Source organism: Pelobates fuscus, chromosome 3, assembly GCF_036172605.1.
Source record: "Pelobates fuscus isolate aPelFus1 chromosome 3, aPelFus1.pri, whole genome shotgun sequence".
Lineage (NCBI taxonomy): Eukaryota > Metazoa > Chordata > Amphibia > Anura > Pelobatidae > Pelobates > Pelobates fuscus.
Window position 1 is genome coordinate 272,907,469 of NC_086319.1, and position 136,742 is coordinate 273,044,210.

Below are 136,742 nucleotides of genomic sequence, written 5' to 3' on the forward strand. Positions count from 1 at the left end.
AAACTAACATGTGAAAGGTGTTTAACCCTTAGATTTTTGGCAGGGCAGACAAGGCCTGCCAATCCACTAGGGGTTTATTCTGCAGACTCCAAGCCTCTGTACAGTCCATGACATCTTTCCAAGAAACTAAACCGCCTTGACAGACTCAAGGTGCCAGAGGTTGACAACCTTATGGTAAGTCAAATGTTAATTCACCTTTCTTCCCATGCAAAAGTAGGGGGCAGATTTATGACTTATTCTTTTATACGGTGCATAGAGGTCATTGATCACAGTTGCGTGGATTCTCTAAACCACAATGGGATAACACATAGAGTTCATAAAGACTCACATCCTGATGTCTGCCCTATTTGTGATCCAATTCTCCAAACAAGATAAACGTCTGGTTTCACAAGAAGTCAGCACCTTAGTTGACAAAGGGACGATTGTTCCTATACAAACACTGGGCTTTATCAGCAACCTCAGTCTGAAACCCAAGAAGATGCGCCTGGTGATCAACCTTCAACCTCTGAACATTTCAAAATTGACTCTGGGCCTTACTTCGTACCGGGGACTGGATGGTCAAGCTTGACCTGCAAGTTGCGCACCTCACGATTTCTATAGTAGAAAAAAGAAGTGGTGATTCACCTGCTTACCGCTAGCCCTATTATCTGCTCTGTGGTGCTTCACCAAGCTCTTAACAGCTGTTGTCGGCTCCTTGCACAAGAAAGGTGTTTGCCTCATCATCAACTTAGATGATTTGTTAATTATGTTGCAGGATCTAACGACCCTAAGACTACATCTTTCATGGACAATGACTCTCTTAAAATAACTAGGAGTTTTCCTCAAGTGGAAAAGGTCGATCGTTTCCCAATCAAAACGCATGGAATTCCTGAGGATTACCACAGATTCTGTTCAAGACTCTCTGCAGCTACCATCCTCCAAGGTAAAAACAATCAAAAAAGAGATCAAATAAGTTTTGTATTGGCCTATGATCAAAATATGTCACCTGGAAAATATGATCGGTCTACTGTCGGCATCAGTTCAAGCCATATATCTGGGTCTGCTACAATATTTGGCTCTTAAACCTCTGAAAAACTGATCTCTTTATCAAGGATTTTTATATTCGATCATGTCATTCTGAAAAAAACAAAAACAAAAGTTACTTGCACACTATCGCAAAACCCTATTCACATTTAAATAACTGAGGGTTTTTTGTGTACTTTGTACTATAGTCATTGCTGCTGCACAGTAGTAGTGGGAGTTAGAGTGTATGACCTAATTATATATGTTTGTATTTTTTTTTTTTATTACTCAGCTATGTGCTGCCGCCCACCCCGTGTGTTCCCTATTAAGGGTTAATAGGTGTGTAGGGGTTTAGAAAAATACCCCTCTATGTCTCATTAGTGATTTTACCTTCTTGCTAAAAACATCAAGGTTAGTTGTTAATGTAGGACTCACCTAAGAGGTTTTGCCTTGATGTGGCAGATGAGTTTAACCCCTTAAGGACCAAACTTCTGGAATAAAAGGGAATCATGACATGTCACACATGTCATGCGTCCTTAAGGGGTTAAAATTGTATGGCCATTCGAGTGATACTAAAAAAAACTCCAGTTATTAAAATGTGCATAGGGATTGGGATAGTGTGCAAGTAACATTTTTTTGTAGTATGTGTACTATAGTCATTGCTGCCACCCAGGAGTATTGGGTTTGAGTGCATTGCTTAATTTTGTATATCATTCCAATTGATTACCAAGCTGAGGAGGAACTCTCTTGCTGGCTGCTACATGTCAACTGGAATAACAGAGAATTTTCAGTACAATCCTGGGCGAATCCGACACAACCTCCCTCGGCTGGGGTGCACAATGTGGAAATATATCCACAAAAAAATCTCCATATCAATTGCCTAGAACTCCTGGCTGGCTCGTTTGCCCTCCGAAGTCTAGACAATGCATTGACAGTCCGATATATAAATCATCTGAAGGGCCCCAGATCACGAATTCTATCAAATCTGGCCAAGAAATTCTGCCAGTTTTGCCTGACACTTAACCGATCAGTTCAAACCGAATATATCTCAGGTTGGACCAATACGGTTTGGCCAATACGCTATCTCAAAGATACCAGCGACTGGCGATTAAACCACAATGTATTCCAAAAAATACTACCTCTCTGGTGACCATTGGATCTGAATCTTTCTACCTCAAGACTGACTTCCCAACTTCCCAGTTTCTTCAGCTGTGACCACACCCAGAACCTGAAGCAACAGATACCTTCCTTCAACTGTGGCCTCCTTCCACACATTACTCTTTCCCACCATTTTGCCTCATATCACATACTCTCTTGCACCTCCATCGATATGGAACATTATTTATTTTCATCACCCTACTATACAACACTCATCTCTGGTTCCCTATTCTACTATAAATGTCCATGGATCCTCTGCAACTTCTTCCATCCTCTGCAGACCTCTTTATGGAATAGATGGAATTACCATCCCTTCCTCCTCCAAGGCCAACTTCAATTGGCATGGCTCCTCTCCGATGACCCTGGGTCATCACAGACATTTCACACTCAACTCTAGAACTATTGTCAGAAGCTTGGGTCCAAGGTACGAGAAAATACAACCACCATGCCTGGAACTCATGGCTCATTGGTGCGTACAGAAACACATAGATCCCATATCAGCTAGTTTGACATATATACTATGTTTTCTCGCTCAGTTGTTCATAAATGGTCTGGATTACTGTACTATTAACTTATACCGATCTGCTATCTCCAGTTGACACGTATGGTCCAATGGTTTTCCAGTGGAGAGATATCTCTTGATATGTCGTCTACTTAAGGGTATCAGGGTGGCCCGTCCTCATTAGCCTTGATATACTATCCTTTGGGACATCAATATTGTACTTCAATTATTTGAACATCGCCCATCCAACATGGATCTTTTACTGAGACAATTGTCTCCAAAGTTAGTTAAGCTATTCTGCCTCATATTGTGTAAATGTGTCTCTGACGTTCAAGGTTTGGACATCACTACCTGCTCCTTTACCTCAGAGATAATATCCTTCAATATCTCCAGAAGCATCAAGACTTCCATTAAATATTTTTTTATTTTATTCTTTATTTATGGTGCACATGTGGTAACAAACAGCTTGATATGCCACAACAGCATTTACAAGCATAAACATAACAGGATTTTTAAATCAATGATGTGGCATTCAGGTAGGCTGCACATTTTTATATTGTAGTATGCAAGAGAAACATAAAGAACACACCTAAGATCTGAGTGGTACGTATCACACTGATAAAACAGTAAGTCAACATGGGTGCATACAGGGCTCATCGCCCGAGGCTCTAAGGTGGGAATAGGTGGTCTAATGGGTAACAGCGGTATGTCTGGGGCCCGTGGGGCAGTGGTAGGTAGTAGTGAGTTGATTTGACACTTAAACCATATCACATGGGCGAGGTCCTAGGTTTGTGAGAGAGACACTACAGGATGTAAGAACTCCATAACCTCAGGGTTCAAAGGGGGGGGGGAGGTTATAATGTGTGTCAAGACATTGCTATAAGTAATATAAGCCAATGCAGGGGTAGTTAATGTGTACTGCGGTACAGGCTCGCCAAGATAGGGTGACCAGTGGAGGGGTGAAGTGGCGAGGCTAATGGTAACAATGTAAAAGCAGTGGATTAAAACGAGTTATAATAACGTTGAACAGAAAATAAAGACTATATAATTAGCTTCTGCTCTATAAATCTGTTCTGGAGACTACATGTCTGTACCCTGGATCTTGTGAATACGGTTCGCTTTCATCCTGGTGCTGTGGTTCCCGATGGAGTGAAGGTAGCCATATTGGCAACGTCCCATTGATGCTTGGGTCTGGTTGATGTGTCTGCGGCCGGTGTAAGGCCCAAAGATTGCAGGAACCTTGGTGACTCGGATAGCAAAGTTAGCCATTGGTGGTGGCCCTCTCTGTTCACAGTTAGCACTCTTGGGTAGCCCCATTTATATGGGATGTCAGCTGCTCTCAAAAGTGAGGTCACCTCTTTCAGGGAGGCACGCCATTGCAGGGTCTGGTGAATGAGATCTTGGCAGAAGCTCAGTGAGTGTGTTTCTAAGGTGTATGGGGTTCATCCCCCGGTCGCCCGCAGGACGCTCTCTTTATCTGTGAGAGATTTAAAGTACAAGATGACATCTTTAGCTTTAGCGTGGTTATTGCGGGATTGCCCCAGTATGCGGAATAGTCCATCAAGTGACAGTCCCTTGGCCTATTTTGGCGGTAGTATAGCAGAGAACAGCCTTCGGATAAATTGTGGCAGTTCCTCGTGGATATTGTGTCAGGGGTGCGCCTCGCCTTCAGATTATGCTGGCGTGCTGAGTCCGCTAGTTGTCCGACTTGTGCGTTCAGTTGTTCACACGTGGTGGAGATCTCCAGCACTTGTTTTGTTGTGAAGTCTTGTTTGACTCGCAGGTCATGGACTTCGTCCTCCGTGACACTTATCCGGCCTGTCAGCATGCTCAGTTCTTCCTTAAGCACCGCAAGCTCTGATGTGAAGAAGGCTTTGAAATCGGATACCATGCCCGAGAGGTCCACCTTGGTGGCCAGTTGGGGTTCAGTCTGCCTGTGTGGCAAAGCTTGATTGCTTTGTTGTGGTGTCGGCATGGGTACATCACTGAAATCTTCGCCCTCTGAGGCTGAGAGCGAGTCCAGTTCTTTATTAGGCAAGAGGTACGCCATCTTAGGCCTGCAGGACTGGGAAAGTAGCTGACCGATATCGTAGGCAAGTACTGTGCTTTGCCCCCAAGCCTTTTTGGAGTGCTTCCCCATGGTGTACTACGGGTAGTAGCTGATTTAGGTACCGAGGGGTGAGGCAATCATACGCTCTGCAGTGCTGTATTTGTGTTTTTTTGTCAGAGCTCTGGCGCCATGCGTCTTGTTGGCTCCCCAGCTAGCTCTGCCCTCTTTTCTCCAATAAATCATTTTTATATCCTCAAATACCACATCAACCTCAATTGTGCCCAGTGTCCTGGCTTAGGGAATACGAGGCCATGACATCTCTCTTCAGTGACTTGTCTTATTCAGAGTTATTTCTCGCCCTATGTAAGCTTCATCACCCAATTTTTATGTTGTCTTTAGCCAGATGGGTGAGGTAGATTCTGGATTCTGCAGGGATAGATATCTCTACTTTTGGACCTCATTTAACTAGAGGGCATATCACTTCTAAGAGAGTTTCTTTAGGTAGTTCCCTAGAGAACCTCCTTAAGGCCACAGATTGGGAATCTACTCTCTTTGAATTTTATTTTCGACCTTCTATGCATTTTGCTTCTTCAGTTATTGCTCCGCTTTAAATAAGCATAATATGACTTTATAAAATTCCAAGATTTTACTATTATCATGACGTAAAGTCATGATTTTCTCAAGATATGGAGGCGAATATTATCCATTCTCTAGTTTTCTTCTATAGAAACCTTTTTGTTTCTTCCCGACCCCTTCTTTATCTGTTGGGTAATTAAGTGATTATATTTTTACATGCATTTTTTTTTTTAATTTTTCTTCATGTTTTATTTACAACTTACTGTTTCTTAGTATTCATAGGTTTTGTTATATGTACTGTTGATACCTATTGATTAATAACATATAGCAATTTTTCCCTTCTTAGGTATACTTTTTAATGTTTTTTCTTTTAGTGTGGTTACCTCACCTCGGACTTCCAATCCGACAGAAATATAAATTTTCACCTGGTCCTACAGATTATGTTAGTTTGTTCCAGTTTACTTGTTAAATTGTTCTGTTAGTGTATGCAACAACAAAAATTACATACAACTGCATATGGATGGGAGATATTGTTGAATGTACTGATTGGCTGTGGCAATGCCTATGTTAAATATTAATGTTCTAAATCTATGCTATAATTTAAAAGTTTTCAAATGTTTTTTCTCCTCTCTCTTTGCTGTGGAGGGAATAAAGAAAATGATTGAGCACAATATGAGCTACTGTGTCTTAATAAAATCATGATAATAGTAACATCTTGGAATTGAGTATCATATTAAGTGCTTTAGGCAGTTATATTTCTGTCCATGGCCTCTTTCACTGATTACAACATGTTGTCACATTTCAGTTCTGTATTTTTTTTCTGTTCGTGTGCCCTAATGCTTAATTGCCTTATAACTGCTGTGTGAGAATACAGAATTGACAAACTGGGTGACCTTTCACCCCATTCAGCAGACTTTGCACCAGCTTAGCATCTACGGCAAAGTAAATATTGCACAGTGTCGTCCAACCCCCCATATAACCCCTGGATCTATGCTTCTTGCATCATACAATTACATATACCAGGGACATGCAAGTCATATTGAGGTCACTGCTCCAATTTAGTAAACAACACCTATTCCCAGTGCAACCTCTGCTATCTAGTACTTTTTCACGCAAGGTTTTATCGCTAGTTACAACACCACCACCATATCTCTTCGGAAACTCATCCACTCACAGTTATCTGTGGGCAGTTATCAATGGCTGAACTTTGTCCTTCAGGTGCCCTGAGCAACACTTAGTGTCCTGTCCAGTATGCACCCACTCATCACTTTTGGATGTCATCATTTAAAGGACCACTCTAGTGCCAGGAAAGCATACTCGTTTTCCTGGCACTAGAGTGCCCTGAGGGTGCCCCCACCCTCAGGGACCCACTCCCGCCCGGCTCTGGAAAGGGGAAAGGGGTAAAAACTTACCTTTTTCCAGCGCTGGGCGGGGAGCTCTCCTCCTCCTCTCCGCCTCCGTTCCTCCCCGTCGGCTGAATGCGCACGCGCGGCAAGAGCTGCGCGCGCATTCAGCCGGTCACATAGGAAAGCATTCATAATGCTTTCCTATGGACGCTTGCGTGCTCTCACTGTGATTTTCACAGTGAGAATCACGCAAGCGCCTCTAGCGGCTGTCAGTGAGACAGCCACTAGAGAATTAGGGGGAAGGCTTAACTAATTGATAAACATAGCAGTTTCTCTGAAACTGCTATGTTTATAAAACAATTAGTTAACCCTAGCTGGACCTGGCACCCAGACCACTTCATTAAGCTGAAGTGGTCTGGGTGCCTAGAGTGGTCCTTTAATGTAGATAGAAGTAAAAGCTACTTTTGACAAAAACAGTCAATCTCTCACAGGTACATGGTTTACAACTGTGTGTATGTGACTGCTAATGCCGTAGTTTAAAAAAAATTACAAATATTGTTTTGTGTAGTATTGGGGCATGCAAGGGTTTATGTGTGTGCAACCATTAAGAATGCATGTGAATAATATGCTTAGTGCATTACAATGTTATAGAGGGGGAATTTACCAACAAAAGAGTTAAAACTATTACCAATTTTGACAGGAATGCTAGGTTGATTAGGGCTCACCTCCAGCGAGCTTACAATATAGAGAAGGTGGGGTATATAAGCCACAGTAACAATAGGAAGGGCAGCATTGGGGATAGGAACCTGGTGACAAGATGGGATAGTAACAAAATTGGAAGGTGGGAGTAAAGTGAAGAATGGATCCACTAATGAAGTTACCCATGGAGGCCACAGACTATCCTAAAGTAGTGGGTTGTGAGTTTTAGTGACAGGATGTTGGGAAAAGAAATGCTTGACAAATTTGACAAAAGGAGAGTTTTCTGAATTCCACATCTGACCTATTACTGGCAGTGTGAAAGCACCCCCTGTGACGGAGCTCCTGTACCGCAGCCTAATCGTCTTCCTAGTCATTGGGAAGGGTGCCAAGGCATGACTGGGGTCTCTCTGGAGTTTTCCACCCGACCAGGCTGCAGCTCTCCACTGCCTATTCTGCTGTAGCCCTTCTTCCCTGCAGGTATCGTCCCCTCTGCCTATTGCTCTGCAGCTCTGCTTACAACGATTGCTATTGCCTTTAGAAAGGCACTTACAGCTTTCAGGCCTAGATCTCTTGATTTATCCCAGGGCTAGCAAGGTCATACAGACAGCCACCAGGTCTGAAGACAAGGCATGACTGGGGTCTCTCTGGAGTTTTCCACCCCACCAGGCTACAGATTTCCACTGCCTATTCTGCTGCAGCCCTTCTTCGCTGCAGGTATTGTCCCCTCTGCCTTTTGCTCTGCAGCTCTGCTTCCAGAATTTGCTATTGACTTTGCAAAGGCAATTCCAGCTCTCAGGCCTAAATCTCTTGATTTATCCCAGGGCTAACGAGATCATACAGACAGCCAACAGGTCTGAAGACTCTGTTACTGGGATCCCTAAAAATCCACACAGGACAAAAAATTCCAAAAGGAACTAACAAATTTTAATTTTTACTTGGGACTAGCCCATATGCTTATTGCATCAAGCTTGCTGTGACAAACATAATAAAATACAAACAATCAAAACATGTCAGAAAACATACAGGGAATTATAATAACATGTTTATAAAGGGGTGGGGAACACAACATATCTCTCCTGCCTGCAGGAATAAGCAATATGCAAATCTACCTGAATTTGCAAATTAACAAGCCTTGCTATTCAGGTAGTGCATATAGCTGTTGCTACCAACAGCGGGCACAATACAGGCTCCATAGCCAAATCCACTTAGTTTGTAACAAGCATCAGCAGGACAGGAGAGCACACAAAACAATTAACAATATACAACCACATTATAAACAACCTGCACCTATAATGGACACAGGTTGGCTGCATCGGACATTGGAGCAATTTAGGAACCTTTGTAAAGTGTCCTTCTGTTCCCAGTGATGGTGACTATCGTTACACCCCTTCTGTGGCCTAAATCCAGCCCAAACTCAAGTCTCAGTTGTTTTTTTTATTTTTGCATCAATCTCTGAGTGAGTCTACATGGGCTACTTGTTTGTTTTAAAAAAAATGCTACAATAGTAGCTCCTGCTTGAACACATATTGAGCAGCAATTGAAGACTACTTTCATCCATTACATTTGTTTCTGTTAGGGAATTTTCCACTGCATTCAGAAGTCTTTCGTTATGCCTTATTTCTTTAAGTAGTAGAATTGTGCACTCGGTTTTAAAATATTTGCAATTTATCTAAATTTTGGCTGATTAGCAGGTTGTCCATTTTCCATAACTCTTAACCACTATATGGACGTATCATGGAACAAATGACACGGACAGTGGTTACTTGATGGTTTGGGGACAGTCACTAAATCAAATAAATAAATAAAAGACTGCAACAAGAAATAAATAAACTATTCAGACGGGATCTGGACGAACAAATTCTGACCAGAATTAGTTTAATATATTTGTACACTGAACAATCATTAACCCCTTAAGGACGCGGGACGGTTCAGGACCGTCATCGGCATTTTTGCGTTGCCGACCGACGACGGTCCTGAACCGTCCTAAATTTAAGAGGTACTTACCCGATCGCCGTCGTTCCCCCGGCGGCGATCGGCGTTGCTCCCGTTGTGGAGAGACTGCCTGCAGCCCAGACAGTCTCCCCATGGCGGATTAGGACCCCTGTGGCCATGTGATCGCCCAACAGGGCGACCACATGGTCACAATAGGTGTCCTAGACTCTGCTTGCAGGGGGACTGTCTGTGCTGACAGGCAGTCTCCCTGCCAGTGTAAAATCAAAAAAAAATTAAAGTTATAGTGAATAAAAAAAAAATATTATTATATATGTGTATATATATGATATATAGACATATATTATACCTATATAATATATGTCTATATATCATATATATAATGTCATGCTAAGTGTATTTTTATATTAATATGTACATATATTAATATAAAAATACACTTATAATTAATTTACACACGTATATATATAATATATATAATAACTATATATATATTGTATATATATATTATTATAAAATACGAATAATACATAATTTAAATTAAATTTAAAAAATTAAAAATAATAATAAAAATTAAAAAAAAAATATATATCTATACGAAATGTTATTCTAACTGTATTTTGATATTAATATATATATATTTATATCAAAATACACTTAGAATGAAATTGTATATATATCTATGTATATATAAATAAATAAAAAGAATACAAACTATTCATATGTCCATATACAAAATGACATAAATAATTATATAAATATACACGTAGACTTCAAATATATAAATATGCATATATATTTAAATTCTACGTGCATATTTATGTAATATTTTTACATAATTAAGTTATTTTATTGATTGCAATTTAAGGGACCTGCCTGCCAACCCAGGCCAAAAGTCTAGAGAATTTAATTTGCTAGCACTGTATTTTACCCTGTAACGTTCTACGACACCCTAAAACCTGTACATGGGGGGTACTGTTTTACTCGGGAGACTTTGCTGAACACAAATATTAGTGATTCAAAACAGTAAAACGTATCACAGCGATGATATTGTCAGTGAAAGTGACTTTTTTTGCATTTTTCACACATAAACAGCACGTTTACTGATGATATAATTGTTGTGATACATTTTCCAGTTTTGAAACACTAATATTTGTGTTCAGCAAAGTCTCCTGAGTATAACAGTACCCCCCATGTACAGGTTTTATAGCGTTTTTGAAAGTTACAGGGTCAAATATATGGGTCAAATATTTTTACATTGAAAATGACCAGGTTGGTTACGTTGCCTTTGAGAGCGTATGGTAGCCCAGGAATGAGAATTACCCCCATGATGGCATACCATTTGCGAAAGAAGACAACCCAAGGTATTGCAAATGGGGTATGACCAGTCTTTTTTAGTAACCACTTGGTCACAAACACTGGCCAAAATTAGCGTTCAATTTAGTTTTTTACTTTTTTCACACACAAACAAATATGAACGCTAACTTTGGCCAGTGTTTGCGACTAAGTGGCTACTAAAAAAGTCTGGACATACCCCATATTGAATACCCTGGGTTGTCTACTTTAAAAAAAATATGTACATGTGGGGTGTTATTCAGCGATTTATGACAGATAATAGTGTTACAATGTCACTATTGATAAATTTTAAAAATATATGTTTTGAAACCGCAATATCCTACTTGTACTTATAGCCCTATAACATGCAAAAAAATAGCAAAAAGCATGTAAACACTGGGTATTTTTAAACTCAGGACAAAATTTTGAATCTATTTAGCAGTTTTTTTCATTCGCTTTTGTAGATGAATAAAAGATTTTTCACATAAAAGTCAAAAAACATGTATTTTTTTTCAATTTTTCATCATATTTTTTCATTTTTTAAAAATTAAATTACATGAGATTATATAAATAATGGTATGTAAAGAAAGCCCCTTTTGTCCTGAAAAAAACAATATATAATTTGTATATGAACAGTAAATGAGAGAGCGGAAAATTACAGCTAAACACAAACACCACAAAAGTGTAAAAAGATGCCTGGTCGCAAATGTACAACATCGCAAAAAAAGTCCAGTCCTTAAGGGGTTAAAACCACTGACAGGTGAAGTAAATAACATTGATTATATTGTTACAATTGCACCTGTCAAGTGGTGGGATATATTATTCAGCAAGTGGACAGTCAGTTCTGGAATTTCATGTATTGAAAGCAGGAAAAAAGAGCTGAGAGACAAGTGCCAAATAATGGTGGCTAGTTGATTTGGAGAGAACTTGTGGCGTGTTCCCAGTGTGCAGTACCTACCAAAACTAGTGCAAGGAAGAGCAACTGGTGAACGGACATCAGGATAATGGGCGCCCAATGCTCATTAATGCATGTGAAGAGCATAGGCTAGCCCACCTTACAGTGCATCACAGTTTGCTGTGCATAGGACTGCATCCGGAAGCCCATGATGATGGTCAGATAAATCATGTTTTCTTTTAGATTAGTTGGATGGCTGGATGCATGTGTGTTGTTTACCAAGGGACGTAATGGCAGCAGGATGCACTATGGGAAAAAGGCAGGCCGGCAGAGGCAGTGTTATTCTCTGGGCAATGTTTGCTGGGAAACCTTGGGTACTGGAATTCATGTGGATGTTTCTTTGACATGTACCACTTACCTAGAGATTATTGCAGGTCATGTACATCCCTTCATGACAATGGTGTTCCCTGATGGCAGTGGCCTCTTTCACCTGGATAATTAACCCTGCCACACTGCCAAAATTGTTCAGGAATGGTTTCTGGAACATGGCAAAGAGCTCAAGGTGTTGCCTTGGCCTCCAAATTCCCCAGATTTCAATCCAATTGAGCATCTGTGAGATGTGCTGGAACAACAAATCGATTCACAGAGGCTCTACCTCACAACTTTCAGTACTAAAATATCTTGCAGCCAGATATCACGTACAGAGGTCTTCTGGAGTCCATACCTTGAGTTATCAGAGCTGTTTTGGCAGCACCAGTAATGCATACACAATATATAATCCATGGTTTTAATTAATTAAATGGATGGTGTGGTTGATCAGTATATATATATATATATATATATATATATATATATATTTATATATATACACTGAACAAAATTATAAACGCAACAGTTTTGTTTTTGCCCCCATTTTTGATGAGCTGAACTCTATGCTTCTATGTACACAAAAGGCCTATTTCTCTCAAATATTGTTCACAAATCTGTCTAAATCTGTGTTAGTGAACACACCTGGTTTGCTGAGATTATCCATCCACCTCACAGTTGTGGCATATCAAGATGCTGATTAACCAGCATGATTATTGCACAGGTGTGCCTTAGACTGGCCACAATAAAAGGCCACTCTAAAATGTGCAGTTTTACTGTATTGGGAGGATTCCGGGGGGGGGGGGGGGGGGGGTGCAAAAAGTAGTCAGTATCTGGTGTAACCACCATTTGCCTCACACAGTGCAACACATCTCCTTCACATAGAGTTGATCAGGTTGTTGATTGTGGCCTGTGGAATGTTGGTCCACTCCTCTTCAATGGCTGTGCGAAATTGCTGGATATTGGCAGGACCTGGAACACACTGTTGTATACGCCGATCTAGAGCATCCCAAAACATGCTCAATGGCTGACATGTCCAGTGAGTATGATGGCCATGCAAGAACTGGGATGTTTTCAACTTTCAGGAATTATGTACAGATCCTTGCAACATGGGGCCGTGCATTATCATGCTGCAACATGAGTTGATGGTCGTGGATGAATGGCACAATAATGGGCCTCAGGATCTTGTCACAGTATCTCTGTGCATTCAAAATGCCATCAATAAAATGCACCTGTCTTCATTGTCCATAACATACGCCTGCACATACCATAACCCCACCGCCACCATGGGCAACTCGATCCACAACGTTGACATCAGCAAACCGCTCACCCACACGACACCATACACGCGGTCTGCCATCTGCCCTGTACAGTGAAAACCGGGATTCATCCGTGAAGAGAACACCTCTCCAAAGTGCCAAAGCATTTGTCCACTCAAGTCGGTTACGACAATGAACTGTCGCAGTCAGGTCAAGACCTGATGAGGTTCCCTGAGACGGTTTCTGACAGTTTGTGCTGATATTCGATTGTTGCAGCAGCTGTCCTGGTGGTTGGTCTCAGAAGATTTTGGAGGTGAAGATGCTGGATGTGGAGGTTCTGGGCTGGTGTGGTTACACTTGGTCTGCAGTTGTGAGGCCGGTTGGATGTACTGCCAAATTCTCTGAAACGCATTTGGAGATGGCTTATGGAAGAGAAATGAACATTCAATTCATGGGCAACAGCTCTGGTGGACATTCCTGCAGTCAGCATGACAATTGCATGCTCCCTCAAAACTTGTGACATCTGTGGCATTGTGCTGTGTGATAAAACTGCACATTTTAGAGTGGCCTTTTGTTGTGGGCAGCCTAAGGCACACCTGTGCAATAATCATGCTGTCTAATCAGCATCTTGATATGCCACACCTGTGAGGTGGATTGATTATCTCAGCAAAGGAGGTGTGTTCACTAACACAGATTTAGACAGATTTGTGAACAATATTTGAGAGAAATAGGCCTTTTGTGTACATAGAAAAAGATCTTTGAGTTCAGCTCATGAAAAATGGGGGCAAAAACAAAAGCATTGCGTTTATAATTTTGTTAAGTGTGTTTGTGTGTATATATATATATATATATATATAGTAGTACAGTGATAGGGTCTTTTTTGCATATTTATGGTTTGTCTGAATAAGCTTTTCCTGAATTGTTTGCATGGACAATATTCAGACAAGCTGAACTACTGTGTTGACGAAATTCTCAGACCAAATAAAAAAAATGTTTATTTTTTTCTGCTGTACACAAGTCTAGTAACTAGTCTATTCTTCTTTTCCTCATCCAAGTCCTAAACTCGTGAACTGCAAAGCTGATCTACTGCTTGTTGGCTTGTCGACTTCAAAATATCATCAGGAGAAGGTCACCATCATTCTAGCAATGTCATTAAGTCACTTCATTATAACCAGTGTGGGTTTACTGTAGCTCTGTATAATGAGATGCATCATTAGCTAGCCATGTGCACTGATATACAAGGTACTGAATTGAGGTGAAATACAGCAGTTCACCCCGTGCAGAAGGTTTATAGGTTAGAGAATGTTCACGGTTACGTAGATTTAGGATTTGTGGGGAATGAAACATACGATTTTGGTAGGTTTCTGCACTTGTAGTGTTAGGGGTCATTAGTGTTAGTGTTAAGTGGTAATAAGAAGTTAATGGTGTGTACAAGTGGTTCTCTGAGGAAAGGGTCAGACACAGTAAGGCAATGTAGCTAATTAGTACATGCTGTAGCAACTACTGGGGATTAAAAGATGCACACCTACACAGGCACAGGAAGAAAGAAAGAAAGAAGATCTGTATTCAGAGAGAAAAGTAAAGATTGTGTGTATATTATTATGGAAACCAGGGGGTGAGCAGAATATCACGACAGCATGTGTCTGTAATAGAGAGATAGAAGACAAACACAGACATAGACTAGAAAGAGATAAACGAGGCACAGTGTTAGAGAGGTGGATGTGCCTGTGTGAATCCAATTCTTAGAACCCAATAAGTGTCAGGAAGAGAATTTAGAACAGGAGGCAGAGAGGGGAGGAGGAGGCTGTAGGGGGGCTGCTGGAACAGGAGTAGGAGGGAGGGATGGGACAGCGGCTGTCTTTTTCAGATAACATAATCTGCAGAATAACATAGACCCTTGGACCTGTGAGGAAGCTTTAGTTCGCGAAAAGCGCTAAGCACAGAGCAGGCAGAGGAAAGATCTTTAAAGATGGGCAGCATCAGCAAAGAGCTCACTTTTGGCACTGACAATCACCATCTGCATGACAAGCGCATAGGCACCAAAGAACACATCCTTAGTGACAGCAGAGTGCTAAAGAGGGATTACCACCATAGGTGAGTGCTTACCTGGGTGGGCAGAGAACACCTACCCTAGGGTGGCAATAGATCTATACAATGTGTGTTTTAGATTCTGTAGATTTTGACAAAAATAAAGTTTCATGACTTTTTCATTGACTGTATGATAAATATCTTGCATTGCTGTAGAACTCAAATTGGCATACAGGGTTATAGCCTATTAGTCCACTATCCCGGTGGGTTTAATTAGAATTAGAGGGACAGTTATGCTTAGGTTTACTTCCTGGATGTTGGGTGTAATATTTCTTAGTGTTCCAGACAGTTAAACTGTTCAGTTTCTTTTGTAAAGAAAGCAGGCATACTCTCATACAAATCATATTATTCACATTTGGACCTCACAGGCTTATTTAAAGCCAGATGCCATTTCTCTTAAATAGAACTTTGGCTGAACTTTAATTCACACGTTAGGTGCATTGCAGGTCAAATAGTCAGGGTTGGCTTATTTTTAATAAGGTAAGAGTAAATATACATATTGGTATTGTCATTGCCTTTAAAGTATTATCAGTGTAATTCAATAAACGGTTTACCTGTTCATAAGCCCGGAATAACCTTTAAACATATTTGGTGCTCTCTACCAAGGTGTTCCCTTGATCAAAAAGTATATATTTCTTAACTGACTCAGTTTAGAATAAACTGATATCATTCTAGGTGAGAAATTGTGAATTGTTTGCTTATAAATAGGATAAAAACCCATTCATAGCATCAGTTCTATAAGACATATAGTACTATGTGTAAAACTGTGAAAGACTGCTGTAGCCTGCTGTACCTCGCATGGCAGGGTGGAAAAACATATAAAGATGCTAAGTGCCACTGAATGTGTCTCCAGGCCTTCCTGTTCTACTTAACTCAATTGCTGTCTAAGTAAGTCTGTTCTAACGTCAAGACAAGATGACAAAACAATAAGAAGCTGTTAACATAGTTCTAATCCCACTCCTACCATTATCTGGGGGCACACAGCAAAATATCTATCTGTTCTTTCCAATACATGGTCACATAGAAGGTGTAAGGTATTGGGTTATAGTACAATGAGTCCCTTCTACAAAATCCCATGGCTTGCACACAAACAGAAAGAAGCTATCATTTTGTACACTGAGTCTTTCCCGATTCTTATAGGATGGTACAAGCACTGGTAAAAAGTGTGTCAGGGCACATACAGCCCCAATAACAGGGCAATGCAGTCACAAGAATATAATGGGACATACAGTATATCCCATGTACTATAGGCGACATAAAGAAAATGAGGCTTATCTCATTACAGATAAATGGTTCCCAGTTAAGTATAAGTTCTGCAGTTGTACTGTAGCCCCGTCATTCAGTGTCAGCCGCAGGGGCAGGCCAAAGGACATTACTGTAGTTTAACAAAGTTTGTCAATGGAAGGTATAGAGGGATGGCATGCTCTACAGATTGACACAAGAGGTTGCAGAACCTGTTATCTATGCCAGATGTCCAAGACTGATACTTGGTCTCTCTCCACAGAGTGTTCGTGAATCGGAGCCTGTCCATGGAGAAAATAAAATGCTTTGGTTTTGATATGGATTACACGCTGGCTAGTGAGTTATCGTCATTTGCACATGTAAATAATGGGTACCTGAGAATGGCGGGTCTCTGTGGTGGAAAGGATGTAAAAAGGGAGAAAAAATAATAAAAACATTTGAAGAGCATGATTAGTTTATTGGATACATTTGACTGCTTCAGTATTGCTAACTAAAAAATAGGTATCTTGATGTTCTAATCAATGGGCTATGGGAGGTCATTTGTTATAGGTCACATCTCCATTTCTGTAAGCCTGTGGCAGTACCTATTTTCTGAATACAGACAAGTTATCCAGAAGTGGCTCACTTTGGTTGAACTATCTTTGATCAAACTGGCTGAAGTTAAAATTGTGTCCACAAGTGACAACCCAGAACTGGAGTTTGGATAACAATCTCACAAAATGTCCATTCCCCAGTGTTGGGTTGTACTTTGTCAGACCATTTAGTGATATAAGTAAGTGTTATTCGTCAATGTTACTAACCTAAAATATTTCAACCCCCTAAAAAAGTATTTGTCAAACACAATATTAGAGTTCTAAACTGTGCTGGGTCAGCTTGGCAAAGATCCCATTAGCAGTTAAACTGTGGTTGGGTGTCATTCACAAAGTTTAATAAAATTCACTTAAAGGGGAACTATCCCTTCCAAAGGTTTCTTCTCCTTAACGAATATGTATTTGAGATGTGAGATGTGTTAAGAAAATCTCCAGTCTATTTCAAGAAGTAGTGGTCTGGTACCAGCTACAGCCAATTACATAACATGGACATGGATGTCTATCACACTACAAATGTAGAGAGTTGATCATGGGCATATAAACAGTTTTTTTTATACAACTTAAAGAAACAAACACGTATTTCTGAAAATGTAGGGCTGGTGTGGTACTTTGGGCAACCAGCCCTGCTCCGATCATCCTGAAAAAGTGAAATTACTCACTTTTTCTCTCTCACCGCGCCAGTTTTGCTTTTGCTGGCCCCGCCTCTATATCTGGAATAATCAGTCTGGATGATCTCAGCAAATACAATGCTTCCCCATAGAAAAGTATTGGGAAGCTATTGTTGCGCCAATCAGCATCTCCTCATGGAGATTAATTGAAACAGTGTATCTCTATAGGGAACGTTCAGCATCTCCATGAAGAGCGTGGAGACACTGAACACCAGTTCTGCACATTGTGCATTACTGGAATAGGAAGCACCTCTAGTGGCCGTATGGGTGACTGTCACTAGAAGTGTTACTAGGCAGCAATGTAAACAATGCCTTTTCTCTGAAAAGGCAGCGTTTACATTAAAATGCCTACAAGGGCAGTATAAAGATACCAGAACCACTAGATTAAGTTGTAATTGTTCTGGTGACTATAGTGTCCCTTTAAATTAATAATAGTTAAGGTTACTTTAGTGGCATTACCAAGCTGATCTAGATCCCTGCAGGGTAGTCTGTAACTCCTCGTGTTCAAATATGAAGTGTAATTTGATACTTTCAAATAAAAAAAACTGGAGAGTCACTACATTTCTAGATCAGGGTTATTCCATGTGCCTGTATTTCTTTAATCCAACCCATATCTTGCCTGTTTTTAGCATTATTATTGGTTTAGCCAGTCATGCATTGGAATACTCCATGGCTTTCTACTGTACTTTTATAAAAGATAATTTATCATTTTATAGAATCAGAAGTAATATTTTCCAGTACACATGTTGAAAGACATGGCATGTATCAAGCAAGGTGCGTGCTGTTTTTATGTAGGGTTACCAGATCGACCATGTTTTCAGGGACACGTCACATATACAGATTGATGGGCAGCACATTATAAGGGTTGCCATGCGGTATGTAGAACTCAGAAGAAGGTGTATAAAATAAAATGATTTGGCAATGTAAAATCCTGCAGAATATGCATTGTACATACTGCTGGGCAAACCTTTTCATGCGTTTTCATAAATATGCTGCTCACATCAAATCACCTGTATGTGTGTGATAGAGTAATAAGCATGTGCCTTCTCTAAATCTACTGGTGTGTATTCTTACTGTTTAGACACCAGGAGATGATTGCTTAAGCACGCCACTGTTAGAGGCCCAGGAAGAATAGGGTTATTTACTAAAGTGAGAATTCAAATTGAATTTCAAATTTAAGGGAAAAGTAGCGGGAATGTTTCTCCAAGTCAGCTATGCTTACAGTTTGGTTACTTTGGTCTAACATGTTCAATTCACTTAGAATTCTCACTTTAGTAAATAGCCCTGTAAATGTTAAAACATCCAATTTTCTAATAATATGGAATCACTGAGTAGGGGTGACATCGCAATCTCCCTGTATGCTTCGGCTTGATCATAGAGAAAATAATGGCATATACTGTATTTTTCCATCTATAAGATGCCCCCATGCATAAGACGACCCCTAGTTTTTGAGGCCAAAATTAATAAATACATAATTTAAACATCTGTAGCACTGAAGTCCCTACCGCTCCCGGGTTCTTTCACACTCCGGTAGGCTGCTCCCCATCCTGCTGTTGGCAGCAACAAAGCCCTCTGCTCCTGGTACCCTACTGGGGATGTCGGGGCAAGACCTCACTCACACGCGACGTCTATCTGTAGTCTGGAGCCGTGAGGTCTTGGCGTGGTCCAGAGTGATGCGAGAAAGCATACAGTTGTGCAAGATCTCCGAGACCCGCACACACAATCGATCAAATTCACGGAGAAGTGTCTCATCAGCTTTAAGTAAGTCAGCAGGTTGCAGAGGTGTAGAACACCTATGTCCGCGGGAACCTGGCAGTAGTGTATTCAACCGTCAACTGAGTGTACTGTCAGCGAGTAGTCAAGTTCTGTGCCCAAGTTGCACTGAGTAAGTACTGTAAGTATTTGGCCTAATAATTAGATTTTTGGGAGGGGGCGGAGCCAGCAGCCTCACGGGACGGACGCAGGAGAAGTGAGCTCCGTGCAAAGCCCACAATAACCGGCTACTAGCGACAGTGTTACCCGGTCGCACACCATTCTCCCTGCACACCAACCTTCCTGAAGCTGATGGGGAAGCGCAGCAAGAAATACCGGGCCGATCCGAGCCCTGGGTCCCGCGATATCTGGACTTTCCTGCGGCAAACGGCTAGGCCAGAGGCATCCAAAATGGCACCGGCGGAGGCCTCCATGTCGGAGTCCTCGGACGGGGAGAGCTTCCTTGAACAGCTCTCAGAGTTCAAGAGGGCACATAAAGCTGACCAAGGGCACCAGGGTCCAGGAGATACAGCCCCTTCCACCAAAGCCGACATAAAAACCCTACTCCATGAAATAAGGGCAATGTTTCAAGCTGATGTGGCGGTGGTCAGAGAAGAGGTAGCCACACTTGCCACCATGATGGCCAGCACAGAAGCAGATATAGAGACTGTGAAAGTGGCACAATCTGCTACAGATGCAGCTCTGCACGCGGTCCAGAAGAGCACTATGGCAATACTTAACCGTTTGGCTATCCTGGAGGACAGGACAAGGGCGCGAAATGCGAGACTCGGGGGGATCCCTGAAACCGTCACAGCCGAAGAAATGCCTCATTATCTCAGGCGGCTCATGACAACGCTTCTATCCCCAAAACAGTTGAAACAGATAGCAATGGACTATTACTTTCGCCTACCTAAAGCTCCTCAAGAGGCACCCAAAGACATGCTGATAAAATTTGTCCGGGACTACGATAGGGGGATCATTATGGGAGCAACCAGGAAAACACCTGCAGTTGATTTGAGGGCCACCAACTCACCTTCTATAGGGACTTGTCCCGCCACACCATCCTGTGGAGACAGTCACTTCGCCCACTAACCCAGTTACTCCGAAACCACAAGGTACCCTACAAATAGGGGATGCACAGGCTCCTGGTAGAGAAAGACGGCAAGACCCACTCCCTCACTCACCTCTCGGAAGCTTCTGCCATACTCAGCGAGCTGGGACTGCCAAGCGGAACCTTATCGGCAACACCCCGGCCAAGGTGGTCGGTTATTATTATTATTATTATTGCCATTTATATAGCGCCAACAGATTCCGTAGCGCTTTACAATATTATGAGAGGGGATTTAACTATAAATAGGACAATTACAAATAAACTTACGGTTGACCGGATAACCCCTTTTGTACCACGAGCAACGGCGGCACCACCTGGCAACGCACTGACCTAATTTTTTTTTAGAAAGAAACAGTCTTATACATGAAAAAATGCAGTAAATTACAAAGAGCATGCTATCATTTGGCTGTACACTGCGTGCAGAATTATTAGGCAAATGAGTATTTTGACCACATCATCCTCTTTATGCATGTTGTCTTACTCCAAGCTGTATAGGCTCGAAAGCCTACTACCAATTAAGCATATTAGGTGATGTGCATCTCTGTAATGAGAAGGGGTGTGGTCTAATGACATCAACACCCTATATCAGGTGTGCATAATTATTAGGCAACCTCCTTTCCTTTGGAAAAATGGGTCAAAAGAAGGACTTGACAGGCTCAGAAAAGTCAAAAATAGTGAGATATCTTGCAGAGGGATGCAGCACTCTTAAAATTGCAAAGCTTCTGAAGCGTGATCATCGAACAATCAAGCGTTTCATTCAAAATAGTCAACAGGGTCGCAAGAAGCGTGTGGAGAAACCAAGACGCAAAATAACTGCCCATAAACTGAGAAAAGTCAAGCGTGCAGCTGCCAAGATGCCACTTGCCACCAGTTTGGCCATATTTCAGAGCTGCAACATCACTGGAGTGCCCGAAAGCACAAGGTGTGCAATACTCAGAGACATGGCCAAGGTAAGAAAGGCTGAAAGACGACCACCACTGAACAAGACACACAAGCTGAAACGTCAAAACTGGGCCAAGAAATATCTCAAGACTGATTTTTCTAAGGTTTTATGGACTGATGAAATGAGAGTGAGTCTTGATGGGCCAGATGGATGGATTGGTAAAGGGCAGAGAGCTCCAGTCCGACTCAGACGCCAGCAAGGTGGAGGTGGAGTACTGGTTTGGGCTGGTATCATCAAAGATGAGCTTGTGGGGCCTTTTCGGGTTGAGGATGGAGTCAAGCTCAACTCCCAGTTTCTGGAAGACACCTTCTTCAAGCAGTGGTACAGGAAGAAGTCTGCATCCTTCAAGAAAAACATGATTTTCATGCAGGACAATGCTCCATCACACGCGTCCAAGTACTCCACAGCGTGGCTGGCAAGAAAGGGTATAAAAGAAGAAAATCTAATGACATGGCCTCCTTGTTCACCTGATCTGAACCCCATTGAGAACCTGTGGTCCATCATCAAATGTGAGATTTACAAGGAGGGAAAACAGTACACCTCTCTGAACAGTGTCTGGGAGGCTGTGGTTGCTGCTGCACGCAATGTTGATGGTGAACAGATCAAAACACTGACAGAATCCATGGATGGCAGGCTTTTGAGTGTCCTTGCAAAGAAAGGTGGCTATATTGGTCACTGATTTGTTTTTGTTATGTTTTTGAATGTCAGAAATGTATATTTGTGAATGTTGAGATGTTATATTGGTTTCACTGGTAAAAATAAATAATTGAAATGGGTATATATTTGTTTTTTGTTAAGTTGCCTAATAATTATGCACAGTAATAGTCACCTGCACACACAGATATCCCCCTAAAATAGCTAAAACTAAAAACAAACTAAAAACTACTTCCAAAAATATTCAGCTTTGATATTAATGAGTTTTTGGGGTTCATTGAGAACATGGTTGTTGTTCAATAATAAAATGAATCCTCAAAAATACAACTTGCCTAATAATTCTGCACTTCCTGTATTTATATACATTACCTCTGTATAAGTAGCAAAGGTTTATTTAAAAAATGTGACATCATACATCTCAATTCTATCTTGACAGAGCCATGGTACAAAAGTGATGGCACCACATCTGTCCTTCTACTCTATAACTATATTAGTAATGGTTTTACCTGTAATAACATTCATATTGATTGATAGCCTTGAGAGTTTGTGACATGGATAGCTGTTTTGTAAATAACCATTGCAGGGCTTTTTCTTTATAATTTCCAGAAGTTTTTTTTCTCTTTTCTGCCCTGAGCTTACCGCTCCTATTCTCCCCTCCTGATAACAACAGAGAGAAGAATTCACATAAAGTAGATCAAGACAGTTACATCTTGTTGGAAGAGTTAGGTTCAGTTTACACTACCTGGGATACATGACATGAGTGATTTATCAGCTCACATATTTCCTTCATATTACTCTGTGGAGTAAAAACTTGCAAGACATCACTTAGAATAAACAAAACTGTTAAAAAAAAAGGTTAAAAAAGCAAATACTGCTCTTTTTGTTTACTTCTTAACGTGTTTATTTTTATTCATGTTTTCTTTTTTTTTTATGCTCTTATCTATAATCATTGCTACTACTTACGTGGGGACCCCACTCTCTCAACAGCGCTGTACCTTGCACCCCCTACGACCGATAAAATGATGGTGTCTATCTTAGCTAAAACCCCTCCCCCCGCCATCCCCATGGTTATAGGTAACAGTTAGGATGCCACATAATGTACAATGTATATCGGAGCAATGCACACACGGTACTCTAATATGTCCAGAACTACTAGGAAGTCCTCAGACACGTACATGCAGGCATCCAAAACTATACGCTTGAGCTAGCTTGTTCTGCACACACGCATGCTCTCACACATACTGCTCCATCTTGGTTCGACCTAATGAGCATACTCAAACTCTCACACTTGAAGTATCCCAGGGGAATAGCACACACCCTAGCACATCAGCTACAATTAAGCCTACTATGGGTTTCTTACCTCACCTGTTTGTTCTAAGAAACAATGCTTAAAACCCTCTGTTTTTCTACACGCTGTTAACGGCAATGTATCGCAAGGAAAACACCTTACCATTGTTTATGTCAAAATGATAAACCAAGCACGAAAAATAAAGAATTTAAAAAAAAAAGAAACAGCAAATTAGGTTACTCTACTTTGCACATATTAGCAAACACAAATTCTAATATTCTGTCTCTAATTTTCCTCTTTGCCACTCTTACCTGTAGTGTACCGGTCGCCTGACTATGAGGAACTTGGGTTTGAACTGTTGTTGGACCGGCTGGTCTGCATTGGATATCCTCATCAGATACTGGAATATAAATATGATCCCACTTTTCCAGCAAGGTGAGTAATTTCACTTTTATTAACATTTTTCCAGCTCGTAGTGGCTTCTTTATGATAGTGCAAACTGCTGATAGAACTTGGACATATACTTTTGGTTGGAGAATAGAATCTTGGTCAACAAATTCTTATTGGACTGTTACTCTTACTTATTTACATTTTAGCTCACAAACAATTGAAGCGGTGAGTTTAACGGTTATTTTTTTTTGCAGACCTTTTTCTTTTCAATCTAGACTCTGAAGCTGAAAGGGTAGATTCTTTAAAACTACACACAATGGGCCACATTCTGTATTCTTCAATTTTATTATAACAACGGAGATATGTGTTTCTAACTGCGATGTTAACGTTTTTAACCTTCTTGGATTCACATGGTTCAGCTAAAGACAAGTTTCAATCCTAAATCCTCAATGCTCAGTAGATTATCACCTTTATTAATATGTGTAGTAAAATGTTTGGCTTTATTTACTTTTCGGTGTAAAGGTTATCTGGAATTGCTTTTCTGGTAAGACGGTGATCTTTACCAAGCCTGTGGCACACTCCTTTGAATACTTATTATTGGATAATTTAAAGGAATACTATATGGCCAGAAACACAAACATGTACTGAATCAATGCATCTTCATGAGGAAAGTTCAGTGTCTGCATGCAATGGGTGGAGACACTGAATGGCAGTATTGCACAGGGTGCAGCACTGCCCCAGGAAGCACATCCAGTAGCCATCTGAGGAGTAGCCAGTACAGGTGTCCCTATGCTGTAATGTAAACACCGAATTTTCTCTGAAAAGACAGTGTTTACAGCAAAAAGCCTGAAGGTAATGATTCTACTCACCAGAACAAATTCAATAAGCTGTAGTTGTTCTGGTGACTATAGTGTCCCTTTAACAGCATTAAATTCTACCACAATTTCCTTTTCTTCACCCTCCTATTGGCATTTTTCTTAGTTACATAGTAATCCTGGTTAAAAAAGACTCAAGCCCATCAAATGCTACCTTTCACATCTCTGTTACTGTTGTTGATCGTAAAGAAGGTAAAAACTCTGATTATCCATTGAGTAAAATCACCTTTCCCATGCGATCGGAGGGGGGCCAGTCATCTAAATAGTTAAACGATATAGTATCCTGAAATACATATTTGTATTTCTGAGTCTATGGTGTTTCTTTAACTATCAATAACTGTAGTGTCAAGTGGTACAGGAGATACTGTAGCTGGGCCAGTGACTACAGAGCTATCTCATTGGGACACTGTACTGTAGAAAATCCCACACACGCACAAGGCAAATATCCATGAGACAAAACAAAGTAAAAGTATATAGTTTGTTCTTTTGTTATAGCTGATAATGAACGAAAGGAGAATTTCAAATTTAAGATGAAAATAGCTAAAAATTCCCCAAGTCATGCTTTCAGTTCAGCTACTCTAGCCTTAAATTTATAATTCACATTGAATTCACCCTAGAAAATAACTCCATATGTACAATGAAGGGATATGATTGTCAGTCCTGTGAACACAAATTATCCTACCATACTGCCCCATTTACATTGACTTCTTGTTCTTTTCTACATATACATATTACATTCTGACTTTGTTCTACATACAAAAGATTACATTGTTTCTATTCTACACACAGATATTATATTGTTTTTCTGTTCCATGGCAAAACAGGTGCTATTTTGGGGGCAAAGTGCTAAGCAGTTGAAAAACATTCTATTAGTTTCCATTCTGTTAGCTCCTTAATTACATTAGAATAGCATATGTTTCTGCCTTAATACATCCTGTACATTGTTACTCTTATCTACATATAGATAATACACTGTTATTCTATTCTACATATAGATATTACATTATTTTGTTCTACATATAGGTATTACTTTGTTATGCTGTTATGCATACATAAATGAAAGTCTGTTTCCAAAGTACAAATTCTAATTCTAATCTCTCTCTTATTTGCTGTCCCATTTATAGCTATTATTGTGTTTTGTGATCCAACATGCTCCAACCTGCTGCCCTATATACAGATATTGCAATGTCAATGTCATATTCTGATATGTTTACATATATTATATTGCCCCACATATACTACACCTATTATACTATAATGATATTAGTGGTGTTCTGTTTTATTTGATCTTACATGCAGCTATAGATTTATTCTTGTGTTCAGTTTTCTTCCTGATGGCATGTATATTCCTATGTGTATGTATTACACTTCTATATAGTCCTACTTACATTGCTATTTGTATCTAGATGACTGTGTTGTTTCTATGTGCAGATTTGTCAGTGCTCTGCTATCATTTTGCACAGAGCCTGTTATCTCGTGTAGGCAGATACTATTTTGTGTTGTGTCATGTTACACCTGTGTATTCTTTTATATTTATGTCACATTTTTATTCTATATTTATAATCCGGAACATGTAAATGGCTTCTCCAAAATATTAACGGGCTCTTCTAAAGCATTTTAATGATGTCCTTAAAAAAACAGTGTACAGTGGCTAGAATAGCCATTTTAGTATTCAGGTCATAATTTCGATCCCTGTACTGCACGGATACATGCAATTATTTTCTGTAATGAACCCGCAATGATGCACAGATCACCAATGTGCAGTTTTATATCCCTCATCTTGGGGAAACCAGGACATAAACGCAACAGTTACACAGGGCCGGTGCAAGGATTTTTGGCTACAGATGTCTCTCGTAACCCCCCTTTTGAATTTGAATTTTGTACCCTCTTTATTGTATTTTATCCACCCTCTACTATGTCTTACACCCTCTTGTGTGTCTCTTACAACCCAACTTGTGTATCTCAGCCCCTTTGTGTGTCTCTTTCTTCCCCCAGGGCTGCGAGGGGTGGACAGGGCCTGTGGTGGGGGACAAATCAGGTTACATGGGCTGAGAGAAGGGACAGGGGCTGTGGTGAGGGATGCAGGCCCTGAGAAGGGGTGACACAGGTGCTGAATGGGGTACACAGGGGCTGTAGAGACAGGAGCTGGAGAGGGGGGGGGCAGGAGCTAGGGGGGTGACAGGGAGGGAGGGGGCAGAAGCTTAAGGGGGACAGGGGCTGACAAGGGTGGGACAGATGCTGGAGAGTGTGGGACAGTGGCTGGAGAGGGTGGGACACAGGAGCTGTAGACGGGGGACACAGGAGCTATAGACTGGGGACACAAGCTGTAGAAGGGTGACACATGAGCTGTAGAGTGGGGGGCAGGAGCTTAGCAGGGGAACAGGAGCTGGAGAAGGGGGTGGACAGGAGCTGGAGGGAGGGTGGGACAGGAGCTGGAAGGGTGGGCAGGAGCTGGAGGGGGGGAAGAAGCTGGAGATGGGGGACAGGAGCTAGAGGGGGGAAAGGAGCAGGAGAGGGAAGGGACAGGAGCTGGAGAGGAAGGGGACAGGAGCTGGAGAGGAAGGGGACAGGAGCTGGAGAGGGAGGACACAGTAGCTGTAAAAGGGGGACACAGGAGCTGTAGAAGGGGGACACAGGAGCTGGAGAGCGGGAGCAGGAGCTGGGGGGTGGACAGGAGCTGGAGAGGGTGGGCAGGAGCTGGAAAGGGGGGGACAGGAACTGGAGAGGGGGGGACAGGAACTGGAGGGGGGCACAGGAGATGGAGACTGAGGGAGGACAGAAGCTGGAGAGGGGGGCTGTGGTGAGGAGGGAGCACTGTGACTGAGAGAGGGGGCACAGGAGCTCAAGAGGGTGATAGGAGCTGTGGAGGCAGGCAGGGGCTATAGAGGGGCACAGGGGCTGTGATGGGGGGGCACAGGAGCTCTCAAGGGATACACAGGGGCTGTGGTGGTTGTACAGGGGTGTTGGATAGGGGCTGCCAAAAAGATAAAAAAAAATTGGATGAAAAAAACAAAAAATGTATCTCCCCTTCCTTGAGGCTTACCTTGGGCCAAGGAGGAGTGATATAGGAGCTGGAGCCTGCAGCCATCACACAGCAGCAATTTAAGTCGTCCGGCTTCTCCTGATGATGTCTGGAGGAGGGGGCGTGACTTCCACTGCTCTTCTCCCATCCGCTGGGGAGTCTGGGAGAAGAGCAGTGGAAGTCACGCCCCCTCCTCCTGAGAGGTAAGTTGAAAAATCCGAGCCCCCACACAGAGGCAAGGGAATCAGATTTTTGCTCCCCCCCTGCTCTGGCGCCCTAAGGCCGCCTAATGAACGCGCCGGCCCTGACGTTAGGCTACAGGGTGGCAGCCACACGCCAGAACTGTGGTGATGTTTCCACTGGGGAAAGTACATAAATATAAGGCCCTCCCATTAACATCTACACTACAGGAAACTATAATTAAACAATAAGCACTATACTATCAACAAACCTCTTAAATTACACCACAATAACTATTAACCCGGCCTACACTATGCTAACATCCACCCTCCACTACTCTAACCATTATACCTTATCCTTACCTAACACTTACATTAACACTAATCCTAACATTCTACTGTTTCCATTATAGTGAGGTATTCTATACTGTGCATCCATTAAACTTTGATATTCTGTACTCTGTATCCATTCTACTGTGGCATTCTTTACTGTGTCAATTATGCTGTGATGTTCTATATGGAAACATTGTTAACAGTTACAATTATCCCTACAATGCCTATAACAACCCCCTAAAATTGAGTATTGCATAATGATAATAAAAAATTATAACAAAAATAATCAAATAATAAATAAAACCTTTATAAAGTACTCACATTGACATTTTCTTTATGTACAGAATCGTTCTCTCTCTCTTTATTAGTTGGAGGATTTTCAGTGAGCTAAGACCAGGTGCTGTCGTTTTGGCATTTGGCCACAAGGAATTGTTTGTTCCAGCATCCGTACAAACCTTGATCTTTAAAGCGGCTCTGTCACCTTCTGGGGTCTTTCCTTATTTTGCCCAGGTAGTGACTCGAGTGCTCGCAGCGAGGTGGCTGCGGGGTGGCGGGAAAGGTGAGTTTTACGTACATGAACCTATCCTTTACGGCAGTGATGGTGAACCTTCTTGAGCCCAAATGCCCAAACCGCAATACATGCCAACTTTTTTTCCCATACCAACACTCCAATTAAAGGACCACTCTAGGCACCCAGACCACTTCAGCTTAATGAAGTGGTCTGGGTGCCAGGTCCCTCTAGGATTAACTCTTTTTTTTTTTATAAACATAGCAGTTTCAGAGAAACTGCTATGTTTATAATAGGATTAATCCAGCCTCCAAATCCTCTAGTGGCTGTATCACTGACAGCCGCTAGAGGCGCTTGCGTGATTCTCACTGTGAAAATCACAGTAAGAGCACGCAAGCGTCCATAGGAAAGCATTGTGAATGCTTTCCTATGAGACCGGCTGAATGCGCGCGCAGCTCTTGCCGCGCATGCGCATTCAGCCGAAAGAGAGGATCGGAGGCGGAGAGCTCCCCGCCCAGCGCTGGAATAAAGGTACGTTTTAACCCTTTCCTCATCCCAGAGCCCGACGGGAGGGGGTCCCTGAGGATGGGGGCACCCTCAGGGCACTATAGTGCCAGGAAAACGAGTATGTTTTCCTGGCACTATAGTGGTCCTTTAAACCAGAATACTGAGGTTTAGAAAAAATATCTCGTACAGTTGTCCAAACTAATTAACATCTTTTGTTTTAAAAGAACACAACAACAGAGAGTTTAATGATACAAATTTTAAATAAAGATATAAATAATAGATAAGATTAAGCTTATATTTATTACTATCGCCAACAAGTGCAATACATACATACAATACATACACACAGACTGCTGAGCACATTCACACTCCGACTGCTGAATACATACACACACTGACACACACACAGACTGCTAAATACACACACAGTCCGCTGAATACATGCACAAAGTCCGCTGAATACACACTCAAACAAACATACACACAGACTGCTGAATACATACACACAGTCCGCTGAATACACACACACAGACTGCTGAATATATACATGCTGCTGAATACACAGACTGCTGAATACACACACACAGAATGCCGAGTACACACAGACTGCTGAATACATACACACAGAATGCTGAATACATACACACAAACACACACACACACACAGACTGCTGCATACACACACAAAGTCTGCTGAATACACACACACAGACTGCTGAATACATACAGACTGCTAAATACACACTCACACACACATACTGCATTGAGGGGTGCGGTGTATGTGTTTGTGTGTACAGGTGCAGAGTGTTTGGGAAGTGCTGTGTGTGAAGGGTGCTGTGTGTGTGTGTGTGTGTGTCTGTGGGGTGCTGTGTGTATGTGTGTGTTTGAGGAGTGCTGTGTGTGTGAGGCTGGTGCTGTGTGTGTGGGGGGAGGGATGCTGTTTGGGGAGGAGGACTGCTGTGTGTGTGGGAGGGGTTCTGTGTGTGTGGGTGGGGGTGCTGTGTACGTAAGGGGTAGGGGTACTGTGTGGGAGGGAGTGCTGTGTGTGTGGGGGGAGGGGTGATGTGTGTTTGAGGAGTGCTGTGTGTGTGAGGCTGGTGCTGTGTGTGTGGTTGAGGGATGCTGTTTAAGGGGGGAGGAGGAGGAGTGCTGTGTGTGTGGGAGGGGTTCTGTGTGTGTGGGGGTTCTGTGTGTGTTAAGGGTAGGGGTGCTGTGTGGGAGGGAGTGCTGTGTGTGTGGGGGAGGTGCTGTGTGGGGGAGGGGTGATGTCTGGGGGAGGAGTGCTGTGTGTGGGGGGAGGAGTGCTGTGTGGGGGAGGAGTGCTGTGTGTGGGGGGGGGGGGTAGGGTGCTGTGTGGTGGGTGGGTGGTAAAGATACATTAACAAAAATACATAAAATCTTTATCCCCCCCCTCTCCCTTTTTCTTACCTTTGATGACGGAGGGGGGGACACAGCCAGCACTGGTGGTCCGGTGGTGGTAAGTATGTGTCTAGCTGCAGCTCTCCTGTCCTCCCGTGCAATACTGTGTGGTGCGTTGCCATGGGAACACGCAGAAACGCTCCAAACAGCCTGCTTACGGGAGGACAGGAGAGCTGCTTGCCAGATTCCTCGCTCTGCCTCCTGGTCCTCCCGATACGAATGCAGAGTAGGCGCCTGCCGTTTTGGGAAGGCAGGTGCCTACTCTGCATTACTGCCAACTGGTGCCAGCACCCACCCACCCCCCCCAGCGAACTATGGTCGCGTGTCCACAGAGAGGGCTCAGTATGCCATAGGTTCACCATCACTGCTTTACGGCATTCTATCAGATCATCTTCAGCTCCTGGTGCTTCTTTTGCCAGGAACCAACGTCAATGCTGTATTCTCATGTATGCGCTGGAGTACAACACTGGTGTCTGTGGAGGACCAGGAGATACTTCAGGATCCTCCCTAGACAGAGCTTTTTTCCCTCAGCTATCACTAGTGACGGCTGAAGGCTCGAAAAAGTTAGACAGTGGTAGCTCTGCTTTTTTGTCAAGATTTGTCAGGTGTTGGAAAAATACATACTTTGACTGAGCTGGAATTTCAGTGAAATTCAAACCTATTGCATTCCTATTATGGAATACTCCTTTTGGGGGAGGGGTGACAGAGCAGCTTTAAAGGACCACTATAGGCACCCAGAACACTTAAGCTCAATGAAGTGGTCTGGGTGCCAGGTCCCTCTAGGGTTCACCCTGCAGCTGTAAACATAGCAGTTTCAGAGAAACTGCTATGTTTACATTAGGGTTAATCCAGCCTCTAGTGGCTGTCTCATTGATCACAGTGAGAAGACCCTATAGAGCCAGGAAAACGAGTTTGTTTTCCTGGCACTATAGTGGTCTTTTAACTTTGTCTCAGCAATGCTTATGATTTTACTGTGCTTTTGTCCAGTTTGTATTTTGCCTTTATAAATTCCTGTGCTTTCTTTGTAAGAAATAAGGTGGTTTAATTGTTTTAAATTTTAAAAAACACCCCTTTATATAATTTGCATATGTCTGATTCTTTCAATAGCAGTATCTGAAGAATTCTAGGTCATCATGTGTATCTATCGTTTTGGTATTACACATGCTGCGTTGATGTTTGCTTTTAGATTGGTGAGCTCACCAAATGGTCAATACAACCTACATCACTGTACTACATATGTAGCACCACAGCAAATGTACTACATTACTGCTCATGAAACAGACCTGCATGTGTATATATAGTGTCATGGGAATAAGAACATTCACCCTCTTTGAATTCTATGTTTTTACATATCAGGGCATAATAATCATCTGTAAAGTCTGAGATGTAACTCTTGGTTTTTTTGTGATTTCTCTGCGCATTGCACAGTCTGCACCGACCTGGAAGATTGGCAACTGTATTGAATGTGTTTCACTGTTTTCCACTTTTGAATAATCTTTCTCACTGTAGAATGATGGAAATTAGATTGTTTGGAAACGGCCTTATAACTCTTCCCAGTTTGATGGGCAGCAACAATTGCTTCTCCAAGATCATTACTGATGTCTTTCCTCTGGCATTATGTTAACACACATTTGAATGCTCCAGACCAGCAAACTGCTAAGACTTTGGCTTTTATAGAGGTGGTCACACTTGCTGATGATCAGTTAATCAAGGACATTTGATTAGCAGCAGCTGTCTGCTACTTAGCCTCCTAATTCATATGGAAGCAGTAAGGGTGTACTTCGTTTTTCACACATGGCTTCTCCATTTTGGCTTTATTTTTGTTAAATAAATCATGACACGGTGTAATAGGTCATGTGCTGTTGTTCATCTGAGGTTGTATTTACCTAATTTTATGACCTGCTAATGAACAGATGATTGTTATCATGAGCTGATCTGTAAAACCATAGAATTCAAAGAGGGTGCTCGCTCTTATTCTCATGACTGTATATATAATTATTTATTTATTTTTTTTAAAACATTTGTTTGTTTTGTTCCATTTGGAGTTTGGTATTACACTACATCCTCTTTGTGACCAGATTACTCAGTCAGTGTTACCTTGTTCCATTTGTTTGGCAGGGGCCTGGTGTTTGATTGCCACCGTGGGACCCTGCTGAAAGTTGATTCTAATGGGAACGTACTTGTCTGCACGCACGGCTTCCGTTTCTTGAAAGGGTGAGCGTGGGGAGGTCTGCAATCAGTGTATAACTCTCTCCTGTCCCCCTTGGTGAGCTCAGCCTTGGCTATGGGATAGAAACAAGGACTGGATAGAGAACAAGATAGCTGTTTGATGCTGTCATGATACTATATTCTGCACAGCTGACTTAACTTTCATATCCCTGTGGGTTTAATATCTCTATAAATAAGTCCATTGTCCAGAGGCCAGAATTCCTTCCAATCAACTCTATGTCCTCCATTTGTTCCTTCCACGGACCCTTGCCATGGTTCAGACAGCCCTTCACAAGATGTTTACTAAAGAATAAATAAACATTGGGCTCTGCTTTCAGGGTGAGATCAGGTGAATTGTAGAGAGCCTTTCTATATAGTGCCGTATAGTTCAAGCTGTTGTTGAATATAGAGGATGAGGGAGGTTGGGGGGCTAGCATAATTATTAGTAAGTCACTTAAAACTTCTCAACACAGCCCTTCCCTGGCCACACCCCTAAAATTAAAGTGATAGGCTTCTTATAAACCAATAAGGGTCCATTATGTCCATCTCATTAATCTAATGTAATTCCAATCAGCTCAGAAATCTGGGATATTTACCCAAATAAATTCATCCAGAGAGATGACACCAAGAGGTTCCATGTCCTCAACACACTCTTCAATCTGTCGGGTGAGTGTTAAGCATTTTACATTATTTTTATAATATTTTGTTTAACTATTTGTTGATATTGGACCACAAACCAACCAGCTACAGCGTCCCATCCAGTGGAATGTATATAACTCAACTAGATTGCTGAATTAGGCAAATCATGATTCTGCATCTCATACATAAAAAAGGTTCTGTGTTTTAATGCTCTTTTAATAACAATATTTCAATAAAAGGGACACTCTACTGCCCAAATACAAAATAAATAAAAGCCACTGTTTGGTAGATATAACCCCAATTAACACTTGCATGCATTTCATTTTTTTCATTGGGGTTATATCTAAAATCAGCTTGCAAAACCTGCAGTTCTGTTGTGAGCTGCCTTTGCAATCTCTCCCCTTCTAACCCTGCAAAGCCTTTCTGTGGCTGTCCAATCACAGCTCAATGAGAAGTCTTTGTAAGTCAGTAGCTCTGGGCACTTGCTGCCTTTTGAGGTCAGCTGCATTGAGCTAACCAAACCAGGAAGTAACATTACCTGTTGTCTGCTTGAAAGCCAAGAGGGTGTAACTAGGTTAATTTACAAAAGAGTCACTTTCTATTGAAATCTGCACTTTTTGCAAAACTAAACTTTTTGCATATAGCTTTTCAGGAAGCTAAAGTTGCTTAGGGTTCTGGAGTGACCCTTTAACCATTGAGATAGCACAAAGCAGATCAAAAGAAGATCATCCACTATTACAGGTGTCAGACATAAAAGTTCCCTGAAAATGGTACCTCTGGTCATTAGGATTGTCAAGTTTGCCCTGTTTCAAAAGACACATTACCTCAACATCCATCCATGCTGTAAATACATCATATTTACAAATTATATGTAATCAGATCACTTTATTGCTGTAGTCTCTTTGGTAACACTGATGTCTGCATATGAATTGTGCACACTTTACCGGAAGAGATTAAATGTATTTGATGATAAAAACAGCAGACGTATTAGCCTTGCTAGTCAGTCTGTTTTAATGCATCTCCTCTTAAAAACAAACAAACAAACAAAAAAAAAACATATAGTGTAGATTGGATTAGCGATATTAGTCAAGTAAACAAGGTGCCAAAATACCAGTGTTGCAGTATGCAATGATACCTTTTTTAGTCCAATAAAAAAAGGTTACATTGTATATGTATATGTGTGTGTGTGTGTGTGTGTGTGTGTGTGTGTATATATATATATATATATATATATATATATATATATATATATATATATATATATATATATATATAAAATCATATAGGGGCACACCTGGATTTAGAAATTTTAACTCGATTTGTTGTGCAAAAAAATGTTCAAAGAATGTGCAGCTATATGATTTTTCATTATACTGTATATCTATTGCTGGTTTGCACCATGATTATAGGTTATAAATTTAAGTTATGGGAATAGTGCAATACTTACTTTTTACAAATATATATATATATGTGTGTGAAACTTTAGACTTAACCCCTTAAGGACACATGACATGTGTGACATGTCATGATTCCCTTTTATTCCAGAAGTTTGGTCCTTAAGGGGTTAAAAAATACAACAAAACCAGAAATGCAACTATTTGCTCTCCCTTTACAGAAACATACCTGTATGCCTGTTTAGTGGATTTCTTCAACAACTGTTCTCGATATGTAAAGTAAGTGTGTGTCCTCATTCTATTAATATATGTGTTAGAGGGGGTTACAGCGAAAAGAATGTGTTGTTTTGAATGCTATTTAAATAAAAACGAAATCTGGATTCTACTTCATTATTCAAAAAAACAAAAAAACAACACAATGTTTTTTGATTGATAAATATGTATATTAATAGGTATTATCCCTATCAATGACACCTGACCAGAGCATTATATGATATTTATATATGTGACACACTGTACAGAACTCAAAATCCCTGGGAATGTAAAGATCACGAGGTTATATGGAGTAATAGGATGAGTTATAGAGAGAGGTTATATGGAGTAATAAGAGGGGTTATAGGGAGAGGTTATATGGAGTAATAGGAGTTATAGGGAGAGGTTATATGGAGTAATAGGAGGAGTTATAGGGAGAGGTTATATGGAGTAATAGGAGGAGTTATAGAGAGAGGTTATATGGAGTAATAGGAGGGGTTATAGAGAGAGGTTATATGGAGTAATGGGAGGGGTTATAGGGAGAGGTTATATGGAGTAATAGGAGGGGTTATAGGGAGAGGTTATATGGTGTTTTAGAAGGAGTTATAGGGAGGGGTTATATGGAGTAATAGGAGGGGTTATAGGGAGAGGTTATATGGTGTTTTAGAAGGAGTTATAGGGAGGGGTTATATGGAGTATTAGGAGGGGTTATAGGGAGAGGTTATATTGAGTAATAGAAGGAGTTATAGGGAGAGGTTATATGGAGTACTAGGAGGGGTTATAGGGAGAGGTTATATGGAGTAATAGGAGGAGTTATAGGGAGAGGTTATATGGAGTAATAGGAGGAGTTATAGGGAGAGGTTATATGGAGTAATAGGAGGGGTTATAGGGAGAGGTTATATGGAGTAATAGGAGGAGTTATAGGGAGAGGTTATATGGAGTAATAGGAGGGGTTATAGAGAGAGGCAATATGGAGTAATAGGAGGGGTTATAGGGAGAGGTTATATGGAGTAAGAGGAGGGGTTATAGAGAGGTTATATGGAGTAATAGGAGGGGTTATAGGGAGGTTATATGGAGTAAGAGGAGGGGTTATAGAGAGGTTATATGGAGTAATAGGAGGGGTTATAGGGAGAGGTTATATGGAGTAATAGGAGGGGTTATAGGGAGGTTATATGGAGTAATAGGAGGGGTTATAGAGAGAGGTTATATGGAGTAATAGGAGGGGTTATAGAGAGAGATTATATGGAGTAATAGGAGGGGTTATAGAGAGAGGTTATATGGAGTAATAGGAGGGGTTATAGAGAGAGGTTATATGGAGTAATAGGAGGGGTTATAGGGAGAGGTTATATGGAGTAATAGGAGGGGTTATAGGGAGGTTATATGGAGTAATAGGAGGGGTTATAGGGAGAGATTATATAGAGTAATAGGAGGGGTTATATGAAGTAAGAGGAGGGGTTATAGGGAGATGTTATATGAAGTAAGAGTAGGGGTTATATGGAGTAATAGGAGGGGATATAGGGAGAGGTTATATGGAGTAATGGTGGTTATAGAGAAGAATTATAAGGAGTAATAGGGGAGATTATATGAATAAGTTTAGTTAAGCAAGGCAAGTTGTTATAAGAAGATATTACAAGGAGCAGTATAATTGATAACTCAATTTGTATAATCTACTTTATACAGAGATGGAGTGTTTAGATCTATATGTGTATGTGTTTCTTTCTCTCTCTCTCTCTCTCTCAATACTGTTTTTTTTTAAACCATGAACTTAACTGAATGCTCTATGTTCCTGCATTTCTCTGCAGCTGTGACACTGGGTATCGCCACGGGAACCTATTTATGTCATTTCAGAGTATATTCCAGGACGTGCGAGATGCTATGGACTACGTGCATGACTCGGTGAGGTTAATGAAAGGGTGTGGAGGTCTTTCACACTATCTCACTGCAATGTCTGCCTGCTGCACGTCAACACAGGCACTTTACACTGGCGATAAGAGCTCAGAATACTCATCTCCTTCTGTGCTAAAGCATAGTTGGCTAGAGGACATGCCCACAAATGTTTTGCAAGAAATAATGTTTTAAAAAACTTATCCAGTAAATACCTGATATACATGCACATAGTTTCAGGAAGGCTCTGTATGTAAAAATAAAAAAAATGTCTTCTATATACTAGGAACTAAACATTGCTGAACCAGTAATCACCACATTCACTAGCAGTAAGCTTTAGTGTACTTTTCACAGGATGTCTTTATAAATGTTGCAGTGTGTAATAGGTACATATGCTTTAGTTGCTATTAGGAGACTGGTCTTTGTACTTGAATTAGTATTCACATGTATAACAGGACTAATATAAACAAACGGATGGTGCTAAAACTTTAGAAATTCTAGGTTATAGTAAGACTTGGTGATTGGGTTCTAAGTGTTCTAGAACTTTGGAATGTGATAGACTTGCTTGTATGTCAACATGGAGTACTCTTATTGAGGAACTACGACCATCAAACCAATCAGGAAATTAAAAAAAGACTAGGCATTCTCAATCAGTAATGTAACAAAATGTTATCTTCCTTCTTAACACAGAAAGAGAACATGTATAATGTATTGTGAGACAGTAATCACCTAATTCATGGGTTAACGTTATGAATGACCCTAATGAAAGTCCAACTATCAGACTCCATTTTAGCAGTTTAGTCAAAATAAAGGTTGCTGTTAACTACTGTCCTGCAGTATAGCACTTGCTATATTCTATAGTACAGCCTTCCCAATGCCATGCTACATAAGCAGGAGTAAGGGATTCAGAATGTTAACTCCACCTCTCTCTGCCTATTTTTCCCATCGTCCCATGTATGCTAATTCTTAATACCTTTTGCTTGTGTGTTATTCAGTTGCTATTAAGTATAAATGTATTTTGACATTGAAGTTGGTTAATGTGGGTTCATTGAGGAAAGTGGGAGCATTTCAGTTTTTTGTTTTTTTTTTAGATGGAACTCAGTTTTCAAATTCCTGTTTTATGGGAAAACCTCTGTAGGAGTCCATATGCTGTGCTATAGAAACATATGGGAGATTTAGCAAAGCAAATTGTGTCTTATTCAGAAGCAAAGCAGTGTTTTTCAGTTTACACAAAATAATGATGTAAAAATACAGTGTAAATAGTAAGACAAACTGACGCTATCAGGATTGTCTTTCCAGTGTAACATAATGCCCAAGAGTCACTTAATAATGCTTATCTATTCACTTGTGTTTGTGGTTTTTCTATCTGTGGAATTTGTTTGTCACCACTCTAGAGCTTATCTTAGCACGGCAAAGTTTCATTCATACTTGAATATATGTCAGAAAACACAATTAAAAAGGAACACATTTATTTTCATTCATATTTCCTTTTTTTTTCTCAGTATATTTTACGTTTCACTTATAGTTATATTCTGTCTCTTTTCATTTCAGGGCTGTCTGAAGGAGAAAACCTTAACGGATCTGGATAAATATGTCGTAAAGGATGTATGTAATTTATTTTCTATATTGAGTCTTTAGGGATATTGTGGTTCATTTTTAATTATGGTTCATTCATGTAATTTCCCAGGATGCATTAATATTGGTATTTAAGATACATATTGAGTAACCTTTTGCTGCACATTATACACAAATGCTGTTCAAGGACAACCAAAACCTTGTGAGCTCCATACCTCTACCTACATATATGAAATGAGCAATTTGGTAACCAGATAAATGGATTATCTTACAAGAGATTATTTTACATACTTGGTTAGTTAGAACAGTGTTAACAATCCTGTGTTAGAGGTGGGAAACCCAGGTAGAACTCCTGGTCAGAGCACTTGACATAAAATACTGGGAGATTCAGGTTTGAATCCCAGTCGAACCACCTGTCCTGAGTGTCCTCAAATACTCATAGGTTGTAAGCTTGTTTGAACAGGGCCTTCTTATAATTGTAAAGCACTATGAAATATGTTTTTTGCTATATAAATGCTAATATGATAACAATCTCTCTTAATCCTCGGGTCAGTAAAATTTGGAGTGGGTCAACCACCAGTATTAATTCAGATGCTGTAGCAGCTCTGACTTTCTACATGCAGTGAAGTCCATGACACTGAGAGTATTCTAATGCAGACTAAAAACGTCATATGCACCAATGTGCTGTAGTAGTTGTTGTTATTATTATTATTATTATTATCATTATTATTTTTATTATATGTAAAATGCCAACAAATTCTGCAATGCAGTACAATAGTGGGACTAAAATACAAGTTGTCACAACAAGACATGTTAGACGTACAGGAACGGAAGGTGCTGAGTTGCTGCTCAAACAAGCTCACATTCTAAGCCAGGAGTTGCATGTCATCCCCCTATTGTAAGTAGTTAAATCATCTTATAATGGGTAATGCCCGACCCCACTCCATGGCTCCACTCAGCTTTTAGAGAGCTCAAAGCTCTTGCTTACTATTCTTGTTAGGCTGCATTGGAGATAGGGAGTGGTGCCCCATGGGCCCCAGGTAAGAAGACAAACTGTACTGAATCAGTTGACTACTTACTTTGGGTGAAGGCTAGCTCCAGGATACTCTTGGTACCATACACACTACAGTGAGCTGGAGTGGTTATAGTTCTACAGTGAGCTGGAGTGGTTATAGTTCTACAGTGAGCTGGAGTGGTTATTGTTCTACAGTGAGCTGGAGTGGTTATAGTTCTACAGTGAGCTGGAGTGGTTATAGTTCTCAGAGCGTTCCTGTAATACACATAACAGTAGAAGAATAGGTCTCTAAAGTAATTGTGGAATTGAAGAATGGGTTGCCGAGGTAATGCTTTATACGTAATTTGGGTCCTCATCCCAAAATGTTAAGAATCACTACTAAAGTGTGAGGGTTTGTTAAATCCCAAAACTATTAACATGATGATAAATCTTCCCATAATGCTTCTTGCTTTTTTCTTACAGGCACGGATTCCTTTACTGTTGAGTCGCATGAGAGATGTGGGCAAAGTCTTTTTGGCCACAAATAGTGACTACACCTATACAGATGTGAGTATAAATGAGTTTATTCACTCTGATTGCTAAATAGAGTTTCTACTCCAAGTAAAATGTGCCTTGTCTTTTCTACAGGCCATCATGACCTACCTGTTTGATGTTGGTTGTGGTATATGCAAGGTGAGCCTAATTTAATCTGTATTCCAATATTTCTTCTACACTGTGATAATATTTGCAAAATACTCTCTAAATTCACTCTAACACTCTTCAATGTGTGTGTACTGAAATACCTTTTATCATAAAAAATGTTGGGGCCCATTAAATTAAATAAGGCTTCTTACTATATAGGGCCATCATACATATATTGGCATTGGTTATAAATGTAATATTTGCCTGTGATGAGCACAATCGATCAAGTGCATAGCTGTGAGGCATACAGCTGAAGCCTCAGCCAGCATTTTATAATGTTTGCTCATCTGTCCACCCTGCTAGTGCATCTCCCAAATATTGTGTTTGTGTGTGTTTGTGTATATATATTCAATATCAGTGTTCACATGGAAAGCTTCACATGTAAGTTAGAGGGCAACCATCACTTCTCTTGAAATATACATAATGGAAAAACATTGAAAATCACCTATAACTTGTGTGTTGTATACTTGTCGTCTCTCATGAAATGCTCTGTTTTCTTTCAAATTTAAATGAAATGGTTAGCATAGGGCTGGGCCGTTATCAGTCACTGCAAACATTGCAAATGAGGAGGAGAAATAGAAACGTACAGGGATAGTCACTGAAGTAAGAATTGCTGATTATTCACAGTGAATTCAAAGTGAATTTAAAATTATGGTCAAAATTGCTGAAAAGGAAGCATCGCTGCCTTGAGACATGTTTCCAGTTTAGCTATTTTCTTGAATCTTAAATGTTAAATTCCTGACATATCTCACTTCAGCGAATAACAATGATTGTTTAACTACTCTTGTACGTTTTCTCTATGCTAAACGCCAGGTGCAAAGGACAGCGTTTATGTATGACCTGCAATAGCATATGGCAAAATATCAGTGTCTGGAAACTTTGGTGTGTGGGTGATAACAACATGCGTGTCCAGGACAGAAAAATATTTCTAAATGAAGGATACATTCAGGCTTTTGAAATACTAGATCACCACTTGTATGTATGAATATCAATGGGCTTACATCTGTTTGTGAATGAACAAGCGCAAGAGTGGGCAAGTGTCAACAGCTTGCTGTGAATGAGTCAGAGAGATAAGGAACACAGCCATTGTAAGTGGGTGAAGGCTATAATAACCAGCGTAGTCTGGGCACCATTAACTCCATGTAGAATAATATTGAAGTGGTTTGTTCTATGGGTACGTAACACTGGCCCTTTAAATACTGTTGAGATACATTTCCCATTATTCTCAGCTAGATATTGCTATGGGATGGAGTTAATACTGTTCTCCATTTTTTTTATTTGCTGTATATAGACCGATCGAGAACATGTTAATATCTGTGCTCTCAGTGTTCTGGATTCTGAATAATGTAATCTCCGGGAATGGTACATAGCTTTGAGAGCTGTGCTGTTCCGTTCCATAGACTGAGCTCCACTGACTGCCTGTACATTGTGTTTATCTCACATTGTTCACATGTGGTGGTTTGTGCAATGTTATAACACAGCTGTAGTGTTTACTGGCAAGGCTGTCTAAGCTCCTTAAATCCTTTTTCCACTGTAGTTAATAAAATTATTAGTTTTAGGGATTTATTTACTTATTGTAATTCCAAAGAGAAACGCCAAGGTCAAATACTTTACAGGAGGGTGTTTTAAATGTGATCCGAGACCAAATGCAGTCCCAAATCCCTCACAAATTGTGGCCCTCAGTCTCAGATTTTCATTTTAATTAAATGTGGCTGACTATACATTACGATATCCATTCAGGGTCTTTAAGTTCACTTATAATCATTACATTATAGCTTAAGTAAAGTAAACATTTATATTAGAAATCCAACTAGATTAAAATAGTTTTTCCACTTAAAAAAACTACACAAATTAAAAAAACTTTTTTTTGCATAAACACACAATATAAGACGACTCAAAAAGGCAACTCCCTTAGTTGCCCCAATAAGATAAATGTCCTGCAATAATCAAAAACAATTGCTTTTAATTAGAAACATTCCATAAATAATCCCATGTCAGAGGGATTGTAAAAAATATCTACTGTTCTAGTATTTCTTAGCAGTGGTGCTAACTAGGGGCATTGCTAAAATTTTAAATCACCCAGGACATAAGTCTAAAACACATATTGGTGACCCCACACCAAAGCCCCCACCCATGGTCCTGCCCAAAATCCACCCCTTAATAAACCTTTCGACAGACTCACTGATACATACATAAATATTCACACTCGGTTAGATACGCACAGATACATACATAAACCCATAGATACACAAACACGCACAAAAGCATGCATTCACACACAGGACCACAGATACACAGACATGCACTATCATACACACAGAAAGGCACAACCACACATAGGAAAGCACAAACAAAGACATATATATATAAACAGCCATATGCATAGACAAGCATGCACAGGCAGATACATAGACAGACACACACACAGAAATTCACAGACGCACACAGGGACACATACACAGACAGACACAGAAACTCTGACACACATACACAATAAGGCTCAGAACAACACACACAGTACAAAAATGGATGCTGGTTCCTTTCCTAGTACAATAGGTCAAAGTATGTCTCTGTGCAGGGGGTTGTAAGTAGGCAGGCCACTGTGTCTTGCTTACTCTTTCAGGGCTGGCAGCCACAAGCCTCTTCCTGTGTAGTGTGAGTAAGTGAGCATTTGGAGTAAGCCGCCGGCCCTCTGCTTCGTCTTTAACTTAGGCATCTCTGTAGTTCCATTCTGCTCTCCCTGCCCCGTCTCCTCTGTGTATCTTAAGAAAAAGGAGTTCCCTGTGTCTTTATTTAAAAGGTGCTGCTTTGACTCTCGGCTCAGACTCTCTGAGGAGACCAGGCAGGGAGAGCAGAACAGAACTAGAGATTTCATGGGGTAAATGAGAACCGGGGCTGAACAGCTGTACATTTGGGGCTGCAGCCCCCCAGCCCTCCCCTGTCTTTGACGCTGGTGTTAACTAACAATGCAATTCCATTTTGATAACATGACATTCCATTTCATGAAGATGGGTCTGTCACCTATGCTCCGCTGAATCGAAATATTTTTGGCAAATGTCAGATAATAATTGTTGAAATAACTTTATGTTCTGGCCTTGTACTGGTTGGTCTTAGCTAAATCTCATATCTACTTTTATTTTTTTTATTTTATTGGAGTTTAAATACTCAAAATACAACTTAGACTTGGTATGTAAATAATAACAATTTTGCATATAAGTAATATCAATTTTGCATGTATATAGTATCAGTTTTGCATCAACATCATCTGACGAACAACTGGCATTGGCTATAATAGGTTTTTGTCTGTGTGTCTGGCAGTTGCTAGAGGTTAAGATGGGTCATGGGCATATGGTATCGATGGCCTTAGGGGCATTATGCAGTAGCTGTATTGCTACCCAGGGGGGGGTGAAAACCTCTGTGTACAGGAGCTGTATGAGGCTATGGTTGTCTCTCGAGTGCCGTGCCTTATGGCTGCTAGGGCTTGCGAGAGTCCATCAGGTGGAGTGTAGTTTCCACATGCTAATGCTTAGGGCTGTCTCTTTGTTAGAGATTCGGCGCCTTGACTCTGCCCCTTGTTGCTCTTGGGCTGACGCTGCACTTGGTTGTCACCCCCACCGGTCTCTCTCTTGTCCGCATGTTGTAGGTTCAGCTTCCTGAGGAATATCTCCTGGTCGTCTTTGGAGGACAAGTTAAGTAACTGGTCTCCCCGTGCTGATTTCAGCTTCCCTTAGTCTTTTTGCTATAGGAGCCAGTTGTCTCCTTTCCACCAGGCTGTGACCTTACAGTTAGGTCTGCATTTGGCACAAGACATATCAGATACATAGTGCTGAAAAAGCTAAAGAGTGGGGGCAACCAGCCTGAGTCTTTCAATGTGCCGAAACCATTTATAACATTTTTATTTTGTAAAAAAAAATGCAGTACCAGACATATACTGAAGGTTATTCAACTATGAAAATTAATCTATTACTAATTTAAATGCTTTAAATATTCACTTATATTTAAGTTTCAAATTCAGCCATTACTTACATGGTTTGTGTGTAGTTTTTGTGTATTATATTACAACATATCCTATTAATGGCCATTGAAGATCTTTATTTATAAATTATTTTCATGGTAAGGATACATTGAGATTTCTCTCGTTTTCAAGTATGTCCTGGGATAACAATGTAATTCTTAAAGACCCTACTCTGTCATGGAATGGCCTAACAGGTTACCATTAACAAAGTTAACAAAGAACTAATGTCAGGCCCCTGTCATCTATGAAATGTGTACCTTGTATATCTCAGGGCTCACAACTTCCACTTGGCACTAGTCATTGGCAAGGGAAAATGTAGCATTGGCGAGTAGAAATTCACCCTTGGTGAGTCTGCCGTGGATCCTTGCAATGGCAAGTAACTTATTAAGTAACACTCCAAGCGCCACTAAAGTGTAGTTTTAGTGCCCTGGCGCCACTTCTTGCCTCCTCTCGGCAGGAAGTGAGAGCCTGAAACGCCTGCTAGAAGCTTCCAATCACACTCTTGATCGAAGCCATGCCGTACAGGAAAAGCTCATTGGCAGAGACCGAGAGCTGATCTGCACTGCCAGGCTTTACCCATCGTGTGCTCTTCAGTAAGGTAGATATCTGCTTGGTTTTAATTTCTAAGGACATGTCATCACCTCCAAGACCTGGAGTTGGAAACCCTTGCTTTTGCATCTGTGAGTATAAAAGGGTTATTTACTAAAGTGAGAATTCAAAGTGAATTTCACATCTAGGGTCTATGTCAGCTGTGCTTCCATTTTGGCTGGCCTTAAATTTGAAATTCACTTTGAATTCTCCTTTTAGTGAATAGCCCTGTAAGTGTTCTGCTCTGCTAGTTGGATTTGCTCGATTTAACTTTCTAAATATGTCCTTTTATCTCATAGAACAGTGATCCCTCACAAAAATTGTGGCGCTCTTATTTTGATCTGATCGTTGTGGACACCAGAAAGCCTCTCTTCTTTGCAGAGGGCACAGTCCTACGCCAGGTGGACACTGTAAGTATTTGATAAAATGAAGAATTCTGCACATTATCTCCTACTGCAGTTTGCTAGATTTCCACCTTACTCTGGTGAATAAGAATGCAGTCCCGTAATTGCTCGATTCTGCATTTACCCTCTGCTTCATAGTGTAATAACAAGAGGGGGACAAAAGGCTGGGGATCCAGGTACAATGGTTTTATGGATGCTCCCCCCCATATGGTGTGGTCTTCACAGCTGATCTCCACTCCTCTAGAACAAAGCTATAGGTAGTTACAAAGGAAACATACAGCTGACTGCAGGTACTGAACTAAAACCACATAAATCAATAGAAACCAGAAAAGTATGGTAGGATTCAGGGAGATGATAGATGGAGGTTAGGTGTAGTTAGAGGATCTGTAGTGTGCTATGAATAGCCACAGTTAGGGAATTCGAGTTAGTGTGAAGAATTGTTTATCACTAGGGGAATTAGAGTTTTGGTTAGAGGAGATTAAGTTTGAGGGTTACCTCAATTTACGGTAAGTTGCTGTGGATTGGAATTGCCATAACATAGTAATTGAGCTTATCCTAAACTTACCACACACAACCAACCTGGTTGAGAGAGATGTGACTTACAGCACACAGCATCTTTAAGGTAGATAAGCCATGAACACAAGCCTCCCATGCTTTAAAAACACCCATTATTAACCTTAACTACCACTCTAACTACATTTTGGGATACACTCTCAGTTCTAATACTAGCTATGTCTATACCTACTCCATGAGATAAACCACATCTACAGCAGTACTGAACAATCTAATCACAGAATTGATTGACAGAGCCATAATGGTGCCACAGTGTAGTATCCCTATGACACATGGCTGTCTCATATCTAGATCTAAACATTTTTAAAGTGAGTCCTAAAACAGTAAGAAAAAATAATTTTATTATAACTGGGAATAGCTGCTAACACGAATCCCATGTGATGATTAAAAAAAAATGAAAAGAATCAAAACATCAAAACAAAAATGTAAAACCTCAAGCTGTAACTTGACAATAGGTTAAATAACAGACCTGCATAAAATTTGAAAACAGTGAAAGCTTGAAAATCTCTGATTAGTATTGTGTTGCCCTCTAGTGGTTATTTACCAGAATAAACTGTACTAACCTGAACTTTCCTTTCAAGGGATACTTTAATATTTTTAATAGGAATTTCCCAACAGTTGCGCTCAAATGCTACTTGTATAGCTCTTTTATTCTACACAGGCTATAAAATGGTACATGATTTAAAAATAAAGTAGGGAAACAATCAATAAAAGATTAGATGTCTGGAGAGATTTTTTTAAAATAAAATAAGCTTAAATGGATTCAGCATATATCAGTATAGAGCACTAAATAAATTGAATTAACTCAATTTTACGTTGTTAAAATATTTAGAAAAGCACAAAATAAGATATAGCACCATGTATGTTTTTTTTTTGTTTTTTTCAAACAATAGTTACTTAAATACTGAATTTTCAGATAGGACAAATGTTCCAAATGTAACTGGAGTATTTTACTGTCCTAGCCAGTCTAATCAACATGTTTATCCCTGTAGGATTATATATTCCGACAGACTGAGACACCCTAGAGCAGGGGAAGGCAACCTTCGTTACTCCAGATGTTTTTGACTACATCTCCCATAATGCTCTTACACCTATGATGCTGGCAAAGCATCGGGGGATGTAGTCCACAACAGCTGGAGTGACAAAGGTTGACTACCCCTGTCCTAGACGGTCACTCATCTGCTTTGCATAATGAGGTATTACTTTTTTCCAAGTTTTCTTAAATATTTGTTATTGGAAAATTTCAGTTTTCTATAAATCAGAATGAACTCAGGAAAACTCTCATTATTATTATTATTATTATTATTGCTAATATTGGCATTTATATAGCACATTACAATATTATACGGGGGAGGGTTTAACTATAGATAGGACAATTACAAGAAAACTTACAGGAATGATAGGTTGGAGAGGACCCTGCTCAAACGAGCTCTCATCTGCTTTTTCCTGCAGAACACCGGAAAACTGAGGATTGGAACTTATACAGGGCCTCATCAGCACTGCGCAGTGTATTCAGGAGGTAATATTTCCCACACTTGACACCTATGACCAGGGCCACTATAAAAATGTTGGAGGGCACCTACAAAGCTATTGGCCTCTCAACACCCCATGAACGGGTGCACACACACAAATATGTGCTACTAGACACCGATATATGCTGCTAGACACACTCATGCCCATACACATATATACCCCCAGACGCACAAATATGCATACTCCCAGTCACAGATATATATCCATTCAAATTGGTTTTAGCCACTCTCCTTTTTGTTTACCTTTTGGATGCAGAACGATGGCTTCCCTGGTGTGTTGTGAGCAGTATACTGGAAAAAGCTAGATGGCTCATTTTGCAATACCACCACATCCATAGAACCCTCAAAGAAAGTGATACAATTTCACATACGTTTCTCACTACTATCCTAGTACAAAGGAACCTGTCAAGGGAAGGGTTTGCTCTACTGAAGCTATTTAAGGCAGCCATATCAGAGGAACTATCTCTATGTCCCCAACCAGTACACATAGCAATGCAATGCAATGACAAGTAGATAAGCCCATTGGGAAAAGTCATGTGCTCTTGCTTGCCAGAAGACAACATACCCTATTACTTGTCCTCATCCTTTAAAAGTGCCTGACTGCTTGACCTGTACTTTCTGTTGGCCCTACCTGTAACTTCAGATTTCGTCTTCTTCTGTTGGTCCATATCTGTAACCCCTGTTTTCCCACTGAATACAAATCAATTTAAATTGGAAAGTGTACCTGCAGATTAATTCTAAGCATTACATTTTAGTCTCATAAACAACTAGATTAAAATAACAAGCAAATGTGGTTAACATCCATATTTTGCTAACATTTTCTATTTGTTTAGGTTGTTGAAAAAAATAATTATAAAAGGTTGATCAGTGCATTCCTGCAAATGTATATTTAATAGATCACAAACTAGATCCCTCACTCCATTTCAGGTACCTCTGTGTGTCTGTGTTTGACTCTTGCCCTATCCCTGCATCAGGCTCTTCCGACATTGTGTGTGAATTGCTAGCGGTGAAAGGCAAGGACATTCTTTATATGGGGGATCACATCTTTGGGGACATCCTTAAATCCAAAAAAAGGCAGGGGTGGAGGACCTTCCTAGTGGTGCCAGAACTGGTCAAGGAGCTCAGCATCTGGACTGAGAGAAGCGGTGAGCATTTTTGATTCTCATGGAACCATATACTGTCCAAAACAGTGTTTACTAGAGACCATAAAACACACTGTAGAAAGCATTGTTCTGTAACGGTATAGTGAACTGTTTAATTGCAAAAATGGAAACGGAACCGCACTCAGTTCACTTAAGACAGGGTGCTTAGCTATACCCAGGGCCTGCACAAGCCCAAAAGATAATAAATACCAGTATCAGAAAAAGGGTCCAGGCACTCCAATGTCTTCGGGCACCTTTATTAGAAAATGTGGAACTCTGCAATGTTTCAACTCCCAGTGGAGTCTTTGTTAAGCTGGTTGATGTTCTAACAAAGGTGCCTGAAGACATTGGAGTGCCTGGACCCTTTTTCTAATAGTGAATTGTTTAGTCACTAGGTCAGGGGTAGGCAACCTTCGGCTCTACAGATGTTGTGGACTACATCTCCCTTGATGCTTTGCCAGCAATATGGCTGTTAAAGCATTATGGGAGATGTAGTCCAAAACATCTGTAGAGCCGAAGGTTGCCTACCCCTGCACTAGGTGATGTCTCAAATAGTGAGAACTCTGCACGTATGCTGTTCTTAAATAGGTCACTTAATACTTATCTTTGTTGAAGTCTTCTTCATATCTCAGTTTCTCTTGGAGCATTATTTACTAAAGTGAAAATTCAAAGTGAATTCCAAGTGAGGTTCAAATTTAAGGCTAAAGTAGCAAACTGGAAGCATAGCTGACTTAGAGAGTTTTTCCATTTCAGCTATTTTGACCTTAACCCCTAAATGGAATCATGACGGTATATTTTCGTCATGTGTCCTTAATGGGTTAAATTCAAAATTTACTTTGACTTCTCACTTTCAGAATGAAACCATCTAATTGCTATGTCCCACTGCTCTAGTCCAGTAATCGCAACAGGCATTAAATAGGGGTGGATGCGCGCTCTGTTTTTGTGATGGAAGCGGCAGGATTTGGCAATTGACTGGACATGAGGGATGAAGGAGAGGTCGCAGTCAAAGAGTGATGTTATTTGCTAAATAATTTAATATATGAAAAAGGCTGATACAAGGTACAGATGGTTTTATTCCATAGTATAAATTCTAGAGAGGTGACAGTTGATCTTTAAACTATCTTTTGTTCCCCATATTTAATTCTCCCATAAAAGAAAAGGATATGTCCGTTACCTTGCATGATAAAATATGATGCTGGTACATATGAATGCGTCTGCTTTAGTAATCTTGTTTTACATCTTTCACTGTTTTAAAACAAGTCCTTTTTTCAGAGCTATTTGATGAATTAAAACGTCTGGACATCATTTTGGCTGAGTCGTATCAGTAAGTGTCTTGCTTATGAGAGGATGTAAGAGCTGTTGCATAGTCTCGTGTCCTTGTGTTGGGCCTCGGGATGTTTATTCTATATTATATTCATAAGAATCCTTACTATGACTGCCTAGTTTGACCTTAATTTCTTGCGATTCTTAGAATGTGCTTCTTAGTTGTAGCAACATCATTAAGTCCTTGAGTGTGACTCAGAAGGGCTTTACTGAATTGTAAAGGGGAATTTTGAGTACTAGTAATTCTCAGAATAACATTCCAAGATCTTTCATTGAGCTGGAATGAGGCCTTAGTGGTTCCATGCTATGTATAGTGGGTTGTATGAGAATATCTCCATCCCTGCACTGAGACTCAAACTCTTCAAGCCAATGTTTATCAATGTGTCTTTCTTGTCTCTGAGTATAGGTTCCTATATATTTGGAACCATTTTAGATTCATTTTCTTTTCTCCTAAGGCATATGGACAGTGGAAGCAACGAGCATCCCAACATCAAGGCGATACAGAAGCAGATCCAGGTATTTTTTCCACGAATTAATCATAAAATGAATAGCATCAAATAGACATATAAAAACCAGATACAATGACAAGTTATTTACTAGGGAAACAGTGCCCAAAATGTACTGCTTACAACAGAAGTTAAAATCTTCTTAGATATATAGATGACTCTGCTCCTGCCTCGTTAAGGCTCATGCATCACCGTATTGTAAATTCCATTGGAGGAGAGGGTTGGAAACTTTATGATGCTGGGGTCCAGTAATTCCACTTTTTTTTATACGTTTTTGAGATCCTGGGCCACCAAATGCCATAGTAGAAAAGGGCTGCACACAAAACTATATATACACTTAGAATGAAATTATACATACATAAATATTAAAAACCCTGATAAATTACTTTTAATTCTTTCAGTGTGGGAAATACAAATACAAATCACTAATATTAAACATGCTAGACAACTGCTGGTTGCTTTGGGATTTGAATAAATAACATATATCATAGCACAGTAGAAACAAATCTCTAATCAAGATTTTAACCTTTTTATTTGAAAGGAGTGAAACAAACGATGTGGTGGAAAAAAAAAACTGTGTTTGTTTTTCTCTCTGTGCACAGAAAGCCACCCATGAAATGGATATGTGTTACGGGATGATGGGCAGCTTGTTCCGCTGTGGCTCACGACAGACTCTTTTCTCCAGTCAGCTGATACGCTACGCAGATCTCTATGCCGCCTCCTTCATAAACCTCTTGTATTACCCCTTAAGCTATTCCTTCCAGGCTCTGCCAGTGCTGGTAGGTACATGACTGGTAGAAGGATTTCCTGATTGTGCACAGGGGTAAATAATTATTGGTCAAACGGGGCTGTGTTCTAAGAAACTCACCCTTTTCATCCATATAAAGCATGGTGAGATTAAAAGTTCACGGAGCCATGCAGCCTGTAATGACTTCTCCTTGGTACTCTGATTTTGTATGTATTTCATCCCATCTAGTTCTTCCTCTGTTAAAGTGTATAGAGAGGTATATCCTGGCCTAGTTCAGAGCAGGAATAAAGGAACATTATATTGTTAGAAATACAAACATGTAAGTACATTATTTAGTTTATCATTGAGCTATTCAAAGACAAGAGGGGCTCAAGAGAGAACATCAGATTAGTCAAGGATATTTTAGTGCCACTTGGCTTTGGTGGTAAGGATTGTATTGGGGTTAGGGTAGATTAGCAATAGGATGTTTTAAGGGGCAGTTGTCTAAGGTCATGTTATGGTTAATCCTGCTCTGCTTGGAATCCACTCTCCAAACCATATACATGATATTCATTTTCCAAAATGTTTTTCCCCCCAAGATGGCCCATGAATCCACTGTGGACCACATCAGCATGGATGGACCAGACTGCAATAAGATGCTTGGACAGCAGTTGCAGCATCTCAACTTGTATGGAAAAAAGGTTTGTAAGCACATATATTAACATAATATTTACAGAGTTCACCTACACAGCTGGTATCATCATAAAGTGGACTTTCCATACAGAAAATATATTGATGGAAAGGTTTTTCAGGTAGATACATTCAATCAATATAATGTCTTATGGAAACGAGAAGAAAATTTATAGATTAAATCTATACTTACCTCATGATAATTTTCTCCTCCTCAAAGATGGAGATTTCATTGTTGGCTTTGTGCAGCTGCCCCGCCTCCACGTTACATGCAGGGCCGGACTGGGGACACGAAGCAGTCCTGGAAAAAAGTCTATGGCAGCCCCATAAGTCATTGTGCTATGTAGTGTGTGTTATATAACACACACTACATAGCATATATACACATACATATATCTATATATACACCGGTGTGTGTGTGTGTGTGTGTGTGTGTATATATATATATATATATATATATATATATATATATATATATAATTGGAATATTTATTTTTCAATTCAAAATATTAGTCCTTTTAGGGTAATTAAATTATACAGTAAAGCATACTCACATGCAGACACAGACAATCTTACTGATGCACACAAATAGGCTCATTGACAGACAATCTCAATGACACACACACACAAATTTAGTACAGACAAACTCTGATACACACACAAGCTTACTACAGACAAGCTCACTGCACACACATGCTCACCACAGACAGGAGCAGACACACCCATGCTCCCTACAAACAAGCTCACTTACACACATACAATCCCTACAGACAAGCTCACTGACACACATACAAGGTCACTCACTAGCAGGCACACACACACACACACAAACTCACTAGCAGGTGCACACACACAGAAGCTCACTCACTAGCAGATGCGCACGCACACACACACACACACACACACACACAGAAGCTCACTCACTCACTAGCAGATGCATACACACAAAGACATCCACACACACAGAGGCAGGCACCCACACACACACACAGAGGCAGACAGCCACCCACACACCAAAAGCCACACACACTCACACAGGCAGATAGCCACACACTCACACAGGCAGATAGCCACACACTCACACACACACACACACAGGCTGACAGTCATACATACACACAGAGGCAGACAGTCACACACAGACAGTGTCACACACACACATGTTATGGATAAAATACTAAAATGTATTTTTTACTATTATACATTTGTGTCTTATTTGTCACACATTCCCTAAAAGAATATCCTTGTAAGAGGGTCATAATTTCTTACACATGTGTGCTCTGTAACTATTTCCTCTGTGAATTCCTCCCATCCGGCTACCCTCTCCCCATCCCATCGAGCAAGCCTTGTGTAACAAATTCCTGTGTTAAAAGAACAGCTTCCTTTACTAACTCCTCCCCCACTTCCTTTGTGCCAGTTAACAGCTATATGCCACGTGTAACAAAATGGAGAATCACTGTTAAAGTAACTGAAAGAAAAGACTCACTCCCCCTCCCATCGTGTAACCAAGATGGAGCTGGAATATGGGTGGGAGAACTCTGTAATGATGACATCACATCCTGTAGGGTGGGTTTAGACAAGACCCCTTAGACTGTTAACCAATTGTTGAATGTATACTGTATGTTTAACTGTGACTCTGTACATGACGTATTTCTGCTTTAAAAGGAGCTCCCACTCCAGGGAATAAAGAATTCCTCCTCAGGTTTTTCACTTATCAGAAACTTTGTCTCCGGTGTGAATTACTTCTAAGAAGGGCGCATTAATTAATCAATTTGGAAGGAGTAGATAGACAATTAATCAAAGTTTGCTTTGATCTAAATCACACACACAGACAGTGTCACACACACACAGGCAGACAGTCATACATACACACAGAGGCAGACAGTGTCACACACACACACACACACACACACAGGCAGACAGTCATACATACAGAGGAGGACAGTCACATACACACACACACACACACAGACAGTGTAACACACAGGCAGACAGACAGTCATACATACACACAGAGGCAGTCACACACACACACACACAGTCACACACTCACAGGCAGTCACACACAGACACACTGACCTGCTTCTTACCTTCACATCCCTTGGAGCTCCTGGAGGCTTGTTGTTGGGGAAGCAGGGACTCCTTCCTGCTTCCCATGTTGCATTAACCAGGCCCCCTGCCGCACGCTAAGCCCCGCCCCTGCCACACTATAAGCCCCGCCCCACCACACTCTAGCTCCGCCCCCGCCGCAAATTATTATTTTTGTTTTTTTATGATCCCGGCCGGCCATGTGTGAGCTGTGCCGGCCGCCTGGCTCCCCCTGCTCCCATGGGGCTCTGTGCGGCCGCTCGCAAATGGCCGGCCGGGATTACAGGAGTCTGAGCAATGATTAGGGCTGTTAGCCCACCCCCAGGTGCCGCGGCCCACCGGGAAATTTCCCGGTATCCCGGTGGGCCAGTCCGGCCCTGGTTACATGTGACATTCCTCCGTACCTAGTGTGCGGTTACACTTGAGCTATTTTGGGTGCCAAGTGAGTCATTTCTGGTGGGGGGTAGTGGATGTATGTGTAATAGATATTTACCGTATTTGTAGGTGAAATAGAATTTAAAAACAAACAAACATTTGAGCATTGATAATAGGAAAATTATACAATGATGTTGTTTTGGAGGCATTCATAAACCATATGTCCCAACATCGGCAGTCCAAACGGGGAGATCCAGTTTCGAAAGGGGGTGGACCGTTCCACCTTACTGGCAGGGAATACACACAAGTGGGAGGCTGGGTGGACTTAATTTAAAATAAAAATAGTTTGTGAGAGTGTTAGAAGATGTGTGTCTGTTGATGTGTGTGTCTCCGTCACTGAGTGAGTGTCAGTGAATGTGTGTGTATGAGTCTTTTAGTGAGTGTGTGTGTCTTTCAGCAAGTTTGCGTTTCTACAGGTTTTTGTCTGTCAGCGAGTGTGTGTGAGTGAATGTGTGTGTCAGTTTGTAAAATCAGTGATGTGGATGTGTGTGTCAAATCAATGAGTGCATGTGTATGTTACGGTATGCCTATCAGTAAGTGTATGTCAGTGTATGTGTATCTGAGAGTGTGTGCCTGTCTGTGAGTGGGTGTGTCAGTGTGTTTTGGTTAAACAGTGTGTGTGCCAATGACTGTGTTTCTGTCAGTGAGTGCATGTCAGTGCATGCATCAGCAAGGGCATGTGTCTGTCAGTCAAAGTGCGTGTTGGTATTAAATAGGAAGAGGTGCGGCCTTGACAGAAAGGGGTAAGGCATATTTAGATTAGGGTGCCCGAGTTTAGTCATGCCTAGAGCAGCAAAAAAAAAAACAAAAAAACACAAAATACACTGGTTGGGAGGCGTGCATAAACTACTGAACCCTTTGTCTTCTAATTTATCATGTCTTCACACCCCTTTTAATAGCATTATTTTCCCTTAATAGACACTTAACTGTTATATGTTTTGTATGAGGATAAAACAAACAGCATAGAGAGAGAGAGAGAGAGAGAGAGAGAGAGAGAGAGAGAGAGAGAGAGAACTCTATCCAAGTCCTTTACTATATAGACAGTGCTTTAAAAACATTTAAAAACAATATTGGCCAATAAATTGCCCTTATTCAATATAGATCTGGGTTCTCTCATTCAGTTTAGTATACCTGAATTGTGCAGTTTAGAAGCAAAACTGTGTTCATTGCATAACAGTCAATAACCTCCAATACATTTTATATAACAAACATTACAATTTAGATGAATGAACTGTGGCATCTAAAACAAAAATACAGTGTTGTGAAAAATTGATGAGCAATATGCAGATCACAGATCAACATTGCAGAATTGCAAAAAAATTTCCAGTTCTATAGAATTGTTTTAGCTCAGCTACTTAGACCTAAATGTCCCAATACTTTTTCACTTCTGCACAATTCACAGATTAGCGGATTTGTTTAATTAGAAATTAATCTAGTATGGCCTGTTTAAATGAAAACACGATCTATTCCTTCCTGTAATTGGACGTTTGCTTTTGTGACAGAGGCTAAAGCAACTGATGGAAGAAGCAAGTGAGGAGGACGAAGATAATTGAGATGTTTACAATCATTACATTCAGCCGATTATCTTCAGTACAGCAGGAATACCTCAAGTCACTGAGCACCTACAGTTTATTCTCCAGGACATAAATACTCTCGTCTGAGACTCACAGTCCATAAGTATTAAGTTGTCTTAGGAGGACCACACCATCCAACTGTTCTGGAACACTCTGCATCTGCTTCATATATAAGCAGATAGCACATCTAGACCTGGAAAGGCCAGCACTGGAGTCTCCCCATTTTACCGAACTACAACTTCAATCATTCTCAGCCAGATACAGAAAGGCGTAAGGGTGATAAACTCTGGCATAGTTTCACAATATCATACATAAATGCATTCACCAACAATTTCCTTTGTAATAATTGGTGATAAATAATGTTTACTACCAGCTTTCATCTGAATGTTATTTTACTTTCATTAACCTTGTTCTTTTTCAAACTAACAAAGAATGACTTTACTTTATGCTTGAAACTAAAGAAAATGGAAGCTTCTATAGCTGTAACCATGTCAGTGCCGGGATCACTTACCAACACCAACTAAACCGTTCCCTTTCTGAGCTTTACAGTGTGTCCATTCCAGCAATGATTGTATAACAGTGAAAGTAGATGTGTATATAAATTAATTTACCTCGCCTGATCGAACTAGGCAATGGGTACTGGCATTTTGTATAAATTACAATCAAAATTCTCCTAAATCTACTTGCCTTGCCTGTATTGCCCACGACAATGCTAGTGGTTCCCACTCAGGCTTGTGAGGCCATGCAGACTTCACCATATTTTCACCATTGAATTAAGTATGTAGGTTTACCTGAGATATAATTGGAATCATGCGAAATATAACGTGATGCAAATGATGGCCTAGCTCTGTCTTTTTACAAGCCTGATGTCACAATGAAATCATCTTAAAGCAAGCATGTCAAACTCAAAGGCTTACACGGGCAAAATAAACAAGGTTTACGTTAATGTGGGCCGTAAAAAAAACTAAAAACTTCAGTTTTCATAGAAACATAGATTTACTTCGAAAAGTACAGTATAAAAAAAGTTGCCTGACAATGGACGCTCGTAGGGCTTCAAAGTAAACAAAAGAGCAATTTTTTTTTAAGGAGACGTGCATTTGCATATAACCAATGTTTCAGTCCAACTACCTTGTTGGTAATGGGACTGAAATGGTGCATGTATGCTGTTGCACAGCTGTAAAAAAACAACTGACGTTATCTTGTTGATTTTGAAGTGCTAGAAGTGTGTTTTTCCCTTTGGCTGAGATCAAATTTGATAATCCCAGCCAATCCAATGCTTTCCCATAGGAAAGTATTGGGAGGCTATTGTGCATTTGTGGCAAAAAGCTGCACGGCCAATCAGCATCTCCATGCAGTCCCAATCTAATACACTACCCCTCCCCCAATTTAATATACTGTTTTCCCTCCCATCACTCTAATACACTGTCCCCCTCCCTCCTCAAAATTAATACACTGGCCCACCCTCCCCACTTTAACACACTACACATGAAGGTCCCCCAAGCCCTTCTTCCCCTACATTAAGATGAGCAGCCCATCCTCCAGTTCCAGCCATGCTCTTCTCTGCTCAAGCAGGCCAGAGGCTGCTCTGGCACTGCGCGCAGGAGGGAAGAGGGAGTGGCTGGCCTGCTCTGCAGACAGACAGACACTCTGCACTCTTGTGGCTGTGGGAGGGAAGACAAGAATCAGACAGGGCAGGCGGGCTGCAAATATCTTCATTGTGGGCTGCAAGTTTGACATGCTTGTCTTAAAGGAACACTATAATGTCAGGAATACAAATGTGTATTCAAGACACTATATGTCTAAAAAGCGGTTTAGGCCCCCTGCTCACCTTTTTCCAGTGCCGCACTCACTCAGTGATCTACTCACCCTTTTTCAGTGCCACACTGTGCCAATCAGCATCTTATTGTAGAAATGCATTGACTTAATGCCTCTCTATGGGGAGAATTCAGCATCTCCATGCAGAGCATGACCCAGGAAGCACCTCTAGTGGCCATCTGAGTGACTTGCCACTAGAGGTGCTTCTAGGCAGTAATTTAAACACTGCCTGTTCTATGAAAAGGCAGTGTTTACAATAAAATGCCTGCAGGGACAGGCAATAGACACCAGAACAACTAAATTCCTGAGATGGCGAACAGATAATTGCAATAAATTCCCAGATTAATTGGCAACGGGGGGCGGAGCCTAGCATCCGGACGGAGCGGTCGTGCTGTGCCTCAGCTCCCGCTCCACTCGACGATTTTCGGGGGTGATACCCCCAAATAACGTCACGACCACGACCGGAAGGCACCTGACATGCTGGGGGAACTCGGGGGTACCGTCCGGTACCAGACTCTGACCCGTCACCTCTTGGAAACCGGGCAGAACACTCGGAGGCCTACCGGAGACCGGGCAGCAGGGAGGCGGCCGCTCCCCAGTCTGTCCGACCCGGCCAAGAATCCCTCGCAACAGTCATCTCCTACCCCCCCCCCCTCTGGACCGATGGGGGACATCTCGGTCCAAACCCAACGACAGGCACCACAAGCATATCAGGCAGTCCTGTACTCTGCAACTCCAGACCGGCCTAACGCATGGGGAACCCAAAATGGCGGCGGCAAGCGACCCCCACAGTACAAACAGCATACCTAACACTGGGGAGCCCTGCGATATACACCAACGTATAAACGCAGCATTTGCAAGATTCTGGCACAAGCTGGAGCAGAGACTTCAAGCCCAGAGGGCAAGCAGGCTATCCCAGCCGACAGCTAACAAGCAGAACCGACCTAGCAGCATGCAGACAAAGGCGAAACCGCAACCAAGGCCAGACCGCAAACTTGAGGTGAGAGACACGAGGCAGAGGCACCCCACTCCGGGCACAGCCTCTACCCACAAGAATACCGCGCAACCACGCAGCCCACCCAGCCCGGGTGCCAGGAGGGATATACCTCCACAGCATCGACCACCCCGCAGGAGGAATGCCCGCCGCTGGCGGCGAAAGAGATCCGGCACCAACTGCACCCACAACGGGATTGCCTCGACCTCACAGAGTCATCGAGCCAGTGGTCAGAAGATGCCACCCCCCGAATGGGCCTGGGGCAGGAGGGGGCCCGCGCCCTGTGCCGATCACTCCAATGCATGGGACTGTTCAGCATATGCCTTACCAATGCCGACTGAAGGCATAGGATGACCCCCAGCAACTACAACCGCCGCACCGCGGCCTAGACTGCTGCCACGCCACACAGCAACGCAGCAATAATGGACTATGTCCTCCTACACCTAACGCTGTTTACTGTAACTTGCAGTTTACTAATCTATGTTATTAAGCATGCCTTTAGTTTAAATACTGCTCTTATCCTGTGTATTAATTACTGGTGGTATGTTAGACCCATTCTGTCTTCCTTTTGCTTTGACTTAGCACACTAAGCCCTGACCATATGTCCTTGATTTAATCCTCTAAATTAGCATGGGTAACTAATGTTTTTTTTTTTTTTTTTTCCTTGTTATACATGTGTAACCTGTCGCCCGCCTAGCATGACCTAGCGAGATACTAATCCGGATCCTACGATCCTTAGCTTGTATTTTCAAATTAGAGCTTAACTACGTTACATAAAAAAAAAAAAAAAATGAGGCATTGATAATCTGGAAATGTACGTTAACTTTCTGTATTGTCGTACCAACCCTATAATGTAACTCGCTTTAACGTTTCCTCCGTCTTCTCTTTTGTACCCCATACTATATGCCTTAATAAAAATCAGATTGACAAAAAAAAAAAAGATTAATTGGCAACCACGTTTGACCGACCTTACAGGTCCTTATTACTGTGGGATATTTGAAGGAGTGGATGTACACGAACAGCTTAAAGAGAATATCTGTGCATAAATTCAAGAACTAGAGCCTCAAATTTTAACTTATGTTATGAATATGAAGTGTCCCACTTTGCGAGGCAGCAAATGGAGCTCATTTCTAAGATGTCATTTTTCATACCTAGTCAAAAAAATCTCCGTACATTAAGCATTCATTGTATGTAATATCATTGAAATTGGTTCATTAATAAATATAAAACGTTATGGACTCCTCAAACCCCAATTTGAATTTTAGCCCAACATGTATAAACTTGAATGAAACATAACCAAAAAATAAATAAACTGTGTATGCTGTAAAAAATTGAAATGGTGAAACTTAACTATTAACTGCTAACTCACGTTATGTAGAGCCAATAATAATATTTGTGTCTCAAAAGGAATTGCAGATGGTACCTTATAAGATTCCACCACACCTCTCCTCTTTGTGTGGATCGTTTTGGCAGGATTAACCTCAGAGGGAAATAAGATTGCAGTACGTGCAAAATCATTAGTAACCTTTTCAATAATATAAGATTTAAATGCACTCACGTGGTTACGAGCCTTAAATTTCAGTAACCCCACTTTTTGCAGCAAAACTGATTCTTTAGATAGTCACCTCTCGGTTAAATATACTTTATTTGAATTCAGAAGCAAAATATATTCTTATAGGAAATGTACAATTAAACCCAACAATTTCTTTTATATGCAAATTGTTACTTTTCGTGCTTTCATGTGGGTTACCAGATGACCACCATATCTTGCTGGACACACTCATATTGATCATCAGATGAAAACCTCTGCCCTGTTTAATGAGGAATTTACACGGCTCTGGAGAGAAATTTAATACAATTCCAGCCATTGCTTTTGATTTATTCTTGGTCATTGATTAAGGTTTGTCATCATTGTCAGCATATGAACATTATGTAATACAAAACAGCCCTTTTAATGGGCTGCCCAAAAATATGAGCACGTGACATTTGCCCAGGAAAACAGGAAAGATCCAGTAGATCTGGAAACTCACAATACAATACCTCTATGACTGGCAACTGAGCTTACTCACTTTTTCATACTTAGCTTTCCTGTGAATCCTTAAACATACATATTCACAAGACTAGGCACCCACTCATTACAATGTTTTCTTATAATCTATTAAGTACTAACAAATGCCGTAGTGTTAGATACATTAGCGAAAAGTGTTTTCTGCAAAAAGTCTGAAGGGAATGATTCTACTCACCAGAACAAATACAATAAGCTGTAGTTCTGGTGACTATAGTGCCCCTTTAATGAAATACAGTAATACAAATATATCTAACTAGCTACAGTTTAACAATCACTTTCATGTTGTGACTTATAACTCAAATCTCCCTACTCGTGTCAGTGAGGCGTTTTTTTCACCCCTGCTAGACCCAGGTAAAGGATGACGACACACTACTAATAGTGACAGACTGTCAGCCAGGGGCAGACTTATGCCCCCCACCCCACTCCCAGACTGCACAAAACTCATTTAGTACAGATGTGAAAAGAAACATGACAACAGCTATTTTTGCAAAGGCCGATCGAATCTTGACCAGCTAGCTTTTGAGAGATGGCTGTTGGCCAGGTAGATTTTGTGGGGTATATACTTTATTTAGAAATAAATTTATTTCCTCCCCTCTACCATCACTAGCTGCCATTATCTAGCTCGAGATCCAACTAGGTTCAGTCCCCACTGCTATAGTGCATAACTGCATGATACTCTACCTGGGTATGATTATTTACAGTGATTTACGTACTTTACATCTTTTAATAAATATACTTTAGTTGGATATGAAAAGTACTATCAGCTGTGTGAAATTATTAAAGAGGTGACTATATTAGACTGCAGCCACCATAGTGTGCACTCTGTTTTCAGACCCTGATGCATTTGTACTTGAAAAACAAACTGTTTGAGTTTTTAAATTAGAACAATACATAATCAAAAAACAGATATGCAACGACTTTTAGCTATGCCTTTCATTTAGGTGTTCGCTGGTTTATATTGTAAAAAAAATAAATAAAATGTATATGGTGTTTAAACAACTCCTGTAGTTTGTTTAATATATTCATGCTTTCCACATGGCTGTGTGCAATACATATTAGTTATGGGATTTTTCATATAAATTATAAGAGCTTCATGCTTTTTCTCAGGTAAAATAAATGCTTAAAAGGACCACTATAGGCACCCAGACCACTTCAGCTTAATTAAGTGGTCTGGGTGCCTGGTCCAGCTAGGGTAAACCCCTTTTTTTAATAAACATAGCACTTTCAGAGAAACTGCTATGTTTATAGTGAGGGTTAATCCAGCCTCCAGAGCCTCTAGTGGCCATCTCATTGACAGCCGCTAGAGGCGCTTGCGTTCTTCTCACTGTGAAAATCACAGTGAGAACAACGAAAGAGCTCCCGACTCCAAGCGACTGTTTTGGGGATAAACACCCCACAAATCGGTGCAAATACTGCAAAACGGCACGATGCAGGCAGGGGAAATCTGGGGGAATCCAATGACCCCAAAAACGAGACATACGCTCCCCGGGAAACCTCACGAGCCACTGGGGCCTACACGAAGCTGCGACAGCAAAAACGCGCACGGACCCCTCGACACACTGGCTTCCTACCCCCCCCCTCCCCCGTGGACCGGTGGGGGATATCCCAGTCCTCCCTGGACAACAGGGGCAGCCCAGCGAAGTCCTACCATAAGGCTGAGCCTGCAACACAGAGGGGCAACCCGGCACACGATGCCTCCAAGATGGCGGCGGCCTGGGAGGCCTCCCACATCCCAGCGGACAAAGAGCTCCGACTGGCCGCGATTTTCAATTCCTTTTGGGAGAAGCTGGAGGCACTTATGCGACCTCCCCACCTGGAGACCCAGGCAAAGGGCAAGCGACCAAGCCCACAGCGGGTGACCGCAAAGCGGAAAGCAAATGCTATTACAAGCCCCAGGTGTCTGAAAGGCTGGTGCCGCAGGAGTGTCGCCCTGAAGAAAAGCTTGGGGAGACCCAATGAACGCAGAGGCAACCTGACACCGACCAACAGGGCAAAGAAAGCGACCAAGTTAGACTACTCAAACTTCGCACGTAAACAGGCAATACCCAGCAACAACACAGTGGTCATCGGCAGTGGAAAAAGCAAGCCACGAGTGCCAAAATGGCGACAGAGACTGGTACTGGCCTATTGTTTCCATATGATTTTCCATACGATTCACACCCAATGCTCATACATCAGGCTCTATAGCAAGACAACAATCCCACTGGGTTCCACTTTCGGCCTCACACACTCACCTGATGGCAAGCGGGGAGAAGCAACCACACACTAAAAGGGCTAGTTAATGCAGCATATGTTAACCTTTGTTTTAAGTTTAGTATTTTTCCGAGGATAATGCATACTGAATAAGGTGTATACTTAACGCACTGTTAATCTTAATGTATAGACTACTGTTAAACCGTGGCATGTTTATATATTGGGCACCCAGACATTGCACAAAGCTTAAATAGCCTTGTACACCCAGCAGTCACTCACCGGAATGACTGACTAGCATTACACAGCACAACGTTTATATAGTTCGACTCTTACCAAGTTAACCTCCTGTCATTACATAAAAAAGGGGACAGTATCTTGTTCAACCACGCTTGAGGTAATTATGCATGTCTTTTTCACACTGCTGATCCTGCACCTAACTTGGAGACACACTAGCATTATTACACTTTACATTTCACTTACCCTAAGATGCCAGCGTAACTAGGTGGAATGACTTGTACGCTTGAAATCAGTGCTCTCACTTTATGTTTTAAACCGTTATCTTGCAAGCACTGATCTTCTTTAGCATGCATACTCTTCATAACAAGCGCAGATTAAGCGAGTAAATTTCACTGTAATGCGTAACCGATAATATACTATGCTCTGTTTATGCATTTTAAAAAATGTGCACTGTTCAAATGCCATAAATGTAACATCAATGTGAAATATCTATGCTCATGAACGCTATTGTGGCAGAGTGAGCTGTCTTGTCTAACGGTGCACTCAAAAATAAAGAATGAAAAAAAAAAAAAAAAAAAAAAAAAATCACAGTGAGAAGACGCCAGCGTCCATAGGAAAGCATTGTAAATGCTTTCCTATGAGACCGGCTGAATGCGCGCGCGGCTCCTGCCGCGCATGCGCATTCAGCCGATGACGTCGCGAGGAAGGAGGAGGAAAGCTCCCCGCCCAGCGCTGGAGAAAGAGGTAAGTTTAACCCCTTCCTCTCCATCCAGCCCGGCGGGAGGGGGACCCTGAGGGTGGGGGCACCCTCAGGGCACTATAGTGCCAGGAAAATGAGTGTTTTCCTGGCACTATAGTGGTCCTTTAATTGAAAGGAACAAGAACAAGCACATGTGGGAACTGTGGTTTTTAAGAAAAGAAACTATTACCAGGCCAGCTGGCTCAACCCAGATTGTATCTAATGTTTTGGTAATGCTGTCCTGGCCCGATTCTTGCCACGCATTAGCTCTGCAGTGGTTTGCTGTAAGTTTGTGAGAATCTGTTTAATTCCAAAACGCAAGTAGAAGTGGAACTCACACCCAAAGCATTTTTACATATTGTACCAGTTATTGCCACAAGATAAAAATAAAAAATTAAAATAAGCTTGCTTTGGCAAATTTATGTTTGGTTTTTACTTCAGAAAACCAACAACAAAAACAATGAGATTGCTGCGGATACTATGGAGGTCAAAACACCACAAACGTGCACAGTTGTCTTTCAGTTATTCTGCTGAATCCCCACAGGGCTATTCACCAACTATGAATTGTAAAATAGTCAGACTTCAGAATTCTCAGTTAGTTAGGTTATCAGTTTAGCCATTTTGGAATGCAATCTGAAATTCACTTTGCATTACAGGCAACTCACACGTTGGAGCACAGCCTTGTCAGCATTCCTAGAAGCAGCAGTTTAGCTACATTATATTAACCAATTCAAACTTCTACTCAATAACAGTAAATGTACTGCTGTAAACATATTTATGCAGGTCTTATAGGATATTGTAAAAATGACATGACTCTTGCATTCTAGACATGCTTTAATGATATAAATGCACGTTACACCTACAGTTTGGAGACATAAGAGATAATGGGTACTTCATAATTTGTCCAAGTTCATTCGTAACACTTCGCCAAATATGAATAAGAGCAAAACCACAATATCTTGGTGTAATGGAAGTAAGTAGCTTTAATTTCATACTTTGCTAAAAACAGTCGCTATACAGAATCCATAGTATTGTTTTAAAAATGAAATGCATGAGAAAATTTAAAAGTAATAACAGGGCAAGTCAAAAACGACATATAGACAGAGGTACGTAAAAATTTGGGCATTAAAACATACTGTACACTTCACACCAATTCTCTTACAGTATTTCTTGTATGTATATGTACAGAGATTTACACTGCACACCGGTTCAATGGGGGTAGTCAGCCCCTACTTCCACTTGACATGAAGCAGTTGTGTTTTATCTTGAAACTATAATTTCAAGAACATTGGACATACTATAAGAATGTATTGGCCATTAAATACAACAATTAGTGCAGACACGTAAATAAATAAGGTAAGTTAAAAAAAAAAAAAAACACTCAATAGAGTGAAATTGTTAAATATATATTTTCGCATAGTTTATTGCCCACAATAACATGGGACATATTTAATATTCATAACACTGCACAGTAAACATTATTATTTTACATTTGCAGAGCGCAATATTTTAGAGCTATTCAATGGGGTGGAGGCATGGTATTCGCGAGACACGGTGAGAACAGGAGATATGGACAGCCCTGTTCAGTCTAGAGGACATATAAAACAATTACACAAGAGGATAAAAGCAAGGTGAAAGGTTAAAAGTATGTGAAATTGACATGTATGTAATCTCAATTTAACTAAAATGCGGAGAGTACCTTTACAGTAATGTGGCAAAGGGCAAAAAGAGAGAAAAGTAAAGAATTTGTGTTAAAGGTAGACTGCAGTAGAGAGAGAAATTACATGGGCATTTTAAAGTGACCAAGACAATGGCTTTCTACAAGAAAAATGCAGACCAACAGTATTTCTATAAGTGGGAGTTGCAGATGTGGGTATGAACAAATGACAGGTTAAGGTCACCAGAAAGAGACAGCGAGCAATAGTCCCGAGTTTGTAATCAAGACTAAAGACGGCTGAGGAGAGTTGGAACGAAGAGAGTTAGTCTGGTATATTACAAACCACTCAAGCAACCTCCATGCTAAATAGAATAAAAGCGATGAGATTGAATTTAGATACAGTTAGACGAGAATATTTCATAGGATGGGTGTAATTATTGCATGCTTGAAGAAAGCGGTGGAAAGGTTACATAATAGAGAGAGACTGAAGATCCAAAGTCTTAAGACTCAAATCTTACATTTTACTCATATTGGCAGCCGGTTGATGGAAGGTAAAAATTACCAAATTTGCTAGTAGTCTAACTGGGCTAAGAAGACCATGTATATGTGCAAAGTAAATTATTTTAGTCTCAATCCAAATCTGGAAAGAGAAAGCAGCAAACACCATACCAGTAAATTCTTGACATAGTCCGTTAGCAAAACCATCTGCTAGATAAAAGAGATGTTAGCGTGAACTGGTATTTCTGGCTTATGGACTTTCTCACTGGTGTCCAGTTGCACAGAAATAGAATAATTACAAAATAAAGTAAGCCTAGATTCTTAACAAGCCAAATTATACATTTCGTGCAACCCGCAGCAGGTAATGCAGGCAACCTGGACACAGATGCTCAGAGTACATAGATGCATGGACAGCCAGTGCACTGTACTTTCTTTTACAAGCCATAAGTGGTATCGGGGGTATGTCATACTGGTCCTTCACTCTGTTCGGTAGAGTCTTGCTTTATCATCAGTTCAAGAAGGTGTAAGTCTGCCTCCTCTGGTAGAGCTTCATTTCTTGTGTACAGGTAGGCATCTGTATCTGCTGTGTCCAACAGCTCTGTAAGTGAGGCCACTACGGTGTCATGTTCCTTCAAGGTTTCTGGATAGCAAGACATTGCCTGGTTGATCCGTAAAGACCTCCGTATAGGGGTTAGGAACTTCCACTCTTGGCTGGCAGGCGCTTTCTTTTTGCTGCAGGGAAAAGTATGTCATCTTAATTATACAGGTTATAGATGAATCATTAACTGGAAGATATAAATTACATTTGTGTTACAAGAGGCACTCCAGGTTTATCACTCATTTTGTTCTATATTAATGCATTGCAGTGAATATGTTAAAGGAACACTGGTGCTAGAGAGAAGATGATATATTTATTTCTGTTTTATATTAGCAGGCAGGCAGCCAAAAGCCAAGCATGGGCATCAATACAGTAGTATTAAGAATGCAGATATGGATTTCTAAAGCTACAATGTCCCCTTTAGTTAGCACCCTCATCACACCACAATAAATCCCTTTTTTGCAACAATTAAATGGACTTTCCTCCAGTGCATGAGATTGCATGCTGGTACTTCCATGAGCTTTCCATGGCACAATTATCTCATACAAATGTGCGCGTTTAGTCATTTCTCACACAGGACTGAGAAATGCAGTTATGCGCAATAGATCTTAAAGCGGCCTCCTAGATCTAGAGGGTGGCACACAAATCGAAAATAGGACCATTTACGCAGGTGTTGAGGAGAGAATAGCATTTTATTCATTCTCCTTTGTGCAACTGCCCATTGACATTTAGAGAAGGACAGTATGTGTGTGGAGAATTCTAGATTTGAATCAGTACAATGGGGCCAGCGCTACCCCCTGCTCACAGGCGTTTTTAGAATGTAACACTAAAAAGGAGGTGATCTTTCCCCCCCCCCCCCCGACTTCAAAAATTATTTTAGAATGCATCTCATATAAATCACCTTATTGCTTAAAATAGGTAATTCGACAGTAAAATGGTTACCTGGAAACCACCTGAAACTTGACGGCAGAACCATGCTCACTGGTGGCTACAGCTTTGAAAGGTGTAGATACTCTGTTTATCTTGGTACTTGTGCTTTTCTGATTAGTGCAGCATTCTACAGGCTCATCGCCATGACGCTCAACGGCTAAATCAGTTTGAAAACGGACAACTAAAAATATAGAAAAGCCAGTTAAAATCAGGAGAACAGTTTGAGAGAAACACATTTACATACATTTCTTGGAAAGGTACTCGGATCCTTTGAAAAAAACAAAAAAATATAAATATATATATATATATATATATATATATATATTTTTTTTTTTGTATATATTACAAACGATACATGCTCACAAATATCCAAACAATATTTTATTGTTAATCTCATCTGCTCCAAGGAGTACATTTTAAAGTTCAAATTAGATATTTCTAAGCAGATATTTTAAAATGGAAAAATGCTGCTTACGCACGTATTCAAAACCCTCTTATAAATATTTCGTTAATGCACATTTTACTTTAATGACCGCCTTTAGTTATTGGGTGTAAGTATGCACACCAGTCGGGAGTAACTATGTCCTTGGCAGATTTGCTGCAGGCTGTTTCAGATAAGAGGCTGATGCTGGTGGACTCCAGTAGAATTGAGAATAGGACTTACAGCTTTCCTTTGGATGTGCAGCCTGACATAGAGCTTATAGAGTAGAAATGTTGGATTTTTCTCCCTTTTATTTTTCATCATAATGCCGATGTACTTTAAATAAATTATTTTTGCATTTAAATGCGTACAGATAATACACAAAAGTTAAAAGTAAGAATTGGACAAGGGTCTGAATACCTTTGCAGGTAATTGTGCATACACACGAACTTAACAAAAGGATAGAAAATCACCTTTTGGTTTGTTGTTTGTAGATTTCAAGATATCAAATACAACATCTCTCAGCTCGTCAATTGGCTGTAAAATACAGAATAACGGCGATTAACAGGTTTGCCATTACCAACATCACATATAAAGAACAAGGTCTTCTTTTAATCCTACATAAACAAAGTATATTAAAAAGTTTTAACTCTTTATTTTTTGCTCCCCTTCACAGTTCATTCCTTCCTTTCTGCCCTGTTTGACTTTTTCCTCATTCAAGTAATAAGAGTATACAGCCACTTCTATTTCCTGATTAAAAAAGGGATAAAAAAGGTAGGGATATTTTCCATTTACTAGTGAGATGGGTTCTCATTCATCTTTTTCAGTTAATGAAAATGCAATAATTATGGATTGGTTCCCATGCATCAGAAACCAAACATTCTTGTTAAAGCGGCACTGTCATGCCGAACTTACCTTTCCTCAATCCCTTCCTCTTCTCCCCCTCTCTCAGGATCTGTTCTTTTTTTTTCCTGTCTGCTATAGTTTTCTTTAAAATCATAAGACAAAGAAGGGACTCTTTGCCTTATGGAGGATTCCTCCGCTTGACCAGCGGAGGAGCAAAGTGTGCTTCATTTCCGCTGGTCAGAGCAATTTTCCCATGATCCTTACCTTTCCTCCCTGTTCCCACGATGCTTCCTGTCATTTTAGCCGAAACTGCCGAATTGCGTTCTAACTGAATGAGAACAGTATGTTCGTTTGTTTTAGAACGCAATTCGGCACTTTGTTCGGATCGCGATTTCATTAGAATGAATGAATGAAACTCCGATCTATTCATTGCCGCGGCTGCATCTTGCAGCCGCTTAGTAGATAACTCCCTTAGGGAATTAGGGAGTTATCTACTAAAAGGGAGTTATCTACTAAAAGGCTGAAAGACCTAAATTGGTTTTTCAGCCACATTTACTAATACTAAGTAAATATTACTTAGTATTAGTAAATTATGCCCCTACTCGCTATACAGTAGGTCCCCCCCCCCCCATTATCATTATGGCCCCCACCCGCCGCTCAAGGGTGGGGGCTGGGGGGAGGACAGTAGGTCCCCGTCCCCCCATTGTAATTTATGGCCCCCACCCGCCGCGCAGGGGTGGAGGCCGGATAGTAGGGATTTTATTTTAGTGAGCAGCCACTGGCTGCTCACTGTTTAGTGGACATGCCCCTACTCGCGGTATAGCGAGTAGGGGCATTGGGGAGATTTTATTCTCCTTTATACTATTATGGGGGTCATATTGACCCCCATAGAGTGAGGGGGGGACCTCGGGGGCTTATGAAGTGGTGGGGAGCACTGCTCCCTGCCGCTTCTATTTTTACATATTACAAGGAGGGAGCTGTGTGCCGGTAGCTCCCTCCTTGTCATAAACTGAAGAACAAACAAACACTGATACTCAGTGTTTGTTTGTTCGTCTGATTTGTCTATTCATTCGGCTTTCTGATGAATGAATGGATGAAATTCCCGTTTGCATGTCCAGGTGTTTCACTGGGCATGTGCGGGAATCTCACAGTCTGTCTAGTGTGGGTAGATGACGTGTCCCACAGGGACTTCACCTACCCACACAAAGATGGCGGCGCCCTGAATATAGACCGGGGCAGAAAATACAGATTAATAAATAGGTAATCTGGAGAGCTTAGGGGCATTTGGGGCTGACTAAGGGGTCAATTGGAGGCGGGTTAAAAAAAACAAAAAGGTGATTCGGCATGATAGTGCCGCTTTAAGTTTCCTGATTTTTTATGGCTCTAGATAGAGAATGTTTGCTCCAGTTTGGAGATGACTTTAAAAAGACTCACCGAAGCTCCAGACTTTACTGCCTTCTCGTACAAATCAATAACATCAAAGATTCCATCTCTCTGAAGAAGTCTGGCTTTACAGACCCAGAATCTTGCAAACTTCTTTGCCTGAGGAACCTTGCCCAAGGTAACATGTATGTCCTCAGAGGGTACACCCTATGAGGAGAAAATAAAATGATTGATATAACAGGAGCACATTACTCAGATCAATTGTTAACCAGCCCCATCTATCAATTCTAATTTTGGCAGCAAATTTCAATTAAGTTTTAGTCATAGTCTTTTGACCAAAAAGCCATTTTAATTTTATTCATCTGAATTGTATTAGTCGACATGACTAAAATCTAATGGGTTTAGTTAAAGCCTCTGTCTCTTTTGCCCCTTCCACAGCCCCTCTGTTTCTCTTTGTGTCCTCCCGGGCCCTCTAAGTGTGTCTCTTTTGCCCCTTCCACAGCCAGCCCCACTGTGCATCGGCAAATGTTAAATATAGTTTGTCATAGTCTTTTGACTAAAATGCCATTTTAGTTTTAGTTGTATTTTAGTCATCTGAATTGTTTTAGTCGACTAAATCTAAAAAAATAAAAAAAATATTAACACTTTAGTTGACTAAAATTGTTAGTCGTCAAAATGAACATTGCCATTTATGTCCTATGGTTATGCAGCTTCTTACCAAGGTTATTCTACAGGTTTTTGTTGATCATAGGTAACACATTTGTTATCACTTGCACAACAAAAATAAAGAATAATAAAAAAAAAAAAACTAAGAGGGCCCTGGACACATTTAGTGCCCAGCACAGATACTTTATAAACGCAAGGTATATTGATAAAGCGACACAAACACATCCAGTGTCACCTTAGGTTTTGTTTTATGTTAGGTGCCCCCCACCACCTTCTTACTGTACAGGATAAGGTAGTTAGACTAACCCATTAGGCAAGCCAGATATTTTTCTTCACAATAAAAAACGTTACCTGCTGAATAAGAGCCAAGCATTCGCTAAGGGTACTGTTGATTCTTTCGGACAAATGTAAGAGCTCCTCCTCTTCTTCTATTTCTGCCCACAGAGAAGAGTTGTGAATGTCACGCTTCTTACTTTTCACGGTCTTCTTGACAGTCACAGACATAGGTGGGCGCTTGTAGGTCTTTCCTTTTGTGCTTAGCCATTCTTCCAACTGCTTCCTAAAGTCAATGAAAAAGAAAAACTACCTAAAGACCCATTTCCACAGCATATTCTCTGTCCTCACTTGTGGGGGTCACAGTAGATACACTTACCTATAGCATTCCCTTGCAAGTGCTGCCAGCTTACTGACACTTCATTTGACAGGTGTCCTCAGCACACTTGCAAGAGTACAGAACAGAGCTTTATACAGATCCCACAAATAAAAATCCCGGAACGTTTTCCCCCCACAAAATGACAACACTTGATGGCAGAAGTGCTGCATTAGCAAACTTTGTCTTATAGTATCTATTCATAGTATTGGAATTTCAACTGAATCCCATCCCTCATGCTCCCTGATTCCCATTTTCTATTTATAAGGTGCTCATGGTTTACAGTGGTTTTGTACACCCCTTCAAAAATGTCAAAGCGGCAAGTTAGCTGTGCACACTGTCCTTTGTGATTGTAAACTGCACGCCATGACACAAGCCAATGTATAATTACTTTCACTTTAAAGAATAGAAATTCATAAAGATTTCATGAGGATTCTGTTTTTATGAAATACTCACAAGTGACCATAACAACTATGCTCCTTAACAAAGAGGGGGTAAAACCATCCAAAGTTGAAGGCAATATTCCAAAATGTGTGTTTATTATTAAAAGGAACACTATAGTCACCTAAATTACTCTAGCTAAATAAAGCAGTTTTAGTGTGTAGATCATTCCCCTGCAATTTCACTGCTCAATTCACTGTCATTTAGGAGTTAAATCACTTTGTTTCTGTTTATGCAGCCCTAGCCACACCTCCCCTGGCTATGATTGACAGAGCCTACATGAACAAAAAAAACTGGTTTCACTTTCAAACAGATGTAATTTACCTTAAATAATTGTATCTCAATCTCTAAATTGAACTTTAATCACATACAGGAGGCTCTTGCAGGGTCTAGCAAGCTATTAACATAGCAGGGGATAAGAAAATCTTAATTAAACAGAACTTGCAATAACGAAAGCCTAAATAGGGCTCTCTTTACAGGAAGTGTTTATGGAAGGCTGTGCAAGTCACATGCAGGGAGGTGTGACTTGGGTTTATAAACAAAGGGATTTAACTCCTAGATGGCAGAGGATTGAGCAGTGAGGCTGCAGGGGCATGTTCTATACACCAAAACTGCTTCATTAAGCTAAATTTGTTCAGGTGACTATAGTGTCCCTTTAAATAAGTACCTAGAAAAGTAAAACAAATCTAGCACAGAGCCAGATCTAGTTCTTGGGTTAATGGAAACAGCCAGAAATTAAATCAAAACTGTTATTCTTCAGGAAGACATATAAACATAGACCATACACCAAGGTGACCAATTAGTCATATCCACCGAGTGTGGCGGAGTGTAAAACTGACTTCTGACGTGGTCTGGGTATCTATAGAAGCCTTTCGATATAGGCTACTATTGATACTTTGTGACATTCTCTGCAGACCGCAGTGGATACAGTGTTACACACTGCCACAGTCAGTACATATGACAAAGCAGGAACCTTGGGATTCACAGAGACGTTTGATATTTTTTTTGTTTGTTTCCCGTCTCCCTTAAATGTAGTCTCTGTGCTAGATTAGTTTTACTTTTCTGGGTACTTAATCTATACTCTTTACATAGGATATGGTACAAGGATACAACCTGTCACTATGGTCTAACACAATGACTGATAACAGTCATCTGAATAAAAGAAAAAACAAAACAAACAGAAAAATACTGCAAGTATTATTGTACTCCCTCACTAACTGATGGAAGAAGCTTATGTCAGAGTTCAACAAATCATTTGGAGACACAAAAGGGATTAAGAAATTATCTGACAATATCACAAACTCATGGCATAGACTAAATATGTATGTCTACCTGAAGCTTGCAAAAATGACATTTCTGGTATACACCAGTTGTTATACATCGTGCCCCATGGACATAAGTACTCATGAGTAAAACTTACTTGCGATCTTCAGTAGCCATCTTTGGTGTTACACACAGCTTGTTTGTAACATTACTGGCAGTTTCTGGGTGACCATTTTCTTTTGCACGCACAGTTTTACTGTTCCGTGTCTGACTCCTTGAAGACACTGTTTCACCTCTTGCTTTAAACCAAGGTTCAATGCAAGTAGCACTACTCTTAGTCTGGAGTTTGGTAGGTAATGTCCTGCAGACAATCTTTGAGACTTGAGTTTTTGCTGTTTGTTTACTTAGTGAGTTAAAGCGCTCTTTGTTTAGTGCAGTTTGTGTCACGGTTGTTAATTTTGGCTGTCTTGGCCCATTGATTGAAGAAGCTTTCAAGTTTGTGCTGGGATTAAAATGGTTTTGTTTTATCGCACACACTGTCCCAGTGGCTTTGCTTACACAGTTAGTAATTTTAGGATTTAACGATTCAGATCTAGAGAAGACAATCTTGTAGGATCTCCTGGTGCCAACAATGGGTTGCGATGCAAGCTGGCTGCCTCTAGATACTGTGCAAGTATTTCCACTTTGAGCCTTCACAGTAGGTTTATTCAATGTTTTCTGGGTGTTTGTAGCAAGAGGAGCAGACCTTGGAATGTTCCAAGAAGAAGTTTGTTTGGTATTGCTTGGGTTTCTAAGTGTTAAAGCAACTCTATCAGAATTGTCTGATTTCTTCTTCATATGATTTGCTGAGGATTTCAACTGAATTATCCTACGTGTTTGCTGCCGATTCTGCTTTACGTTAAATGCATTATCACGTTCAGTCTCAATGTTTATTGGACTGATTTCACGGTTATCGGCATCAACATTAACAGAGCCCTCTTTGATATCAGCCTCTAAAACTCCCTGGCTTGCCTCTTCCTCAACATCCGGCTCCTTTGCACAGTTTGTGGGAAGTGAAACCGCAGACACTTTGCTTTTTTGTGTTTTACAGTCAGCTTCATTCTTTTGCTGGTCAATCCTAGTATCAGTCTGATTTACTTTTGTAGGTATGGTACCAGTGAGTAACTTGGCACCCCCAGGTTGTTTAATGATTGTTAGGTTTTTTTGAGGTGCTGCTCTTGGTCGTTGCTGAACTGTGATATTACTTGCTTGTTTAACTTTCTGTCCTTGGAAGACCAGCTTTGTATCCCTGAGAACAACATCCTTGTTTTTAGAAACCTAGCAAAATATAGGTTGATAAAAGTCACACTCTGTACTCTCAATACATATACTACAATGTTAATAAGAGTGCATTCTGGTGCATGAAATGGTTTTCTAACTGCTTACCTGTGTAGGTTTAGAAGAACGAGCCAGTGGTTTCTTTTGAAGATTGGTGGTATCCTTCAGGTAGGGTCTGGAAATATTAAACCGTGGATTGTCGATTACAAATCAAATCAACTCTTATCAAACCATGGTAGTATTGACTCCTGGGTATCTCCTACCCTGAGAGCAGAAATACTGCTCTAATACTGCTGACATACTTAAGGCAATCTTTTATTTTCCCAATTAGGAAGGAGCCTGCTTTAAACAAGATTTTCATTAATGCTCATCAGGCCACTATTTTTGTAAGCTAACCAGGGTTGAGCCTCGTTTCTCTGAAGACCCAGTAAACTTTGAATGATCAGGGGTTTGACATAAGCACTCATCATAAAGAGATGGCAACAATGATTTGGTACATAAGGAAGCCTCTAGCTAAAGCAAATTAGACTGTCAGTTTGCAAAATCTCCATTTGGTGGAACATAGTTCTGAATCAGTTCAAATATGTCTATCCCAGCTATTTTGTGGGGCTTTCCTCTCTCAAGTAAGTGCATCAATTATTGGTATATGGGTTTCTGCAACTATTCATACTTTAACTTTACCCTAATACTTTAACTGTGGCTTAGATATAACAAATGGGTCACATTTAGGAGGCTATTAGTGAGCATCTAGGTAAGTCTTTTAGGCCTAGTATCGGGGCTAGATAAAGTTCTGCTAATGGCCAAGCTTCATGGGAGTTTACCTGTATACTGCAGCCCAGAGGACATAAGAGACGCCAACATCTCAACTTTAAAGCATGCCTAACTGTATAATACATTCCTCAGTACAGAAAGAGGCTGGTATTTTTTAGGTAAAGTATACAGTGTACAAGACAAATGTGACTAAGTCCACTTGCCATAAGATACATGCGATGGATGCTCCTGTGCTTTTAGCAAAAAAACAGGCATCTATCAGAGAGTGGAATATTTGCTTGTTTACTGTTTATTTGGTAGCTATATACTCATGAACAAGTACGGATAAATCTAGATTAATTTGATCACTGTTGGGTCTAGGCTGAGGGCACTATTGCCAGTCTATACTTACACAATTTGCTATTTTAGAAGTTCACATTTATGTAGCTCAGTAATGCTTATCGTACATTTTAGCTGTTACTTAAACACTTTAATTATTGGTGCATTCCATTTCACATGTAGGTTGGTTATTACCCATGGGTCAATAGTTTGATTACGAAAACAAAACAAAAAAATCATTACAGCCTAGGGCTACCTCCACTGGACACTCCTCGCATGGCTGCTAGAGGTACTTCCTTTAGGGTCTTCACCCTCTGCATGGAAACACTGAACTTTCCTCATAGAGATGCATTGATTAAATGTATCTCTATGAGGAGATGCTGATTGGCCAGTGCTGTGTTTGGCTTGTGCTGTTTCTGCCCCTGATCTGCTTCTCTGACAGTGTCAGCCAATCCTATATTAAAGCAGCTGCAGACTTGAATACAAGTAAGATTTTACCAAATTTGGGGGGGAAAGATGGTGTTTTAAAACTATAGGGTCTGGAATACATGTTTGTGTTCCTGACCCTATAGTGTTCCTTTAAGAAAAGAAAGTATGGAATACAATTTTCACTAAAGTGGTGCCACTTTATTCATTCATGAAAAAAGTAAAAGCCATTTAGGCTAGGTAATAAAATAACTATGACTTGCAGTAGTCATCACTGTTGATTGATTTCACAGTGGCAGTGTAAAAACCTTTTACAGAAAGCTATGTTAGAGTTCATACCGTTTCTCATGAAAGCACAGCTATTTCAATTACGATTAGTTACACCTGCCAGTAGTGAAAATATTAAACCAAAAGTACTAACAAAAATATTTTCTCTTGCTGACATACATATTTATGTTCCAAGAAACAATACAAAGAGAAAAGTATGTCTTCATAGCTAAGTGAAGACCCAAAAGGCATTTAGTGTGAAGAATCTCAGTTATTTTTGAGGTACAGTATACTCACTTTGGGTTATTCTGAGGTTTCAGCTTCCCCTTGGCAGCCAGGTATTCAAGAAGCTTCTGCTTGAGTTGTTCTAGTGAAGTTAATAGCAGAGAGTTAGATTGGGAACATAGGGTACAGCAATATAGTTTATATATTTGAGGGAAGGGGGGGGGGGGGGGGAGAAATTCACAAAAACCAAACATGTTAGTAAAATTATATTTCAGTTGTTTAAAAATTTATTATTTTTTTCCCCATCAAAAAAGGGAAAACAACTGTGATAATGGATAATGGGCCCTGTGACAGGTAATGAATTATGGGCACTATGATAGATAATCACTGGATGATGGGCCCTGTGACAGGTAGTGGATGATGGGCACTATGGTAGATAATCACTGGATGATGGGCCCTGTGACAGGTAATGGATGATGGGCCCTGTGACAGGTAATGGATGATGGGCCCTGTGACAGGTAATGGATGATGGGCCCTGTGACAGGTAATGGATGATGGGCCCTGTGACAGGTAATGGATGATGGGCCCTGTGACAGGTAATGGATGATGGGCCCTGTGACAGGTAATGGATGATGGGCCCTGTGACAGGTAATGGATGATGGGCCCTGTGACAGGTAATGGATGATGGGCCCTGTGACAGGTAATGGATGATGGGCCCTGTGACAGGTAATGGATGATGGGCCCTGTGACAGGTAATGAATGATGGGCACTGTGACAGGTAATGAATGATGGGCACTGTGACAGATAATGAATGATGGGCACTGTGACAGATAATGGATGATGGGCCCTGTGACAGATAATGGATGATGGGCCCTGTGACAGGTAATGGATGATGGGCCCTGTGACAGGTAATGGATGATGGGCACTATGGTAGATAATCACTGGATGATGGGCACTGTGACAGGTAATGGATGATGGGCACTGTGACAGGTAATGGATGATGGGCACTGTGACAGGTAATGGATGATGGGCACTATGGTAGATAATCACTGGATGATGGGCACTGTGACAGGTAATGGATGATGGGCCCTGTGACAGGTAATGGATGATGGGCACTGTGACAGGTAATGGATGATGGGCCCTGTGACAGGTAATGGATGATGGGCACTATGGTAGATAATCACTGGATGATGGGCACTGTGACAGGTAATGAATTATGGGCACTGTGACAGATAATGGATGATGGGCACTGTGACAGATAATGGATAATGGGCACTGTGACAGATAATGGATAATGGGCACTATGGTAGATTATCACTGGATGATGGGCACTGTGACAGGTAAATCATGCGGTAGATCATGGATGATGGGCATTGCGGTAGATCATGGTATGATTGTAAGGGGGTGTGTCAGGTGATGCAGTGCTATCAGACCGTGTATAAACTGGGTCCCGTCCGGTCCGTACAATAACAATCTCCGCTGCTCTCACCTTGCGCCGTTAGTGGTTTATTTCCTTCCATGATCACACGGACACCGGACTCTCTCGCGCTCCCAACGGTAACCGCTGGCTTTCGAACTGGCCAATCAGAATTGCTGTCGGTGTTTTTCTTTTTTTTCCTTCCCCCATTGGTAAACAGTTATCATAGAGCTGTTCTAATTGGATGGGATTAGTGCCAAAGCCGAGTGATTGGGTAAAACGACATTGGCGTTCTGTGATTGGATGACACACATGATTGGCCAGTTGAACATTGGCGCTGCATGATTGGGTGCTTGGATTTTAGAGCCGTGTGATTGGTCGACTGAGCATTGACTCATCTGATTGGTCGACACATTGTGGCCGGTTTATTTACAGTGTTTGGGCTGCTGTTGCAGTCATGTTTGGCTGCTCAGTGAATGGAGTGATAGCTAACATAGAAACTTTAGCCAGATTGTGAATCTGGGGTTTGAGCCCTAAAAAAACCCCATAAAATCCTAGGAAAATAAGGGAGTTTCAACAATAAATCTTAACTTTTTATTGATATCATAAAAACTTGTAAAACTTTATACAAAGTTCTTGAAGATAAGAGACCCACATGAAAAATGACAAACGTGAAGCCACATTATACACTGTTGCTCTTTTATTACAAAGCTCCATCTCTGAGGAATAATAACAACAACAAAAAATCATAGAAAATATTTCTTATTATGTCTGGTTGTCTGTGGAATACGTCATCTGCCCACACTAGGCAGCACTATGAAATTCCAGCGCATGCCCAGTTAAACACTGGGGCATTGGCTATTGTCCAAAATTTGGACAGGAATTTTGTCCATTCATTTGTCAGAAAGACGAATGAATGAGTAGAAATTTCAGACAAACAAACATGTTGTTGTTCGTTTAGTTTATTACAAGGAGGGAGCTACCGGCGCACAGCTCCCTCCTTGTAATATGTAAAAATAGAAGCTGCAGGGAGGAGTGCTCCCCGCCACTTCCTAAGCCCCCCATGTCCTCCCTCACTCTATGGGGGTCAATATGTCCTCCCTATTAACATAAGGGAGATTAAAATCTCCTGAATGCCCCTGCTCGCTATGCCGTGAGTAGGGGCATGTATACTAAACAGTGAGCAGCGTGTGGCTTCTCACTGTTGTAAAAATAATTATAAACCCCCCCTCTAGTAAATGGGGCATCTATTAACTAGCGGGGGGGGGGGGGGGGACGACATAGTGTCCATCCCGAGCCCCCACCTGTGCCCCACGAGTGGGGGCTATTCAACACTATAAGGGACATAGGGTCCCCAAACCCATGAGCGGCGGGTGGGGGCCCTAAATGACAATAAAAAGGGGGACCTAGTGTTCCCTCTCTCCCAGCCCTCACCCATGGGCGACGTGTGGGGGCTAAATAAAAAAAATACTCTCACTCTCCAGGTGACTAGGGGTCCCCAAGCCCATAGTCACCCCCCACCCACCCAAAAAAAATAAACTAAAGCCCTACCTACCCCTCTCACCCTAAAAATAGTGATGGGGAACAATAAAACTAAATACCTGTAAATACAAAAAAAAACTTTTGATGTCTTCTTTTTTCTAAAACCTTCTTTTTTTCAGCCCCCAAAAAGGGCAAATTAAAATCCATAAAGCCCGTCCAACTTATAAAATAAAAAAGACCCAAGCAAAAAAAATAAAACATGCCAACAAAAAATCCCCTGATGCTAAAAAAAAATAAAAAAAATCCATCTTCACCCGGGGGGGGGGGCACCGCTCAGACTGAGCTCTGTAGGGCGGGGATAGACTTATAAACCTTCCCACGCCCTGCAATTTAACTCAGAGTGCTCTGATTGGTAAATAGTAAGCATTACCTGATTGGTTACCTGTAAAGCTCACTATATACCTATCAGAGCACTCTTATTGGTTGGCCACAGGAAGTGGGTCAGAGTGGGTCAAGCGTAGGAAAAATACATAAGACAAAATAGTCCCTACTTTGTCTTATGTTTTAAAGAAAATTACCATCTTTATTAGCTCCTATGAGAGCATTGTTTTACCTATTATTTTTCTCCAGGGATCTTGTTCCCTAAGGGGTAGAGTTTTGTTTCTAAGGCACCCTTCTTTATCTTATTATCTGAGGTTGGTCCCTCTATTATGGTCCTAGGGTCCATAGGGGACACCCTTTATATTCACATAAGATGTGAGGTATTACTCATCTCTTAAACCCCAATTGCTTTCGTTGAGAGGTGCCTACATGTGTGCGTCTAGGGGTTGCCCCCTCAGTAGTGGTCGTGGAACCACAGGTGACATCCTTTGTATATGCACCCATAATTTGGACTAGTATTTTTTGTAACTTCGGTATTACGGGTTACTTTACTTGCCTTTTATGAAACACTCTCTCCTCTTGGTCTATACCTTACTGGATATAATTGTCTTTGGAATTGATTGCTAGTGATTGCTCTATTCCTTTAAGACCCTTTACTGCATGAGTTTGATGCCTTTTAGCTCCATTGGGACAAGGCACCCCACGGGTTAATTTCCCCCTGGGGTACTTGTCCGTTGGGACTGAGCAACCAATGGGATGTCGCTACGTTCTTGGGGGGCGTGCTGCATGCTCTCCGTCAGTGTTTGGCAGGAATCGCTGACATACTGTCAGGGTACCTGCGGTCTCTACCTCAGAGAGAGGTAGAGACTTAGACGTTTATCCGTCCGGACGCCATGTTTCTCCTGTTCCTCGCGGTCGACCCGTTCACATAAACGCCGGCCGCGAGGGACTTACTTCCTTATGTAGCATGGTGCCCGGAGACCGACGTCATGACGCCAATCCGGAACGACCTGTCACTCAATCCGTTGGAGACCAATCAGGACTCGTCGGAGGCGTGTCTATCCTCTCTAGCCAGGGTATTTAAACATACTTCGCCCTGTTGCTCATTGCCCTGTCGTGGTTCTAGCCTGTCTAGTCACACAGTGCTCTGGTGTTTTTCAGTTATCCTTTTGGTTTCGACCCGGCTTGTTTATCTTACTCTGTTTACCTCTGTTATCCTTGACCCGGCTTGTTACTCGCTTACCTGTCCTCTCGTTCCCTCGACCTCGGCTTGTCTCTGACCATTCCCTATACTCTCTGTACGTTAGTCCGGCCATTCTAAGGTCCGGTATACGTACCCTGTACCTGTTTGTAGTTTGCGTGTTGGATCCCTGACCCGATCCTGACATTACGACAGGGCCAATGGATCCTGCAGGTACAAACAGTCAGGTTTGTCCCCAGTGGCGTACTAAGGGGGGGGCGGGGGGGGCGGCCCGCCCCGGGTGCCACTGACTAGGGGGGTGCCATGACGTCCAGTGTCATGTGTCACCCCCCATCATTACGCTGCGGCGGCTGCGCACAGCCGCAGCACCTTTGCGGCCCGGCAGGACTTACTTCCAGGATGAGAAGGGGGAGGAGTGTTGTGGGCCGCGGCGTCGCGCAATGTGATGACGTCGTGCGCAGCGCCGTCAGCCCGCCTTCACGGAACTATCCAGCGGAAGGATCCAATATCCGGGCGGTGAGGCACCCAGTCGGTCAAGGCATCATCAAAATGTAAGTAGTCATTTTATGTGATGGGGCTAAATTAATTAAAGGGGGGGTGGATAATGGCCATTAAAGAATTAAAGGGGAGGGAGGTTTAATTAAAGGAGTGAGGATTAATTAAGGGGGTGTATTAAGGGGGGTGTGAATTAATTAAGGGGGCTGTATTAATTAAGGGGGAGTGAGGATTAATTAAGGGGGTATTATGAGGGGTATGGATTAATTAAGGGGGTGTATTAATTAAGGGGGTGTGGGTTAATTAAGGGGGCTGTATTAATTAAGGGGGGAGTGAGGATTAATTAAGGGGGCTGTATTAATTAAGGGGGGAGTGAGGATTAATTAAGGGGGGGTGTATTAATTTAGGGGGGTGTATTAATTAAGGGGGTGTATTAATTAAGGGGGTGTGGATTAATTAAAGGGGTGTATTAATTAAGGGGGGTGTATAAATTAAAGGGGGTGTGGATTAATTAAGGGGGGTGTATTAATTAAGGGGGGAGTGAGGATTAATTAAGGGGGTGGATTAATTAAGGGCGGTGTGGATTAATTAAGGGGGCTGTATTAATTAAGGGGGGAGTGAGGATTAATTAAGGGGGGTGTATTAATTAAGGGGGGTGTATTAATTAAGGCAGTTAGGATTAATTAAGGGGGTGTTTTAAGGGAGGTGTGGATTAATTAAGGGGGCTGTATTAATTAAGGGGGGAGTGAGGATTAATTAAGGGGGTGTATTAATTAAGGGGGGTGTGGATTAATTAAGGGGGTGTATTAATTAAGGGGGGTGTGGATTAATTAAGGGGGGTGTATTAATTAAGAGGGGAGTGAGGATTAATTAAGGGGGTGTATTAATTAAGGGGGGGGTGGATTAATTAAGGGGGCTGTATTAATTAAGGGGGAGTGAGGATTAATTAAGGGGGGTGTATTAATTAACCCCTTAAGGACCAAACTTCTGGAATAAAAGGGAATCATGACGTGTCACACACGTCGTGTGTCCTTAAGGGGTTAAGGCAGTGAGGATTAATTAAGGGGGTGTTTTAAGGGGGTGTGGATTAATTAAGAGGGCTGTATTAAGGTGGGAGTGAGGATTAATTAAGGGGGTGTATTAATTAAGGGGGGTGTGGATTAATTAAGGGGCTGTATTAATTAAGGGGGAGTGAGGATTAATTAAGGGGGGTGTATTAATTAAAGCAGTGAGGATTAATTAAGGGGGTGTTTTAAGGGGGGTGTGGATTAATTAAGGGGGCTGTATTAATTAAGGGGGGAGTGAGGATTAATTAAGGGGGTGTATTAATTAAGGGGTGTGTGGATTAATTAAGGGGGGGTGTATTAATTAAGGGGGGAGTGAGTATTAATTAAGGGGGTGTATTAATTAAGGGGGGTGTGGATTAATTAAGGGGGCTGTATTAATTAAGGGGGGTGTGGATTAATTAAAGGGGGTGTATTAATTAAGGGGCAGTGAGGATTTATTAAGGGGGGTGTATTAATTAAGGGGGGTGTATTAAGGGGTGTGTGGATTAATTAATGGGGGTGTATTAATTAAGGGGGTTGTGGATTAATTAATGGGGGTGTATTAATTAAGGGGGTTGTGGATTAATTAAGGGGGTGTATTAATTAAGGGGGGTGTGGATTAATTAAAGGGGGCTGTGGATTAAAGAATTAAAAGGGGAGGTTTAAATAATGGGGGTGCATGGTTTTTTTTATTAAGGGGGTTGCAGTATTCTATTTATTAAGGGAGGATGTGCACTGCAGATTTTTGTTTTTGTTAAGGGGGTGTGCAGGGTTTTTATAAGGGGGGTGTGCAGGGTTTTTATAAGGGGGGTGTGCAGGTTTTTTGTTATTAAGAGGGGTTGTGCACGTTTTTGTTTTTTATTAAGGGGGTGTGCAGGGTTTTTTATTAAGGGGTGTGCAGGATTTTTATGTGTAGGGAGTGAATGAAATTTATGTGATCGGGGTGCAGGGTTTTTATGTGTAGGGAGTGTATGAAATTTATTTGATCGGGGTGCAGGGTTTTTATATGAAGGGCGAGACAAGGGGCTTTGTAGAAAGGAGCAGGGCAGTTCTCACCAGCCCCTTTCTACAAAAGCACTGGTCTTCCCCCTTCTACAAAACTGGCGCATTTTACAAATGTTACAAGCAGTTTACAAATTTGTGCAATAAATATTATTGAAAACATTGAAAAAAATGTGGGTGTTTTCTTACATTTTTATTATGGGGGGGGGGGTGCCACACTCAGGGTCCGCCCCGGGTGCCAAATGCTCTAGGTACGCCCCTGTTTGTCCCTCTGATTCCAGGTTTGATGCCATGGAACACAGAATGGACCAAATGGCCTTAGCACTACAGGCGTTATTATCTCGTGCTAATAACCCACCAGAGGAGACGCGTACTACTCCAATTTCCTCTGTAAATTCAGGCCTAGAGGTAGCCACTGTAGGTGCCTCTTCCTGTATTACCCCACCAGTACGTTATGGTGGTTCACCGGAGAAGTGTCGTGTTTTTTTAAACCAGATCAGTATTCATTTTGAATTGCAACCTCCCTCCTATCCTACCGATAGGGCAAAGGTTGGATTTATTATCACGTTACTCATTGAGAAAGCTCTGAGATGGGCCAACCCATTATGGGAGAACGATAACCCGTTGGTATATAATTATAATGCCTTTGTAGCTGCCTTTAGAAGAACTTTTGACCCGCCTGGTAGGAAGGTCAATGCAGCCAGATTACTGTTGCGCCGAAGGAGAACCGAACACTTGTGGATTATGCACTAGAGTTCAGGTCTCTGGCGGCAGAAGTCAAGTGGAATGAGCAGGCTTATATAGATGTATTTTTGAACGGGTTATCAGATGTTATCCTTGATGAAGTTGCTACTAGGGAGCTGCCTGAGAATTTAGAGGACTTAATTTCGTTCATTTCTCGCATTGATGAGCGTTTAAGAGAGAGACAGAACACTCGAGAGAGGAATCTTAGACCTACCTTTAAGTTAGCACCCGCATTTCAAAGTTCTGATTCCATTACCTCACTGTTTCCTGAACCTATGCAGATAGGCAATACTCGCCTTTCAGAGGAGGAGAAACAGTACAGGAGAAGGGAGGGATTATGTATGTATTGTGGAGTCAGAGGTCACTTGCGCCAGAATTGTCCTATTCGCTCGGGAAACGCCCGCACCTAAGTTTCTCTAGAGGACAGGCCTTGGGTGTTTCTATTTTGTCCTCTACTCATGATTATAAAAATCACAGGTTGCTGTTACCAGTTTCTTTAACGTGGGAGAAGGGAGTGCTAAAGACCATGGCCTTGATAGATTCCGGTGCTGCTGAGAATTTTATCGACCAAGCCTTTGCTACTAAACACACTATCCCATCCCAGTTAAGAAAGATACCTTTGGCCGTTGAGGCCATAGATGGTAGACCGCTACTCGAGCCTGTTATCTTGCATGAGACTATACCTATTAACTTAACTGTTGGTATCTTACACGAGGAGAACTTATCACTTATGCTCATTTCGTCTCCTTCTGTTCCCATAGTTCTGGGGTACCCATGGTTAAGGAGACATAATCCTATTATCGATTGGGAGTTAGGGGAGATACTCTCATGGGGTCAGGGTTGTCAGGAGAGGTGTCTACGCAGGGTATCCCCATTGGCTGTAATTAACACACCAGACAGTTCTACCCAGTCTAAGGGGATACAGATACCCCCTCTATACCTGGATTTAAAAGCAGTGTTCGACAAGAAGAACGCTGATACGCCACCCCCACACAGGACATTTGATTGTAAAATTAATCTATTACCTGGTACCATGCCGGCCAGGGGTCATGTATACCCTCTATCCACTAAAGAGAATGCTGTTTTAGAGGAATATATTCAGGAGAATTTAGACAAGGGATTCATTAGGAGATCTTCCTCTCCTGCCGGGGCTGGTTTTTTTTTTGTTAAAAAGAAGGATGGTTCACTCAGACCTTGCATTGATTACCGAGGTTTGAATAAAATAACCATCAGAAATGCCTATCCTATTCCCCTGATTACCGAGCTCTTTGACCGGCTAAAGGATTCTAAAATTTTCACCAAGTTGGATCTCAGAGGGGCATATAACTTGGTGAGAATTCAGCAAGGTCACGAGTGGAAGACAGCGTTTAATACCCGCTATGGTCATTATGAGTACACGGTCATGCCCTTTGGTCTTTGCAACGCACCTGCAGTTTTTCAAGATTTGATTAACGAAGTTCTTAGGGAATTCCAACATGATTGTGTTATTGTCTACCTGGATGACATACTCATACACTCTAGAGAGATTGAGACTCACCATAGACAAGTCAGAAAGGTGTTACACAAACTTCTGCAACACGGTTTATACTGTAAGTTGGAGAAATGCAGTTTTGACCAGACCCAGATAGACTTTCTGGAATACGTGATTTCTGGGGAAGGCTTTAAGATGGATCCTGACAAACTCCAGTCTATTCTAGAATGGCCATTGCCTAAGGGACTCAAGGCTATTCAGAGGTTTATTGGGTTCTCCAATTATTATAGGCGCTTCATTAAGGGTTACTCGTCTATTATTGCGCCCATTACCAATATGACCAAACAGGGGGCGGATACTAAGACGTGGTCTACTGAAGCTCTCGTTGCTTTCAAGAATCTCAAAGAACTTTTTGCCTCTGCTCCAATTTTGGTCCATCCTGATACGACTTTGCCGTTTCTACTCGAGGTCGATGCCTCTGAGACAGGAGTAGGCGCGGTTCTGTCACAAAGGTTAGGGGTGGATAAACCACTACACCCGTGTGGTTTTTTTTCCAAGAAACTTTCTGGGCCTGAGAGCAGATATGACATCGGAGACAGGGAACTGTTAGCGGTCATTAAAGCCTTAAAGGAGTGGAGACATTTATTGGAGGGGACCTTACACCCTATTACTATTTTGACGGACCACAAAAACTTGTCCTATATTGGGGAGGCCAAGCGTCTGTCTTCTAGGCAAGCGCGTTGGTCCTTATTCCTGACTCACTTCAATTATGTGCTGACTTACAGACCTGGCTCTAAGAACTCTAAAGCCGATGCTTTATCTCGCCAATATGAACCTTCTACTATACCGGAACCGGTTCTTTCTTCTATAGTTCCGAAATGCAATATTGTTGCTAATACGAATCTCAGGATTCACTCCCCGTTACTGGCCAAGATCATTAAGCTGCAACATCTAGCACCTAAACAGACTCCTGCGGGTCGACATTTCGTTCCTCCTGCTCTTCAACTGGAACTGTTGCAGTGTCTCCATAACAGCAAGATGGCGGGACATCCTGGTATTCGCAAAACATTTGCTTTGATCTCCAAAGACTTCTGGTGGCCTGCTTTACGTAAGGATACTAAAGATTTCATCGCTGCTTGTGAGGTTCAGGGCCGGACTGGGAAAAAAATTCGGCCCGGGCATTTTTCGATCACAGCAGCCCCATGAGAAAGGGGTGGGGCTAGAGAGGGTGTGTTTTGTCATCACTAATGACAAGCACGCCCCCTCTCAAAGTGAGCATATTGGTTTAATGCGCAGAGCCCTGCTGAAGAGCTCTAGCATGGGAAAAAGGCCCTGTATTTGTTCTGCGCAGCGTAAGCAAATGTAATAACATGCTTGCGCTGTGTTTGGTTTTAACTTGTCTCTGGTGTCTCCATAAGGGGGATACCAGAGGAAAAAAGGGCCAGAAAAGCATATGGTGCATGTGTTTGGAGCCTGCTTGTGGGATTGCGTGTGTTTTGAGTAAGCTGATTGTGGTGTGGTATTGTGTAAATAGGTCAATTTAATTTGTGTTTGTGGTGTAATATATGTGGCTACGGGCTGTAGCGAGTGTTTATAGGGGGCATAGTGTGTATAGGGGATGTAGTGAGTGTGTACATACGGGCTTTAGTGTGTGTAGGGGTTGTTGTAGAGAGTGTGTGTTTAGAGAATGTAGTATGTGTTTGCTTGCAAGGAATGTAGTGTGTGCATAGGGGATCCAGAGTCTGTATGTCAGGAATGTAGTGTGTGTATGTGGTGCAGTGTGTGTAGGGGATCTTGTGTGTAAAGGACCCAGAGTGTGTATAGGAGATTGTGTGTGTGTGTGTGTGTGTGTGTATAGAGGATTCAGAGTGTATATAGGGTAAGGGATCTAGAGTGTATCTGGAGCGTAATATGTGTAGTGGTGCTGTAGTATATAATATTGTAAAGCGCTACGGAATCTGTCGGCGCTATATAAATGGCAATAATAATAATAATATTATGCATGCTGCACCCTTCACACATACACACAGCACACCCAACACACTGCACCCTTCACACATACAATACCTCCAAACACATATGTGTTTGGACGTATTGTATGTGTGAAGGGCGCAGTGTGTTGGGTGTGCTGTGTGTATGTGTGAAGGGGGCAGCATGTGTGTGTAAGAGGGGTGCTGTGTGTGTGAGGGTGTTCTTATCTGCTGTCACATTCTATGTTTCTAATGTATTTGTCTGTTAACTTACTGAGGGTTATTTTATATATTATACATACGTGTGTGTGTTGTATATGTGTGAGAGTGTGCTGTGTGTTGTGTGACTGAAGGTGCTGTGTGTGTGTGTGTCTGAGGGTGCTGTGTGTTTGTGTGTGTGTGTGTGTCTGAGGGTGCTGTGTGAGTGAAGGTGCTGTGTGTGTGTCTGAGGGTGCTGTGTGTGAGTGTGTTGTGTGACTGAAGGTGATGTGTCTGTCTGAGGGTGCTGTGTGTGTGTGTGTGTGTGTCTGAGGGTGCTGTGTGTGTGTGTGTGTGTCTGAGGGTGCTGTGTGTGTGTGTGTGTGTCTGAGTGTGCTGTGTGTGTGTGTGTCTGAGGGTGCTGAGTGTGTCTGCGGGTGCTGTGTGTGTGTTTGTCTGAGGGTGCTGTGTGTGTGTGTGTGTGTGTGTGTCTGAGGGTGCTCTGTGTGTGTGTGTGTGTGTGTCTGAGGGTGCTGTGAGTGAAGATGCTGTGTGTGTGTGTGTGTGTCTGAGGGTGCTGTGTGAGTGAAGATGCTGTGTGTGTGTGTGTGTGTCTGAGGGTGCTGTGTGTGTGTGTGTGTGTCTGAGGGTGCTCTGTGTGTGTGTGTGTCTGAGGGTGCTGTGAGTGAAGATGCTGTGTGTGTGTGTGTGTGTGTGTGTGTCTGAGGGTGCTGTGTGAGTGAAGATGCTGTGTGTGTGTGTGTGTGTGTCTGAGGGTGCTGTGTGTGTGTGTGTGTGTCTGAGGGTGCTGAGTGTGTCTGAGGGTGCTGTGTGAGTGAAGATGCTGTGTGTGTGTGTGTCTGAGGGTGCTGTGTGTCTGAGGGTGATGTTAGTATGAGTGTGATGTGTGTGAGTGCTCTTAGTGTGAGTGTTTATAGCACAGTGTTTGTATAAATGTAATATATAAATATAATAATTATTTTTTTTTTTATAAAAACTATGTATCCCACCCCCTCCCTTCTTACCTTTAGCCTGGGAGGGGGTGGGAAGCCCGGTTTCCATGGAGGGGGGTGCCGTTCTGCCTTATCCCTGGTGGTCCAATGGTGAGAGTCTCGCGAGATCTGATCGTTGCCGCGGTAATCCTCTCCTCCTCCTGCCTCCCTCCCTCACTCCCCAGGAGGCCGCATCTCAGTGTCTCTGGGCCGGTGAGGGAGATCTTTGATCTCCCCACCGGCCCATGGAGGCACAGAGCAGGGCCGGCGCTCGGGTAGCGCTGGTCCTGCAGGGGCTGGTAGGGGAGATCCTGTGATCTCCCCTGCCGGCCTCGGCCCCACGGCCATCGCGGCCCACCGGGCATTTGCCCGGTATGCCCGATGGCCAGTCCGGGCCTGGTGAGGTTTGTACTAAAACCAAACAACCCCATACACTCCCTTGTGGATTCCTGCATCCCTTAGAGGTTCCAGAGAAACCATGGTCCTGTTTGGCCATGGACTTTATTGTCGATCTACCTATCTCTAAAAAACAGACTGTTATTCTCACCGTGGTTGACAGATTCACTAAGATGGCTCACTTCATTCCTCTGCCTAAACTACCGTCTTCTCCCGAATTGGCAGAGATATTCGCTAGGGAGATTTTTCGTCTACATGGGATACCCTCCCAAATTGTATCTGACAGAGGCTCTCAATTTATTTCCCGATTTTGGAGGGCCTTCTGTTCACAACTAGGTATCAAGTTGAACTTTTCTTCTGCCTATCATCCTCAGTCTAACGGAGCTGCTGAACGTACCAACCAGAAAATTGAACAATATTTACGATGTTTTGTTTCCGAACACCAGGACGATTGGGTCGGTTTGATTCCTTGGGCGGAGTTTGCACACAACAATCTCGTCTGCGATTCTACTCATTCAAGCCCCTTCTTCATGAATTATGGCTTTCATCCGTCTATTCTTCCTTCGGCTTCTCCTTCCCAGGGGGTGCCGTCGGTTGATGTTCATGTGGCCAATTTGAGGAAGTTGTGGGACCAAACTCGACAAATCCTTATGCACAACTCTATGCTGGTTAAGAAACACGCTGATAAACGTAGAAGGGCGGCTCCGGTCTTTGTTCCAGGTGATAAGGTATGGCTGAGCACAAGGAACATCCGTTTAAAAGTGCCCTCCATGAAGTTCGCTCCCCGTTATATTGGTCCTTACAGGGTACTGACTCGGATCAACCCAGTTGCGTACCGTCTAGCTCTTCCTGCTACCTTACGCATCCCTAACTCGTTTCATGTTTCATTGCTGAAACCACTTATATGCAACAGATTTTCCTCCACAACAGCCCCTCCTCGCTCTGTTCAGGTGGAGGGTCAGGAGGAGTATGAGGTTAACTCTATTATTGATTCTCGAATCTCACGGGGGAAGGTTCAATATCTGGTCGATTGGAAGGGTTATGGTCCTGAAGAGAGGAGTTGGGTACCTCAAGAGGATGTCCATGCTCCTCGTCTCCGCAGGGCGTATCACTCCCGCTTCCCATCTCGTCCCGGTTCCTTCCGCCCGGTGGGCGTATCTGAGAGGGGGGGTACTGTCAGGGTACCTGAGGTCTCTACCTCCGAGAGAGGTAGAGACTTAGACGTTTATCCGTCCGGACGCCATGTTTCTCCTGTTCCTCGCGGTCGACCCGTTCACATAAACGCCGGCCGCGAGGGACTTACTTCCTTTGAAGCATGGTGCCCGGAGACCGACGTCATGACGCCAATCCGGAACGACCTGTCACTCAATCCGTTGGAGACCAATCAGGACTCGTCGGAGGCGTGTCTATCCTCTCTAGCCAGGGTATTTAAACATACTTCGCCCTGTTGCTCATTGCCCTGTCGTGGTTCTAGCCTGTCTAGTCACACAGTGCTCTGGTGTTTTTCAGTTATCCTTTTGGTTTCGACCCGGCTTGTTTATCTTACTCTGTTTACCTCTGTTATCCTTGACCCGGCTTGTTACTCGCTTACCTGTCCTCTCGTTCCCTCGACCTCGGCTTGTCTCTGACCATTCTCTATACTCTCTGTACGTTAGTCCGGCCATTCTAAGGTCCGGTATACGTACCCTGTACCTGTTTGTACTTTGCGTGTTGGATCCCTGACCCGATCCTGACACATACGCCCCCAGTTCCTATTGGCTGTTGATTCATTTAAACTTCAGACGAATCAGGGTACGTTTAGAGATTATTTCCTCTGACGAAGGCGCTCGTGGATGCGCTGAAACGCGCATCAGGCTTATCATAGGCAGGATTCAGCTAATTTATTTGCTACATTTATTTATTTATTTTCCTTTTCTCCTTAGGACGGGGACTAGTAGGAGGCTTGGTGTGGGTATTATTCGGAATCAGTATATTGTCTCAGTGGGACGGCATTATTTTTAGGACTGGGACAGCTAGTCTAGTGATATAGGAGGTAGTCCAGCAGGTGAAGATCATAGCCTAGTACCCCACCGGTATACCTCCACGCTTTACTTTTGGCACCTAGTCCCATTTTTCAGCAAGTACTTACTAGCTCTGTATTAGACAGCTAGCCTTTAGTTCTGTATTTTTTGTTTTCTTTAGTATCATTTCAGGGGGGTTGAGTGCTGATGTGTATTTTTCATTTTCCTGCGGCAACTAGATTCTAGCAACATAGTTGCAATTGCAGGTTCCAGCCCACAGCAGTTAGATCCGGGGTTTCTGGTGTTTTAACAACAGAGTTTCAACCCAGCCAGATAATATTGATGTTACTTCTAGCAGAACTATTCTGAAGTACAATATCTGCAAGATTCAATTTGTACAATATCCACACAAGTCACTCTTTTGAGCGGCTATTTAGCAGCTTCAAGGGGGTTATATTTGTATTCCCTTGTGTCCCCAGAGATATATAGTGTAGCATATGAGCTCTTGCTTGAGAGACCAGTGTGTTTTCCTTAACCATTTAGGTGTACTATCTTTCAGCTTTAGTTGCTGATTCAGTAGGTCTCTCTCTAACCTGCCATGTGATTTTATGATCACTTATTATGTTTTCCCTTTCTTGCTTTTCTCACTTATTTTGTTTCTGGGTATGAATCTATTAACTTTTATTAAATCATTAAAATCAAAGGTATCTTTTATACAGTTAGTAGCGGCAACCTAACCACGGTCCATAGGGGCTTTATGCTCCTGAGCTCTTTTCTATATTGTTTTAAAGAAAACTAGAGCAGACAGGAAGAAATGAAGAACAGATCCCGAGAGAGGGAGATAAGATGAAGAGATTGGGGAAAGGTAAGTCTGGCATGACAGTGCCGCTTTAACAAGTTCCTCAAAATCCATCTATTCAGGAAGGTTTATGGCCTCCAAGAGTAACATCTGTTTCACAAAACTGTATCTTGCTCTCTCTTAAAAGGATGCACTTCGTTCTAGTTCTGCTACTTTTCCACCTTGTTGTTTGGTGGCTATTCCCCTCGATGCCCTTATACCCACCTCCTCTAGACTGTAAGCTAGTTTAACCAGGGCCTTATCAACCTATTGTTCCTGTAACATTTTGTATATGTCTCATTTATTGTTAGATTTACCCCGTTTTATAATATTGTAAAGTGCTAGCTGGAGCTATATAAATGCCAAATAAATAGTATAAAGAATTCCCTTATTTCTCCATTAGTGTTGAAAAATTCAGTCATAATTAAGCACTGTCACCACTAGGCGGCTCCATACAGCCTCAATACTGGAACAAGCATTAGAGAAGTGTAGATTATGCTAACATAGTGTACCTATAATCTTAATTTTAGTAATGACAGGAGGCAAATATTTTGCATAGCTCTCTATACCGTTATACTCTATAACAGACACAACCAATCAGAAACAAGCATCCAAATCCATAAAAGGCCCTGCTAGCCTGAGCACTCCCTCTTTCTTTGTAGTGGACTACTACACACAGTCTAGAACAAAACCAAGTCCTGAAGAACAATGAAACAGCAAATAACATCCAGAAGTCGAGAAATAGAGACTGGAAATACACCGTAAACAGATCCAGCCATGTGAAGAAGTTGATCACACTGAAAAGAAGCAAAAAGAAGTGAAAGACATCTGAAGCGACAAGATGTCCACTTTAATAATTACCGTAATATAGTCAAGTGACGTAATTAATTCAAGTAAATCGATCTAACCATCAAAGTTTACCTAACTTATGTCATTATGTAAAACTATATATAACCATAATGGACAACAAATACTTTGGCAATAAGAATAGTGCGAGAAATAAAGACACAGGGTGGGAAGCAAAGCAGGATGGGAAAATACTCGCCTCCTGTCATTACTAAAATTAAGATTATAGGTACACTACATTAGCATAATCTACAATTTTACCACATGACAGGAGGCTTCATACTTTGCATTTTTAACACTTAGAATTTAGAAAAGTGAAAGAAGTATGAGAAGATTGTCTGAAGTAAAAAACACAGAGAGTATGTTCCCGTGTCCAATCTGCACATCTCATAATGTCCAATAGACATGCACCAGACAAAAATGCCTGTGCCGCAGCAGCGCCGCGGACCAAGTGGGCACAAAAACATAATTCTATCCCAGCCATGGACAACAACCAGTGAATCCATCTAGCCTTGGTCGTGACTGGTTTGTGGGGCTTAACATAGCAAGTGAAAAGTTGTCCTGAGGGCGTAGCTTGTAGCGATGAAGTAACTTCTACGTACCTTAATAGCGCGTACAAGACGCATAGCCGCGGAGCCGCCTTGAAAAATGGCGCCTTGAAAAACCGCCTGCGTCGAACACCCGAGACCCGACAGAACAAAATGAGACACAGCAACAGTGTCAGTTTAGCTGATAGCTGCCGAAGGGAAAAACTCGCATTGTCCAGCCATTCCCAAAGGAAATGTAGTACTATATCCACGTCCCAGAGACGAGAATATCTAGGCGCCGGAGGCCTGGACAACTTAATGCCTCTCAGAAGGCGACATACCAGGGGTCTTGCCCCACTGGAACACCTTGGAGGAGAATGTGAGCCGCTGAGATATCCAAGTGTACCACATTAATACGACCAATGGAAAAAAGATGAGACAAGTAGTTCAGTATGACTGGGATAGGTGTTGTAAAGGGATCGGAATCCGTCTCAAAACACGAACTGCACCAAGCGTCCCAGGTGGAGATGTAGCATCTCATAGTGCCGGGAGCCCAGAAGTTCCATAAAAGATCCTTAGCAACTCGCAATAATACATGGACCGACCAGGATCCCTGGAAATCGTCCAAGCCACTAGATCCATTCTTCCCTCTACCACCAGAGGGTGCAGCCCCCTGAAGGGTCTGGTGAGGAGACGTCCGGATACAGCAGTGTCACACCGTCTTGGGTTTGACTTGCTTGAAAGCAGAGAGTCACACCGGACAAGCACTCCTGTCCGCCCTCAACGCACAGGTGGAAAAGTGGCTGACTCCGCAGCAACTGGATATCGGCAAAGTGGTTTGTGACAACGGAACAAATTTGTTGGCGGCATTGAAGTCGGGCAAGTTGATACATGTGCCGTGCATGGCACATGTGTGTAATCTGATCGTACAACGCTTTGTGCATAAGTACACAGGCTTACAGGACGTCCTGAAGCAGGCCAGGAAGGTGTGTGGTCATTTTAGGCGTTCCTACACGGCCATGGCGCACTTTGCAGATATCCAGCGGCGAAACAACATGCCAGTGAGGCGCTTGATTTGCGACAGCCCGACACGTTGGAATTCAACACTCCTAATGTTCAACCGCCTGCTCCAACAGGCCAGAAACAGCCTTATCAGCATCGCTTGCTGGACCTGCGGCAACGCTGGAAGAGGATTGTGAGGAAGAGAAGTCAGAGGAGGAATGTGGCTTTGAGGAGGAGGAGGAAGACCAACCACAACAGGCATCCCAGGGTGCTCGTTGTCACCTATCTGGTACCCGTGGTGTTGTACGTGGCTGGGGGGAAGAACATACCTTCATTGAGATCACTGAGGAGGAGGAACGGGAAATGAGTAGCTCGGCATCCAACCTTGTGCAAATGGGGTCTTTCATGCTGTCGTGGCTGTTGAGGGACCCTCGTATAAAAATGCTGAAGCAGAATGACCTGTACTGGGTGTCCACGCTACTAGACCCCCGGTATAAGCAGAAAGTGGCGGAAATGTTACTGAATTACAACAAGTCGGAAAGGATGCAGCATTTGCAAAATAAATGAAAAAGTATGCTTTACACAGCGTATAATGGTGATGTCACAGCACAACGGGAATCTAACAGGGGAAGACGTGAAAGTCATCCTCCTCCTCCCACGACCACGCCGGCAAGGACAGGACGCTTTAAAGACGTGTTGTTGATGGAGGACATGCGGAGCTTTTTAAGTACAACGCATCGCCACAGCCCTTCGGGATCCACCCTCAGAGAACGACTCGACCGACAGGTAGCAGACTACCTCGCCTCAACTGCAGATATCGACACTCTGAGGAGCGATGAACCCCTTGACTACTGGGTGTGCAGGCTTGATCTGTGGCCTAAGCTATCCCAATTTGCGATAGAACTTCTGGCCTGCCCCATTCCAAGTGTCCTGTCAGAAAGGACCTTCAGTGCAGCAGGAGGTATTGTCACTGAGAAGAGAAGTCGCCAAGGTCAAAAAAGTCTAGATTACCTCACCTTTATTAAGATGAATGAGGGATGGATCCCGAAGGGACTGACAGTGGGCGATACATTCGACTAAAAAAGGCCTGATGGGATGAGCTGCCTTGGGCTAAAAATGGTCCACACACTGCTGTATTTTAGCTCTGAATGCCGGTTGACTTGCGTGACTTATCCGCCACCAACTAGGGTTCAAGTCGCAATGTTTTAGGGCACTTTCTGCCTGGGAAACAAACATCAATTTGTATGGCCGCTGCTACAGCAGCGGCTGCAACAATACCTAATTTTTCAGGCATGTGTACATGCCTAATTTTTCGGGCCTCTGGTGCTGCACTGTGGCTTCAAAAACCAAACAAAAAAAAGGCACATAACAGGGATTAAACTGATAGGAATAGTACTACTTAACACACCACTCCTATCTGGTGGAACATTAGATTGCACGCGCAGTGCCCCAAATTTGAAGTAGGAGGACCGACCAAGCATCTTTTTCCATCTCCCAGTTCCTAAAATCGATGCCATATACACGTCCCCTGATAGCGCGCCAGCTCGTTGTTCTCTTGGGCGCCAGCTCGTTATTCTCTTTTTCACTTCACTAGGGACACTTTACTGCACTATGGGCACTTAGACCCACTCTTTGTCTTGCACACTGTTATTCCTAGCCAGCATCTGTGATGGGAAATCAGGCAGTCATCTAAACGTTTAGATTGAGCTTTAGCTTAGAACACCCTTGAAGGTGTTTAAAGAGATTAGGGCTAGTTTAGAGGATTCTTCTTAGACCTCTCTGAGTCTTTATAGCCCTTCTACCTATCCAGCATTTCTGGAAACTAGCTAAGAGAAAGGGTGGATGTGTGTCTGTGATACATTTAACTTTATATCACCTTATTGACACTTTATCACTCTGGTCTCCATACTCTCTGCCTATACCCATCTATTTAGAGGGAATTTCCTTGCCCCTGCCAATATTATATAATAGGTAATAGTATTACCATTATTACACAATTAGCCACTATAGGGGAATGATTATAGTATCCCTTTGTTATTTATAAATGATACAATAAAGACTTTTGTCCATTACTCAATTTACTTTAACAAAGGGTACTAACCACGGTATTAGGAAGCATTACTCTGCTTTCCCTTGCTCCCTCTATTTTACACCTATGCTCACTAGGATTTGTAGGTATCACTTTATTATAGTTGTCTAACCTGTTCCTATGCCAGTTTTAGATCTCCTTCTTGGGAGATTTTTTCTTTTTTCAGTTTATTAGCATACTTTCAGGGACCCTTGGTGTTTTACGTGGCTGGGTGGAGGAAGAGACCTTCAATGACATCAGTGAGGACAAGGAACGGACATGGCTAGCTTGGTATCCAACCTTGTGCAAATGGGGAGTTTGCGGTTGTGCAAATGGACTGTTTGCGGTTGTTTGCGGTGCGTTAAATGGGGAGTTTGGTCTGTCACTGTAAAGCTGGCGTAACCCTTACACTACCTGATCGATACAATATCATACAGTAGTTCCCCCCCTCATTATTTTTATGGCCCACACCCACCGCTCACGGGTGGGGGCGGCGGGAGGACAGTAGGTCCCCCCATTGTGATTTATGGCCCCCACCCACCGCGCAGGGGTGGGGGCCGGGGGGGAGGACAGTAGCCCCCCCCCTTATCCTTATTTACTGAATATTCCCCTGTATGACATTGTTTGGCATTTAGTGAATATTCCCTATTCTGCTCTGTGTCATTGTGTATCAGGGTCTCTGAGGACAGGTGTCAATCCATATCTGCCAAGTGACCCTATGTAGGGGGAACAGTCCCTATTCTGCTCTGTGTCAGTGTGTATCAGGGTCCCTGAGGACAGGTGTCAATCCATATCTGCCAAGTGACCCTATGTAGGGGGAACAGTCCATATTCTGCTCTGTGTAAGTGTGTATCAGGGTCTCTGAGGACAGGTGTCAATCCATATCGGCCAAGTGACCCTATGTAGGGGGAACAGTCCCTATTATTCTCTGTGTCAGTGTGTATCAGGGATCCTTAGGATAGGTGTCAATCCATATCTGCCAAGTGACCCTATGTAGGGGGAACAGTCCCTATTCTGCTCTGTGTCAGTGTGTATCGGGGATCCTTAGAATAGGTGTCAATCCATATCTGCCAATGACCCTATGTAGGGGGAACAGTCCCCATTATTCTCTGTATCAGTGTGTATCAGGGTCCCTGAGGACAGGTGTCAATCCATATCTGCCAAGTGACCCTATGTAGGGGGAACAGTCCCTATTCTGCTCGGTGTCAGTGTGTATCAGGGTCCCTGAGGACAGGTGTCAATCCATATCTGCCAATGACCCTATGTAGGGGGAACAGTCCCCATTCTGCTCTGTGTCAGTGTGTATCAGGGTCCCTGAGGACAGGTGTCAATCCATATCTGCCAAGTGACCCTATGTAGGGGGAACAGTCCCTATTCTGCTCGGTGTCAGTGTGTATCAGGGTCCCTGAGGACAGGTGTCAATCCATATCTGCCAAGTGACCCTAGGTAGGGGGAACAGTCCCTATTCTTCACTGTGTCAGTGTGTATCAGGGATCCTTAGGATAGGTGTCAATCGATATCTTCCAAGTGACCCTATGTAGGGGGAGCAGTCCCTATTCTGCTCTGTGTCAGTGTGTATCAGGGATCCTTAGGATAGGTGTCCATCCATATCTGCCAAGTGACCCTATGTATGGGGAACAGTGCCTATTCTGCTCTGTGTCAGTGTGTATCAGGGATCCTTAGGACAGGTGTCAATCCATATCTGCCAAGTGACCCTATGTAGGGGGAACAGTCCCTATTCTGCTCTGTGTCAGTGTGTATCAGGGATCCTTAGGATAGGTGTCAATCCATACTTGCTAAGTGACCCGATGTAGGGGGAACAGTCCCTATCTGCTCTGTGTCCGTGTGTATCAGGGGCTCTGAGGACAGGTGTCAATCCATATCTGCCAAGTTACCCTATTTAGGGGGAACAGTCCCTATTCTGCTCTGTGTCAGTGTGTATCAGGGTCCCTGTGGACAGGTGTCAATCCATATCTGCCAAGTGACCCTATGTAGGGGGAACAGTCCCTATTCTGCTCTGTGTCAGTGTGTATCAGGGTCCCTGAGGACAGGTGTCAATCCATATCTGCCAAGTGACCCTATGTAGGGGAACAGTCCCTATTCTGCTCTGTGTCAGTGTGTATCAGGGTCCCTGAGGACAGGTGTCAATCCATATCTGCCAAGTGACCCTATGTAGGGGGAACAGTCCCTATTCTGCTCTGTGTCAGTGTGTATCAGGGTCTCTGAGGACAGGTGTCAATCCATATGTCAAGGTGTCAATATGTCATATGTCAGGTGTCAATCCATATCCATTGTGATTTAGGAATGTTAGGTGATTTATGCCCTTTATGGATTAAAACCAGACTCTGCATCAACTGTGTAATTTACCATGGGAGTTTTGCCATGGATCCCCCTCCGGCATGCCACAGTCCAGGTGTTAGTCCCCTTGAAACAACTTTTCCATCACTATTGTGGCCAGAAAGAGTCCCTGTGGGTTTAAAAATGTGCCTGCCCATTGAAGTCTATGGCGGTTCGCCCGGTTCGCCGGTCCGCGAACGTTTGCGGAAGTTCGCGTTCGCCGTTCGCGAACCGAAATTTCGTGTTCGCGACATCACTATTAAGGACCACTTATCATGCCACACTAAGGGAGTGATATATTTACTTAAATGCCCCTGCAACCTCCTATACATAGGAAGAACAATCCGCTGTCTTCATACAAGAATAGCAGAACATGTGAGAAACATCAGAAAAGGATTAGAGTCACACAGCTTTTCCAACCATTACAAATTAGCCCATGATCAGAATCCAGAGGGACTCTTTTTTTGTGCGATCAAGCTTGTTAAAAAGGATTGGAGAGGGGGTGCGGTGCCCGACCGCCATGCTGAGAGGTCGCACACAAGGCGATCTCCTGCAGCAAAATGACCTTAAAGCTTGCAAAACGCACAAAACTACTTATCTGCAGTCTGGAATCAACGGTCCTGCGGGCAAAGAGGGGCTGGTGCTGATGCCAACCTGACCACAAGCGATTTGACATTGGAAAAGGCACGTCGGCACCGCCACATCTGGGGCCTACCCGGGCGGTGAGTGAGGTGGACGGCCGCCACCTCGCTATCCTGCCCTGCGGTTTCCTCTCGGATCTCTGCTGCCACGTGGTAGGGGCCCCGTATCCCCCCCCTTTGGACCGGTGGGGGACATCCCGGTCCCAGGAGACTGTTCCCGCAACCCCAGGCGCCTGCAGCGAGGTAGACCCTCCATTTCCAAAATGGTGGTATTGGCGGGCAAAACCGAAATGGCGGCAAAGCCAGAAACCATGAAGGCTGAGAGGTGAGGCAGAGGGGTTCCCCAACACAAATGCACCTAAGCTTACCGACCTTCAAGCGTGCTGGAATCCCGGATCTAGCGGCGACGAACAGCCGGAGTCTGCTTCCCGACCCCTCACCACGCAACACTGCCTACTCTGCCACCCAGACAGACACTCCTGCGCTCCAACTAGCTCCCGTGGAGGAATGGGCAGCAGTAAGGGAATAAACACACTCACCCCTCTCACCAAGCGATATGATGGACTCATCCTTATTATGCTGGACCCACTCTTGTTAAGCCGAAGGCTTGGTAGATTGGGGGTCAGACAAGCATGAACTGTCTGTGGGAATACCCCGGGGACTGTGCTGTGGATCGTGGGGATAGCTCCTGTCCCTCCTGTCTTCTATAATAAGTAAAGATGACCTCTTCAAACTCTGAGCAGCTATCACTATGGGCACGGTTCATGATTTCTTCTTCTTCCTTTTTCTTTATCTTTTTCCTCTCACCATTTTTTCTCACATTTTGTCTCATACTAATGTGGCTTTGCACTAAGTCTCCCTTGCTGTACATCACACTCATATATGCAAATCCTGCCAACGAGACTAGTTTTCCATAATGTGAGCCTTAATGCTATACTTAATCAATGTTATCACACATCAGACCTGTCGCTGGTATATAAATTGCGTATCTCTCACTTATGCACCAATAAGCCCAATAGTGCTGTAATATGAAGTATGGTCTAACATGTTTGAGCCCTATTATTAAGCATCATGTTTTAAAGATCCAATGCGACGTTAATGCATAATGGTGTAAACGTTAATAATTAATCTTACGCGAGACTAAGCTTGAATTATCTTACTCTTTAGTTTAAAATCGCATCTCTTATTTTGACATAACTGTTACAACTCTGATATCAATATAAAAAAAAAATGTGTTCCATGTCAACTCCACTGTACCTAATTGGCCTGCTAATGCTACTGTGGCATCACAAGGCAAAATGTTAACTGTAAAACATGCACAAGAAAAATAAAGAATTAAAAAATAAAAGGATTGGAGAGGAGGGAATTACACAAACAAAATTGGAATGGAAGAGATGAAGTGCATATTTAATTTTAATACATTGGTCCCCCACGGTTTAAATCAAGATTTCGAGTTGTGCCATTTTATAAACTGATACCATATTTTGTATGATTTTAACTAATTTATACCAATTTCCCCTTTTTAAGTCATCTTTCCTATATACCTTCTAAGGAAATATTCCGGACTCCCTTTTAAAATGTTCTTAAATAGGCAGAATGTATACAGTCTCATACCTTTTATTAAGTTTATCCATTATATTTTAGAATTTTCTAAATAGAAACCATTAACATACTTTTAAACGTTCCATTTATTGCACTTTAGGACACATATATCTTTTTTGGTGAAATGCCCAAAATTGTTTTTTGAAGTCTTTCCAAGTCAATGTAACCTGCATGCTTCCATTTTTATGTCCTTTGCACTTATGCATTTTTTAAGTTTATTATTATGGTAGAACCCAGTACAATATGTATGTGTTCAACATTTTATTAAAAATAAAAAAATAGCAATATTAATAGCAGAGCTTTCGTTTTTTATATCTTTGTGACGAGAGCAATCTCGCCACATTGCATTGGAGAAGCCTGGCTGCCCGCTTGCTGCCTTCGGACTATGGACCAGACTTTAAAAGACTTTATTTTCCCTGCAGAAAGGCTTATTCGTACCTTTCTGCTGGGGTGTTCGGTAGATTTTATCTACCAAACAAACTGTCGCAGGAGCGACCACCTGGGAGCTGGAGTGTGTCCCCAATTTACCTCCCTGAAGCTGCGGTTAACCGCAGCTTAATTGACGAATACAGGGTGGTCTTTATTCGTTTACCCAACACGTGGCGGTGGCCATTTTAAAAGTCCTGAGCGGCCAGTGGTGTTCAGCGCTTACACCATGGATCTAAAAACGGACACTTATTTGCACGAACACCGCTGAGCCGTCCGCCTCCTGGTTCTTATTCGTAGCGATTGAACCGAACACAGGTTCATCCGGTATTTTATGTTATGTGAATGTGTTAACCCAGATAGCTATGCCATGGAGCCCATTTATGTAGTTAAAGATTTCGGCTCCATGGCAATTGAACTGTGTGAATAGGATCTGAGCACTATTCGGTAGTTTTGTGCGCTCAGATCCCAGCTATCTGGGGATATGTGACATGTCTGTGTTTTATGTATAAAATGTGACTTTGTGTATTTTACAGTATTTTAATGCTTTGTGCTCACCATGTGCATAATGGAGTAGTGTCTCTGTCCTGGGAGATAATTTAATTACTTCTCAATTATCTTCAGGGCAGAGGAGAGGAAGCCAGGATGCATTGTGGTAAAAAGTATGTATCCTCTCAGGATAAGGGGAGGAAATCTGTGAGTTGTAACTGATATGTTATTGGATATTGTATACCTCCTTGTGGGCGGTCCTGTATTTGCAAGACTGTAATAAAAACCAGGCTGGGTGTGCCAGCACCTCAGACCACTGCTTGACCCTCAACACGGAGCCTTGTCTCGTTCTTGGGGAAATTTACTGTATGCTGTTAGAGACTGAATGCCAGGAGTGTAAGCTGATTGTCTGCTTTTCCTGTTCGTCTGCTAGCAGCTATTTGTGAGGTTCCAGTTCGGGAGTTGAAGTGCTATTTTGTATCCAGTTCGGGAGGTTGGAGTTCTGCAGTAGCTGTGCCTGTATCTCTGGAAGGGGAAGATCTACTAAACGGCTTTTAACCCCTTTTATGCACGGGGTGCCGTTACAATCTTTTATATTGATTGAATAAATAAACAAACCACACAGTCTGAGAATAAATGATAATAAATAAGTAAATCACAAAGTCTGAGAATAAATGACAATCGATTATTGGTAGACATATGGATGTGTATTGAAGCGTTTTTATGAAACATGATGTGTGTTTCTACACTAACTAATAAAGTTGTCTTATTCCATATAGTTGGAACGCAAACCGGAAGCGGAAGAGTACAAACGCTTGACGGTGGAACGCACGTTTGCGTTCCAACAGTTTACACTGCCGAAACCCGGAAGTGAGCAAATACCGGAAATGGAAATTCGGGAACCCAGAACTAAAAAGCCAGTGACTTATTTAAAGAACTGAAGACAAGGAGAAGAAATACAGCCAACTGAGGAAGCCGATTTAAGGGCGAAACGCGTTTTGGACATTCATTGGACTATTTAGTCATCCAGAGACATTTGTATCCGGTATTTATATTTATTTTACTTGCATATTTTTTTAAACATTGCATTTTTAGTGTATATTTATTGTGGATTACCAATAAAAGCAAATTGTTTTTGAAAACTTTGCTGTGGCATCCTATATACACATACCTAATACTGGGAATACTGAATAACCATCATCACTTCAAAAAGCAACAGGAATTAGGTTTCCAGCAAAGTCACCACAAGAAAGGATTGGACATCCTTAAAGTGTCCACAAGCGCTTACCATCTGAGTCATATGTGGTTTATGACTCCTGACTTGTGAGTGACACTATATACGTCTCTTTATAGATTATTTCTATTACAGCAATATTGCGCTATTTGTGTTTTGTACTTATATTATTACAGATACATACTGAACAACTTATGCAAGAAGCTCCACCTAATGTATGTATGATTAAATGTTACAGCTAGAGTGCGGACAATATTAAACATTACTACAATATACTACTCCTGTGTCTGTCTCCCTGTGTCTGTCTGTCAACGGCGCTACCATCACCTCTACCTCGCAGGCTTACTGCCTTAGTGTTCTCTTTGACTCCGACCTCTCCTTCATCCCTAATGTCAAGTCGATCGTCAAATCCTGCCACTTCCATCTCAAAAACATAGCACGCATCCGCCCGTATTTAACGCCTGTTGCGGCTAAGGTGCTTGTCCATGCCGGTGTTCTCTCTCGCCTTGACCACTGCAATCCACTTCTCAGTTGTCTTACGTGTTCCCAGCGTGCACAGTTGCAATCAATAATGAATGCGGTGGCGAGGCTCATCTTCCTGTCCACCCTCATCTCCCACGCCTCCCCCCTCTGTCAGTCCCTGCATTGGCTTCCAGTTAGATATAGGGCTAAGATTAAGATTCTGGTGCTTGCTTACAAGTCTCTACATGATGCTGCTCCAACCTACCTATCCTCCCTAATACACAAGTATGTCCCTTCTAGATGAGACAGAACAAGGGATACAGGATGCACCAAATAAAACAGATAAACAACTTATGGTAAAAATACAATAAAAAGGTACCAAAAGCAAGCAAAAAAAAGTCTCTAGATATCAGTAATCTTCAAGTGTTCTTGTGACGTCTTGGGTCAAATCATCAGCAGCACATGGGAAAAGAACAAAAACAGAGGGGGACCAATGGTGCAATATAGTTGATAAATATGGCTACAGACAACACTGAGGTAAAAAAGTGCCAACTCACGTTTAAAAGAGCTATAACCAGCTCCAGGTAAAACAGCGTACAGTGGTATTTAAACTTCACACTTGTAGGATATCCCTCTGATGGTAGTTGCAGTGTAGGCCATATGTAATAAAAGAAGAGGAGAAGGCCCATAGTGCTCTCCATATGTCTAAGTACAGGAGGTAATAAGAAATATACTTACAATTTAAAGAGTCCCTTCTAGGTCCCTGCGCTCTGCCAAAGACCTACGTGTGTCCTCTGTCCGTACTCTCACCTTTGATGCTCGCCTTCAAGACTTCTCCAGGGCTGCACCTTTTCTGTGGAACTCCCTTTCCTTCTCCATTAAACTTTCACCCAGTCTCCATTCCTTAAAAAAAATCATTGTAAACACACTTCTTCAGGAAAGCGTATCAATTAAACTGTTAACAGCTTTTCAATTCATTCCTGCACCCTGACTCATCTCCTGCAACTAACAAAAATAACATACTAAGCCCTAAGTGAATACTTTTATAGCAATCTACTTTGATACCCCTACTCTCACCCTTTGTGTAACTACACCCACTCCCTCTAGCATGTAAGCTCATTGAGCAGGGCCCTTTACCCATTTGTCCCTCTGTGTCCAACTTATCTGGCTACAATTATGTGTTTGTTAGTCCACCAATTGTACAGCGCTATGGAACTTGCTGGCGCTATATAAATAATAAGATAATGATAATATTAACAAAGAGTAAACAAATTCAATACATATTAGATACAAACAGAGTTAGCCCCTGGGGTTGTCGCTACGCAGATGGGAGTGGCACTTTAATTTGTAGTAATTATATTTTGAAGACAGTTATAATCTCAACCACTAGATGGTAACAACATGCTTAATTATATACATTTATACAGGGTTATTCATTAACCTCTTATGGACTAAGTCAGTTGAACAAGTTGTGATCAAAACAAAACGTAAACAAAACCTTGAATTTTCCCTTTATGTCTGTTCAGGTATAATTCACCTCTTTCATATTATGTGCACCCACACTTATCCTATATAATTTTGTCCAGGAGAAACAGGAGTTTCATGTCACATCAAATATTAATATAGTAAACATAATTTCATCTGAATAAAATATAAAACAAATTGAGAAATTAAGAAATGTTGTTATTTTTTTAGTTCTGCGTGGCATTTTAACTGTGTATGTCACAATACTGTTAGCTGTTACTGCAATATTTGTATTCAGCGATGTCTCACGGGTAAAACAGTACCCCAATGTACAGGTTTTATGGTGTTTTGGAAAGTTACAGGGTCAAATAAAGCACATTACATTTTTCAGTTTATACACATTGAAATTTGCCAGACTGGTTATGTTGCCTTTGAGAGCGTATGGTAGCCCAGGAATGAAAATTACCCCCAAGATGGCATACCATTTGCAAAAGTAGACAACCCATGGTATTACAAATGGGGTATGTCCAGTCTTTTTTAGTAGCCACTTAGTCACAAACACTGGTCAAAGTTAATGCAGAGGATAACACAGGGATAATACAGAGCCCCTAGTAAGTATTGTGCAACGTATATGGAGAGTATGTAAAAAAGATTTAAGAAAGACTTTTGTCCCAAGTAAAAGAAACTGGACATAGAGAATGGTGGGAAAAAAGATAATATATAGAATGGCATCAAAGGGAGATGAAAAAGGAATAATGAATTATTTAATTATTACATTACATATATTTATTACTCACACAGTAAGCTGACTTACATTTTTACACTTTCGCCATTTTGACCTTAAACTTGTAATCCTATTTGAATCCACCTTGAATTCTCACTTTAGTGAGTAACCCAGAAATAATTTTGCACATTACATATATGTCAGGGTGTAATATACATGGTTATACACTGACCACCCAATTGTAGCTAATTGAAATCTGCATTGGAACATTTAGATCAAAGTTGCCAATTTGTGACAAGAATTGACTTGGTGAATTTCTCCAAATCAGCTTAAATTACTTTAATTTTGCTATTTAAATTTCACTTCACTACCATGCATAGAATTTTGAATACACCCCATATTGTATATAGGAGGAAGGGTGAATAAACTTGGCTAGACATAGGGTAGCAAAACAACACTTAAGACATAATGCACAAACAGGTTTTTTCTTTACTTAAGTTTTTTTCAGTAACAATTAGGCAGTCAAACTAGTTGTTACCCTATGGCATGTACAGAGGGTTAGGTAGGGCAGGCAGGATGTGGGGCAGGGCAGGTGTATTGAATTCTGAGAGAATTTACATTGACAGGCAGTCGGGCTTGTGTCTACGTGCAATGTTCGGTTGGTGAATTACATAGCCGGGTGTGAGAACTGGTTTTGGGGTCTGAAGATATGTGAAGGCCTTTGGCATATGTGGGGGAATGGGAGGAAGGAGGAGAGAGACGGAGAAAAAAAAAAGGGGGGGGGAGAGAGGATAGGGTTGATTGTGTCCTATGAGTTGGTCTAGGTTTAAGTCAGAGCAGTGTGATTCAGTGTGGTTCTGTCATTCAAGTCATTGCAGTCAAGTCGGAGACACATTCTAGCCATGGAGTCCAGGTGAGGATACACTTGTCCGAGTGGCCTTTTAGGGCTGCGGTCATTGATTCCATTCAATATATCTCCTCCACCCTGGACACCCAATGCTGGAGGGTTGGCGCCCCCAACTGTTGCGCACAAACAGGTTTATATAGGACTGATTATCCAGTGCACATAAATGAATGCATAATTTATATGGGCACTTAGGTATAGTTTTAACTATGTCTGCAACATCCAGCTAAAGAAACACTCCAAGCACCATAACAACTATAGTATATTGCGGTATTTATGTAGTGCCCATGTGGTCTGAGCTAGTCTCCACAACCCTGCATTGTGTGGCTTAGCTTATTGGCTGAGAGAGATCAGCTGGCCAACTCAGGCAATGTGCTCATCCTGCACTACAGGCTTTAGTTCAGGAGAGCTAATGGAAGCAACTGAACAACAACTTTTGGCTCTTCGACTGAGGTAGTGAAGTCGGGCTTAAGCATCTTGTAAGATGTTAAATTGTCCTAAAACAGTTAGATTACTTACAGTGCTATGTAGTGCATTTCTTCCCACTTATGGAAACCTAGAGACAAGCACTGGCATCTTAATGAATTGTTCTTTCTGAACCTGAACTGATTGAACAGACACACAAGACTTTCTCATTGTATTTTCTAAGCAATTCCTCTCTGGAGAGACGGCTGTGTCTTTGCTGTGAGAAAAACACAAATGCATATTATTAAGTTTCATTTCCAGAGGAAAAGTGTGGAGATTGCTTGTGAGTTTCATTCTTACTATTGTCCAAAGTGTAATATATCTTCTCCGTGGAACTCGGATGGCGGTACAGATACTGGATTCTGTTTTCACAATTGAATAATTACTTTTTAATTCTTTATTTTAGGACAGGAAAATGGATTTACATAATATTGAAATGAATGTTAAAATTATACAAGGTCAGCAGTTCCTATTAGTTCTGTATAAAAGAAAAGCATGTGTAAACATAAATATATTGTAAACAAACTGAATCATAACATAAGGACCCAAGGAGTTTATGAATCACATACATGTAATTTCAGGTCGATGCCCAACTATTATCAGAGGGTTTGACTATAGATGTCCTAGGCTTGGAACCAGCATCATAAAGAGAAGTAATAAAAAGTGGGGTATGATGGAGGGTAGACTAGAGGCACAGCAGGCTCTAAACCTAAAGATTACTCTCTTACGGGAGGTTCACAAATTCATCCCACATAGACCATGTTTTATGGTAGGTGCCCAGAGTACCACTAACTTTAGCTGTGACCTCTCTAATTGAGGCCAGATCCTGCTTAAGCTAATTGGTCACCAGCGAACATCTGCCTGCAAGAATTATTTAATTGTTACGTTTTTGTGCACTTCCTTGTAGACCCTCTACCAGTCTGGATAGGAGATATGACCATGGGTCTAGCTATAGCATTCTCTGGAACACCTTGTCTATCAATTGTTCGATTAGGTGTCAATATCGCTTGACTTTAAGGCATTGCCACCACTTATGGATGTAAGACCATTTTTGTCCGCATCCTCTCCAACAAAAATCGCTGGGCATTTTGTCCATTTGGAATAGTTTGACTGGGGTCATATGTGTCATGGGAGTCATACCCCAACATACAGGAGGAGTGGAAACCCACAAAAATGTGGATCTGAAAGGCGTATTAGTGGGCCCTAGAGTGGCTGGACTAAACGTATTAATATAGCGAGAAACATAAGCCAAGCTCAGGAATACAGAAATACAGAGAGTATATACAAAGCTGGGTCAAGATACCAGAAAATCATGAGTCAAATACGAAGCCTGGTCAGGATACCCAAAATCACAAGTCAAATGCGAAGCCAGGTCAGAATACCAGAAATCACAAGTCAAATACGAACCTGAGGTCAAACACAGGAAATCACAAGGGAATCTCTAGTAGCGCTAAACGAGCATCTATAATAAAACCACAATAGGGGAAAGAATAGGGGCCCAAGCAAGCCTTAAATAGACTTACCTGTTTTCTGATTGGTCCATGCCATCATTGCGACCTTAGAACAGATTAGGGTTGCAATGATGACGTGGTCACTTTAAGAGTGGGCGTGGCATCATGCCTAAACGCTATTTTAGGTCTCCCAATATGCAGTTGAGCATATATGAGTGTAGAGATGGTGGGTATTAAAGGAACGCTAACATGTATTCCTGACCAAATAGTGCAAAACCCACCAGTTAGGTGGCTTGCCCCCCCCCCCCCTTAGTCCCATCAGAATGGGTTAAAACAAACCTTATTTTCAGCTCTCCACAGGTCCGCCGTGTTGGCCCCGCCCTCTTTGTGACATCATCAGAATTGATGATTTTTAGCCAATCCAATGCTTTTTTATCCAATCCAATGCTTTCCCATGGGGAATGATTATACTCATCAGACCAACTACATTAAGATGGACTATAGTGTCCCTTTAAGTCTTTTCGAGTGGTTTGTATTTTGAATACATTTTCAAACATAGAGAGTTATTTGTTAGCTGCTGTCTTAACCCCATCCTTAGCTGCAAAGTCTCAGACTTGTACAAATAAAAAAATCTCTTGGGATCACATGGACCATCTTGAAGAGTTCTGTGATGTCTAATGTTTCCACCTCTGATTTCCTGCTTCCTCCAAAACCCCTTGCACACATTCCTGGGGGGAGAATCCATATTCTGGAGACTGTGACCCTATCAAATATGTTTATGGATTAGTATGGCCAGACACTGCGTCCTCAGTATTGCTATCTGAGAGATTTTCTTAGTATTTTCAATCAATTGCCTTTCAGAATTAAAAGTGCCTTGATCAGGATGTGTAAGATTGTAGAAGAGGTCTAAGTCTGTCTGCCAGAGCATGTGCCAGAATTTTGGCGTCAGTATTTATCAAGAAGATGGGTCTAAATTCTCACATTTTTATGAGATGCGTTCCCTCCTTTGGCAGGAGCACCACATCATGTCTATAGTGATATATACTGGTAAAAGCAATGCTAATGTCACTCCCTAAGACCTGGGAAACTCAGGTTAGTAAGTGTACTTGAGCAAGACACCTAACGAAAAATATAGCTGCCTACCTCATAGATTGTAAGCAGTTTGAACAGGACCATCTTTATATGCCCATTATATAATTGTTAAGCGCAGCACTATACAATGATAATACCAATTTATTTATTTATTAATTGTTTGCTGATAAGAACATAACTGTCCCCACTCTACACAGAGAAAGGAGAGCCAATTCAGGATCATGGGTTCATTTTATCCAGTAAATGTGGTGGCATGGTATTGCTTTCTCAAGGATTACTGGAAGTGACACAATATGCTTCAAGGTGTATACATGTCTTCTTTAAGGAGTTGATCCAGTTTCATACTAGGCCTCGATTTATTATTGCTGGATAAGCTTTTCAAATGATTTTATATTTTTGGATAAACTTTTCAAATTATTTTTTCAAAATATTTAAATCTATTTAAACAAATGACATAAGAAATATCAAAATATTAACTTAAAAAAAATAATATTAAATGGTTTTAAAAATGTATCCAGAAATATTAAGTCCTTTAAAAAGCTTATCCGGCGGTATTAAATTGAGGTCCAAGTTCTTTAATAGAGACATTTTATCCATCCACATTTACATCCAATAAAAACTTTTAGAAACAAACACAGAGTGTGATAGTTACTCCATACAATCCTTCAACTTACAATGAAAGACAAATATATCGGAAAAAAGATAATACACTCGATAAACATAAAATAATTAAAGATAATCATTGAATGAGAATTAAGTGTGAATATACTCTCTGAGTGGATTTTTATGTTCAGCTATTGTCCTCAACCACATTGTTTTCTGGCTATACATATATTGGCTCTGTCCCATTTTGTCTGCAAATTGTATGAGTAACACAATGCAGGGTCCTTCAGATGTAATGAAACTGAAAAGTAAACATCCGGTTGCAATCTGACCACACCAGTTTTTTTACAAGCAAATCTCACACCTGCAGCCCTCCAGCATATGTCGTAATATGTCTTGGAATGCTTTACTTTCAAGACAAATCAGAGAGATTGATGGCTGTTCATGTGTGAACCTTTCATGTGTCTACATGTCAATCCAGGAATGAAACAGAATACCAAGTAAAAAAAAAAAATCACAATACCTGTGGATTTACATATTTGCTGGGTAGTTACCTAACACTATGTAGAAAAGAAAAATAGTTCTCAGGTGAATATAGTGCTTGATGGAGTACCTGCAATTAGATTCCCCTACCAACATTTGTTACAAAAGAGGTTTATACCAAGGCTAAGGGGTTTCCTGGGGCTGTAAATCTTCTATGTTGACATGGTTAATATTTTCTGTGCATTTCATGAAAGCGATAATCAGAAAATCAATTATTTGCTTAGTAAATGTACAAGTAATCAATATGGTCTTTACATAAACAAATACCTTACATTAATGGTTGAAAGGAAACCAGGCATTCAATATATTTTACAAACTGAATGCAGTATGTCTAAATTACACCCTGTTCCTGATCTGCATCATCTGCAGGTATTGTGGCTCAAACATGTCAGTGCTCAATTAAGTCAGATTCCCTTGACTGCTATGATAAAGATGCTGACAGCTTGGAATTTTGAGTGGCTGATCCAACACATGGAGGGGGGGCACCATCGGGAGCTATAATGCCAGGAAAACAACTTTATTTTAATGGCACTATAGTTTCCCTTTAAGGGCTAACATACTTTAGAATGAGAATGCAGTTTTTGTTTACAATAGAGGCCATTTTTCCTAGTACATATTAATCATTTGTCTTATTTGTTTGAATACGTATAATACCGGTATATTGTAAAATAATCAGGAAAAAAAGGAGCAAAAAATCTCAAAGAGTAATAAAAAGTATGGAAAAAATGTCCCCATTGTATAAAGGTGGTGTGAGAAAATGGCACAATTTCACAAAACTATCGCAAACGGAAGAGAACGCCTCACATATATTGCATCAAATGAGGACTAGAAAATGCAGAAGATGTGTAATATTAAATAATTCAATTATTACCTTCCAAACCTGCATAGACAAGTTACCAAAATGTACGTAATGCTTTACACACTTTAAAAAACAATCAAATTAATAAATATATTGAGTTTTCTCTGATTTACCTAACTCAATGGAACTTTTTTTTTTAATCAACTGCAGAAAAATGAAATACTAGGTTGATCTTGTTAAGAATAGGACATAGAATTCTGTAGTTTGAACAAGCAATATCTATAAATATATGTCAGTAATTACACTATAACTGTATCTGCCATACTTCATAATAATAATAATAATAATTAACGAGCAGCATTATTACTAAAGTGTTTATTTTCATTTCCTCTCTACAATATATTATGCAAGTACGGATTGACATAAACCTGTCTCTGATGGGAATCTATGCTGTTTCTAGTCTTAGCTTGACTGATGTGCATATTTCTTCTGTATCTATATTGTCCTTTTCAAAAATATTTTAGTTTAAAATTGCAATTATTCATTCTTGGAGAGGTTAGACGAAAGCTGAGATGTGTCAACTGAGCATGTACACATTCGTTTGTAATCCAGTAATATGTTACGTGTTTTTCATCTCGCTGCTGATTGTATGTAGATAAAGGTTCACACAGACAGCAGGAAATTGCATCAACTACAAGTCTCGAACTATCTAAGAACTCACTGCATGAGTGAGAAGTCCCAGAGTAGCTGAAGCTGCAATTATCTGGATTTTTCTAGGTGAAGACAACATGGACTGTCACACGTTTTAACTCTATCTGGAGGAGATGAAAAGAATTAACCTGGGGCAAAAATTTAGATATCACAAGGTAGAGGGCACAAAAAAGGGGGGTAACCCCTAAATGGTGAATATCATAGAGAATAAACAAAAAATAAAAAAATGCCATTCTACCGGTGTATGATTTACTGAGAAGATTATAGGCTTAAAAAGTAACTTTTAATAAATAAATCTAAAATAAGAATATAGAAAAAAAAAATAATATGAACAGCAGGAGTGAGTGGAGACTATACAGCGAGTAAAACTCTGTGACAACTTATACAAGCTGTAAAAGTGTAAACATAACACTAATGCTGAAGCAATACTGTTTTGCTACAATATAACATCAGTGTATTCCCAAGTAATAGAAGTGATACTGTATTATATATCCCTAATAACTGTAACAAGAGGGGGGAGATAAGACGACTGCTAAACCAGTGCTGTCAGCTAAACCAGTGCTGTCAATAGTTAAAAGATTTATGGATAAGTAAATCCCTACATGATAGTACAACTGACAACATGGGTTAACTCCACATACAACAATTGATAATGTTCTATGGTGCTTAACCTCAGAAAGATCCAAGATAATGGTTCAGCTAAGACAGATTTCTGACAGACGGCGATTAGCCAGTTAAATATCACAAAAGCTGCCTAGATCATAGCAGCGTATTGATAATAAATAAAGGTTGCTATCAAGCAGTAAAGTGTAAAATAAGGGGTTGCTGACCTGGCTCCATTTTTTTTTTTTTTTTGCAAGATACCTAGCAGTATATTCTAGTGTAACAACGGCTGCCTGCACTGAGTTATCTTATGCTTTACCACAGTGGAGCACAAAATAGTAACTCAGCTGTGAAGGACTGCTGACAGGCAGCAGTTAACTGGTTAGAAGTCACACAAGTTGCCCAAGTGCTAGCTGCATCTAAATAATAGGTCAAAGTGTAAAACAGTTGCAAACAGTTTTTGAACAGGTTGCCTGGTAGTAGAAAATATACAGACAGTGACAGAGAAAGGTGTATAGAATAAAGATTCCTGAGTCTTGTGCCTTCGAGGGCACCCCTTACTAAAATGCCTGGTCTTATCAATCTCCCCCCATAAACATAATAAAGGAAAAAGAAAGAGAAATAAAGTATGTACAGAGCACACAAAATTAGTGTTAAGAGTCTCCAATATGCACTCCTGAGATGCTGGACATGAAAGAACTTGATGTCGGTAATTTAGCAATTGATAAGCAGAGAGTTAGGTGTCGACACCAATAATGTGTCAGTATGTGTCCAGAGCCCCTTATATTGCCGACACCAATAATGTGTCAGTATGTGTCCAGAGCCCCTAGGGCTCTGGACACATACTGACACATTATTGGTGTCGGCACCTAACTCTCTGCTTATCAATTGCTAAATTGCTAAATTACCGACATCAAGTTCATTCATGTCCAGCATCTCAGGAATGCAAATGATTGCAAGTATCGTGAGGCACAGAGTTGGTGCATATTTAAGACCATGAGAAGAATGATCTATATAGTTACACGTTATAGACCAAAACTGACATAGAAGAAGTATAGTCCCAATTTGCTATTGTTTACTTTTTTGTGTTATAATTATGTGATTATATTGCTTTTGATATGTTTGTAATGCTCCGTTTAGGGAATATTTAGATAAAACAATATATTTCTTAATCATTTAGATGCTGTGTGTGTATCTTTCTGCCTGTGCCATCTCATAAAATCTGCTGATGAAGTTAACTGTGCTGGCATTGACTAGCTTTGGGGCATGACATCTTAAGCATCTATGACATCACGTGTTTTGGTTTCATTACTGCCATGCCATTGGTGTGTGAGTATGTAATGTAATACAGAGATTATGTTTTTAGAGGTAGGTAATGTTTAGAGAACATGAACTTTTACCCGTATAGTGTTGCATGTGATAGCAAGGTAATGTATACGTATATAGAGATTGTACCAGATAGTTTGGATTTATTCACTAAATATAGTGTTTCAGTGAACCAATATATCCAGGCCCAACTACTGATTATTGCTGGTTTGTAGAATATTTACAAACTGCACATTTTCCAAAATTACTTATTTGGAGATTTGAATCCACTACAATGAAGTGTTTAGTGAATATTCTTCAGTGAAACACATTTACCTTTACTGAGAGTATGACAGTCAGGGCAAGGCGTCATGTGAAATTGACACAAAAGGACACACCAAATTTTAGGCAGAATTAATTTGTAAAGTCTAGTCACAGAGTATCAAAATGTATGTGTTTTTTTTAATACCCAAATGATTGCAAGTATCGTCAGGCACAAAGTTGGTGCATCTTTAAGACCATGAGAAGAATGATCTATATAGTTACACGTTATAAGCTAAAACTGACATAGAGGAAGTGTAGTCCCAATTTGCTATTGTTTCTTTTTTTGTTTTATCATGCTGTGATTATATTGCTCTTGCCACGTTTGTTAATGCTCTTTTTAGGGATTATTTTGTTAAAACAGTACATTTCTTAATCATTTAGATGCTGAGTGCGCATCTTTTTGCCTGTGCCATCTCCTAAAATCTGCTGAATATGTCATCTGTGCCAGGGCCATTTGAAGGAATTTGGGGGCCCCAAGCAAAATGGACATAGAGGCCCCCCACCCCCAACTCCCCACCCCCCAGACTCCCACATGCACGCAAAGCCTACAGGAACCACAGCATAGCCATACAGTTTAAGTTCACTCACACTTTATATAAATAGAAAAGGTTTACAGTGCAAATACTGCTTAGAGCTCTGCCCTGCCCCTCAGTGGTCTTTCCTCTTTCCCCACCCTCCCCTACCAGTCTCTTTTCACCCCCCTATTCTCCTCACCCCCTCCCTGTGTTCTCCTTATCTCCGCTTCTCTTCACTCCCCTCCCTGTGTTCTCCTCATCTCCGCACCTCCCCCTTCCCTGTGTTTTCCTCATCTACTCACCCCCCTCTCCCTGTGTTCTTCTTACTCCTCCCCCCATTTTCTTCGTACTATTCCCCCCTCCCTGTGTCCTTCTTACTCCCCTCTCCCCTCCCTGTGTCCTTCTTACTCCCCTCTCCCCTCCCTGTGTCCTTCTTACTCCCCTCTCCACTCCCTGTGTCCTTCTTACTCCCCTCTCCCTGTGTCCTTCTTACTCCCCCTCCCTGTGTCCTTACTCCCCCTCCCTGTGTCCTTCTTAATCCCCCCTCCCTGTGTCCTTCTTACTCCCCCCTCCCTATGTCCTTCTTACTCCCCTCCCCCCTCCTCTTTTTACTCCCCCCTATGTTTTTTTACTCCCCCCTTCCCTATGTTTTTTTACTCCCCCCTCCCTCCCTATGTTCTTGTTACTCCCCCTTCCTCCTTATGTTCTTCTCACCTCCCCTTCTCTGGCTGTAGCGTGGCCGAGCTCCTCTTCCTCCTGGCTGTCAGTCCGGCCACCGCGCGGTACAGGAGATTCAGTTTCCTGTTCCCGGCCGAACTGAAAGGAAGTGAGCACTCAGTGTGCACTTCCTGTCAGTCCGGCCGGGAACAGGAAACTAAATCTCCCGTACCGCGCGGTACCCGGCCGGACTGACAGCCAGGAGGAAGAGGAGCACGGCCACGCTACAGGGAAGGGGAGGTGATGAAAGAGGAGTGCTGCAGCCGCCTGAGGCTCTCTATAGAGCGCTCAGGCGGCTGCAGCCTTATAGGAAGCACCGGCTCTGCTTGGGGCCCCAGGCCAGCTCGGGGCCCCAAGCAGTTGCTTGGTTTGCCTGTCCGGTAGCGACGGGCCTGATCTGTGCTGGCATTGGCTAGCTTTGGTCCATGACATCTTAAGCATCTATGACATCACGTGTTTTGGTTTCATTACTGCCATGCCATTGGTGTGAGCAAGTCAGTGAGTATATAATGTATTACAGAGATGATGTTTTTAGAGGTAGGTAATGTTTAGAGAAATTAACTTTCTACCAAATTTTAGGTAGAATTAATTTGTAAGGTCAAGTCACATAGTATTAAAGTGTATGTGATTGTTTAGATACTCAAATGATTGCAAGTATCGTGAGGCACAGAGTTGGTGCATATTTAAGACCATGAGTAGAATGATCTATATAGTTACACGTCATAGACCAAAACTGACATAGAAGAAGTATAGTTCCAATTTACTACTGTTTACGTTTTTGTGTTATAATGATGTGATTATAATGCTTTTGATATGTTTGTAATGCTCCGTTTAGGGAATATTTAGATAAAACAATATATTTCTTAATCATTTAGATGCTGTGTGTGTATCTTTCTGCCTGTGCCATCTCAGAAAATCTGCTGATGAAGTTAACTGTGCTGGCATTGGCTAGCTTTGGGTCATGACATCTTAAGCATCTATGACATCACGTGTTTTGGTTTCATTACTGCCATGCCATTGGTGTGTGAGTATGTAATGTAATACAGAGATTATGTTTTTAGAGGTAGGTACTGTTTAGAGAACATGAACATTTACCCGTATAGTGTTGCATGTGATAGCAAGGTAATGTACCGTATATACGCGAGTATAAGCCGACCCGAATATAAGCCGAGGCCCCTAATTTTACCCCAAAAAACTGGGAAAACTTATTGACTCGAGTATAAGACTAGGGTGGGAAATGCAGCAGCTGCTGGTAAATTTCTAAATAAAATTAGATCCTAAAAAAATTACATTAATTGAATATTTATTTACAGTGTGTGTATATAATGAATGCAGTGTGTGTATGAGAATGCAGTGTGTGTATGAGAATGCAGTGTGTGTATGAGAATGCAGTGTGTGTGTATGAGAATGCAGTGTGTGTGTATGAGAATGCAGTGTGTGTGTATGAGAATGCAGTGTGTGTGTATGAGAATGCAGTGTGTGTATGAGTGCAGTGTGTGTATGAGTGCAGTGTGTATATGAGTGCAGTGTGTGTGTATGAGTGCAGTGTGTGTATGAGAATGCTGTGTGTATGAGTGCAGTGTGTGTGTATGAGAATGCTGTGTGTATGAGTGCAGTGTGTGTATGAGTGCAGTGTGTGTATGAGTGCAGTGTGTGTGTATGAATGCTGTGTGTGTGTATGAATGCTGTGTGTATGAGTGCAGTGTGTGTGTATGAATGCAGTGTGTGTAATGCAGAGTGTGATGCAGAGCCTTGGTGGGGGGTGGGCATTTTTATTTTTTAAATATTATTTTAATATTTTTTTTATTTTATAATTTGTTTTTTATTATTATTATTAATATATATACATTTTTTTCGTCCCCCCTCCCTGCTTGCTAGCTGGCCAGGGAGGGGGGCTCTCCTTCCCTGGTGGTCCAGTGGATGGGCACTGTGTAGGAGGGGGCTGTGGGGGCTGCAGAGAGTGTTACTTACCTTTCCTGCAGCTCCTGTCAGCTCTCTCCTCCTCCGCCGGTCCGTTCAGCACCTCGGTCAGCTCCCAGTGTAAATCTCGCGAGAGCCGCGGCTCTCGCGAGACTTACACTGGGAGCTGACAGAGGGAGCTGCACAGACCGCGCGGAGGAGGAGAGAGCTGACAGGAGCTGCAGGAAAGGTAAGTAACACTCTCTGCAGCCCCCACAGCCCCCTGTCTGTATTATGGCAATGCAAATTGCCATAATACAGACTCTGACTCGAGTATAAGCCGAGTTGGGGTTTTTCAGCACAAAAAATGTGCTGAAAAACTCGGCTTATACTCGAGTATATACGGTATACGTATATAGAGATTGTACCAGATAGTTTGGATTTATTCACTAAATATAGTGTTTCAGTGAACCAATATATCCAGGCCCAACTACTGATTTTATTAAAGGACACGGAGGCTCATATTATGCTTATCTCTTTCTTTACTATACCTCAGCAGCAAAGAAAAAAGTTTTAAAACATTAAAAGAATCAACTAGGATAGGTACTCCAGGGGTTAACCTAGTATGCTATCCTTAGCCAATAGGAACAGTCCATGTATCCATGTCCACCCATGTGACCTCTCTTCTCCCTCTTTCTTTGCTGCTGCCTCAGCTAAGTATCACCTAATTTTAGCTCTCTGTATTTGAGTTAAATTATTGTTGATTTTGGTTGTAATAGATTTATTTGTGTTTATATTATTGTTTTACATTAATATTGTACATAATTTGCTGATTTCAGGGAGGTAGAAAGAGTGTTTTAGTGTCCCTTTATAGGGATTTCTATAGGTAGAGGAGGGGCAGCCCTGGTGTTTACTGGGGCTTATGCCCCTAACTTCGTACTGTGGACCGGGCTTTTTCCTCCGGTCCAAGAAACACTCTCCCCCCTCCCCTATCCCGCTGGGTAGTTTATTACCCGCAATCTGTCAAGTTTTATTTCCCTCATAGCTTCCGCGGCGGCCGGCTTCAGTGCGGACATTTCACTGAGCCGCCCGCGCATGCGCATTCGCGGTCGCATAGCGCGGCGGCCATTTTCCCCTCTAACGGCAGAAATTTGCTGCGCTTTTCTCCCGACGCTCCCAACCCACTGGGCGGGAGCGCGAGGTAGGGGTAGTGGCTAATAACTGTCAGCCAGCCTAGTGTCCCTTTGCAGCCATTTCGGAGGGAACACTAGGTAAGCTGACAGCTTGTTTGTGCCTTGCCCTATCTCCTCAATTTTAGTTACCTTTTAAGGTAAATTCTTCCCTGTGTCCTTGATTACTAATATTAAAGGGCCAGTATTGTACTGCATCACAGCAGTTATAATTAAATTGTTTATTCCGAGGGCCAATATTACTGTGCAAAATTAGTGACTTTTGGAGCAGACTTAATTATATATATATAATGCAGCAGCCTAAGGAACAAGAATGTGCCAGGTCGGCTGCGAGCAAGAAGGACACCACACCACAACCTATCTCCCCTCTAGGGGAAGAAGTGGCGTCTGGGGAACAATTGAACTCTGAAGAGTTCCATTCCTTATTAGATGCAACCATGACTAAATCTGACCCTATCCATTAGTAATGCCATTATGGCGTCTGGTCATAACCACAGAGGCCCCAGCTCCAAGGCCCAAGATGAAAAGCCTGCCCCCCTTAGCGGTCACAAGGCTACTAAAAAGACCCATTATATGGGAAAACAAACCTCCAAAACTGATTTTACGGACAGGTTGCGCCCTGTCACTGATGAGGACGTGGGGCCCCCACGTAAGAGAGCCTCCCACCGGGCAAAAACGGTGAGGTCATGGAAATGGGCAAAAGCCCAAACAGAAATATCCGACACTGATTCGGACCAAGAGGAGGTATTGAGCGAGCCAGAAGAGATGGGCTCATTGGAATCGGAGAACTCTTCTCCAGAGCACAGTTTAACTGGCAAAACAGCCAACAAAGGCCAAAAGCCAGGGGATGATTCAATTATTTTAGATCCGCAAGGGGAACCCCTATTTAATCCTGATGACCTTCAGCACCCGAGGTCAACAGAATGGTTTCCTGCTGACCATGTGGCCCAATATATAGCGGCCAGAATTAGGAAACCCCTGGACAAAGGTACCAGGAATAAGTTGAGGGCAGAATGACCACGCCCGACAGTCCCGGATATGGCTTGCGCCACACCGGAATTGGACCCCAAAATTGCCCAGTTTCTGGGTAAATCGGGCTGGAAAGCCAAGAAAGGGCTGGATTATTCTCTGCGCCATTGCCAGGACAAGGTGCTGGATTCTTTAGGCCCCAGTGCAAAAATATTCGACATGGTCGAAGCGGCACTTTCAGGGGACACACCAGTGGACCTTTTGGCCATCAGAGAGTGGGCACAACGCTCTATATGCCTGATTGGCAATTCCAATGCGGCACTTTGTACAGAAAGGCGCAAAGCGGTTCTTATGAAAATCGACCCTAAGCTGGTCAACATGGCATTGTCTGAACCTGGACCGCAGGCAAAAGGTCTCCTTTTTGGAGACAATTTTGTCAAAGAATTAGGCAATTACGTTAATACATTCACAGCCCTGGACAAAGCACAAACAAACTTAAAGCGTGTGTTCGCCCCAAAGGTTTTTTGGGGGGCTGGCAGACAACGGGGCCGTCTGTCCAGCCGTTCATCTAGGAGCTCCTACCGGGGCTACCGAGGCTCCTCTTCACCAAGATTCCCACAGGTGGAAACCAGAAACCCCTCACCCTTCTTCCCTGTCAGGGGCAGGGCATGGCAACCCAGAGGACGCAGAAGCGCCACTTACGGCCGACGGCCTTATGGTGAGTACCTTTCAGAATTCCCATTCTTGTACACCATATGTGGGGGGCAGACTATCCCAGTTCATCGAGGCATGGCACAGACTAACGTCCGATGCCTGGGTCCTCAACACAGTGGGGGGGTACCACATAGAATTTGTTCAAACCCCAGTCCAAACTTCAGTCCCTCGGCCAATAGTGTTTACCCCACAAGACAGGGAACTCGTGTCAAAGGAAATAGAATTATTAAAGGAGAAAGGCGCGATCTATCAAGTCGTGCCTCACTCTCCAGGTTTCTTGAGCAACCTATTTCTTATCCCCAAAAAGGGCGGAGGTATGAGACCAGTGATAAACTTACGCCCACTCAACGCATATGTGCGGTATCGCCATTTCAAAATGGAAGGGATTCATTGCCTGCGAGACCTCCTCAGGTTGGGAGACTGGATGGTCAAACTAGACCTACAGGATGCCTACCTCGCCATCCCCATAGCGGAAGAATGCCACCACTTCCTGCAGTTCCAATGGAAGGCTCAAATGTGGAGGTTTCGCTGCCTCCCTTTCGGCCTGTCATCGGCTCCATGGTGTTTTACGAAACTGTTGAAACCAGTAGTGGCGCTGCTACGCAGCAGAGGAGTGCGCATGATCGTATATTTGGACGATATACTGATCATGGCTCAAGACGCACTCCTACTCCAACAACACCTAACTTGGACAATTACACTTTTAAACAACCTGGGATTTCTATGCAACTGGGAGAAGTCAGTTCTGACCCCTTCACAGTCCATAGAATTCCTAGGATTCAATATAGAAGCGGTCCAAGGAACCTTGAAATTACCGCAGACAAAGATCAAAACCATCAAAAGAGAGATCCGCAGAACACTAACTCGCCCAATGCTCACGGTGAGACAACTGGCCAGGATTATTGGACTACTTTCAGCGTCCATTCAAGCAATCTTCCCGGGACCTCTACATTACAGGGCCCTACAAAGATTGAAAGCGGCCCAACTACAATCAGGTCAATCTTACTCAGACTCCGTACAGCTCGATCACACAGCCAAAGAGGAACTCAAATGGTGGCTGCAGCACATGGAAGCATGGAATGGCAGAGCAATCTTTGGCAGCGCTCCAGATTGTATAATAGAGTCCGATGCCAGCACACAGGGCTGGGGAGGGCGTTGTGGTCGTATTTCAACTGGCGGAAGATGGTCCCAATCGGAAAGGATGCTGCATATCAACAGCCTAGAACTTATGGCAGGAGCATTCGCTCTGAAGAGTCTTTTAGGTGCCAACACACACTGCTCCATCGTATTAAGGATGGACAACATATCAGCGGTGCAATATATCAACCGCCTTGGCGGCACCAGGTCCAAAATCCTAGCAGATTTAGCCAAGGAATTCTGGCAATATTGCCTGGACCGCAACATATCAGTACGAGCCGAGTACATCCCAGGCCTCACGAATGTTGTAGCGGACTGGAATTCCAGATATCTGCGGGACGCCAGCGATTGGCGCCTGAATCGCGGAGTATTCCTACGATTACAGGACCTGTGGGGCCCACTGCACATGGATCTGTTTGCGTCTCGTTTGAACACGCAACTACCGAAATTCTTCAGCTGGAGACCAGACCCAGACGCAATAGCTACGGATGCGTTCCTCCAGCCATGGCCGACCAGAAAACTATATGCGTTTCCACCATTCGCTCTGATAGCACGAACCCTAGTACATCTCTACCGCTCTCAGACGACTTTGGTCCTGATAACACCATTCTGGACAACACAGCCATGGTTCCCTTCCCTCATGGAGATGTCTATAGATCTTCCCAGACTACTCCCAGAATACCCATACCTTTTGTCGGACCCCGAAGGGAACCCACACCCACTGATGATGCAAGGGCAACTCAGGCTGTTAGCGTGGCTCCTATCAGGGGACCATGGGTCGTCCCGAAGGTTCCACAGACAACGCTGGAATTATTGGCGGGAGCCTGGGCCCCAGGAACCAGGAGATCCTACAGTCGAGCATGGAACTCCTGGAGTGGTTGGTGCTTGGAACAACAGGTGGATCCCGTATGTGCTCCTGTGAATTACCTGCTACGTTTCCTGACATACTTATATGATCAAGGCCTAGCTTATCGTACTATTAATGTCTATAGGTCAGCAATATCGGCTGGACATCAAGGCTGTGAAGGAACACCAATAGGGAAGCACTTATTGGTGTGTAGACTCTTACGCGGAGTGAGGTTCGCAAGACCTCCACAACCCAGATATGCATCAACGTGGGACGTAAACCTAGTCCTAAATTTATTGGAATTATGGCCACAGAATTCCGACCTTACACAGAAAAAAGCTATCAGCGAAACTGGCCATGCTCTTCTGCTTGATATCTTGCAAAAGAGTATCCGATGTGAGGGCATTGGACGTGGATGCACGTTCGTTCACCCCATCAGGGGTCACTTTTAATATTACCAGACGGACAAAAACAACGATTACTACGGTATCTTACCCAGCATTTCCTCACAATACAAACCTATGCCCAATAGCGTGTCTCAAAGAGTATGAAAAACGGACGCAACCATTTCGGAACCCTAATCGGCACGAACTATTCCTAGCTATCAACACACCACATCAACCAGTAACCTCGGTTACTATAGCCCGATGGGTGAAATGGGTGATGACCTCCGCTAACATTGATACATCCATGTTTGGAGCACACTCCACTCCACAGCAGCCACCCCTCACAACTCACACACTGCCGGTGTTTTGAAGGGCAGAGCTGCTGCTACGGAGACACACTATGGAAGCCTGGATGCTGCAGGGCCTCCCTGAGGCATTGTAACAGCCCTGCAGAGGTTTCATTGGCTGCTGTCTGCAAAGCTCCGCCCCCTTGTTGTATCAGCCCTCCCATAACATGACGTATGTCATCAGACCGCAAGGGAGTGGGAAACAAGCTCCCACTCTGAAGGCTGGCTCCAGCTCGTACAGGTAGGAGCTGCCACAACACACATACTGCATGTTACAGTGAGGAGCACTATGGGGCAGAAAGGAATTAGTAGCTCTCAGCAACAGGAGCTCAGTGTGCATGAGGAGCTACAAGGTCTGATGGTGGATCACCCATGGTGTGTCTCCATGAGTGACTGTGAGTGAGTATCTGGTGTGTGAAAGTGATTGGGTATCAGGGTCTGTGAATGTGAGTGTGTTGTCTGTGTGTGTCAGAGTATAAATGTCTTGACTGTGAGTGTGCATGCCCTGCATGCATAATTGTAAGTCTGTGTATGTGTGATTTTGTGCATCTATGAGTGTGACTGTAGGTGTATGCTGTGAGTGTGTATCACTGTAAATGTGTATGAGAATATTTCTGATTGTGATTTTATTTGACTGTAACCGAATGTGTTTGTATGTAATTGTTATGTATAGCTCTGAGAATTTATGTTCCTGTGTGACTGAGAGCAGTGTGTGTATGACTGTGTGCCCCTATCTGTGAGTGAGTGTTTTGTGACTGTTACACTGTAAGTGTGTTGAGCAGAAGTAGCTGGAAAAGCTTATAAAAGGGTGCACACAGGGAACCTGGAAGGGGTTAATTGACCTAATTGCCATGAGAAGCTAGCCATGATGTGAATTGAGGAGAAAGGGGTACATTGCAGAGAAATATGGAATTTTAGTTTAGGAGGGTATAATTGGAAAGAAATAAGGACTTCCAATTTTTGGGAGGCATGGAGTAAACTGCAGGCCTATGTGATTATTAATATTGCTTAGGGAGGGGGTTAATTTTCAGGAGGCTGCCACCAGAAACTCCTGTTATTGAGCTAAGCCCAGCCATGTAAGACCTCGCTTATTGGTTAAGAGCTTCAGCTAAGCGCTGTTAGCCAATGAGAGAGTTAATGCGTGGCTGGGCGTAGGTCAGTGGCACTAACCAGAGCTTTCTTGTAGGCCTTTCCAGCAGCAGGGGAAGTGTTGCATGCCTATCAGTACCCAGGGAACCAGTGTGTGTGTGGGAAAGGGGGGCGGCAAAATTAATTTTTGCCTGTGCAGCCAAAAATCCTTGCACCGGCCCTGTCAAAATGTATGTGTTTTTTTTAATACCCAAATGATTGCAAGTATCGTCAGGCACAAAGTTGGTGCATCTTTAAGACCATGAGAAGAATGATCTATATAGTTTCATGTTATAAGCCAAAACGGACATAGAGGAAGTGTAGTCCCAATTTGCTATTGTTTCTTTTTTTGTTTTATCATGCTGTGATTATATTGCTTTTGCCACGTTTGTTAATGCTCTTTTTAGGGAACTTTTTTGTTAAAACAGTACATTTCTTAATCATTTAGATGCTGAGTGCGCATCTTTTTGCCTGTGCCATCTCCTAAAATCTGCTGAATATGTCATCTGTGCTGGCATTGACTAGCTTTGGGTCATGACATCTTAAGCATCTATGACATCACGTGTTTTGGTTTCATTACTGCCATGCCATTGGTGTGAGCAAGTCAGTGAGTATATAATGTATTACAGAGATGATGTTTTTAGAGGTAGGTAATGTTTAGGGAAATTAACTTTTACCTGTATATTGTTGAATGTGATAGCAAGGGAATGTATATGTATATAGAGATTGTACCAGATAGTTTTGATAATAATATAGTGTTTCAGTAAACTAATATATCCAGGCCCAACTACTGATTATTGCTGGTTTGTAGAATTTTTACAAACTGCACATGACATGCGCACAGTCGATTATTCGGCAGGTGCGCTGTTTACCCCAACCCCCAATAACTTACAGACACCGTATTTCTGTTGGAATATAAAAGTCCACAGCTTTATTTATTATTATAAACAAGGTAACAAATTGGGGTCATTGCCACATAATGTAAATTTACCCCCACCCCCCACCGTACATAAATTACCCCCGGCAATGACCCCGCCCAATAACAATAAATAACATTATAAATAACAAATAACACATAACACATGGCCTACCAAAGAGGCCCCATATCCATAACTTTTTTAACTGTAGGGGTGTACCGAGACCCCCCTACACCACCTGGTTCGGAGCCACCGATGAGCTAGAACCCACAAACCATTTCACACTCCAGTCTAATCCAGCCTAACCAATTTATACTCCTCCTACCTTCCAATTACCCAAGCCCTATCCCGCCATAGCAAGAGACTTGAACCCTTAATGTCTCGAGCGACCCCCACCACACATAAATAGGGCTTTGGCAATACCTTCCTGGAAACCTAAATTTAATAGATCACACCCAACCTCAGACAGGTGCACACCATCCCGCCTAAAATAACCGGGCAACCCGCCCTCCAATTCAAAGTGCCTCACTGGGACCCCCCCTATCCTCCTAATAAAGACAGACATGGCCTTATTTACTTTACCTCGGCAACGTGCCACAGCCGCCGGGTCCCTGGCATGCCTCCAGTTCAACCGCGGCACCATCTCAGACCACACTATTGCAACTCCAGGGACCAGTTCCCGTACCCTATCCAGGTCCCTCTTCATTCTCCTGACCAATACCTTCTGGGGGACCAAACCTAAGTCATTGCCCCCACCGTGAATTAAAAGTATATCCGGGGCAAACCCCCTTGACAACATCCCGAAAATCTCCCCACTTATGCTCTGCCAGCTGAAACCCCGAAAACCAAACCACCGAAGGTCCACTGTGTCCAGAAGAAAACCCAGTTGTGTGCCTTGTCTCCGAACTGCGGCCCTCTTCTCCGCCCAGTAGACAAACGAGTGACCCACCAGCCAAGCGACCAAGCCTGAAAGGAAACAAATTCAGTTAACCGGCAGAGCACCCATTTCCCACATCCACAACATTCCATTCACACCAACTTTTCCGGCCTTACATATGCACGGAACCTGATGGATTCCCATCTCCCAATCTGCTTTATCCGCTCCTCCCCTAGCCCGAGACGCGCCGCCTCAGTCGCAGCCCCGATACGGAAGGAGTGCGTACCAAATTGTCCGGGCTGCAAGCCCAATCTCGTTAACCCCATGCGGAAGACTCGCAAGAACTGAAAGCGCGACAGCGCTCTCCCATCCTCGTGAATCAGGAAGCAACCACCAACCTTCGGGCGAATCTGCAAAAACACGTCCCCACACACCACCGGGCACACCGGGGACCCTGGTAGCGAGGACAGGACAATTTTCTTACCCTTTCCGAAGACGTCCGTCTTCGAGCGCCGGAGCCAAATCCCGACCTTGTCCTGTTCGATAACCACATCCTCATACCGGAGGCCCGTTGCCCCCGACCTATTGGCGCTCACCAATTCGCCAATACGAAAAGCCCAAAAGAAAGCCCATACGAAAGCCACAGAGAACAAAGTTACCTCAAATGCCGAACTGCACACTTCGTTCAACAACCCCACCAACCCTTGAAGGGTGGCAAAGGACACCGGCCTCCTCGTATCCACAGACCTCCTGCCCTTCTTGAATCCCTTCAAAGTTTGCTTCACCAAAAAATGTTTTGTCAAGTCTTCCCACCCGTTAAACTTGAACAGGAAAGCTAAAGCAGACATGTAGCGCTCCACCCTAGAAGGGGACGACCCACCTGCCACCAACCTGCAAAGAAGCCACAACAGCGTATCCAACCTACCGGCTGCGGAATCGCCTGCTCCCGCCTGGGACATCATCTCCTCCCATTCACTCCAAACCTTTGTATAAGCGGCCCAAGTCCCCGGTGCCAGCGAGCTCCTTATGTATCGCCCAAGCACAACGTCCCGAGCCGCCACATCTCCTCCGGGCACGCCTGCCCTTTCGCTTGCGCGTCCGGTGCTGCTTCCCGGAACCGCTCCCACTGCGAACGAGACAGAGCGTCAGCGACCACATTCAGCAGACCCGGCACGTGCCGCGCCCTGAAGACAATGTTCCAAGACATACACAAGAGCACTAGCTGCCGCAACAACCTTACCACTGGAAGGGACGAAGCCGATAGACTATTAATTACCTGTACCACTGCCATATTATCAGAGTGGAAGATAACTTTCTTGTCCTTGAGCTCCCTGCCCCAGAGCGATACCGCTACCACTACTGGAAAAAGCTCCAAAAAGGCAAGGTTCCGAATCAAGGGGCTCTCGGACCAAGCCTTAGGCCAGACCTCGGCACACCACTTGCCCCCAAGGTAAGCCCCAAAGCCAACGCTCCCCGAGGCGTCCGTAAACAGCCCGGCGTCGCCAGATGCCTTCATCGCATCCCTGAAAAACACCCGCCCGTTAAATTTAGTGAGGAAGCGGTCCCATATGTCCAAGTCCTCTCTCATGCCTACAGACACCCTGATGTAATGACTTGGTAGTCGAACACCACAGGTAGCCCTAGCCAGCAATCTACAAAAAACCCTACCCATAGGGATCACCTTACAGGCGAAGTTAAGGCTGCCGAGCAAGGACTGCAGTCCCCGAAGCGTAACTTTCCTAGCGCCCTTTATCGCGTTCACCTGCTGGCGGAGCACCCTCAACTTCTCCTCCGGCAGCCTACATTCCCCCACGACCGAGTCGATTTCCAGCCCTAGAAAACTCAGGCACTCGGTCGGGCCCACTGTCTTGTCCTCAGCCAGAGGAATCCCAAACTGTTGCGCTACCCTCTGAAAAACCCGCAGTATCTGGGCACATCTGTCGGACCCAGCCGGGCCCACACACAGAAAGTCGTCCAGGTAATGGACCACCGTACCCCCGCCCGTTTCCTTACGCACTACCCACTCCAAGAACGTGCTAAACTTTTCGAAATACGCACATGAAATGGAGCAACCCATGGGTAGGCACAGGTCCACGAAAAACTTACCCTCAAAAAGGCACCCCAACAAATGGTGACAGTCTGGGTGGATAGGAAGGAGCCGGAATGCTGCTTCCACATCCACCTTCGCCATCAAAGCCCCTCGCCCTGCTCTCCGAACCAACTCGACAGCATGGTCGAATGATGCATACGATACGGAGCACAGGGCCTCATCGATGTCATCATTTACTGACGCCCCTTTCGGGAATGATAAATGATGAATCAACCTAAACTTACCCGCCTCCTTCTTGGGGACTACCCCTAGCGGGGACACCCTCAAGTCAGGCAACGGCGGAGCCTCGAACGGCCCTGCCATCCTACCCAGTTGCACCTCCCTCAGCAACTTGTCCCGTACAACTCCCGGGTGCTCCCCCACCGACTTGAGGTTACTGCATAACCTCCCCACATCCCTACTCTGAAACGGTATTGAAAAACCCTCCGTAAAGCCTTGCCATAAGAATTCGGCGTCCTGATGGTTACCGTACTGTTTTAGCCACGGTAGCATCTCGCCTATTTTTACCGGGGTTGCCCCCCGCGGCAGCGGAGGGGGCCGACGCTCCATTGGCTCCCACTCCTGGTGCAGACTTACCTCGCTTAAAACACCGACTGGCTCCATGGGCCCCCCCACAACCGGAGCACTCGTGCTTAAACCTGCACGACGTTCCCCACTTGCATTGGCCCTCGTTAAAGAGCCAACAGAAGCCTTTCTTTTGCCCGGCCGATGCAGGTCCCCCAGGGGCCGCACCGGCCGTCCCGTGAAAGGGCGCAGCCTTCTGCGCCATCATGAGCCACATCCAGAGGGGAAGGTCCATTTGATCCCACCGCATGCTGGGATTCGCCGCTAACCTCTGGCGAAATTGTTCGTCGTACCGCCACCAGGCGACCCCACCATAAGTCCGGTACGCTTCCCCAATCCCGTCTAGGTAGCAAAACAGTTGGGAGCATTTATCCGGCGACTTTTCCCCTATCACGCTGGCCAGGATACAAAAAGCCCTTAGCCAGTTCCCAAACGTTTTGGGAATCTTCCGATACCTACGCTTTTTCTCCTCCTCTTCCTTCTTCGCGTCCTTCTTGTCCTCCTCCTTCATGTCTAAGAACTCCTCCAACGGGAGTAGGGAAAAAACCTCCACAAACTCACCCTTCCAAATTTTTTCCTTTATGTCCATTTTTAGATGACAACCTAATGGGCCCGAGAAAGACACGTGCACGTTTTGCCGCGCAGCGTCGGTAATTTCGCCCCCAATACCAACCTTCTCCCCTGACTCCTTAGTAGCTTCGGACGCAGATAACCCCACCTCGCTATCCTGTGCTGGACCCACGGCCCTACCCGGTGACCCTTGGCCCTTCTCACACGTCCACACTCTCCCAAACTGAGGTGAAGCCATTTCCCCACCCGCCCATGAGTCTAAGAAAGATTTTAAACAATTCAATAGTGTTCCTGCGTGTGGTGCAACAGTTGACTCACCGCCTGAGCCCGAAGCCGCAGAAGGCCCTGGGTTTGTTTCCCGTCCGTCCGCCATGCTTGGCTCCGGAGCATCCAATTGGCGCCGACTCCTGTCAGCCTGGCCCTGCCTCAGGACCGCGGGTGTAGTGCTGCGAGACCTGCAAGGAGAACGACACCTGGGTAGTGTGTCCACATGATCACATACCCGCCCAACCTCCTTATGCTCCTGCCTGTAGTTCCGCACCATGTCCCGCCTCCCTGCCTGGCCTTCCCGGCCGTAAGCGCTGCGCCGCTGACCTGGCGAGCTCCTGCCTGATGACCCAGGCGCACTGCGCCGCTGCCTCCTCCTCCGTTCCCCTGAAACCGATCTCCTCCTGCTATGCCTGCTTGTTGACCTGCTCCTCTCTCTGCCCCTCCACCCGTCAGCCTGCCTCCTGTCATGCCTGGCACTGACGCCGCGCTGCTCCCTGCTGCGATGCGGCCTAGGGCTGTGCGAGAGACCCCGCCGTCCCTGGGAGCCGCCCCTGTGGCCCTCCCGCTCTCTCCCAGCCCATCCCGTCTACATGCCCTGGGCTGATTCCTGGGAGCTATCCCGACCCGCTGAACCTGGCCCCTTTTGGGCCGCCTTGTGAACTGGGGATTCCACTTGCCTGTCCTGGCGCCTCCGGTCCGCTAAAGCCGCGGGCCCTGCCAGCCCCAAGGTACCTGGCTGGGCGGACCCGCCGTCTGTGTCCCCCGTGCTGCACCTGGCCCCACTAGAGGCCGCCCCCGTTATGTCCCCTTGTACAGGGGCTCCCCCTGCCATCAGGGGGACCGCCTGATCTCTAGAGGCCTCCGCTCTGCCCCCCGCCCGCTGCCCGGCCCCAGCGCCATTCCCTGACTCACCGGGCCGCATCTGCTCGCTGCTCCCTCCATCCGATCCGCTCTGTGTCCTGGCTCCAGCCGCAACCGTCCCGCCTGCTGCCTCCCGGCGGGGCGCGCACCGCGTGGTAGGCCTCGGCCTAGCTGCTGCCCGCGCCCGGCCAGCACCGCGTCGAACAGACGGTGCCGGCCGCGGTACCTCCACTCCGCTGGGGCCCGCTACCTCATCCAGGGCCCCAACAGACTCCGCTGACGGGCTCCTCCGTCTGCCGACTTCGGGCTCCATGCCTGGGCTCAGCCGCTGGGGCGGTCTCGCCCTCCTCATGGAATGCCGTGCAGCCGCCGCAGGGGTTGTAGGAGGGGGACCCTGAGCCCCCAGTTGCTCATGAAGCCAGGCCAGTCCTCTATCCCGCACAGCAGCTCTCACTCCCTCCAGGATTTCTTCCATCGATGCCATGATCTGAAAGACAAAAGAAAAAACCAACACAGACCTGCCAAAAACAATTACCAGGTAAGTGTCAGTTTAGTTAAAATGTCCCTTACTCATAAAATGGCCGCTTAATATACTCCTATTGTCCAACCCCCATTTACAAATAACCACGCCCCTTTAACTGGTTACTCCCCTGCCTACTCCTGGCTCTGTCAAGGCTCACTCCCCTGACTGCGCTGTTCCATGGGCTTCATTTTCCAAAATTACTTATTTTGAGACTTGAATCCACTACAATGAGGTCTTTAGTGAATATTCTCCAGTGAAACACAGTTACCTTTTGCTGAGTGTATGACAGTCATGGCAAGGGTTATGTGAAATTGACACACAGGACAGACCAAATTTTAGGTAGAATTAATTTGTAAGGTCAAGTCACATAGTATTAAAGTGTATGTGATTGTTTAGATACTCAAATGATTGCAAGTATCGTGAGGCACAGAGTTGGTGCATATTTAAGACCATGAGAAGAATGATCTATATAGTTACACGTTATAGACCAAAACTGACATAGAAGAAGTATAGTCCCAATTTGCTATTGTTTACTTTTTTGTGTTATAATTATGTGATTATATTGCTTTTGATATGTTTGTAATGCTCCGTTTAGGGAATATTTAGATAAAACAATATATTTCTTAATCATTTAGATGCTGTGTGTGTATCTTTCTGCCTGTGCCATCTCATAAAATCTGCTGATGAAGTTAACTGTGCTGGCATTGACTAGCTTTGGGGCATGACATCTTAAGCATCTATGACATCACGTGTTTTGGTTTCATTACTGCCATGCCATTGGTGTGTGAGTATGTAATGTAATACAGAGATTATGTTTTTAGAGGTAGGTAATGTTTAGAGAACATGAACTTTTACCCGTATAGTGTTGCATGTGATAGCAAGGTAATGTATACGTATATAGAGATTGTACCAGATAGTTTGGATTTATTCACTAAATATAGTGTTTCAGTGAACCAATATATCCAGGCCCAACTACTGATTATTGCTGGTTTGTAGAATATTTACAAACTGCACATTTTCCAAAATTACTTATTTGGAGATTTGAATCCACTACAATGAAGTGTTTAGTGAATATTCTTCAGTGAAACACATTTACCTTTACTGAGAGTATGACAGTCAGGGCAAGGCGTCATGTGAAATTGACACAAAAGGACACACCAAATTTTAGGCAGAATTAATTTGTAAAGTCTAGTCACAGAGTATCAAAATGTATGTGTTTTTTTTAATACCCAAATGATTGCAAGTATCGTCAGGCACAAAGTTGGTGCATCTTTAAGACCATGAGAAGAATGATCTATATAGTTACACGTTATAAGCCAAAACTGACATAGAGGAAGTGTAGTCCCAATTTGCTATTGTTTCTTTTTTTGTTTTATCATGCTGTGATTATATTGCTTTTGCCACGTTTGTTAATGCTCTTTTTAGGGAATGTTTTGTTAAAACAGTACATTTCTTAATCATTTAGATGCTGAGTGCGCATCTTTTTGCCTGTGCCATCTCCTAAAATCTGCTGAATATGTCATCTGTGCCAGGGCCATTTGAAGGAATTTGGGGGCCCCAAGCAAAATGGACATAGAGGCCCCCCACCCCCAACTCCCCACCCCCCAGACTCCCACATGCACGCAAAGCCTACAGGAACCACAGCATAGCCATACAGTTTAAGTTCACTCACACTTTATATAAATAGAAAAGGTTTACAGTGCAAATACTGCTTAGAGCTCTGCCCTGCTTCTCAGTGGTCTTTCCTCTTTCCCCACCCTCCCCTACCAGTCTCTTCTCACCCCCCCTATTCTCCTCACCCCCTCCCTGTGTTCTCCTTATCTCCGCTTCTCTTCACTCCCCTCCCTGTGTTCTCCTCATCTCCGCACCTCCCCCTTCCCTGTGTTTTCCTCATCTACTCAACCCCATCTCCCTGTGTTCTTCTTACTCCTCCCCCCATTTTCTTCGTACTACTCTCCCCTCCCTGTGTCCTTCTTACTCCCCTTCCCCTCCCTGTGTCCTTCTTACTCCCCTCCCCCTCCCTGTGTCCTTCTTACTCCCCTCTCCCCTCCCTGTGTCCTTCTTACTCCCCTCTCCCTGTGTCCTTCTTACTCCCCTCTCCCCTCCCTGTGTCCTTCTTACTCCCCTCTCCACTCCCTGTGTCCTTCTTACTCCCCTCTCCCTGTGTCCTTCTTACTCCCCCTCCCTGTGTCCTTACTCCCCCTCCCTGTGTCCTTCTTAATCCCCCTTCCCCCTCCCTGTGTCCTTCTTACTCCCCCCTCCCTATGTCCTTCTTACTCCCCTCCCCCCTCATCTTTTTACTCCCCCCTATGTTTTTTACTCCCCCCTTCCCTATGTTTTTTTACTCCCCCCTCCCTCCCTATGTTCTTGTTACTCCCCCTTCCTCCTTATGTTCTTCTCACCTCCCCTTCTCTGGCTGTAGCGTGGCCGAGCTCCTCTTCCTCCTGGCTGTCAGTCCGGCACTCAGTGTGCACTTCCTGTCAGTCCGGCCAGGAACAGGAAACTAAATCTCCCGTACCGCGCGGTACCCGGCCGGACTGACAGCCAGGAGGAAGAGGAGCTCGGCCACGCTACAGGGAAGGGGAGGTGATGAGAGAGGAGTGCTGCAGCCGCCTGAGGCTCTCTATAGAGCGCTCAGGCGGCTGCAGCCTTATAGGAAGCACCGGCTCTGCTTGGGGCCCCAGGCCAGCTCGGGGCCCCAAGCAGTTGCTTGGTTTGCCTGTCCGGTAGCGACGGGCCTGCACAAGACTCAGGAATCTTTATTCTATACACCTTCATCTGTCACTGTCTGTATATTTTCTACTACCAGGCAACCTGTTCAAAAACTGTTTGTAAACCCTCTCTTTACACTTTGACCTATTATTTAGATGCAGCTAGCACTTAGGCAACTTGTGTGACTTTTAACCGGTTAACTACTGCCTGTCAGCAGTCCTTCACAGCTGAGTTACTATTTTGTGCTCCGCTGTGGTAAAGCATAAGATAACATCATTCAGTGCAGGCAGCCGTTGTTACACTAGAATATACTGCTAGGTATCTTGCAAAAAAAAAAAATGGAGCCAAGTCAGCAACCCCTTATTTTACACTTTACTGCTTGACAGCAACCTTTAATTTATTATCAATACGCTGCTATGATCTAGGCAGCTTTTGTGATATTTAACTGGCTAATCGCCGTCTGTCAGAAATCTGTCTTAGCTGAACCATTATCTTTGATCTTTCTGAGGTTAAGCACCATAGAACATTATCAATTGTTGTATGTGGAGTTAACCCATGTTGTCAGTTGTACTATCATATAGGGATTTACTTATCCATAAATCTTTTAACTATTGACAGCACTGGTTTAGCTGACAGCACTGGTTTAGCAGTCGTCTTATCTCCCCCCTCTTGTTACAGTTATTAGTGATATATAATACAGTATCACTTCTATTACTTGGGAATACACTGATGTTATATTGTAGCAAAACAGTATTGATTCAGCATTAGTGTTATGTTTACACTTTTACAGCTTGTATAAGTTGTCACAGAGTTTTACTCGCTGTATAGTCTCCACTCACTCCTGCTGTTCATATTATTTTTCTTTTCTATATTCTTATTTTAGATTTATTTATTAAAGGTTACTTTTTAAGCCTATAATCTTCTCAGTAAATCATACACAGGTAGAATGGCATTTTTTTCTTTTTTTGTTTATTCTATCTGGAGGAGCTTACAATGAGTGGCGCATATTAGTGTTTCACATATTCCACATATATATATCTCTCATCCCATTGTTGTTGTTCCAGTGCTGCTTCCATTGTTATGAAATTGCCCATACTGCTCCCACATGAATGTACACACTCTGACTTATTCTCATCCATAGCCCCATCCCATTATCTCCCTTAAAGGTTATTGTGGACCCCCAAACGAAGCTTTCAATAGAAATTGGCATTTTTTATAAATTAACCTGGTTATACTCCCTGGCTGTTAATCAGACCACAGGTCCTATTTCTTCCTTGTTTGTCTAGCTCAGTGAAACTAAACTCAAAAGGCAGCAATTGCTCAGATCATCGGCCTTGCATAGACGTCTCATTAAGCTGTTTTGGGAAGTCTGTGATTGGACAGCCACAGAAAGTCTGGGTGGGGTTAGAAGAGGGGGATTTGCAAAGGTTGTAGACAAGAGATCTTCCGCTTTTGCAAGCTGTGGAACAATAAGGTAATTAAATACATGTATGTTTTCATATGTAGTCCATGGTAGATCTGAAAACATATTTTTAGTTATTTATTTTAGTGGAGTGTCCCTTTAACTTTCACTCTTTCTCTCAACCCCCAAGCTACCCTCCCAGGTGCATGTTGCACACAGAGATACTAGCTATCTTGCTATGTTGTACTCAATATCCTACTCTACTCACACAAGCAGATCTAAGTTGGGCAGTCTATCCAGGCCTAAACAAAGAGAGATTTCACAAATCAGGACATTACGTAGTTACATAGCTGAAAAGATACATGTGTCCATCAAGTTCAGCCTATCTCACGTTTGTTTTTGCTGTTGATGCTAAAGAAGGCAAGAAGCGCCTCCAATTTTGCAACAAACTAGGAAAAAAAATCCTTCTTGACCCCACAACGGCAGTCACATATCTCCTTGGAACAAGAAGCTATTACCCCACTAATTAAAAATGATATACCTTAATATTATGTTTTTGCAAGTATTTATCCAATTGCTGTCTTAAACATCTGTATAGGCTCTGTTAAAACCACCTCTTCAGGCAGAGAATTCCACATCCTTATTGTTGTTACTGTAAAAAACCCTTTCCTACGTTTTAGACTACATCTTCTTTCTTCCAGTTTAAATGGGTGACCTGGTGTCCTATGTGTAGTACTGTTTGTGAGTAGGTTTGTATTGTCCCCAAATATATTTGTATAATGCTATCATATCTCATCTGAGGCGCGGTTTTTCCAAACTAAAGAGATTTCAATTTCTTCATAACTAAAATGTTCCATTCCTTTTATTCATTTTGTAGCCCACTTCTTCACTTTTTCTAGTTCCATGCTATCTTTCTTTAAACAGGTGCCTAAAATTGTGCAGTATATTCAAGATGTGGTCTTACCAGTGATTTATGAAGAGACAAAATTATATTTTCATCCCGAGAATTAATGTCCCAATTTATACATGACAATACCTCACTGGCCTTAGCAAATGCCAATTGACATTGCATATTGTTGCCTAATTTGTTGCCTTCAACAATTCCCACATTTTTCTTGTGTGTTGTTATCCCTAATTCACTGTCATTTAAGGCATAAG

At 42.6% G+C, this 136,742-nt stretch overlaps 2 protein-coding genes across 2 annotated transcripts; one reads left to right on the top strand and one right to left on the bottom strand.

Annotated features, from left to right (window-relative positions):
• Positions 1–15,028: 15,028 nt before the first annotated feature.
• LOC134603008 (cytosolic purine 5'-nucleotidase-like) lies at positions 15,029–56,324 on the top strand. The gene is made up of 18 exons (XM_063448574.1): positions 15,029–15,232; positions 16,731–16,804; positions 23,792–23,909; positions 32,826–32,921; positions 33,490–33,581; positions 35,170–35,227; positions 37,003–37,096; positions 38,636–38,689; positions 40,137–40,220; positions 40,302–40,346; positions 45,258–45,368; positions 47,388–47,454; positions 48,442–48,612; positions 49,882–49,933; positions 50,388–50,448; positions 51,041–51,217; positions 51,765–51,866; positions 55,881–56,324. The coding sequence occupies exons 1-18, from the start codon at positions 15,108–15,110 to the stop codon at positions 55,929–55,931; spliced, it is 1,632 nt and encodes a 543-aa protein (XP_063304644.1). The 5' UTR covers positions 15,029–15,107; the 3' UTR covers positions 55,932–56,324.
• Positions 56,325–65,094: 8,770 nt separating this feature from the next.
• On the bottom strand, positions 65,095–78,245 carry CKAP2L (cytoskeleton associated protein 2 like). The gene is made up of 9 exons (XM_063445549.1): positions 78,164–78,245; positions 76,747–76,816; positions 74,776–74,842; positions 73,508–74,667; positions 71,349–71,556; positions 70,383–70,538; positions 68,576–68,639; positions 67,694–67,862; positions 65,095–66,885 (listed from the first exon to the last, which is right to left on the bottom strand). The coding sequence occupies exons 1-9, from the start codon at positions 78,192–78,194 to the stop codon at positions 66,618–66,620; spliced, it is 2,193 nt and encodes a 730-aa protein (XP_063301619.1). The 5' UTR covers positions 78,195–78,245; the 3' UTR covers positions 65,095–66,617.
• Between the last annotated feature and the right edge of the window lie 58,497 nt (positions 78,246–136,742).

Coding starts and splice junctions, on each gene's coding strand:
- LOC134603008 (XM_063448574.1), top strand. CDS start 15,108: ATGGGCAGCATCAGCAAAGAGCTCACTTTTGGCACTGACAATCACCAT. Junction 40,347..45,257: donor TTGGTTGTGGTATATGCAAG/GTGAGCCTAATT, acceptor TTTATCTCATAG/AACAGTGATCCCTCACAAAA. Junction 51,867..55,880: donor TCAACTTGTATGGAAAAAAG/GTTTGTAAGCAC, acceptor CTTTTGTGACAG/AGGCTAAAGCAACTGATGGA.
- CKAP2L (XM_063445549.1), bottom strand. CDS start 78,194: ATGGAAGGAAATAAACCACTAACGGCGCAAG. Junction 74,843..76,746: donor AAACCTCAGAATAACCCAAA/GTGAGTATACTG, acceptor TAATATTTCCAG/ACCCTACCTGAAGGATACCA. Junction 66,886..67,693: donor AAGTTTCAGGTGGTTTCCAG/GTAACCATTTTA, acceptor TTTTCCCTGCAG/CAAAAAGAAAGCGCCTGCCA.